At 43.9% G+C, this 144179-nt stretch overlaps 5 long non-coding RNA genes across 5 annotated transcripts; 2 read left to right on the top strand and 3 right to left on the bottom strand.

Moving 5' to 3' along the window:
* Positions 1-49697: 49697 nt before the first annotated feature.
* LOC144311788 (uncharacterized) lies at positions 49698-51549 on the bottom strand. Its single transcript, XR_013377311.1, has 3 exons — positions 51421-51549; positions 50879-51001; positions 49698-50769 (listed from the first exon to the last, which is right to left on the bottom strand). It is a non-coding gene; the product is annotated as an uncharacterized LOC144311788 (long non-coding RNA).
* Positions 51550-77841: 26292 nt separating this feature from the next.
* Positions 77842-78237, bottom strand: LOC144312195 (uncharacterized). Its single transcript, XR_013377641.1, has 2 exons — positions 78070-78237; positions 77842-77993 (listed from the first exon to the last, which is right to left on the bottom strand). It is a non-coding gene; the product is annotated as an uncharacterized LOC144312195 (long non-coding RNA).
* A 38-nt stretch (positions 78238-78275) lies between these two features.
* LOC144312193 (uncharacterized) lies at positions 78276-86731 on the top strand. The gene is made up of 2 exons (XR_013377639.1): positions 78276-78404; positions 86378-86731. It is a non-coding gene; the product is annotated as an uncharacterized LOC144312193 (long non-coding RNA).
* A 10876-nt stretch (positions 86732-97607) lies between these two features.
* On the top strand, positions 97608-110837 carry LOC144312194 (uncharacterized). Its single transcript, XR_013377640.1, has 3 exons — positions 97608-98275; positions 109538-109846; positions 110255-110837. It is a non-coding gene; the product is annotated as an uncharacterized LOC144312194 (long non-coding RNA).
* LOC144312192 (uncharacterized) lies at positions 106273-117564 on the bottom strand. The gene is made up of 2 exons (XR_013377638.1): positions 117191-117564; positions 106273-107819 (listed from the first exon to the last, which is right to left on the bottom strand). It is a non-coding gene; the product is annotated as an uncharacterized LOC144312192 (long non-coding RNA).
* Positions 117565-144179: the final 26615 nt, after the last annotated feature.

Raw genomic sequence — 144179 nt, 5'->3', positions numbered from 1 at the left:
TTAAACAGGGTTCAGATGTAGGTTGGAAAGACAGGCAGAACGGAATTGAAACAGCTATGGGGAGGGGAGAATGAAAAACCTGACCCCTGGGGTCAGGAGGGAGGATGAGAGGCCAGCACAGGCCCAGTACTTCCTATGAAAGCCCTGACCCCAGGCTCTGGGTATATTAACACCCAGGGAGAAACAGGAAATGGGCGGGTGGGGGGAGGGCTGGGGAAGGGGGAGGCGGGGAGGCCCCACAGCAAGGAGGCCTGCAGAGCCGGTTTAGCTCCGGGGTCCAGGCCCTTAAGCACTTAAGCTGTTTGCTCCTTGCCACACATGCAGACACTGGCTCCCAGGGTTGGGAGGCTGAGGGAAGGTTGTGGAAGGAAAAAAATCAGTATTAGGTAAAGGAAGAGTTTTCCAGATTCCCCCCACCCTGACTCTCACAGATCAACACCTGGATGATGGGATGGGCTGGAGGTCACACACCACACTCCCAGGTGGGCACAGATAGAGCCAGTGAATTCTCCATAGTGACATGAGAAACCTGCTTGCCACTCAGCTCTGTGTGCCAGCCTGGATCTGGGCTGCCCCTGGCTTTTCCAGAGAGTTAGGCAGCCTCACTTTTGCTCAGGTGTTTGGCTGTGAGGCATAATCTTATTTCCTGTTGGAGATTACTCTCCTTCTCCGGGCCCATTTTCTCCGATAGGCCTCCCCATCGGGGGACATGGAAAAGGACTTGTATTTGGGAACCAGGAGGTTTGATTTGTAGCCACCCCGCACACCTCAACTGCTCCTCATCCAATATTCCTGGTTCTGTGAAATCATAATCTCAGGTCATCTTGGATCACTCCTTTTTGTCTGCTCCTCTTAGATGTTCTTTACCTCCAAAATATTTTTCAACCAAGCCATCCTGTCTCTCTCTGCCATCCTCCCCCTGTCTTGGACCAGGCTCCTGACATCTCTCACCTATCTGACTTCTAACTGGTCTACCTCTCATTCTGCTCCCTTCAAATTCATTTTCCAGTTACCTGAGTGATGGCTGTATCTTAAGTCGAGCCTGTCAAGTTACTCCCTTGTTTAAAGCCTCAAGATTCTTTCTCAGAAAATGTTTTACTGTGGCCTCCGAGGCTATCCTACCTGGCACTAACCCTCTATCCGTGCTCCATGCCTTGTCCCCAGGGCTCAGTGGTGCCCCTCACTGATCCCCTTGCTCTGGACTTTGTGTCTCTTGAACCACATGCTTTCAGGCTTGCCTAGTCAGCTGGTCTCATGAGTCCTTTGGGTTGGTTTCTCTAAGCTTATCCAGGGACGTCCTCCCCACCCTCTATCTACTCTGAGGTTCCTTTCTTACAGCCCTGCCTAACGACCAAGAGATCTATTTATGTGTCTGTCTTCCAGACTGGGTGACAAATATCAAGGGGGCAGGGGCCCTTGGCTCTTCATCCTTTCATTCCCGGAAGATTGCCCCAAATGCTGAAAGGGAACAGACTCCTTCTTCATTCTTCCACTCAGGGAGGTTTGCTTTCACTCCTGCTGAGCAGGTGGGGTGTGTGGAGAAGTGATATGGGAACCCAAAGAATGGAGGAGTGTGCTCCCTTCCTCTGGAGCTCTTAATCTGGTTGGAGAGACAGATAAACACTTGTTTACTGAATATACATATGAAGAAAGCTCTTTTTAAAGTCACACAAGGCCACACACAATTAAATACATGTGTACGTGAGCAGTAAACATCTACTGAGGAGGGGAGGGACATCTCCAGGGCTTTGGATTAAAGCTACCTAGTTTTCCTTTTGGTTCCATCCACCCCCTTTACAGCTGCTGCCTTCTTATATTTTACTCTTTGCCTTGTGATGAACAGCATCTGTCATTCCTTGGGAAAGTCACCTCATCTCATTGGACCTTAGTCTCTGCACCTATACGTTAAGGGTGTAGAGTAGGTGAGAGCTAAGAATTTCCTAGCTCTGATGTTCTGAAAGCCACACTCACATTTTCTATCAACATGTTTTTGGTTTCCCTGTCTTTATCTCTGATGCCTGGACGAAGCACAGGAGTTATTCCCCCCGACCTTTTGTTCTGCTTCCTGGACAAGCTTGGAAAACTTCTCTACCTGAGAGTGGGTAGTCAGTCAATGGGAGCTCTTGGGGAGTGCAATGGACTAAAAGTTTATGTCCTCCTCAGATTCAAATACTGAAATCTTAACTCCCAAGGCAATGATTCGTGAGGTTGCATCTCTGCGAGGGGATGAAGTTATGGAGGCAGAACCCTCACAAATGGAATAGTGCTTTTGTAAAAGACGCCCAAGCAAGCTTCCTTGCCTCTTTCAACAAGTGAGGTTATAGCCAAAAGAAAATGGTCTATTGGGAAGTGGCCGGCGCCAGACACTGGATCTGCCAGCACCTTGATCTTGGACCCTTCTCAGCCTCCAGAACTATGAGAAATAGATTTTTGGCATTTGGTCATAGCAGCCCAGATGGACCAAGACAGGGAGGTAAAGAGCCACTGGAGCCTGTCCTACAAGGGAAGGTTTTCTTTCTTTCTGTTCTTAGTTATCACCTTGGCTTACAGACTATTCATTCATTTAATAAATATTGGAGTCTTCACAGTATGCCAGGTTCCAAGCTAAGTACTAGAATATGGAAGTTCATAAGAAGCAATCCCTGTATTTGTATTCCATATGAAAATGGAAACGGTATCCCAGAATAGTGTGGTAAGTAACTGAAGAGGGAGGTGTGAAGCAACACAGGAGTGCAGAAAATGGGGCTGACCAGTAGGCACTCGGGAAGGATATGAGAAAAGAAGTGGTGTTGGAGTAGGGTTCTGAAAGATGGGCTGGAATTTGCAGGTCGAAATGCTCAGTGTGTTGAGGGCCTGTCCATTGCCAGGCAGAGCTGGATTTAAGTTAAGGGGGGGGAGGTCAGCAGTAGACTAGGCTGAGGAGAGGTGAGGTTGGCATGTGGGAAGGACTTTGGGTGGCCTACTTAGGGGTTCACTTTTCATCCTAGAGACTATAGGAGACCACTAACGGTTTTAAAGCAGATCTGAACTTTGGTGGCATGTTGGAAGCAACGATGTGGGAACTGGCTGGAGAAGGGGAGTTTCCTCTGGAGGTCTGTAAATTGCTCCAGCTGGAGACAGGGAGAGGCAATGGGGCAAAAGAGTCAAGGGGAGATACTTAGGAGCTCCCTTCAATGAAACCTGCTAACTGGAGTAGGCTAAGACCGAGTCAGGATTAAGAATAACTCTGAGGTTTCTAATTTGAACAACGGAGTGAAAGGAAGAAGGAAATGTAGAAGTGGATATTATCCAAAGTGACATGTTAAAGTGTCCCATGAGAAGAGTCTGGAGTCTTTGTTTCTGACAATATTTCCATGTGTTTCCTCTCTCCTGGAAACCCCCTCCCTGCTGGCCTATTTTGGTGTCTTGGTTGTGGTCTCATGCCTGGTTTCTGTGTCTCTGTTGAGCCCTTTGGAAGAGAAGTTTTATGTGAATTTCCCCATAAGCATTAGCACTGGATGTCCTTGATTGTGAAGCCTGCAGCTCCTGCCTGGTCCTGTCTTACTCTTCCCTGGGTTCTGCTTTGGCTTCCAGAATCCTAGCCTAGGGGCCTCGCTTGTCCAGATTAATATGCAGAGGAAGATGAGAAGAAAATCATTCTTGACATGTTAGGCTGGATGTGTCTGTGGGATATCTGTGCAAAGATTTCCAGTGGGCAATGGGAAAGAGTTCAGGGGAGGTGGGGAATGGTATTTGGAAGCCAACTATATAGGGCATGGCCAAAATCACTTAGAAAAAGTGTGAGAGTGAAAAAAAGAGGAGAGAGACTGAAGATTGGCCTTTAAGTGATGCTAACATGAGGTGGGTAGGGTATGAAAGCCAGGGAAGGAGAATGAGGAAAGAGTTACTAAGTTCACAGTGGACTACAGGGAGATCATATACCAGAAGCCAGACAGCAGTGGGAAGAAAGAAGCAATGAACATCAGTATATAATTGTTGCACAGAAGTAATTCTATTTAAACATGAAAACATTTAACTAGCCTTTCACTAGATGACAACCCTATGCCAGGAAGAGAGGTTCGTTAGCCCCTCCCTATAACAATCTTACAGTTCAGTAAAAGAGATGCCATAAATAAGTAAGTGGACTAAATTGTAGAATACACAGAGAATTCAAAACCGTATATTGAACTGGTGGGGTAGATAGTTAAGGGTTCAGAGGAGATGACTTTCTAGGTGAAGTGGTTGTTCTGTGCAGATCTCCTGCAGGTGGCAAAGGAGGGAGCTGTGGGAGTTCTCACAGCACTGTCAGTGTGCAAATATGGACAGGGATAAAGCATGAAGTGAATGGCAGAGATAGGAGTGTAAGAATAGTCAGGGTTCAGATTGTTGAGGGCTTTGTGGTTTGGAGCAAGAAGGTTTTGGTCGTGTATGTTTCCTGTGGCTGCCATAACTATTCACAAACTAGATGGCTCAAAATAAAATAAATTTATTCTGTCACAGTTCTGGAAGCCAGAGGTCCACAATCTAGCTGTTGGCAGGACCATGCACCCTCCAGAGGCTCTAGGAAAGGAAACTTGTTTGCCTCTTCTAGCTTCTGGGGGCTGCTGGTGTTCCTTGGTCTGTGACTGTATTACTCCAATCTCTGCATGTGTGGGCTGCATTGCTTCCTCTTCCATTACTGTGACCCCCCTCTTTCTTAAGGACCCATGATTGCACTTGGGGCCCATTTGAGTGTTCCAGGATAATCTCCCCATTTAAGGATCTTTATTGTAATCACATCTGCAAAGATCATTTTTCCATTTAAGGTCACATTCACAGTTCCATGGAGTAGGACCTATAAAACTTTGGGGCCATTCTTCAGACTATTGCAGTGAGAAAAATAAAACCATAGGGCTGGCAGTTAGATATACTTTCCTGGAAATGGAGGACAGAATGGATTGGAGAGTCACACTGAGAGATGTCTGGAGACTTTGGAGATTGTGGAAGTACAGATAAGAGGTGACCAAAGCCTGAACCAGAAGTGTAGTGGCCACCAGGATAGGAGCGAGATCTAAGGGGCAGGTGTCAGTAGTGTTGGGTGGTTCTTGATGTCTTTAGGTTCTGGGGACAGAAGCCCAACCATAAGGGTTCAAAGTGACAGGAGATTTCACTACCTTTTTATCATCTATTGAATATTGAGGTAACTGTCAAGGGCAGTGATGAACCTTTGTGTGTCTGATAGTGTGAAGTGAAGCTCAGAATATGGTGTCAGAAAGGAAAAATAGGTGGTGAAACAGATTCTTTAACTCCGGAACCCCTTTGGGAGAATCAGCACTATGTTGAAATAGTTTGTCTCTATCTCATTGCAACTGGAAATCATCAAGCACACAGAAGATATTTATTAATAAGAATCCTTTGAAATTTTGAGTCTTAAAAATTTCCATCTAAGAATCTGTTTAGAAATTGGTATTGAAAAAAGGCAATCTGGATACTAAACAGTTGCAAGGTGGAAAAGGGAGGAAACAACCTGCAAGGTCTACTTTTTTTTTTTTTTTTAAGATTTTATGTATTTATTCATGAGAGAGACACACACACACAGAGAGAGAGAGAGAGGAGCAGAGACACAGGCAGAGAGAGAAGCAGGCTCCATGCAGGGAGCCCGACGCAGGACTCGATCTCGTGTCTCCAGGATCACACCCTGAGCCAATGGCAGGCACTAAACCACTGAGCCACCCAGGGATCCCCAAGCTCTGCTTTTTCTGTGTTGAGGGTGAAGGACTCACAAGCTCCCAGCCATCAGCAGTTCTACCCAAGCCACTGCCGCAGGCCAGGAATGAGCTGCCACGGCCTCTACCCCTCAAGACTCCCTAAGGGCCCAGCCATCCCTGGACCAAGCAGGGCTAAGAAACCTGGACTTGCAGCTTCAAGGGGCCCAATAAAGGATTTATTTGCACCTAAAATCATGTAGAATTCTCTCTCAGCTGCAGGAACAGGATAGCTGAATTTCTATGGGCTTATTGGCTTCTGGGTGCCAGAGGGGGTCATATGAAACACATGAGTTCTGGAACAATCTGATCCTATCTGAGGATAGTCTTCTGGCTCTGTATCCCTTGTGATTCTGCCTTCTGGGAGCTGCTTCCCTCATTCTGCTCGGTAAGGCTGTTGTCCTCCTAGGTGGTACCTGCCTCAGGCCCTGGGCCACCAGGGTTGGATTCTGGTGTAGGAGTCTCATTCTGTGTCATCTGACACCAAAGACACACTAGTGGAACTTGCTGTATCCCCTGTCTGCCTGCAGGCCTCCTTCCTCTGGGGCTGAGATCTAAGGCTAGGGCACAGGCCAGGAGGACTAGTTTATGGGACAAGCATCAGGGTTCCTCCTCATCCCAGCCCCCAACCTGATGTTAGGGGCTACAGACTCCTCTTCCCCCCATCCTCTACACCCTGCTTCCTTTACTTCCCTTAACCAGAAAAAAGCCTCATGCAAATTGATTCCTATCAGAACTCCCTCAGCTTGGGTTGATTCTGAGGCCAACTGTATTCATTACATGGCCTAAGAATTTCTATCGACATCTTTCTATTTGTTAGGCAATGTACTAGGTGCCGGACACACATTGGTTGACAAAACAAGCTTGAACCATAAGATGCATGCCCTGGATGTTCCAAGAAGCACTTGTTTTGATGAACTTACATGCTTATAGGTATGTGTGCTTGCCATGCTAGCTATAGATGTTCTTTGTGTGTGGACTTCTATTTATATGTGAACTGCTGTCAGTTAAAAGTAGTTCTAGAAATAATTCTAATATGTCCCTGTGGTTCTTTTCTTAAAAATTGAGATGCTTGATTCAGACCTCGGCTTTCTGTAGCTCCATCTGTTCTTTTTGAAAGTAGGAAAAGATGCCTAATCTGCTATCAATCAGGAGGAGAGCTTGGCTGCAATATCATTTTTATTATAAAATATAAAAGTTATATACTTGTGAGCATTTCATAATGTGTATAATTGTCAAATCGCTATGCTATATACCTGAAACTAACATAATATTGTGTATCAGCTATACTTCAATTTAAAAATATATAAATTATAAAGTAAGTTTTAAGGTCTCTTTGTCATAAAGAAGTGAGAGGAATGCATACACACACATTAAAAAATATCAACCATAAACTTGTATGGCAGGCAGTTAGAGTTGGGCCTGGCCACTGGGACTGCCAGTCTCAGTATCCTGATGTGGCAGGTGAACTAGCCAGGGCTGTGTGCACACAAGTAGGCAGAAACAGGCACCTCTGTGAGTCTGTGTGCAAGGACAAGCATGTACGTGCACACCAGCACACATAGGTTCTCTGTGCACATGGTACATGTGCATGTGAAAATAAAGTTACCACTGTGCTAGCAGGAAGAGAGTCATTTTGTAAAACCATAACCTTTGTAGCCATAGTTCTAAGAAGAGGGAAATCCAGAAATTAAACATGCTATGTATGAGTGTTTGGCTGCAGGGGGACACGTGAGTAAGATCAGAAAAGGCCTGGAAAGGTAAGAGACACTGGATAAAGTGAGCTCCTTGAGAAAGAGAAGCAGGGTAGAAAATCAAAAGGACATTGGGCAGCCTCCTCAGTAAGCAGAGCTGAGAACAGGGCAGAGAGGGAGGCCATAGGGGACACTGCTGGGCTTTTTGTTTCCCTGAGACCCAGCATGGATTAAGATGAGACCTTAATCTCAACAGTAGGGAGAAGGAAGTTCAAATCAGAATGGAAATTGTGTTATGGGAAGGCACCAAATCCAGGCTGGAGGCAAGCAGATCTGGGCCCCCGGGGCCAAGATTCGGGCCTCTGATTGGAGGAGGCCGAACTAGTGAGTCATCTGTAACCAGGCAGGCTCAGCCTGCGCTCTCTGGGAAGGCTGGGGAGAAGCACAGCTTCCTTCTTGGACATCTGGAGGCAAAAGGCAGGGAGTCTCCAGTTCCCCAGCTGGGATAATTAAAGAATGACTCACAGTTTTCTTTTTTTTTTTTTTTTTATTTTTATTTTATTTTATTTTTATTTATGATAGTCACAGAGAGAGAGAGAGAGAGGCAGAGACACAGGCAGAGGGAGAAGCAGGCTCCATGCACCGGGAGCCCGACGTGGGATTCGATCCCGGGTCTCCAGGATCGCGCCCTGGGCCAAAGGCAGGCGCCAAACCGCTGCGCCACCCAGGGATCCCCACAGTTTTCTTTAAAAAAGAAAACTAGTGGAGGGCTTTTAGAGATGGTTGTCCAGCCTACCTTGTTGCCCTGATTTCTAAGATTCTATTTTATTGTGAGACTATGCTGTTTTGTTTTGTTTTGTTTTAAACATTTGGCCATACAGAAACCACAGGCACCAACTCTCTATGATCAGTGTTGACTCAGTGGCCATTAGGTAAGGAATTTTAGGGCATTCACCTCTAAACTGGGCACAAGGCACCCAGGTTCTACCATTTGGCCCTCCTAGCCTCTTTTCTCTTCTACTGTATCAAGGAATCCAAAACATACCCTGAGTGCACTGCTTAACAGGCAAGCTCTCTGTAGGGTCAGTAAACTTTTCTGTAAAGGGCCAGATAGTAAATATTTTTAGGCTTTGCAGGCCATGTGGTTTCTGTCTTAACTACTCAGCTCTGCTGTTGTAGATCAAAAGCAGCCATAGACAATAGGTAAATGAATGAGCGTGGCTGTGTTCTAATAAAACTTCACTTAAGGACATTGAAATTTATGTTTTGTATACTTTTCATGTGTCTCAAAAAATTATTTTTCCTTTGACTTTTTTTTTCAAGCGCTAAACATATAAAAACCATTCTTAGCTGATGGCCACACAGAAACAGAAGGCAGATAGGCTGTGGCCCACGCACCATAGTCTTCCAAATCTTGCTCGGTTTTATCACAGTATGAGGACTCACAAGGTGATGAGCTTCATATGGGTCAGGCAAGTTTTATGTATATGACAAAGCTAGACCACTCAATTTAGTAAGCCATTTGGGATTGTCTCTGTAAATTCTTTCTTTTTAAGATTTTATTTATTTATGAGAATACACAGAGAGGAGAGAGAGAGAGAGACAGAAACAGAGACACAGGCAGAGGGAGAGGGAGAAGCAGGCTCCATTCAGGGAGCCCACTATGGGACTCCATCCCGGGTCTCCCGGATCACGTTCCCAGCCGTAGGCGGCGCTAAACCCCCGAGCCACCGGGCCTGCCCTGTAAATTCTTTCTTATTCCTGTGTTCTTCTCACTTCTTCCCTTTTCTCCTTAATATTCCAAATATTCTGGAACCTTCTTCCAGAATCCTTTTTCTTATCCTGTCTTCCAGGCTGGTCTGGCTAATTTCCACAAGCCCTTCACCAAGCTGAGGGTGGTTTCTTCCTCCTTATTTTCCTCAGCAGTCCCCCACACAGTTCTGTTCCCCCCTCCCTTTCCCTGTCATCTCTTGATCCATTTGCTCCCGGTGAACTCTGGGCTCATTCTGAACTCCTAGTTGCACAGCTCTGTTTTGTTGATGGCATCTCCCTATGGTTTACATCCTTTTGGTTTTGGAGGATTAAATTGGGGAGCTCAAAGAACGAAGGCATAGGGAGTAATGATATTACAGTAGGGCAGGACGTGTCCAGCTGGAACTCATGATACCCAAATAATGTGGGGGTCTCAGGACAAGAGAAAGAGTCCAGCACTTTATCATGTCCCCTGACTAATAACCCTGTACTCCCTCCATGTGGTTTGGCTCCAGACACCACCAACCACCCAATCATTAAAGCCAGAACCCTGGGGCAGAGTTACAGCTGATTCTCGTTAACTGCAGGAGTTATGTTCTATAAAGTTACCATGAACACTGGATTAGTGAATACTGAACCATTGCTCCTGGGGAAAATACAGAGTTAGGTTCTCTAGTCACAACATTTTTGTCAAATGATCAATGCATAAACTTGCTTTGCGTTGGTTTCTGTTTAAACATGCCTTATTCAATATACATTGTGGATTCAGTGGCATCCGGATGTTACAGTCAGTTCAGTGTCCAACTCTTGGTTTAGACTCAGGTTGTGACCTCAGGGTTGTGAGATCAAGTCCTGTATCAGGCTCCATGCTTAGTGCAGAGTCTGCTTAAGATTCTCTCTCTCTCTCTCTCTCTCTCGTCCCTTCCCCCTGCTCTCTCTCTCTCTAAAATAAATAAATCTTTAAAAAATATATATATACATTGGGGATTCATGAGTGTTGTACAGCACTGTAACAGCTCTGTAACTCAGGCCTGAACGAAGCTCGTCTAGCACACAGATTTTTCCTGTGAAGCATATCACATTCTTCTTGCACTTAAGAACACTAGACAGCACTTTAACACTACCCTTGGGGGCCATTTTAAATTGTGAAATCGCCGACAAAAAGCACACAGATGCAAAAATGTGGGACTGAATAGATCATGAAAAGGACACTTGTTTATAGTATGAGAGCTGGAACAGGAAGGCAGGGCATCTCTTTGTTTAGCCTCAGCTGGGCACATGGGCATCTGGAGATTCAAATTTTTTACCACACCATATTATCTGTGCATTACCACAGTGAGTGTTGATTTTGGAGTTGCCAATAAATTTTAGCAAGTAGGCAAATTTGCAAATGCAGAACCCATGAATGACGACCAACTGCATACTTGACTCCATTCACAATCACCAGCTAAAGTCTTAAATCTGTTCCATCTCTAAAATCTGCCCACTTTCTTTGTCCTCCACCTTCTCCCACCTCAATCCATCCCAACAAACCATCTCCCCTGGCTTGACCAGGGCAGTCTTCTGAACCAGTTAACCCACAGCAATTCTTGACCTCTTCAGTCTATTTTTCATTGGTGGGAAGAGGGAGGTTGGAGAAGACAGCTGTGGAAAGAGATGAGCAGTTGTTAGGGAGGAGGACAGGTAAAGAAGGCTGTGAGGAAGCCTGCTGCTGTCTTGACATGCAACCTGTGGAGGCCATAACAAGGAGAAGAAACATGAGTAGAGGCCCAGTATTGTTTGGGTTATATACATATTGTTATTTTAGGTAACTATCCCCACCACCCTTTATGTACATGCCATTATTACCTCTCTTTTCAAATGAAGAAACTTAGACAACTTAGAAACTTAGTAACTTGCTCAAAGTCACATCCAAGTAAAAGAGTCAGGGCAGAGCCCAAACTCACATTGTGAGGTCCTGTACCCCAGGCTCCATGTCCTCTTCCTGGGGCACAACCACCTTTCAGCAAATGAAGGCTTCTGGTTTGACCTAAGCCTACACGATTATTTTCTGCTTAACTTCAGGGTAGCTAAACATCACGGAAATGGAATATTTCAGAGAATAGAGCTCTCTGTGGTCTTTGGTGCTATTAAGGACCCTATCTCACTTTTCACCGATTCTGGAGGTCCATTTGAAATTGTGTCAAATCCAGAAGAAAGCATTCAACTGGAACTCAGTGTAATGTGTTGGGCTGATGACCTTGGACATTAGGGCCTCATGGACTCATTGTATCATGTACCATAAAGGAAAACTTCCAACTTTATCCCTCAGAGAGGATTTTGTGACTCTGGCTTTGAAATGGAGTAAACACCTTCTCCCATGAGACACAGAATCAGCCAGCCAAAGCTCAGACCTCGCCTGGTCTGAGGAATTAAAGTAGATTGAGAAATTCAGCTCTGTTTCTTGCTGAGAGAATACGGTCAAGAAACTGCTTTGAAGCCTTTTTCTCTATCAGCACTGGGCGACTTTGGCACATGAGGTTATCATCACAGCAGCAGCCTGGCAGTCCGCTTCACCCCTACCCCTCTTGTCCACACAGCAAAGAACACTTTGAACTGTGTTTGTTGCACGTCTGCTCACATCCAGATCCTCGGGGATCCCCTGATTTTGGACCTGGGCCACTCTCTGATAAGGGTGTAGGACCCGGGCTGCTCCCAGCAAACACGGTTTTCTGCTGCTGAGTTAGAGTGAACACAAGGCGATTAACACCACAACGTGATTCAAGCTACTGGGGAGAATTAAAGAGATGAAGTGATGACTTTCTGGAGAAGAAAAACGATTTGTATTTTTATACTGCACCTCCTCCACCCTCCTGTTCTCCACAAATCTTTGTTAATGCCTGTGCATTGGTGCAGTACGTGCCTGGGGTGAAGGGGCGTGGAGCCTGGACAGCATGGCCCTGGGGCTGGGGGCGGACCGACTCAGCCCAGGGACTGGCCCTCCCTCCTGCGGTTTGCTTGGAGCTTTTGGAGCTGGTGTCAGGAGACGATAATTGAACACATCATGTCTTTCACAAGTTGTCCTCAGGTCTTCAGAACTTGGGTTCTTTCCAAAGGCAGACCAGTGTGTTTGACACAGGAAAATGGGACAGTCTTTTGTTTTTGTTTTTTTAAGATTTTATGTATTTATGTATTTATTTATTATTTATTTATTTATTTATTTATTTGAGGGAGAGAGAGAGAGAGGGAGAGAGGACTGGAGGAGGGAGGAAAGGCAGAGGGAGAGAATTTTAAGCAGACTCCACCTTGAGGTTGGAGCCTGACCCAGACTGGCTCTCACAACCCTGAGATCACCACCTGAGCCGAAATCAAGAGTGGAGCACTTAACCGACTGAGCTGCCCAGGTGCCCCACAGACCAGTCCTTTGTAACAGAGAAGCAGGAGTTTTATTATGTCTGCTGGGCTTCCAGCTCATGGAGGCTGCCCGTGCCATGCCTGTGTCTGTTTGTGAGCTGGGTGGTAGAGGCATCTGCCCATAGCTCCCTCCAACATTTAATATTAACATAAACTGAAATAAAGGTGATTACCCTTTTTTGAGGTCTAAAGGCATTGCCATAGGGATTTAGGGGATGAGAGAGAAGTGGGGGGCAGAAAGGTATGGAGGACAGCAGGTGCTTCTCCCACACTTGAGGCTGCAGAAAGTACTTTCTCTCCTAGCTCCTTAGGCAGATCCTACCCCAGCTAGCTGCAAAGCATGCCATGCTGATGCCCCCATTCCTCTTTCTTTTTCTTTCTTTCTCCCATTCCTCATCCTGTTGTGGCTGCCCAAGTCCTGTCTGGGTCCACCTTCACCCCCGACTAAGTATTGCCCCAGTCATGTGAGCCAGAACCCCTGCAGAAATTTTTCTTCCTGGTCTTGGAGGGGAGGGAGGAGGGTACCCAGCAAGGAGCTGGATGATGGGCTTCATTCAGTACATAAACATTTGCTGGTCTTCAGGTTAATCTTTGTTTTTCTTCCTTTGTCTGCCCTGGTGAGCCCAGAGTCTCACCAGGTATTTGGGGTCAGCCGGCAGGAGATTTCCTAGGATGCTGAACTACGCCTCAGTTTCTCTACTTGTAAATGAGAAGAATGGGCCTGTTTGAGCATTTCTTACTGCAGGTTGGTGTCAGCATGGAGGCTCAAAGGAGGTCTTAGCCATGAAATCAGTGCCCTAAACCAATGGCACTGCTTCCTGGAAGGTGCAAGCTGTTAAAATGCTAAACGGCCAGTCAGACAGCAATATCCCCTTAGTCTTGTTTATGCATTTTACTGGAACGCTCAGGCATGAAGTGTTCCCTGAAACAATAAAAAGATAATTTACCCGGCCTGCTTCATCTCTGTCTTGACTCTTTGTGCTGCTTCATGACACTGTCCACTCCCAGAACTCTGAGAGCCCCTTTTTCCTCTTGCAGTTTACATTTTCTTGGCTGACTGCCTTTCTCTCACTCACTGTTTCCTTTTCCTTGTGATGATTGACTTTTAGCATCATTTCAGTGTCTGTAACTAAATAAATCAAAGCCTCTGGGTCCTGCACTATAATTCTAAATTTCACTGTAAATACAAATGCTTGGTGTCCACAGATTGGACTGAGTCATTTCAAAGCTCGAAGAATCCTTAGGTTTCACTTTCAGGTCAGTTTGAAGCCAGCCACTTATCAATGGTTGTCTGTATACACCAGGCACTTTGCTAGCCAAAGGAGCACAAAAGTGGCTCAGTGCACAGGGAAGACAGTGAAGGGTTGTTCTGGAGGCATAATAAGCAGGTGTTGTTGAATGCAGGCTTGACTGAGGCAGGCAACGATGAAGCTCTGCATCAGTTTACATTTGGATATATTTGACTCAAGAAAATGGTGCATGTAACCTGAAGTCCCACTGAGGCAGGGTCAGCATTGGTTCAGAAGCTCTGTGATGTCAGGATGGGCATCTGGGCCGTCCTTTCAACCCTTCCTTAGATTCAGGCCTCACATGTGTTTTCGAGGCAGGAAGTGCTAGAGGCAGGCAAGGCCTAAGAACAAATGTTGGTTAGCCCATGCCTGAGCGGTGTTCCTGGAGGCTGTGTGAGCTTTCCTGGAGCTGCAGGCCAAGCACTAATGAGCCTAGTAGATTCAGAACTGAAGGGCAAGGAGGCACAAAGGTGGAGGTGTTTGCATGGGAGGCTGAAGAGACAGGCTTTGGAATCCAAGCTATTAGAAAGAGAGAAGGAGACAGGAGATTAGGTGGAGGGGAGAAGCAGGATGGTCAAGGTGGGGAGGACACGGTGACATCCTGGGGCATCTGAATTTGGGAGGCAGAGCTGCTCCCTGAGGCCATGAGGCTGTGTTGTATGGGCACCTGCAGTGGAGGTGAGGAAAAGAATTTTGAGGGTGAGAAGCTCAAGAATTTGGGTGGGCCATTCACACACAACAAAGTCATTTAGGATAATGGGAGGAATGGGAGGCTGGGGACAGGTTTGAAGGAGAGGATGAGTGTGAGTCAGGCCCCAAAGTCTTTGAGCAGGGCTGGGGGGTGGAGGGGGTGGGGACCAGAGGAGCCATGGAGCACAGTGATGAGGGGGACTTGCACGGCAGGAGCTTCCAACAGCATCTGCCACAAAGGAGCAGCAGGTTAGGGAGCAGTGGACATGGGAGGGCAGATGAGATGCCCAGTGAGTTCAAACAGCAATGGCCTTTGTGATAAGGACAGGGGAGCTGCAGACATGTGGGGAGGAGGAACGAGGCCTCTCAGAAGTATGAGGTTAGGGTCCAGGCTGCGGTGTCATTTTACAATGATAGATTTGGAAATTCCAAAATTCTGGAGGTTCCTTTCACTGGGAACAGGCATTCCCTCCAGGCAGCCCTAGTCTTGTCCTTGTCCTACCTAGAAGGAAATGGTGGGTGTATCCTTTCCCCTCTGCCTTCTGACCCTTGGGGGTCGTGTCCTGATATGGGAGGGCACACCACAGAGCCCTCGCTTGCCTTCACTTCACTGTGCTGCCTTATTCTCTCAGACAGAGAAAAATACAAATACCATATGATTTCTCTTATATGTGGAGTCTAAAAAACAGAACAAACGAACAGACAGACTCATGAAATCAGGGTGGTTGCCAGAGAGAAGGGAGTGGGGGATGGGCAAAATAGGTAAAGGTGATTAAGAAATATGAACTTCTAGGGATGCCTAGGTGGCTCAGTGGTTGAGCATCTGCCTATGGCTCAGGGTGTGATCCTGGACCCAGGATCAGAACCCTACATCGGGCTCCCCATGGGGAGCCTGCTTATGTCTCTGCTTTTCTCTCTGTGTCTCTCATGAATAAGTAAATAAAATCTTTAAAAAAAGAAGTACAAACTTCCAGTTACACAACAATAAGTAGAGCGTCGGGAATGTAGTTAATAACATTGCAATGACGTTGTGTGGTGACAGGTGGTGACTACACTCACCTCAGGTACAGGATTGTTGAATCACTGTGTTGTACACCTGAAACTACCATAACACTATATGTAAACTATAATTCAATAATGAAAATAGAAATAAAACAGAGAAGAGAACTGTCCTCTCTGAGCAGCACACTGAAGGTGAAGGAACCATTTTTTGTTTTTCTGGCTTTGCTAAGGAACTCAGGGCCTAAAACTTCAACCCACTCCCTAAAGTCTCTGTGAATCAAAGCCAACAGTATGTTTTATCTCTGTGCCTCAGAAGAGTGTATTCAAGGTTAATTAAGTTGTTAATTAAGTTGTTGCCAGCCCCCTGGATGAAAGCTAGCCAGCTTGTTAGTGGCTCCTTCTAGGAGTGCTACATATTACACTAGAAGGAAGAGTGATTTACCTGGGAATTACCAGTAAAACCCTATAGTTGCCCTTGTCCTAGGGAGTCCTTTTCCTGCCCAGCCTGAAAGGGCAGAGGAAAAGGTGAGTCTCCAGTTGAAAGAAGTCCAAGGAGGTGGGATAGGTGATGTCTGAAGGTCCCTGAGGATTCCAGAGTGAGGTGGGGTATTTATGGCAGGAGTGGGCCACAGCTGGTCCAGGTGTGCCTGAGACACAGCACAAGGGAAGAATGGGAGAAGGGGATGGAAGCACTTCTTCTCCAGGACAACCAGAATTGTGAGGTTGCAACAGAATGGTCAATTCTGTGGGCGGCAGAGGCTGCGGTGGGGGCACCTGGCCTGTTTGCTTGTTCTTGTTCGCTATAGAAGTGTTTTCCTGTAAACAACTTCCTGGAGGACGTTTTCTTCTTTTTATTTGCATATGTCATTGTTTAAAAGCCTTCATTGTTTATGTTAACCTGTTGCTAGGTTAATTAATTAATTATTATTGTTATTAGCAAAACAGTAAAAGAACATATTAAAGAGTTTGGAAAATTAAAGAAAATCACCCACAACCTGCCACCCTATTGCAACTTGATTGATGATTGGTTTATTTAGAAGACAGAAAATATGTTTTGTTTTTTTCCTTATGTATTTTTTTCTTTCGTATTTAAATATCAAATATTAGATTTGAGCAGTGATACAGTTAGGTCACTGAATATTGAAGTCCATCCAATCCTTAGATTTTTCTGCATTTGGCCAGTGCTATTCTGTTACTTCATTACTTTCTTGGGCAGCGTCACTTAAAAACACTTTTTGCTAATTGAACACACTGCTGTCAGTGAACTCAAATTTTTTGTTACTTTTGTAAAGTTTCCATCTCAGGTTCCATATTTCTTTAAATGTGTTCTCCCACTAACATGACAGTCATGGACATTTCAGACCACAGACATTTCAGGACCCAGTGTACCATGCAACAGCCATCACAGAGCTGACTTCTATATGCCCAAGGCTAGGACACTCTTAAGGCTCCTCCACACCCTGTGTTCTGGGAACTTTCTGGATAAAGGACTGTACTTAGTCATTCCTGCTCATCTTTAAACAAAAACATTGAGTTAATGGTCCATAATATTGACCTGAACTGTCTGGAACTTAACACACCCCGTTTTGGGCAAAAGGCTCCTGGGAAGCTTCACTCTTAATGACTGAAGCTGTTAAAACCAGATCATAGGATGAGATAGCAAGTAGCAAAACCCAGGCTCCTCCCTTATGTTGGAAGATACCTTTGTCCCTGGCAGTTCCCTGCAGGGGTGAGGGGCCATTTAAGAGCAGTGTCCTACCAGCATCTGAAGCTTTCCAATTATACAAAGGAAATTTTTGATGACACTAGGTAAAGATGTTAAATCATTGGTCTTCTGCTTGAGCTAATGGTAATTTGCTCATATTCAAATGATCTTTACATTGGTTTCTAGATATAGCTTTGACCACCGCCCCCCACCCCCAAAGGGGTTAAATGTCACCTCTCTTTCTGCTTCCTTTCCTCCAGGCCCTCTTCAGTCATTTATACTGTCCCTCTGGGAGTCTGAGCAGTTAAATGAGCTCAATGGAGTGGCATTTGGTACCTGTCCTGTTCAAACAGCAGGACCAAACAGGTAGGTAGGGACCCTCAGAGTGTGAACCCTGTCCCTGGACATAGGTCACACTAAGATGTTGCAGGCTGTAAAAGTCCTGGAACAGTCACATCAACCAAATTAACCTAAGAGAACACTTTAGATTTTTAAACAGTAATAATAATAATGAGTTTAACTGAAAAAAGCCAATTATGTATTCTACATTATGCATATATAAGAATCATCTTTAGCTTCTAGAAAGCTATTGGTTTTCTGAGGATTATCATCTATGGTAGGAAATCAATCCAGTCCTGAAATAAACACTAGTTTCCCCATTTTATTGTGATATAACTGACATCTGGCACTGCATAAATTTAAGGTGTACAGCATAACTATTTGACTTACATATACTAAATGGTTAAATGATTACCTCAGTAAGTTTAGTTAATATGCATCATCTTATATAGATAAGACACACAAAAAAAGGAAAAACATGTTTTTTTCTTGTGATGTGAACTCTTGGGATTTATTTTCTTAGTAACCTTCAAATATACCATGAAATTTTTACCATAGTCATTGTGCTATACACTAACTACATCCTTAGTACTTATTTCTCTTATAATTGAAAGTTTGTGGCTTTGACTACCTTCTTCCATCCCCACAACCCCTGCCTCTAGTAACCACAAATCTCACCTCTTCTTTTCTCTGTTTTTGGTTGTCTTCATTTGTTTGTTTTTATTCCTTACATAAGTGAGATCTTTTCATATAGTATTTGTATGGTATGTCTCTGTGTATCCATCCATGGCATTGCAGATGGCAGGATTTTCTTTATTTTAATGGCTAAATAATATTCCATTATATATATATATATATATATATATATATAATGGAATAATATAATATATATTATATAATATAAGATATTAATATAATTATATAATATATAATATATATATATCACAGCTTCTTTATCCATTCATTTCTGTTGATGAACATTTAGGTTGTTTCTCTGCCTTGGCTATTGCAGATAATGCTGCTATGGACAAGGGGGTGCAGATATCTCTTCGATATAGTGTTTTCCTTTCCTGTGAAATACAGATCCAGAAGTGGAATTGCTGGATCACAGGTAATTTTGTTTTTAATTTTTTGAGGCTCCTCCATACTGGTTTCCACATTGGCTGCACAATTTACAACCCCACCAGTAGTGCATGAGGGTTCTCTTTTCTCCACATCCTCACCACCATTTGTGATCTTTTGTCTTTTTGAGGACAGACATCTTAACAGGTGTGAGATGATAACTCATATTTTGATTTGCATTTCTCTGATGATGAGTGATGTTGAGCACCCTTTCACGTACCTGTTGGCCATTTGTATATTTTCTTTAGAAAAATGTCCATCTAGGTCTTGTGCCCATTTTTAAATTGGATTGTTTTTTTGATATTGAGTTGTATAAGTTCTTTGTATATTTTGGGTATTAACTCCTTATCAGATACATGGTTTGCAAGTATGTTTTTTCCATTTTTTAGCATGTCTTTTCACTTTGTTGATGGTTTCTTTTGTTGTGTACCTTTTTAGTTTGATACACTCTAACTTATATTTGTTTTGTTTCTTGTGCTTTAGGTGTTATACCTGAAAAAGCACTGTTAAGACCCATGACAAAAATCCTTTCCCTTATGTTTTCTTCTAGGAGTTTTATGACTTCCAATGTCACATTTAAATCTGTAATCTATTTCTAGTTAATTTTTGAGAGTGGTGTAAGATTCTTTTATATGTGAATAATCAGTTATTCCAGCACCATTTACTGAAGAGACTGAGTTTTCTCCATTGAGTATTCTTGGCTCCCTTGCTTATACATATATATAAACACTTCGAAAATGTGTGCTTGGGCTTGCACAGACCTATTTGCTGGGTGTATTTTAATGATATTTCAGAAGCAAGGCTGTGGTGAGGGCAGTGGCTGGAATAGAGACCCTGAAAGTGTATGGAATACTGGTGCTAAGCTCTGAATTGAAGCATTTATAATTTCCCCTTATCTTTATGATGCTCTTCTGCATGCTTTTGCTTAAAAAAAGAGGTCACTCTAGTTTTGTCTTGATGACCACTTGGGGTGATATCTGGCCTAGTCAGAAGTTTGAAAGTGAAAAGCAGGGTGCCTAGGAGGCACAGTTGGTTAAGTGTCTGACTCTTGGTTTCAGCTCAGGTCATGATCTCAGGGTAATGGGATTGAGCCCTGCCTTGGGCTCCCCACCTAGTGCAGAGTATGCTTAAGATCCTCTCTCCCCTTTCTCTTTTCCCCTCCCCATCTCTCTCTCTCAAATAAAATAAATCTTAAAAGAAAGAAAGAAAGAAAGAAAGAAAGAAAGAAAGAAAGAAAGAAAATGAAAAGCTTTGGTAAATGCTTTGACCTAGTGCTATTCATCAGACAAAAACCTATTAACGTTTTTGCTCTCTAGATAGAGAATATGTGTTCTTGACTTAGAACCTGGAGGAGGAGAGAGCCGCACAATGAGGAAGGTGTGACAGCGGTGACGTGTCCTGCAGAAATGTGGGGAGAGAGTGATGAGCTCTTGGCCAGGGTGGCAGGGGAGACTTCACAGACATGTTGACATTAGTGTGAATCTTAATGAATAAGAGGAATTGTCAGATGGGAAAGGGCACCCTAGGCCAAAGTAACAGCACATACAGAGACATGAAGGGATGCAAGATCAGGAGCCACACTAGGAAGTGTGAGCAGTTTGGTATGATAAGAATGTATGGGGCTGTGTTCAGAAGAGGACTGGAAAAGTAGACAGGGGCTAAAGCAAGAAAAGCCCTGTTGTTATTCAAGTTTTGTTGTTGTTGTTGTTGTTGCTGTTGTTTCCATACTTGCTAATGAACAACTTAGTATGACTTTATAAATAGTAGAGGCAAATAAATGACTATAATAAAACTTTGTAGCATTGATGCAGAAAATTCAAGTGAGTTCTCCTAGCTTCTCCTATACAGCAATTTTCCTACCTTGAGTTCTCTTAAGCACTAAACAATAAAAAGAAAAGAGGAAGAATAATAAGATGAAAAGGAAGACAGTACAGTCATTAAGATCTTAGCTGAACTGGAGAAACGATAAGGCCAAGAGATAGAGGAGCTAGTTCCAGATGGCAGAAATGGTGTCTATTAATTAGTCATCACTGTAGTTAATTAAACATTTGGATGAGCATAATGAAAGAACATTTGAGGCTCTCAGTTGAAAGGGTTAGTTAAAGCTAACCTCAGCTGAGTGAGTTGGCTTTATTCCATATAAGGAGTCACAAAGAAAGTGATAGTATATTTTTCACCTTTCAGTATGATTGATTGCTATTTTGGGGAAGCCAACAAAGAGAAATAACTTTACCAGACAAAGTTACTGCTTTGTTTCTCAATTACAAACGTCTCAGTTCTAGAAATTCATAAAGAAAAATAATTATATTTAGTAAACAAATATATGAAGAGATGCTCAACCTTCTAACCAAAGTCATGCAAACTGAAATATCAGGAAAGCATAGCTTTATGCTCACTTAACTTTGCAAAAGACATGGTAATAGTAAAAGTTGGCAAGACTGGTGGTGGCAAGAATTAGAAAGTGTTCATTCAACAAAGTTTTGATGGCCAAATTCTGTATAGAAAAGCACTCAAGTATAGAATAATAGAAACTTTTATTTCCTCTTATCCAGGAATATTGCTTCTGGGAATTTCCTGGAAATAATCTTCATCCCTCCACTACTCTAAAGGAATCTTGCACTGTACATAAACAGAGACAGTCAATGTAACATTATTAATTATAAATAACTGAAAAATTGGAAGCCACATAATTGCCCAATGGTATAGAAATGCATATTAGTTTATTACATTATAGTTCATCCACTGCGTTTGTCAGATGGAACAAGCTATGGTCACGTAACAAATAACTCCACAGATTGCAATCACTTAACACACCAAAGATTTGTCTCTTGCTCATGTAATGTCCAATGTAACTTGAGGAACTCACCAGAGAATCTCTTCTCTACACAGTGAATCAGGGATCCAGGCCATGCAGTGAATGCCACCATCTCAACACATGGCTTCCGGGAGGGGGAAAAGAGAAAACATGAAAAACTCACACCACTTCATAACTGCTCTACCTGAAAGTGATGTATCACTTTTGCTTGGAGCCATTTGGGCAAAACCAGTCACATGGTTTCAACCTAGCTACTCATTTTAAGTTTTGCCCATTTTCTGCCTGGATTATTTTCTAAGGTATATATATATCTTAAAACTCCACAGCAGAAAATAATAAATAAAGATAAATAGATAATAGATAGGGATAGATATAATAGATACTAGAAAATAAATAAGTAAATAAAGATCCAAATTAAAATTTGAAGTGTTTTTTCTACTGAATGTGTATATATTATATATTATATATGTATATATATACACACACATATAATATATAAAAATATAAATAAATTAAATATATAATATATAAATTAAATATATAAACATATTTAAATATATTTATAAATAATATATAAACTCTTAGATGGTTTATATATGTGTGTGTGTGTATATATATATATATATATATATATATATATATATACACTCTTAAAAAATATATATATATATTCCAGATACTATACCTCTGTCAGGTAAATGGTTTAAAAACATTTTTGCCCACTCTATATAGCTTGTCTTTTCATCCTCTTAACTGTGTCTTAATTTTTTTTAAAAAATATTTTATTTATTTATTCATGACAGACACAGGGAGAGAGTGAGAGAGAGGCAGAGACACAGGCAGAGAAAGAAGCAGGCTCCATACAGGGAACCCGACGTGGGACTTGATCCTGGGTCTCCAGGATCGCGCCCTGGGCTCAAGGTGGCGTTAAACCACTCAGCTACCAAGGCTGCCCTGTGTCTTAGTTTTTGATGAAGTCCATTTTACCAGTTGTTCCTTTTATGGATCATGCTTTTGAAGTCAAGTATTTCCTTTGCTTGACTGTGCACTGACTAGAAATTCTAGCAGTATATTGCATATGAGTGGTGAGAGGATGTATCATTGCCTTATTCCCAGTCTTGGGGAAAAACATTCACTCTTTCACCATTAAATGTAATATTAACTGTAGATTTTTTTGTTGATGCTCTTTATCAGGTTGAAGAAGTTCTCTTTTCCTATTTTACTGAGATTTTTTTTTTATCTCAAAGGCATACTGAATTTTATCAAATTCTTTTTTTTGCATCAGTTGATATGATCCTACCCAATACTATAATGCAATTCTGATGCTAATTACCCAGACCTTGACTTACATTGGGCTTACTTCTTGATAATCCCAAATATGGTAAATCAAAGATACATTTAATATACTAATTTACTGAGCAGGTTCACTTAGCCCAACCTCCCTTAAACTGCTCAAAAGTCTTGTAGTAGCCTACAGTTGGGCAAATCATCTAACACAAGGCCTATTTTATACTAATGTGTTTAATATCTCATGTAATTTATTGAAGACTGTGTTGAAAATGCGAAACAGAAAGGCTGTATGAGTACTGAATGGTGGTAAGTATGTTGGTTGTTGACCCTATGGTCTCAGGGCCGCTGAGCTGTGGCTGCTGCCCAGCATCACAAGAGAGGAGCCTAGGGCATATTGGTAGTTCAGAAAAGATCCATATTAAAATTTGAGGTGTGTTTTCTACTGAATGCGTATTATTTTCACACCATTGTAAAGTTGAAAAACTGTAAGTCAAAGACTTCCTGTACTGACAGGTGAGGGTAGAACTCTACTCTTCCCACATGGTCTCCACTGGCTATATGGAGAAGGAAGCCTCATGCCAGCTTGTGGGGATGAGAGTCCCCACTGCTTACCTGTGTTCTCTGACACTACTCTTGAAGGGGAGTTGATCACCTTCTCATAACATGGTGAGGGCAAAAATCTAGGCTTTTACCAGTGAAGGTGGGAGTGAGACCACAGTTTTTTTCTGTGGTGTTTGGCTGGAGTAGAGCACTTATTGTCTAAAAGTTCTCTGTCGTGCTAGGCTCTCCCTTCCTGGCCCTGTGGCTAGGGAGAGAAGCTTCTGTGGGACTATTTTGGTTTGTGCCCATTGTCATTTCTGAGTTCCTGGCTTCTTGAGCTTTAGTGTGGGATTATACAAGGCAAACAAACCAAAACCAGTAAAAAACAAAACAAAAAACCCCGGAGAACTCACCCCATGTCATTTGCTGGGTCCTGAGGTCCCTAATCTGCCTCTTTCCATCTTTTGGAGGTTTCTGAGGTTTGTTTTATGCATACTGTCTAGGGCTTTTAGTTGTACTAGCAGGAAGAAGAACACAATAGAGATGTACTCCACCTTTCTGAGATGTCTGCTTGCTTTTAACCTTCACTTCTGCCTAGCTTCAGATTTTGAGAAATTTCTTGAGGGGAAAGCTGGCAGTGTGACAGGAGTACTTCTCTGCCTTTTCATTCTCGTTGCAATAATTGGCCTCTCAAACATGCACAAAAACCTCTCAAAGCTCTGCTGATCTTCTGTCCCCAGCATCAGCCTCTGCTCAAGTGAAGCCAGGATTCTTAGCCCTCACCCTGTTCTCAGAATCAGCAAATGCCCCAAGGGTTAAAAACATTGCACAAAATCAGCTCACTTCTCCATCGTTTTTCCCTCTTTAGAATCTTTGACCCTCTTGTCCTCTTTGCTTCAATGGATCTCTGATGCATAGAAGATGATTTAAATTTTATTTCATGCAGCTTTTTGTTATTTTTGGCAGGAACATTAATAGGTCCCAAGGTACTCAATGATGACTGGAAGTGGAAGTCTATTCTCAGAATTCATGTGACAGTATTGTACGTGAGTGGCTTTATGTCAAAAGTTCCTTTTCCATTGCCTAATGCATTTCAAGTAGCAAAGGGATAGTGTCACAGAGTGGCTCAAAGTGCGTGGGCTTCTAAGTTGGGGTCCCTGACTTTGAATGCTGGCTCTGCCACTTTACTAACCTTGGATAATTTTTTAGTACTACTTAAGCCTTGATTTTTTTCATTTGTAAAATGAGGATGATAAAATATCCATCTTAACTGGTTGTAAAAATAAAATGAGACAATGTGGGACACCTGGGTGGCTCAGTAGTTGAGCGCCTGCCTTGGGCCCAGGGTGTGATCCCGGAGTTCCAGGATCAAGTCCCACATCGGGCTCCCTGCATGGAGCCTGCTTCTGTCTCTCTGCCTATGTCTCTGCCTCTCTCTGTGTCTCTTATGAATAAATAAATAAAATCTTAAAAAAAAAATGCGACAATGTAAGTAAGATGTTAGACTGCTCCCTCCACACATGATAAATGAAGACAAAATTGTTAGCTATTATTTAGTACCACTGTTCTAAATGATAGATTTATATAAGTCAATAAAATTTTATTTATCCAACACATACATATGTTGATTATTTATTTACTTCTCTGGGACTCATACCTGTGATTTTGATTTAAACAGGAAAATACTCCAGATATCAGACCTATCTTTTGGTCAGCATAAATAGATACAGAATAGAACAAGATTCAGTCCTGTAGATAGGATGAGGTAGATAGGATGAAGTGGGCCAAATATCACTTGTTATTACATGAACCATGTATACAACTGTGTGGAAGGGTATAGTTACTTCAAAAAACTTGCACAGAACTGAGAAGAGAGAGGGTCTTCTATGGGTTAAGAAATCCACAAAATTACTACTCTGATTGCAATAGGAAATATTTGGACAACAGAGTGAGAAAAAGAATATATATTTCATCTGCAAGTTCTCTGGATTGTATTTGTGACACTTACAGCTTTGTTCATAGAAAAAAGATGAATGAAAAAGAGGTAGGCACTCCTTGGGAAAGAACTATAACATTAGCTAGAAACAGAGTCTCTCAATGTCTGTTTTGCTTCTATCTTCTGTATCAGTGAGAATTTTCCTGAAAACATGAAAGAATTGAAGGATGATTAAAAGCAAATTAAATCCCAGGATAGGCAGAGATCCATCCAGGCAAAGCTAACTCAAGTGTCTGAATCTAGGATTAACCAAGTGAACTGCAAGAATTTACACTTTCAAAATCAGTGTTTGGAAACTTTAAACAACCACTGACCATAAGAAGCAGGGGAATATAATGTTAGGAGCTTGCTTTTGGCATTAAGTGGGCCTGGAAATCTTATGTCACTTCTTAGCTGCCTAGCATTGGAAAAGGAAACTTTCTCTGGGCTTTATTTCTTTATCTCTAGATGGAGAAAATCTATGAATTCATAATGATCAGAGAGAGAGAGAGAGAGAGATGATTCATTTTCACTATCTGTTGCAGAAAAAAAAACTCAACTTATCTGAAGGCCATTAAAGCATAATAGTTGTTCATCTTGCTTCTCATGATGAACAAATAACTTCAGTTGTTAAAGGAAAGCTCTACTTTCTTTCCACAGAGGAATGCCAGGCAATGAATGTAGAAGTGATGACAAAATGAGAAAGCCATTGATTTGAAATATCTAATGAAATTATAATCCAGTAGTGCTAAAGAGGGAAAAGTTGGAGCAGCCCAGGTGGCTCAGCAGTTTGCCTTCAGCCCAGGGCCAGAGATAGGGTCCCGAGTTGGGCTCCCTGCATAGAGACTGCTTCTCCCTCTGCCCGTGTCTCTGCCTCTCTCTGTATGTCTCTAATGAATAAATAAATAAAATCTTAAAAAAAAAAAAAAAGAAGGAAAAGTTGGAAAGGGATTAGAATAGTTTTCTTGGCATCAATTTCTTTCTAAACTTCAAACTGTTCTATGAGAACAGAGTTCTTAATTTTAAGGGATGACGATAAATCGAAGTGTCTACAGCAGGTAAGTGAAGTGGTAAAAATTCTATATAAGAAATAGTCGTCAAAGATGGAGCCAGGTTGGAGAAAAGAAGGTTCTGGTGGGGATATCTTCAGTCCTACAAGGGCTCCTCATGCAGCATACAGAGTAAGTTTATACTGGGTGGCTTCAGAAGGCAGAACAAGAGCCAGAAAAAGGATGTTCCAGGGAGTCAGAAAGGAAAGTTGGAGGAAAGAGAACTGGAGGTGGGGAGAGGCATGTGTTTAGTGAGAACAGGAGATGGAGTCACTAACACTGAGGCCTTGGGACTGTGTTCTCAAGACAAGGAGGTGGGCACTTAACAGACTTGGGCCAGGGTCCACTGGGCTGTGGGTCTGTGGATCCTGACTGGATGGTTCCCAGCATGCCCCATATCAGGACGCTTCAGTGGGCCGTTTGCACCCTGGTCAGGAGGCTGTGCACAGGTTGCTGAGTTGGGTGGTTGATCCCTGTCTTGCTGTTGTGAAATCTCGTGGGCCTGTTGACCATGAGGGTGGGGTGCTGTGTTGACAGCAGACACCATTTTTCCACCTCTGACTGCTTCGTGGGGAGCCCTGTGTGGTGTAGGGGAGCCGGACATCTGCAGTCAGATGGCAGAATAAACGCAGTCTGAAGCCAAGGAGCTCTACCGTTGCTTTGAGGCTTTGAAAAACAAGAAGGCAAATGCATGTGGTAAGTATTTGTCTCATCGGAGGTTGAGAACCTGTGAGGGGAGTTGGCTCACCTTGTACCAGGTGGAGGGGTGCAGAAGGCAGCACTGGCTGGCGCCCCCTCACTGCTTGCCTGGCACGGTTGACTGACAGTCCTGCACCCGGCCATGTGTGCACATGAGTGTGTGTGTATGCACACCTATGCACACAGGGTGTGCTGTTAATAAGGCCTTCCATGTTTTTATCTCAGCACTTGCTCTGCTTTTCTCAACAGAGATACTTGGACAAAGACATGGGACCCCAGGGGCTGGGGCTGGGACCTGCTGAACTTTCGGGCAGCCTGAGCTACAGCGTTACTTTAATTATTCCCCATCTTCATTCCATTTGGAGATGTATTAGTACCAAGCATTTAAGCTTTGGGATTAGGCAGGGGGTAGGCTGAGAGCTGACATCCAGACTGCCATGGAAGAGCCTCTGAACAGGTGAGGACATCCTGGATGGTAACATCTTGGGCCTCATCTGGCCGAGGTGGCCCTGACCACGGGCCTATCCAGGATGAGGCCCAGAAGGCAAACCCAACTGCTAGGGCTGCCAAGGAAGCCAGAGCCAGCCTTAGCGAGGTCAAAGGTCCTCAGTGGGGGGCCACAATGAACTCTGCTTCCTTTCTGAGGTCTTGGGCTTTGGTCTAGGGGATTTTCATATGAGTCATTTTCAGCTCAGAACACCCAGGCTGTAGTTAATGACTTGAAGTTTTATTGAGTGAAGGAATACTGAGCCCCTTGGACTCTTTCTCCAACCTTTTTATTATACTTCAGCTCACCCACCACGTGCTCCCTCAAGTGGTTCCCTTTGGGGACATTCAGAAAACAGCCTTTAACACAAGTGACTTTGACCTCTTGATATCTTCAGGACCCATTTTTATCTTTATCCCCCTTTCTGACTCTAATCTTACTGTGCCATTAAGACTGTTTTTGTTTGTTTTAATCAACTTTTTATTTTAGAATAGTTTTTAGATTTATAGAAAAGTATAGCATACTGTGCTTAGTATAGTATACTTTATATTTTTGAATTTCTTATACTTTTATATTTTAAAGTACATTTTTTATTTTTTTAATTTTAAAAATGATTTTATTTATTTATTCATGAGAGACACAGAGAAAGAGACACAGACACAGAGAAAGAGACATAGACAGATGTGGGACTTGATCCCTAGGCCCCAGGATCATGCCCTAATCTAAGGCAGACACTCAACCACTGAGCCACCCATGCACCACTTTTTAGTGTATTTTTTAAAGTACAGGTTTTGTACAGAACCCCCATGTGCCTGACAGTTTTCTATTTTTAACAATTTACATGGTAAACTACTACTTATTATTCTTTTTTAAGATTTATTTATTTATTTATTTATTTATTTATTTATTTATTTATTTTTTTGAGAGAGAAAGTATGTGTGTGCAAGCCTGGTGGGGGTGGGAGCAGAGGCAGAGGAAGAGAGAGAATCCCAAGCAGACTCTGTGCAGAGCATGGAGCTAGATGCTGGGTTCGATCTCACAACCCCAACGTTGTGACGTGAGCCAAAATCAAGAGCCAGTTGCTCAACTGACTGAGCCACCTGGGTGCCCCTACATAGTAAACTACTTATTATTATTAACCAAAGTCTATATCCTATTCAGATTTCCTTAGTTTTTATCTAATGTCCTAATTAAGTTCCAGTGTGCTATCCAGAACACCACATTACATTTACTGTCTTGTTTGGCTCTTTTTGGCTGTGACAATTTCTTAGACTTTTCTAGTTTTTCTCTTTTATTGTGGTAAAAAATAATCATTAAGACCATTTTAAGATTTCGTTCAGAAATGGCCAAAATGGTAAAAATATTGCTAAGTGCTATAAGTTTTTTGGAGTAGTTGGGGGAATTTGAGTCCTTCCTTTGAGAGAGAGCTCTGGCTACCTATAGGTTTTGTGTATCTAGGTTACTTAGAACTGAGATCTACCCCATGAGCCAGAGGAAAGGAAGTAGATTTGCGCTATTCAGCTCCTGTGATGTTCCTCTGTTGAAAATGCCTCTCCTTTTCTGTGCTAATCCAATTTTTATTTCACTTAAGGTTCACCTTGATGTACCTGTTGGAGAGGGGTTGTGGCTCCCAGACATATTCCTCCTATTCTGAATTCCTACAGAATTGATAACAACAGTTTGTACCACACTGTCTTCTATAACTCAACTGCTCGAACTGTCCTCAGACTGTATCAGTTTGGCTTCCCAATCAGACTGAAAGGCCCTTGACATCAAGGAGCAGCTTTCTGAATTTTTTTTTTTTTTTTTTTTTTTGGTTACTCATGAGAGACACACAGAGAAACTCAGGGACATAGGCAGAGGGAGACTCCCTGCGGTGAGCCCGATGTGGGACTCGATCCCAGGACCCCAGGACCACAGCCTGAGCCAAATGCAGACACTCAACTGCTGAGCCACTTAGGTGCCCTCTGACTTCTTTTATACCTTTACAATAATAGTTTTATTATTTTGTAGATTGGGCAGATGAGGAGAGAAGATAAAGGGACTCGGCAAGGCTGCACAGAAGGTCCATCAAAACCAAATGGTATGTTCATTTCCAGTTTACAGGAGCTGGAGAGGCAAGGGAAGCATTCACCGCCCACGTGGTATTAAAGGAAGCACCAAAGAATTGAGCAATCAAAATGAGTAATATTTTAATGCAATATTAAAAAATTAACACAAAAAATCCACGATGAACAAATGTTGTTGCTAGTCTTATGACCCTATGTTATTGCATAATGAAAGAGTGGTTTCCAATCAAGTTGGGGATCTCGGGCCTGTTCAGCACTCCCTTCCCCACCAGGTGACATACAAGTGTTGATAATGGGAACATTAGCTTTAGTTGGAATAATGTTTTTTGATTATAGAACTTTAATGAACTTTTTGCCCTTGGTTTAAAATATGGGAGGATATTTTCATAGGTGCATCTGGTGGTGCCATTTTTCTCTTTCCTCAAGATGTCTGTGAGTCCACATGGCACTGAATTTACAAAATGCTTTAGCACATGTCATTTCATTTAATGCTCAAAAAAAAAAAAAAAATCCTGAGAGGATGATGTTATCCTCATTTTAGAGAAAAAGAAACTGGGTCTTAGATTAGGTCCCTAACCCAGCAATATTGGGCTGGCCAGTGGTGGAGCTGGGATTCTGATGCTCCCGACCCCAGATCCTGACTTGAACTGCCCGATGGATTGCCTTTGTATATCAAGCCCAGCTCTTTGCTTCTCCTTCTCAGCAGTGTGCACTCACATTTGCCACAACCATTTCCCCGGGAGATTGTGCATGTGCTTGTACAAGTATGTGTGTACATGGTTATGTGTGTTTGCTTCTGTGAGCGTGTGAGTACATGTATGTATACGTGTGTACACTTTCAGAGTATGAGAAGTGTGAAAGTGTGTACACTTTCAGAGTATGAGAAACCATGGCATAGAGGGCTTATATCCAAAGAGGGCTTAACATACTGTGGCCAGAGAGAGTTTCTGTCTGACTGACTTTGCCTGACGAATCATGTTTGGAGAGTTGGCACTAGCCTTGAGAGCTTAGAGAGGACTTTACTTTCTTCTCCATCCACAGGAACCATTGCCAGGGCTAGTGGGGAATAGTCCCTCCTGAGCTGCCTCCCTTCTCAGGCTTCAGGGAGAAGGCCCAGAATCTCAGAGGTGATATAGGATAAATTGTCAACCCTATGGCTATAAAAATAAAAATGATGTGTTATTTGGGGGGAACCCCAGTTTGTCTTTTCCAAAGCGAGTTCCTGAAAACCCCCACAAATATGCAGCCCAGCTTCTGGGGTGTGAAGGCAGAAAAGGGGGTTTTCTTGTATCAGGAATCATTCCATGTAAGACACACATTCTCTGAAATGCCATCTCCTTTCCAAACCCAAACCCGGCATTATAACCTGAGAAATCATTATTACCCAGTCCCTCAATTCTATTCCAATAAAGGGAGGACCACACACTAGCAGCTTTCAGCAGTTTTCCCTGGCCAAATATTGTTCTACCCTGTGTTAGTTTTGACAGGATTAGTCATGGAGTCCCATTATAAAAGTCCCAGGATCCCTGTTGGCTGGACAGCCTGTTAAAATATTGTTTTACTTTCTTGCAGTTTGCAAGCCATGGCCCTTGAGAGACATTTTTAGGTGTATTGCTTCTTGGCCAGCCTGTTTCAGAGCACAGCAGCCCAGACACAGCCAGTGCCGCAGTCAAGAGACTCCTGAGTGTCTGAAGAAACACCTTTACTGAGGCAGACCAGAGGTCACCTCACCATGCGGACAGGCCTAGGTGTAACTCAAACGCAGGAGCTGGCGCTGTGGGCGTGACCTGGGGACGTTTGTGCACATGGGGAATAGTGGGCAACCCAGAAGTTAGCGTACTATGGCAAAGGAAGGCTACAAGAAGCCAGCCAGCTCCTGAGAGCCTTGGGGAGGCTAGTCCAGCGCACTTAATGCAGTGCCATGAAATGTGGACCACGTGGTTATTCTGATTTGCTCAAAACCAGGCTCCAAACACAATAGCTAACTCCTTCATCAGCCAGTAGCTGTTGTCTTGGTTTTTTTTTTTTTTTTAATTTTATTTATTTATTCATGAGAGACAGGCAGAGACATAGGCAGAGGGAGAAGCAGCCTCCATGCAGGGAGCTCGACGTGGGACTCTATCCCGGGTCTCCAGGATCACACCCCGGGCTGCAGGCGGCACTAAACTGCGGTGCCACTGGGGCTGCCATGTTGTCTTTGTTTATTTTGGTCTTTACCCTGTTACAGGAGCCAGAAAGAAGAATTGGTAGGTGGCGATGCAGCTTGCAGGATCTCTGACCATTTGGGGGGAATATTATTTGATTTGAACTCTATGGTATATGGGTTATTGGTATACAGATTTTACTGAATTTGATGGAAAAATATTGGCTTTAATCAATCAACTAATACTAATGAATACCCACCTCACCATCTGTTTTTATTGCAGCATGCTATGTGCTTACTTCTAACTTTTTAGGCTGGATTTAAAGATCACAAAATAATGAGCCCAAAGTTCTACAATTTTTGTGTCATTTATTTATTTTTTTGTAAATAGAACTCTCCTAAGTCTTGTCATTTTATGTGTTTTCACTTCCAGCCTCTACTATTCTATAGCATTCCTTCACGTTGTCTTGAAATTCTCTTCTTCGATGCTGCTCTGGTGGTGTCATTGCTTGGCTCCTGACCTGTCATAGCCAACCGAACTGCTCAGCATGCTGGAGTACGGAAAGCCGCCAGCAGGTGTACATAATGGATGGACGTGCAAATGGGCGTCGAGGATCTACATGGGTAAATCCCTCCACATGGCTCATCCTTACTTATTTCGCTTTCCCACACTCTGCTCCAAGGAAGCCTGCTTCCAGTTTCCCACACTAGGATGTCTATACTTGGTAGTCACACTGACCAGAATGTCCAGAATCTGACAGTCTATGATCTTAGATCTCTGATGGATTCCTAGGCCACAGAATTTTCTGAGTCACCTAGTCTATGATGTTTGTTGATTCTGTAACCCCCAGGACCACGCATATCATTCACCTTAGTGAGTTTGCATTTTTTTATGTATGTCACTACATATTATCTTTTTATGTGCGTTTTGCTTTCTTTTCCTTAGAGGGAAGACTACCACCTGGGGCAGGAATGTAGTCTTCCATATCTCCCCACAGCTTCTAAGAGTGTTCTGCAGCTCAAAGTTCCTGATAAACAGGGTGACTAAAGCATTTTAATGAACCAGAATACAAATCAAGGCTGTGCAAGCAAAGGGTAAGAATACTCTTAGAATAAGACTGGCATTCATTCCTCAGGTTTCTGTATGTTTATAGAGTAAGAAGGATCTTGGCAGTTTGGGTAGCTCTGTTCCAGTTACCTGACATCCAGCAGTCCAGGTGCTGACGGCCGTCACTCAGCCATGTCAGATGGGGTCACTGGACCGACAGAGACATATGGTGTTTTATTTCATGGTGGTGGTGGTGGGTGCTGTTTCTGTTTTTATTTGTTTTTAACTAGAGTGTGGGTGTGTTTCAGGACCACACAGCAGTGGTGAAAAGCTTCCACCTGCTTGGGACAAAAATGATGAGCTTATGTTTCTAGGCCTGTGTTTATTTCGTGTACTGTGTAAACAGCATTGACAAGGGAAAGGAAAAAGTGGTAAAGATTAATACAGACACCCTCTAACTTAACCCTTCAGAGATTGCTCTTTAAATTTCTTGGTTTTATGTTTTCATTTACCTTCCTGAATTAAAATGGATTTGCGGCCTATGAACACCTGATGCCACATGAGCCCTCTGGGTAAAAGATGGAAGTTTGCATTTCTGAGTTATGTGTCATTCTGGAATGTTTTACTCATGGTGTCAAAGATGTATGCTAAAATATAGGAATTCCCATAAAGCCTCTTGTTAAAAATAAGCAAACAATGAAACTTCTCACTGAATGTAACACCATTTTCTACGCTGCTCCCCAGACCAAGGCCAAACTTGAATTTTTTATTCAGTTGTCCCATAGGGTGTTTGTTATGGCTCATTGAGTTTCTGCACCTTGTGATTCCTTTCTACTGGGCTTTCCAAGACTTTCACAGGGCAGCCCTGATGATAAATGCTAGAGGTGCTCCCTCAGTCAAGGGAAACTGAGGTCCATGGTTTTCTTCCTGCAGGGCAGGAAGGGCCTGGGGGCTCAGCAGCAGGCCAGTCCCCAACCCATATCCCTCAAAGGTGCCTTCTCCTGTGGCCCTCTCTCATGTACTGTGGGGTCAGGGCCAATCTCACCACTTTACATATGAGAGGTTGGAGGGCCCACGTGGTTAGAGGGAGAGCTGGCATCAGGACACTGACCTCCTGCCTTTGGGTCTGCTGGCTTTCGTCGTGGCCTTAAGTGGGGTCTGGGCCTGCCTCTGATTGCACACTCACCCTCGAGTGGACATGGCAGCCACAAGCAGGCAGAGCTGGGGATGTGGCTCCAGCTGGTTAATCTTTTATGAGAGGGCTGGACAGACTTTTCTGGCCTCCTGGGAGCTTCTGGGCAGTTCAGAGCCATCAGTTACAGAACCAACTTGAACAATTACAGAGCTGAAGGCAGGGATGCTGCTGTTGGTATAGTTCTAACTTCTAACTTCTGTTTTGAGTTGTGTTCACAGAACAAGCACAGAGAGGATTATCATGTGGTGGGAGAGACAAGCAGATGTTTAGGGGTCACAGGAAGGGCATCACACAGGTAGCCTCCATTTATCTACTCTCAGCTAACCTTTAGCAAACTGCCGAGCTATAGTGATTACACCACGCACAGGGCAGAGGCCTCAGGCCGTTACTGAGTTCAGCCTGAATGGCAGCCAGAGGCTCTGTGGGGGCCACGCGGACAGATTCCAGAAACAACTAGGGGAAATAGCTTGCTTGCTGGGTGCTTTCAGCTTTTGTTGTTTCTTTCCCCCTTCATTTCTTACCTGTGCCTACGAACCAGTTCTCTGTTTACTTTGAGTTGGAACCAAAATGACCTCAGAGGTCGATGACTCATGCTGTTGGCCCCCATGAGCAGTTCCAAGTGACCCTTACGTAAGGCATTTCCATCATCTGAGGGATGGGATGGTCTGGGTTACCCTTCAGTTAAAAACACCCCATGTGGTTTTGTTTGGCAATTTAAAAATAGGAGTGTCCTGTGGGCTCAGTGTTCTAGAATCCCAGGTAGGAAGAAAACCAGTTGTTTTCATTCAAGAGTTTAAGAGATTCTGGACAAAAAGGCTGAAATGCTCCCCCTCCCTTCTATTGCTACCACCACAGGAAGCCACTCTAAAGGAGGGTCTCAGACCTGGGTTCTGCCCACTGGGGGCCAACCCCACCATTATTTATTTGCTCCCATTTTATTATTTGTTTTAATCCACTCACACTGCTGTGGGCTGAATGTCCATATCACTGTCAAATTCATATGTTGGAATCCTAACCCCTGGAGAAAAAGGCATTTGGAGATGGGGCCTTCAGGAGGTGCTCAAGTCATGAGGGGGGATCTTCATGCATGGGATTAGTGTTTTAGAAAAGAAACTCCATAGAGTCCTCTTGTCCTCCCACCACATGAGGACAGTGAGAAGATGCCATCTAGGAGCTGGGTAGAGAGCCCTCACCCAACCACACTGGTGCCTTGATCTTGGACTTGCCAGCCTCCAGAACGCTGAGGAATAAATTTTTGTTGTTTATAAGCTACCCAGTGTGTGGTATTTTAGTATAGCAGCCCAAATGGACTAAGCCACATGCTTATAGGGGCCACACAAACAGACATTTCCCAAGGGAAGAGGGACCTTTCGGAAAAGGTGGTCTCAGCCTGTATCTGACTTTCTTCTGGGGCACAGGGCTGAGCACTACTAATGGCCCTGTCCTTGGCCCAGGTGGTGGGTGAGGCAGGCAGGCTCTTGTGCGTCCTGTCGCTATCTTCCAGTCCTCACCTCCATCCTCTCCTTACTGCTGAGATTTTGAATGTGTGTTCTCATTTGTTCTTCCCTCTCCACAACCAGGTCAAGTAGACAGTATTCTCAGGCCTACTTTTCAGAAGAGGAAACTGAGACTCAGGCAGGTTGAGTCACTTGATCAAGATTATGATTCTGCAAAACAGCCAATCTGAGACTTCGATCTTCTTGCTCCAAAAGTGTGTTGCCTCCCACAGAGGCCCACCATATCTGCTGTTTATTATTTTAAGTGGTCAGGAACTTCGCTAAGCTGCTGGGGCAGTGGAGCTGTGGAAAAGCCTGTCCTCTACAGAGGGCTCATGGGGCAGGAGGAAGGCGCCGGAGCCCACCCTGTTTGGAGGAGGAACTACCTTAGCTGAGAGGGACCCAGCACCTGGAACCAGTGGGGGCTGTTTGAGGTGGCCTCTGACTACCTCAGAGGGGCGAGGGACTAGGGAGACAGGGCATCTTTTTTTTTTTTTTTGAGACAGGGCATCTTAACCAAGAGATTTGCCAAGTGTTCTGCAACTGGAAAAGGAGGTGCCAAATTATAGATGATAAATATGTGATCCCAAAGCCCCATGGGTTGCTTTTGAAGAGGCCCCTGACACCTTACTTTGTGCAGACACAGAAGCTTGGATACTCGAACACACACACACACACACGCACACGCACAAGCACACACACGCATTCATGCACAGCATTTTGTTTCATTTTGCTGTGTTCTGTTTTTGCTGCCAACAGGAATTTATTCTTCCATTAAATAAGGCCATTAATAGCATGGTAAATTGTTCATCTACAGCTGCCTAAGATGTTAATTTTTACAAATTGTTTTTCTTAAACCAAAACTGAAAAGAGTCTGAAAATTTCTCTTCACGAAAGGCTTCTCTTCTAAAGAAAGACTACTTTCTAAGACTTCTAAAGCTTTTAAAAATAATTCCAAGTTCATCCTGAATTTCATAATCCTTATCGCAATTAGAGTGAATTAGTCGTGTAATTATTTGTTTGATGTCTTCATCTTCCATAGACTGTAAGTTTCATAAAGACTGGAACCAAGCCTGTCATTCCTTCATTTAACAGATACTTATCGAGAGCCTATGTGCGTCAGATACTCGCATTGTGGAGATAAAAGAGTGAACAAAACACCAGGGATTCTGCAGTGAACCTTCTCCATTAATTCTGAGTCCCCAGAACCTGTGAATCCCTGGCATACAGCAGTCACTTAATGAATACTTACTGGATAAGAGACAAACATGCTTCTGAGGTCTTCTTCCCACTTCACCTCTTCCCTTAATAAGAGATTTGGGTCCTTCCTCTGTTCTCCTGGGTTAGCCCCCACGAGCCAGCGCCCCCTGCACTGCCCTCTGGGCGCACAGGGCTGTGTCTGGAGGCTGGGGTCAGGATTCACCCTGCCCACCCTAAGCATGGGCTGAGGACAGAAAGGGACACGCTGACCTCTTGTCCCAGCAAGATGAGGGGAGGAGGGAAGAGTGGAAAGGGTTGACCCACTTTTCTTGCCTGTAAAGTTCCCAACCGTGCCCTGGGGCCTTACGTGTGGGGGGTGGGTATCCTGGCTTGCCGCCCTGACCCCTGCTCTGTGCTACATTATTCTCAGGACAGTGACGTGTATCCATGGCGTGGGTGAGTCATCAACAAAGCTGCCGTGAGCCAGCTGAAGAAAAGGTGCCAGAGAGATTCAGAGTCCCATGGGCTCAGCCCAGGGGGCTGAGGCCAGTCTGTTCATTGCTCTGGAAGACAAAAGGCTACAGCACCCCTGCCTTTGGGGAGGTAGTTGAGAGAACTGAAGCATTAATGAGTTCCCCTCCTGGAGCTGCCTCCATCCAAATGAATTTGGAATTTGGGGCAGTCTCTCCAATTTTCTAAACCCCAGTTTTCTCATCTGGAAATGGGTATAATTTTATCTACCCAAGGAAGTTGTGGAAAGAGTAGCACTGTTATTTGTACAGCGTGGGTGCTTAATAAATGGTGGGTGTCATTTCCCAGGGTTCCCAATTGGAATGTGATCCAATTTCATGCTCATGATATCCGCACAACACAGATCGCAATCTCTATCCATGTCTCCCTGCACAGACAGAGGAATAACCCGCCCAGACTCTGTCTTTCTGGGCAGAAGGAGTCACAGTGGGTTTTATCTGGTTCTGCTGATGTTGGGGTAAGACCCACAACATGCAGATCAGCGTGAGCACGAACTCTGTCCTCTGGGCACAGCCAGTGCCTCCATGGCCTCTGTCGGTTCTTGTCCCTTTTCCACGTTCCTCACTCTTAACTTTCCTGCCCTTGGAGAAGTCTCCGAATCTTTCTGCATGTTCCTCTTGGGCACTTCCCTTCTTCCTTCTTGGCTCAGGGGAAGGGAGGCCCTGTTTGCACACACTGAAGCCCCCCCCCCCCCCCACCTACACACACTCTTTCACCTGTTCCCTGCCCACGAGCTCTCCTTAGTCCTGTTTCCTCCGAACTGTCCTTTCCGTCGGTAGCTCTGCCCTCCCAGGGGCCTGGGCCTGCACACTTCCTAAGGGGAGTAGTAGACTCTGGGCTTCTTGTCAAAATGGATATCTGCAGGCTCCAATGGAATGGGGGCCTGGGAATCTGGGTAATGTTTGAAAAATTCTCTCCTTAGAATACATGTTCTTTATTAATGTTAAGATCACACAAGTGACACAGCTCTACAACTCTCCATTCTCCCACAGACATATATACATAAGTAAAGAGAAACTTCTGTGAATTTTTAACAAATGGGATCGTTTTATATAAATTACCCTGCAAATTGCTTTCCTCCTGAATTTACACATCACAGACATCCCTCCCAGTCAGTATATATGCTACCTTATTCTCTTTAAAAGTCGTATAAAATTTCTGATTCCACACATAAAACCGTCACTCCGATCCAGGTTTGAGCATATCTATTATTCCAAAACTACCTTATACAGCCCAGTAATCAATCCTTCTTTTGTCCCCCCTAGTCCCCAGGAAACCACTTATCTATTGGTCACTCTAGTTTGTATTTTCTGTAATTTTTAATAAGTGGAATAATATAGTACAAAAATAATAAAAGTCATATAATATTTCATAGTGAAAATGGATACACTTGTAAAACCATCCCTCTAGCTATAGGCATTAAGGTCCTGTTTCTGATCTGTGTTTGCTGCTCTGCTGCCTTAGCGATGCTATATTTAATGTCACTATGTATATTCTCACCTACCAGTGCTTTCACTTCTGTAGAATAGCTTCATAAAAATGAGATAGATCTGTAAAAAGATATATATATATTTTAAAATAAATATGGTTTCATGACTTTCCCAAATTGGAGCAATTCTCACTCCCCAGCAAGGCACCTCCCTGTGCACAGGGAGGGGGGAATCAGGAAGGAGGGAATAGGGAGAAGGGACAGAGGGAGAGGGAGAAACAGGCTCCCTACAGAGAGCCCAATGTGGGGCTCTATCCCAGGACCCCAGGATCATGACATGAGTGAAGGGCAGATACTTAACCGACCCAGGTGCCCTATTTCTTGCATTCTTGAAAACATTAGCTATTATTATTTTTCAATGTTTGTCAATCACATGACAAGGGAATATTATCACATGTCACTTTATTTTATATTTTTCTGTGAAACAGCATCTTCTCCTATGAATACTGACCTTTCAAATTTCTTCTGTGGGAAATCTACTCATTTCCTTTCACTATTTTCTTAAGGAGTTTGCCCTTTTCCTATGAATTTGCAGTAGTTCTGTGAATATTGAGCATACTAAATCTTTATTTACTGTAAATATTGAAAATACTTTTCCCAGTAGGTATATTTTTTTTACTATTTTTTTTTTACTGTTATCTTAGTTTACTTTTTCTAACCATACAAAAACTTTTCATTTTTATTTAATCAGATTGGTCTGGTCTTTTCTTTATGGCTTCTAGGTCTCATGTCTGGCTTAGAAAGAACACTCACACTGTAAGATTATGCAGATATTCTCTTCAATTTAAAAAATTTTTTATTACTTGTATTTTATTTTTAATATTTGTATTAAAATATCTTTGGAATCTATTGTATCCCTTTGGAAGTTATTTCAAAGTGTGGAATTTATTTATAGTGTGAAGTAGAAGTGTAGCTATTTTTTCTTCTAGATAAAGAGCTAATTATGCCAGCATCATTAATTATTAAAGAAATTATTTTCTCCGTAAACTGAAATATCGCCTCCATTATATGTCAGGTGCTTGACGTCTCTTGAATTGATTTCTGGGCTCCAATCTCTCCTACCAGGCCACTCAACTTTCTGTGCCAGGAGCAAATTTCATTAAATTACAGGAGCTTTGGGTCACCTAATCATCTGGTAAGCAAAGAGAGAGCCTGTCTCTTTATGGGCTGCTCTGGTGAGTCTCATTTACTGATGGTGTGATTTGGAGCAAGGTGGGTTAATTTCTCTATCTGGAAAATTCAAGACCCAACCCTGGCTTCCTCACAGCTTGGCTGTAGGATGCCATGAGCATGTCTCCTTCCTTCCCGTCCTTGGGCAAGAGACCTCCACCCCGAGGTCAGCCCTGCCACCTTGGTGGCCCCAGTTGTTTCTGCACAGGCTCCCTCTCTGCCTCCCCTTCCTCTGCAATAACTCTTCTGAGCAATTGATGCTGTACTCCTCACCCTGACTTCTCACTTAAGTCCACTCCTGAATTTATTTATTTTTTACAATTCTCTTAGTTTTTAAAGTTTCTTCCTTAGTTGTTTATGCTTTTCCTTCTTCCACATGGGATTTGAAGTGGCTCAGACCTGGCTTCTGAGCTGCCTGCCAGGACCTTCCCCTCCTCCTGAATTCCAACTTCACATGTGAGCCACAATCTCCCACGCACGCTTCTCCCTGGTTAAAGCAGCCTCCTGCTCACTGAGACTGGAGATACATAGCTCTGATGTCCTCTTTCTATGTCACATCCAAATAGACATAAGGTCCTTTTGGGTCCCCTCTGCAGCATCTGTCACCCCATGGTCCTGCCTTTAGATGGGGCCTTCAGTGGCCTCTGCCCTGTGGTTGCGGCTCCTGCCTTCCCAGTCTTCCTAGCCTTCCATCCCTCTTTCTGTGTGACCCCTACCCTGATCAACACCCCTAGTGCTCCCTATTGCCCATGAATACCATTTGAGCTTCTTAGAGTGGTTAAGAAGCTTTCCAGTTTCTATCTTCAGAATGCTGTTTTTGGTTTGTTTTCTGTTGGTAGGACTATTTTGTCCAAATGTGTTTTCAAGTGATCACAAAAGGGTCTTATCTCTCTGAAGGAGGTGTGCAAATCTGATGGGAAAATGTAAAGATGAGCAAAAACACCCTTTCTTTGTGAACGCGCAGCAGGAAGGTCAGTCTCAGGGGCTGGAGGCCCAGAGGTGAGGAAGGCACCCGGCGCCCCCCACCCCCCTCCCATGCAGGGCCTCCAGAAGAGAGGAGCTTGCCTGGAGCCCTTGTCTTTCTTTTTGAAAATGTACAGGTACAAAAGACAATTAGAGGCGGCAGAAAGACGATTCATAAAGCAAGCGAAAAGCAGAACTGAAACCCCAGCACCTATTAAAGAATAACAGAAAACAAGTGAAGGCTAGCAAGGGTGTGTTCCTATTAATAACACTATCCATTCATAGCGGGGGCGCTGGCTGAGTTTTTTTTTTTTTTTAAGATTTTATTTATTTATTCATGATAGTCACAGAGAGAGAGAGAGAGAGAGAGAGAGAGGCAGAGACACAGGCAGAGGGAGAAGCAGGCTCCATGCAGGGAGCCCGACGTGGGATTCGATCCTTCGATCCCCGGTCTCCAGGATCGGGCCCTGGGCCAAAGGCAGGCGCCAAACCGCTGCGCCACCCAGGGATCCCTGGCTGAGTTTATTATCACCAAGTGCTCTACTAAACACCAAAAGATCCTTATTTCATTTGTGCAAGGACCAGCGCGAGCACCAGCGCGAACCACTTCACACCCAGAACAATTTCCCTGTCTGATAAATGGGAGCCACACAGTGGGTTACGGTGTGCCCGCGCTGCTCCTCGCGCTGGTCCTCTCGCTGCTCCTCCAGCCGGGGCACAGCCTGGCCCTTCCAGCACCTGCAGGCTTCCCCTGGCGTGAGGCTGCCCTTCTACAAAGCTGGAAAGACAGGCTTCAGCCCATGTTGAGATAATGCCTATGTGGGAGACAAGAATATTTATTCTAATTGCCCCGGAATTTGCAACATAGGAGCTGGGACTGCAGCATTGCTCATCTCCCTCCTTCTCATTGCCTTTCAAGTGTTGCCTCCCGGGGTCTCCTAGGAATGAGAAGCCAGCCTTTTACGGAGTCCTGCAATTCCTAAAGGCTTTTCTCTCAGCTATACAAAGACAGGGCGGCCAAAGCTTTGAAATGACCAGGTAGGGGCAGCCCGGGTGGCTCAGTGGTTTAGCTCTGCCTTCAGCCCAGGGCCTGATCCTGGAGACCCTGAATGGAGTCCCACATCGGGCTCCCTGCATGGAGCCTGCTTCTCCCTCTGCCTGTGTCTCTGCCTCTCTCTCTCTCTGCCTCTCGTGAATAAATAAAATCTTAAAAAAAAAAAAAAAAAAAAAAGAAAAAGAAAAAAGAAATGACCAGGTCACCGCCTGCAGGGGCTCAATTATGTTTTTTAGAAGAGGAACACCTTCCTTGTGAGTATTTCCATTTTCTCCTGTTACTTTTAGACTCTTGAAGTATACATTCACTGTAAAATACCTGAAAGCTCTTAGTTATTGCTGTTATAGATACACTTATTTTAATAAAACTGTGTGTTCTTGGGAAAAGCATCTCTTTCTGGCTTTTCTATTAGCTGGCTCAGGCTGTGGTTCTATCTGGGAAAGCCTGGACAGTTGGCTCTTTCTACCAGACCCAAGGTGGCCCTGTTCACCTGGATGGCAAGAACGAGGAAGAGGGAGCAGATGTGAACGTACTGAGACCGGATTCAGACAACAGCTCTCACTTCCTTTAAACACCTGCCCTACCTGTAGCCCCCATCCCTCTGGGCAAAACCCCCAGCTGCGATTTCCCTATTGTCCTTCTTTGCAATCATCTCAACACTCTCTATTTCATCTTGTCCAGCCACCATTGTCTCTTAAAGAAACACCCTCTACTAGGAACTCGTTGGTGCACACTGAGTAGCACTGTGTCATTTAGCTTGCAAAACTGAGTTCCTGAGATTTTACCATTTATAGATGTTTTGTAAATAGGGATTGTTTGAGTGGTGTGGAGGAACTGTCTACTTAAGTGAACTCCCCTGGGAATCCCTTTGTAAGGCAAAGAACTCTTCTGTGATGTTGAAAATGTGAATTGATCTGTTTTGGAATGTGAGCATAGAAGATTTTCTTAGTGTGGCCTCATGTGCAGCATGTGGGGGAGTTACAGTCGCAATGCGAGATGACACCCGGCTGGCTGTCTCTGCTTCTTTCCAGCCTTCTGCAGTAAGAGACGGCTCCTCTCCACCCGGGTGGCAGGATTTGGATGTGAAGAATAAAATTTGCCATGACATCAAATACACAATTGTGACAGCCCCCTGCTAATTTAAAAGATTTTGTGTTAGGCTTTTAAGTCCTTTCGGGGGTTCTTTTCATCCTCTTATACAAGGAATGCTGCTCTTGACTCAATTAATCTGGTGGCTAATTTAAAGATAGAATTTTCATACCAGGACCTCAGCTGGGTAAGGGCAACATGGGCGCCAGTGCTGGATGATATTTAAAACAGTTTACATGATAATCATGTGTTTTCAAGAGGTGGTATTAAACCAAAGCGGATTAAAGACAGCTCCATATTTTATAACCCTTTCCTCATTTTGGTGTTTTTATGTTTTTCTTCTGTCTTCATCATAGGGAAAGTCACAATGCTCCTCGAAACTGTTAAACTGATAATGAAACAAATCCTAAAGCTGTATTTTTATATCATTCTGCCCTTGCCATCCTCTGGGTCTGACAACCAGGTCTGAGATGACACTAGAGACTCAACTGAACGTGGCATGAACGTGGGCCTTATCCACATGTGTGACAGACGAAGCTCCTCACGGACAGGAGCGGGGGTGGCAGCCTTGTGCACACAATCCCTGCCCCCCTACCCTGCACACCGGCACACAGACCAATACTTTCACCAAAACCTCTCCACACACACTTACACACACAGCCTCCCCACTCCTAACAGGCATACACACCAATATACATTTGCCTACACACACTCATACATACTTTTCAATATACCCTCACTAACACATACTCCAACACACAGACATACACAGATCAACACACATTCACACACAGCCGTCCCCTGCAGGCGCACAGACCAAAACACATTCCACCACACACACTCATACTCACACATACCTCCCAACGCAGACACCCAACACACAGACACACACACCAAACACCCACATAGGGACTTTAAGCTCTACCAGAATGCTTACCTAGGCTGCCTGAAGCATGTCCGTGGCTGGGGGCCATGAGTGGTGTTCAATTGGTTAAATAGGGAGGCCACTAGATTGAGGTGTTTCTGATGGCCTGATGGCTTACAGCCTATGCACTCAAACTAAAACTTAAGCCTGTAGATGTCTCAAGGTTTCAAAATTGTAAGCTAAAGACAACCAATCACAAACAGCTACCAAGGCTTTAAGCCAGAGCCAATCAAAAAACTTCCATTCCTTGCTTCAGAAACTTCTCTTTGTCTTTCCCCTAACTCCTATTGGTGGAGGCGCCTAACCACTTCTGGTTTGAGTCCATTTTAAAATTAAAGTAAGCATTTTAACATGCTTCAGTTTATCTTTTATGATAGAGATAGACTCAAAGCTAGCCCCCACCTGGTGGGGTCAGGTCAACCCTGCCAGGTCATTTGCTGGGTCAAGAATGGCTCTCTATCAAGGGTCTTCAAATTTTGTGCTCATACTTTCTAATACATTTTCCCATAAAATTACATGGCTCATATATTTTTCAGTTGCCATCTAAAATGTTTCATATATGTTTAAAAAATCACAGAGAAGAATTTTTAGCATATTGTACATACTGATATTTAAAAATAAAACTGCTATATCCTTCTTTTAATAGACTCCAGTGGAATTATAGTAATTTGATGATTACTAATAACCACTTCCATGAATACATGACCAAATGTACTTTAATGGTTGGAAATTTTACATTGTTCCCTTTTCTCTTTGAATAGCTATTTCCATGTCATTTCCACCAATCCTAATCTAATCCAAAATCCTAAAAATCTGATCTAGTCATAAAAGTTTGTCTTTTGTTGATCATCCCATCTTAGGTCTCTCCAAATAGATGTAATTTGAAATCTAAAAATTTTAACATCCTAGTGACCATAAATCACTATTTATTTAAAGTTTTTTTCTTTTCTGGATTGCATTCTCATGATAATTGATCAAAATAATAATAGAGCATACATTTTGACATTTAATATAGCACACATTTAAATAAAAGATGAAACTAAAATTTGATTTAAAATATTTTTCTTAATGAAAGACTAGATCTTTTAAAAAATTATCAGTACAGATGGATGATCCCTATGTTAGTTCAGCATACATTCTCTCTTATTTTTCCTCTTTATATAGGTAAAGAATAAAAAACATTGGTCAAATGAATGGAAGGGAATGAAGTAAGTTGCAAATTTTCCTCAATTCTTTGAATTCCTTCTGAGTTACATGCCAATGATTAAATAGCAATTTAACACAATGAAAATAGTTTTTAATGATCTATGGGCATATAGGATAAGATCCTTTCTTCAGTTGCATAGAGAAAAAAAGAATCACATACTACAACCCTCCCCCAACCCTCGCAAAAGTGTTAGCCACTCAACTGTTACAGACATTCCCTTAAATGGTCTCAAGATCACTGGGAAGTTTGTGTCCCTTAGAAACAATGCACCACAAGATGCTAGAAAGTCAGCCTTGTGTGGGGTGGTGAGAAAGGAGAACCCCATATCCTCTACAGGCACATTCTCAGGCAGATCAATTTTAGGGAAGAGTAGTTATGGAAATTGAGGATCTGAAAATAGATTATCTTAAGATGATTACACATCCATGCAGTTCCTGGAAAGCCTTCCATTTCCTCTAGAAATACGCATACTGCCATACAAAGATTGCTCCCATAGGTTTTCTCATTGAAGTGGGTGGGGATAGTCAGAAAATAAGACCTAAATCTCTAAAATTGTTAATATAGACATGATTGCACCTTGGCCTGATATGCTATTTAAAGCAATAAAAATAATAGCTGTAATCTATTTAGCATATATATAGTTTTGCAGATTCTCTTTGTATGAATGTATCTCATATTGAGATATTTAGTCTTCCGCTGAGTGTGAAGTGGATTCAGAGCCTGAGTTGCCTGATGAACTGGTGGGGGCCTTGAGCCAGTAAAATCTGCATATTAACATTGATGTGACATTGTTTATCTCCACAGGCCAGTGAGGCCTGAGGATATTTGAATCATCCTCACAACAGTCCTGCAAGAAGATGTTGTGACTTCCTTTTTTTTAGATAAGAAAGCAGAAGCTCAGAGAAGTCATGTTACTTGCCCAAGAGCACACAGCAAGTAAGTACTATATTTGGCATTTGGACTTTTAATGTCATATGAGACAATGTCAGAAGACCTTCTGAGTGGGTGAGTCTGGGATTAATTTGGGAGATTATTTCGTTGCACTACCTTCTACTGTAGCTATGCAAAGAAAGGTCACAACCATGTGAGCAATTTCTGAATTTCAGTTTTATAACCCAGGAAAGATAGAGCTGCAAAACAACTGATCTAAGTTCACATGGTGACAATCAAATCAACAACAGCTTATAAAATACTAATTGCTTACTCATTTTGGAAGTAATATAGCTCAGTTGCTAAGGATGATGAATCTGGACATACAGCTAAGATTCAAACGTCAGATCCACCACTCACAAACTCTGTGGGCTTGGATAAAGTACTTAACTTTTCTGTGTCTTGATTTTCTTATTTCGAAACATAGACATAATGATAGGACTAGTTTCATAAGATTATTATGGAAATTAAAGTAGGACAAGTAAAATGTTTGGAAGAGTTTCAGGATGACACATAGAAAGCACTCAATAAGTACAAGCAAGTGTCAGGAAAAATATTGGAAGACCTTAAAAAATGATTGTGATAAAATATATATAAATATATTGTGGTAAAATATTGTGGTAAAATATATATAAAATTTACCACTTTCAGCATTTTTAAGTGTACAGTTCAATGGCATTAAGTACGTTCACATCGGGACACCTGAGTGGCTCAGTGGTTGAGCGGCTGCCTTCGGCTTGGATAGTGATCCTGGGGTCCTGGGATTGAGTTCTGCATTGGGGTCCCCACAGGGAGCCTTCTTCTCCCTCTGCCTATGTCTCTGCCTCTCTCTCTGTGTCTCTCATGAATAAGGAAATCATCTTTTTTTTTTTTTTTTTTGAGACACAGAAAGAGAGAGGCAGAGACAGGCAAAGGGAGAAGCTGGCTCCATGCAGGGAGCCCAATGTGGGACTCGATCCGGGGTCTCCAGGATCAGGCCCTGGGCTGAAGGCAGCGCTAAACCACTGAGCCACCTGGGCTGCCCAAGAAATAATCTTAAAAAAAAAAAAAAAAAAAAGGACATTCACATTGTATGTGCATCCCTCACTGCCATTTATCTCTAGAACTTTTTGATCTTCCCAAACTGAAACTCTATACTCATTAAACAAGAATTTCCCATTCCCCCTGCCCTGAGACTCTGGCAACCTCCATTCTACTTTCTGTATCTTTAGATTTGCCTATGCTAGGTACCTAATGTAAGTGGAATCATACAGTATTTGTTCTTTTGTGGCTGGCTTATTTCCCTTAGCATAATGTCTTTAATATCCCTGTTATAACATGTGTCAGAATTTCCTTTTTTAAAAAAAGATATTTATTTATTTGAGAGAGAAAAAGAAGTAGAGAGAGAGCTTGGAGGTGAGGGACAGAGGCAGAGGGAAAGAATCTCAAGCAGACTCCCCATTAAGCATGGAGCTGGATGCAGGGCTAGATTTCACATGACCCTGAGTTCATGACCTGAGCCGAAATCAAGAGTCTGTCACTTAACCCACTGGGCCACCCAGGTGCCCCAAATCTCCTCTCTCTCTCTTTTTTTTTTAAAGATTTTATTTATTTATTCATGATAGAGAGAGAGAGAGAGGCAGAGACAAAAGCAGGCTCCATGCAGGGAGCCCAACACGGAACTTGATCCCGGGACTCCAGGATCACACCCTGGGCCAAAGGCAGGCACTAAACCACTGAGCCACCCAGGGAATCCCCTCTCCTCTCTTTTTAAAGCTGAATTTTTATAGATCAATCACTACAGTGGTTTTGATTTGTATCTCCCTAATGATTAGTGATGTTGAGCATCTTTTCATGTGCTTATTAGCCATTTATATATCTTCTTTGACCCATTGTTTAAGAGTATGTTGTTTAATATTTATATAAATTTGGTAATTTTCCAGTTTTCTCTCTGTTATTAATTTCTAACTTCATCCCACTGTGGTCTAGAATATTCTTTGCATGATATTTATATTTTAAAATCTATTGGGAATTAATTTGTAGCCTAACATATGGTAAATCCTACAGAATGTCCCATGTGGACTTGAGAAGAATGTGTATTCTGTTGGTGGGTAGAGTGTTCTGTACACATCTATTAGATCTAGTTGGCTTGTTGTGTTGTATAAGCCCTCCCTTTTATTCCATTTCTTTACTTATCTTCTGTCTTGGTTGTTCCAACTAGTATTGAGAGTAGGATATTATTCTAGAGCTATCTATTTCTCCTTTCAGTTCTATCAATTTTTGCTTTTGCTTCATATATTTTGATGGTCTATTATTAAATACATGAATGTTTATAATTGTTATATCTTCTTGCTGTGTTGAATCTCTTCTTAATATATAAAGTCCTTGAGATGCCTGGGTGGCTCAGTGGTTGAGCATCTGCCTTTGGCTCAGGGCATGATCCCATGGCCTGGGATTGAGTCCCACATCCAGCTCCCTGCATGGAGCCTGCTTCTCCCTCTGCCTCTGTCTCTGCCTCTCTCTGTGTGAGTCTCTTATGAATAAATAAATAAAATTTTATATATATATATATATAATATCTTTCTTTGTCTCTCATAAACTTATTTGACCTATAGTTTATTTTATCTGATGTTAGTATAGCCCACCTCTGATCTCTTTTATTTTCTATTTGCATGGAATATCTTTTTCCATGCTTTCACTTTCAATCTATTTGCATATTTGAATCTAGTGAGTCTCTTGTAGACAACATATAGTGGGATCATGTTTTTTAAATCCTTCCTAAAAACCCAACCAATCTCATCTTTTGATTGGAGAGTTTAATCCACTTATATTTAAAGTAATTACTGACAAGGAGAAACTTACTTCTGTCATTTTGCTATTTGTTTTCTTTTTTTAAAAAAGATTTTATTTATTCATGATAGATGCACACAGAGAGAGGCAGATACATAAGCAAAGGGAGAAGCAGACTCCCTGTGGGGAGCTGGATACGGGACTCCATCCCAGGACCCTGAGATCATGTCCTGAGCCAAAGGCAGATGCTCAACCACTGAACAACCCAGTTGCCCTGCTATTTATTTTCTATATGCCTCATAACTTGTTTGTCCCTCATTTCTTGCATTACTATCTTTTTTTGTGTTTATTAACTTTTTTTGTAGTAAAGCATTTTTTAGTTCCCTTCTCATTTTCTTTTGTGTATATCTATAGCTGTGTGTGTGTGTGTGTGTGTGTGTGTGTGTGTGTGTGTGTGATTACCATGGTGATTGCATTTAGCATCTTAAAGTTATAAGACTCTAATTTGGATTTAAACCAGCTTAACTCAATAACACACAAAAAAACCTCTGCTCCTTTTGATCCTGTCTATTTCAGTTGATGTCACAAAATTGCCTCTATATGCATTTTTGTCCACAGACTGTTGTTTTTGTATGACTAGTCTCTTAAGTCTGTAGAAAACAAAAAGTAGAGTTACAGACCAAAGTTAGAGTAATAGTAGCTTTCATAATTATAAAATGTGTATCTACTTTTACCAGAGATGTTCATTTCTTTATATAGCTTTGAATATATCTAGTGCCCTTCAGCTTGAAGAACTCCTTTTATCCTTTTTTTTTAAAGGACAGATCTAGGGGTCATGAATTCTCTCAGCTTTAATTTATTTTGGGAATATCTTAACTCCTCTTAGTTTTTTGGAGGGCAGTTTTGCTGGAAACAGAATTTTTGGTTGACAGCTTTTATTTACTTCAACACTTTGAATTTATCAACTCACTGTCTCCTGGCCTCCAAGATTTCTGATGAGAAATCTGCTGATAATATTACTAGGGATCCTTTGTATGTGATGAGTCACTTCTTTATTGCTGCTTTCAAGATCCTCTCTTTGTCTTTTGCTCTTGAAAGTCTGATCATAATGCACCTTCCTGTGGGTCTCTTTGAGTTTATTTTACTTGGAGTTCATTCTGCTTCTTGGATGTTTGTATTCACGTTTTTCATAATTTTTTGTTGTTGTTGTTTATTGTTCAGATAAACCCTCTGTCCCTCTTTCCTCTCTTTGCTTTCTGGGACTACCACAGTGCATATGTTCATGAGCTTGATGGTGTTGCATAGGTCCCTTGGCTGTGTTCACTTTCTTCATTTTTTTTTCTTCCTCAGATTCAATAACTTCAATTGTCCTATCTTCAAGTTCATTGGTTTTCTTCTGTCAAATCTGCTCTGAATCACTCTAGTAAATTTTTAATTTCAGCTATTGTAATATTAGTTCCAGGATTTCTTTTTGGTTTCTTTTTTATGTTTTCTATCTATTGATATTTCATTTTCTTCACATGTTGTTTTCTTGACTTTGTCCATGTCTTTTATTAACTCTTCAAGTATTTTGAAGATCGTTTTAGTTTGTCTAGTAAATCCACCATTTGATATTTCTCAGGGATAGTTTCTGTTCATTTATTTTTTCCCCTTGAATGGATTATACTGCTCTTTTTTATGGTGTGCCTTGTGATTTTGTTGTTCTTGTTGTTGAAAACTGGACACTTGCATCTTATAACGTGGTAATTCTGGAGATTCAATTTTCCCGCTTTCCCAGGGTTTGCTTGTTGTTGTTGACAGGTGTCTCTCTGCCAGGGATGTAAGCTTTAGGTGTAAACTTAAGGTCTTCTCAGGTCTTTACTGAGTTTATATTTTTCCTTGTTATATGCTGTTGTTTGAATATCCTGGTCCTTAAATGTCTGGTTCTCTAAAGGGGTAAAAAGTGAAAAATGAAGGGAAAAGGGATTCTAACATTTTAAATCTTTATGAAGTCATTTCAGCAGGAGAGGGAGTGGCTTCCAACAATGGCTGCCCACCTGTATGTGTGAACCTCCACAGTCAGAAGTAGCAATCAGTGATCAGACCACAGATTCCTGTTACTTGGAGAACAAGGTCCTTGGTGTCCAATATGGCTCTCATAAGTTGTGTGTAAGCTGCTCCTGGAATGTGGAGAGAGATACTTGCCATGAGGCTGGAGGTTGAGGGATGAGTAGCTGCTACTGGCCCAAGAGCTGAAATTGACTGAAATTAATTTACAATTTACTATCCAAGCCTTCCCCTGGCAGTTGCAAACCTTCAGTAGTCTTTTGATATGGACTGAATTAGGTTCTCCCAAAATTCATATATTGAAGTCCTAACACTCTCTGTGATTGTCTTTGGAGATAGGATCTTTAGAGAAGTAATTAAAGTTAAATGAGGTCAAAAGGGTGTGGTTCTAATCCAGAGGGACTGGTGTCTTTCTAGGAAGAGAAAGAGATAACAGAGCATTCTCTCTCTTTTTCTCTCTCCCTCTTTTCCCACCACCCCTCTCTGCATGCACAGGGAAGGCCATGTGATAACACATTAAGAAGACAGTTACCTACTGAGAAGAGAAGTCTTAACAGAAATCAAACATGATGGTTTGGCACCTGGATCTTGGACTCCTAGTCTCTATAACTGTGAGAAAATACTGTTCTGTTATTTAAGCTGCCAAATCTGTGGTATTCTGTTATGGCAACCCAAACTGACTAATACATTTCCAGAGTTCTAAAAGAGTTATGTCAGATTTTGTGAGTGTAATTTTTGTATAGGTGGGGAGAAGGATTCCTGGTACTTCCTTCTCTAGTTCCCTATCTTAAAGACTTTCCAGAGGAATAGAAAAATTGCTGTTTATCTTCAGTGAGAAACCAAATGTTATGTGGGGCACAGCTTTGTGAGTTTTCTGATTTTATATAGTTTGTACTTTTAATTGCAGATAACTGTAGCAAAGTAAACGATTCTTGTAGCTTGACATGGAAGTTATTTCTGTTTTGTGAAGAGACAATCTGACTTCCCTTATCACCTCTACCACACTCCATATGTTTCAGGATTATTGTATGTTATATTTCAATTTTTTTCCTCTATAAAAATTATATTCATTCGTTATAAATCAGACTTCACTGAAATTTTAGAAAAAAAGTTTAATCATTTTTCTTAAAAACATTTTGTCAAACATTTGTTTTGAAATGGCTTTATTTTCTTTATTTTGTATGCAGAGAAACAATCACATTTTTGTGTCAGATTCTTATTATTATGAACTCTCATCAGACCCTCTATATTTAAAAATTACAAGTAACAAGTTAACAAGAATCATTAAGTCTTTGTCATGTACAGATCGTTTTTGTTGTATCTTAAGGCTTGCCTGAGGCTCTGTGATAAAAGTACAGACCAGAGATTATGTCTTCAACAAAGACCATCTCAGTGACTCATGGAAGAGGTGTACCAGGTAGTTCAAACTACTGATACTTCAAAGAATAGACTCTTGGGTACAGGCTTTTGACGATGTTTAGGCTATGCCTGTAGGCTGAGTCAGGATTTCCAGAATATTTTAGTTGAGACACATATGGCTTCATGAAATAATAAACCAAAAACCAGCAGAACAGCAATAATTTCATAGAACTGAATGAATTAATGAGAGAAATTTTATTGTAACTATTTGGTATACTGTGCATTTGTTTCAATGTTCTATTTTCTGGATATAAAAGGATGCTTTTTTTCTTCTAAAGTTCTCTGTAGCCAGCCCTCGTGGCTCAGCGGTTTAGCGCCGCCTACAGCCCAGGGCCTGATCCTGGAGACCCAGGATCGGATCCCATGTCCGGCTCCCTGCATGAAGCCTGCTTCTCCCTCTGCCTGTGCCTCTGCCTCTTTCTCTCCTCTCTGTGTATTCTCATGAATAAATAAATAAAATCTTCTAAAAAAATAAAGTTCTCTGTAATATACAACAATTTAGTAAATTTCACTTTGGTAAAGTGAAATATAACATGTAAAATTATATTAGATTTTCACTGTTCTCACAGAATTCAGACTTACTAAGTCTCCTTACTACTTTAGTTATTTGCATAGTTTCAGTAAGAAACTGTCTTAATTTCTACCAGGATATAATTAAACAAATTGATGGTACAACCAGGGTTTTTCTGGAGTGTCTTGTTTGAGAACAATGCTCACTAAATCAGGTATGACAAACCGCTTTTAAAGACTAAGGTTTATACAATGTCTGCATAATCGTGCAAGCTGGCTCACAGAGGCCAGACTTGTTAGTGTTCTAGGTTACTTCCTGGTGGTTTAGGATAGTTGGGACACGTCCAGAAAAGAATTTAAATTTATAGGACTGCAGGAGAAATCTGGTAGAGAGAGTTTCTTGGGTGTGGTTTTTCTAGCTCTAGAAGAGCAGATAATAGAAGTTCTTAAAATCCAAGCTGATCCTTTATACAAAAAACTCCAGTAAAAAGCTAGTTCTAGATGCTTCACAGCACTCTCAAGGAGGCCTGTGGGGTAGTTAGCACTCTTGCTGCATCTGTGGAAATAACCAAGCCAAAGCCGATGAAAGCCTCATTTTGTAGTCAAGAATCATCTTTCTTTGAGACTAATATGATTGTGAAGGACGGACACTGTCAGAAAAAAAAAATGTAATAGAATTTGAAGTGACCAAGAATATTCTCTTGTCCTCAGTGGAAAACTAGTGTTTCATGTATAACCTTCTGAGTTATCTGATTCTGTGGGGTTGACAACTTTCATGCTCTTTGAGCTATTTTACAACTCTGAAAGTCGTAGGTAAATGATAGCAAAGCAAAAAATGCTTGCCTGTAGACATAAATTCTGTGTGGTAGAAGACAATTTAGTTCCACTGTCTTGGAAAAAAGCAGTTTTTGTATCTATTTGACTTGGAAATTTATTTCACAGCCTGTATTTCTGTTCTTAGAACTAGTGTAACATCTTACTTACTCCTAAATGAGTTAAATAAAATCTTTGACCTGTGCTTATTTTTATATTTGAGTGAAAGTAATGCTTGTACCTTAAAAAAAATATAACCTTACTACTTCTCCTATTCCATTTATTTAGTCAACATTCTATAAGCATTTTGCTATATGCTAGACTACTGTCTTCTTCCCAAGGAACCCACAATTTAGGAAGAGAGAGAAAAGTAAACCAACAATTACTGTGTAGTGTTTAAGGTCTGTGTTAGAAGAGGCTGCGCAAAGGTCTAGGAGCACAGAAGAGGGCTGAGTTCCATGCTCTTGTCAGAGTATGAGGTTTGTGTGTCTGGGGAAGAGCGAATAAGAATGTGTTGTTGGGACATAGCCACTTGGAGTGTGGCATATCGATGGTAGCAACTTAACTCTAAGTTCATACCCTTTCTCCTGAGAGATTTGGCTGCTATTGGAATTTGCAAGGACAATGCCTTTGTGGTTCCTCATTGACTGAAGCCCAGAGACATTGGCTGCTGTGATGGTTAATTTTATGTGCCAGCTTGACTGGACTGCAGGGTGCCCAAACATGTGGTCAAACATTATTCTGGGTGTGTCTGTGAGGGTGTTTGTGGATAAGATTAAAATTTGAATCAGTGGACTGAGTAAAACAGATGGCTCTTCCCAATGTGGGTGGGTCTCCTCCAATCCTTCTCAGGCCTGAATAGAAAAAAAAGGCTGACTCTTCTGCAAATAAGAGGGAACTCCTCCAGTCTGACTGCTTTGAGCTGAGACATGAGGTTTTTTTTTTCCTGCCTTTGGGCTCATACTGAAACATCGGCTCTCCTGAATCTCTAACTTGCCAACTGGAGATCAGTTGGGACTTGTCAGTTTCTATAACTGTGTGAGCCAAGTCCTTATAATAAATTTCCTTCTGTATATATATTCTAAGGGGACTGTTTCTCTGGAGAACTCTGATTAATATAGCTGCCTTGGTCCAGACTGGCTCTCTCTCTCTCCTCTCCCTCTAGCCCCAGAAAAAACAACAACAACAACAAAAACCCCCTACTCCTCTTCCATTTGATACTAGTTTTTTCTTGATATGCCACAGGATAAACCACAGACTGAAGTTCTGTCGCTAGACCACTCTTAATCCCAGTTTTTATGTGTAATTTTTACAATATAAAAACATTGCAGTGAAGATGGGACAAAACTACAATCCACCTTAAAGTAAGCAGCTCCTGGACTTCCTTTGGATGTACTTTGTGTCTCAGCTGACGTGTTTTAGCTTGCTCATTCACTCTTTTGCCACTCTAGGTTCTCTCTAGGAAGGCCTGCCTAACACCAGCCCTGCTAGATTTTCAGTGTCCCTCCTACTAGGCCAAGGATGACTTTAGCACCTCTCAGGACTTGTCTATGGATGTCTGAGTGTGATCTAGGCTCCCTCTCTATGCCAGGCTCCTCTGGAGTCCTGCTTCTGCCCAGTATGCCCATTAACCATGGCTCCTTGCTTTGGGCAACTTTGCCTTCTTTTTCTTTGCCTTCATTTCAAAAGAATGGTCCCCCAAAGATGTCCACATCCTAGTCCTTAGAACCTATGACTGTGTAGGTTACCTCACAAAGGAGATTTAAGGTTGCAGATGGCATTAAGGCTGTTAATCAGCTGATCTTCAGATAGGGAGATTATTCTGGTAGGCCCAGTATAATCACAAGGTCCTTAAATGTGGTAACTGGAGACAGAGGAGAGAGTTAGAGAAGGAGATGTTAAGGTTATCTGAGTGATATTATTGGGAAGGATGAGGCCTCCAGTTGCTGGCTTTGAGCATGAAGGAAGGGGCCACAAGCAAGGAATGTGAACAGCTGATAGAAGCTGGAAAAGGAGCCTCCAGAGGGAACACCTTGGTTTTAGTCCAAGGAGACCCCTTTTTTGACTTCTAATCTTGAGAACAGTAAGATAATACTTTAGAGTCATTCTAAGCCACTAAATTTATGGTATTTTGCTACAGTAGTGATAGGAAAGTACTACGCAGACTCCTTTCTGAAATGGATCTTCCTAGAAGCTGCCGGATCCCAGTGGCCAAGGACAAATCTTTGATCGTGACTTATTCCAACTTATTCCAGCTGCAGGCTGCATTTGGTTACTGTTGGGAGTCTTCTTTACCCACTGGATGGCCTGTTGATCTTCTGTCCTCTTGCCTGAGGGGGATTTCTATTTCTGAGCTCAGTGGTCAGGAGGGCCAGCCTCATGGATGGACAACGGAGCCCTGTGCTCAGAAGAGCCCCAGGCTTGGAGTCTTGTACTCTGTAGTGGCAGTCTTGAAATTCTTAATAGTTTTATCTTTGAATCTGTGCTTTGCAAGCTAAGTTCAATGGGACAATGGAGTACGTGCCAGCCCTTAAAGCCTTGGCTTCTACAGGATTCTGACTCTGCCATCTCTTGCCTCCTTGGAATGGGTCCTTGGTCACTGGCTCATCCACCCCGAGTGCCCCCTGGGTGGCCCAGAGCAGGGACCTGGGTGCAGGTTCCAGGAGGAGTGGAGCCCCTATATCTTGAGGTGGGCACAGTTTGTCTTCACCCCAGCCTGGCAGCACTATGGCTACACTGGTGGCAGCTGGGAGGTATAGGGTGAGTGGCTCACGTATCCCTTATCCAGATGCCTGGCCTTTCCTGCTCTTGTCAGAGTATAGAAGTGCCCTTGGGGTCACTTATCTGCTGGGGATTGGGGTATCAGGCCTGTGGGAAGTGAAGATGTCTGCCCTCCTTTCTTGCTCCCAGCCAGGGCCGGGTGCCTCCACCCAATGGTTGGTGGAGAGGAAAGCTGGCATTCAGAGTTGCAGGATGGCCCTGCCTCTGTGAAGGTCTACACTCACTCTGTGAGTGCCCCGGCCTGAAGATGCAACACATGAAATGGCAAATAAATCTACCATGACAGATTGACAGAGTGAGCATGAAAGAAAAAAAAAAAAGGCTTTGTATGGGGCACCTGGGAGGCTCAGTGGGTTAAGCGTCTCCCTTCAGCACAGGGCGTGCTTTCAGGTTCCTGGGATAGAGCCCCGTATTGGGCTCCCTGTTCAGCAGGGCGGGGTCTGCTTCTCCCTCTGCCTCTGCCCCAATTCCTGTGCTTTTTGTTCCACTCGCTCCATGTCTCAAAAAAAAAAAAGGCCTTGCATGTTCATGCACTTAATGGCATTTTTATGCTGCTTTTTAAGCAAGAGGACCTGCAGTTTCTTTTTGCTCAGGGGCAATTTAGGAAGCTGATCTTTATGATCTGGCACATTTGACAGATCATCCCTGTGCCCAAGGAGCAGTGGCTGGTTCTCAGTTGGTTTGGCCAGCCCCGTTCCTCAGCTTCTCCTTCATAATGCATTCATCAGACAGCGATGCCACTGCTGTTATTGCACATCTATGAGGGAAGAAAGCTTCACGTTCCAGAAACAGTACTGGTGTCCCAGAGCAGAAGGCCTGATTGGGTAGAAAAGATTGACATAAGGAAAAAACAGTCAGGGAATAATGGAAGCCAGGTATCAGCATGGGTTATACTTGTGTCTCCTATAGAAAAACAGACACATTTGAGACAGGGTCAGATAGCTTATCAATTTTTATTATTGTTTTTGAAAATTGCTGAATCCAATTGGAATCTTTAATTTGAAGTGAAGCATTATATATTGTTTTTAATCTAATCAATGTATGAGCAGCGTCCCTGGAGTAACAAAGTTGTAAATTGCTGCTGGCTAGATCCCTAGACAAGGTCCTCCAAATCCGTCCTCGGTCCCCTTGTTAGGTCAGCAGTGAGTGACATGAGGAGTCATATCAAGAGCTCAGTGACCCCTGGGCCAGAGGGCACCTGTGTCACACCAAGGGTAAGGGAGTGGAGGGGATATGATGAGTTGGACCCACCATGTACTGTGTGGGTGAGACCAGGCTTCCGGAGGGGCTGCCAGATAAGCAGACTCCAGCTGTCAGAACCCCTCCAGCCTGTGCACATGAAGGGCTTCCAAAGTTCTTTCGCATGTCGTGTCTCCTTTGGCCCAAGATACATGGATGCTATGGCTGAACTTTTCCTCCTTTAAAAGAACCTGAAAGAAAAGACATGTGCACACAGAGGAATTTTTGACCTAGAGAAGACTAGGAGTGTTCTGGCTGCTGGCCCCAATGAACCCTCATTTATGATGCTCACAGAAATGTCCCTCCGTGTGATCGCTGAAGCGCCAGAGAGCAAGGGTTATGCAATGCCCAGCAATGGGACTCTCTCCACGGGACTTTCTGATACATGGTCAGTAGTAAGTAGGAAAGGCAACAACAAAAGCCCGATCAAGCAATTTGGATTTTCCCATATTACCTTGGTTGTCTGTCTGGATTAATAAGGCAGGGTAGTGTGACCTCCTGCTTGCCATGGTTCTGAATCAATAAATAAATCATTAGGTACTGACTAAATCAGTGGAGTCTGAGCTGGGGGCCACAGAACCCCAGGCACCAGTGTACTTGGATATAGCCCTGCTCTCTTGCTCTTGGCCTATGCCTGCTGGAGCTCTGGGTGCCTCCCAGGTGTCCTCACCCCCTCACGGTGCCACTGCTATCCTGAAGCTCCTCATCCTGTGAGGCCAACTGTCCCAGCATACTGTGTACAGTCTCTAGAGTCAGAACAGATCCCAAGGGGCAGTGGGGGAGGGTGTTTGAGAGGAGAAAGGACTATGCAGGAAGAAAATAAATGAATGTTGCTCTTGCCTGGATCTGCCTGAGAGCCAACTTTGATTTACAACCTGGTGTTGTCTCAGCAGGATTACGGAAAGGGGGAGAGGGCTGGCTCATGACATTAGTCTCCACTGCATTGTTTCCAGGGTTGTTTTTTTACTTTTGAAGAGAAGACCTGTCTCTCTGACACTCAACTCTGCCCTTTCTGATCTAGGTCCTACATCCATAGGTCCCCTGTAGTGACTAATCTGTTTCTCCTATGAAAAGGAAATGGCCATGAGAAACAGGGGAAAGCTGACTTGCAAACATAAGCAGAATGTCAGCTCTAGGTCATATCTAAGAGCTGTGCTGTCTAGTTAATTAATAAATATTAATTTAATATTAATTCATCAACTTAATTAAAAATTACGTCCTCCATTGCACTAGCCCCAGAAGTCACATATGACATTAGGTTACTGGGCTGGACCGTGCAGATGTAGGGCATTTTCCTCACTGCAGTAAGTTCTGTTGGATGGCGCTGCCTCAAAGACCAAAGGCTCAGCTGCTTTCTGGGTGGGGAAATTGGGACTTGGACTCCAGGTTAAGTCCTCCGATCAGTTCGTCATTTGAAGCCTCCAGCAGACAAGAATTCAGGCCACACATTTCAGTTGCAAGAAGATGGCTGTAGTGAATAACAACTTCCCTATGGTTTTGGAGGAAAAAAGTCTCTAAATCCTTGAGATGATTGTGTGGTTTTCCTGAAAGCTGATGGAGAGGGGGGAAGCTGTTTGTTTTTAATTAGTTTCTTTTTGTTTGTTTGTTTGTTTGTTTTTAGGAGGAGAGTCAATGTCTGAGGCCATAAAACAAAATCAGAGGGCTCCGTGGCTGGGTCTGCAAGAGGGGCTGGTCAGAGGGTCTGAGTCAGAGGACAGAGCTTTGATCTGCTCTGATTCTCACCTGGCAGCAAGTATGCTCTCTGACAGGTCCTGCTGCTCTCTTTGTTGTGTCTACACTGCACTAACCTTTAATTCTCCCTATCACCCAAATACCCTCTGCCCCTCCCTGGCATGCACACACCTTTCCTGTGGCTCCCCTCAGTCCTGCTGAACACTGGCTTTACCGGCTGCTCCCTGTGTCTGAACCTCCAAAGTTGGGAGACTTAGCTGTCAGAGGAATGAATCTGGGCTCCCCAACTGTCCCTGCCCCAGCCTTCCCCAAAGTTGCCCCTGGCTGTCAGGATTTCAGAGAAACAGTAGCTATAAGTTGTCCAGATTCTGGAATAGCCAGAACGAGTGAGTGAAGCACACCTTTCCCTTTTGCTATGGGCCAACTCTTGTCCCAGAGATGTGAAGATGAATAAGAGTCTCCCTGTTCTTAAGGACTTCATCTCCTCATGAAGGAGAGAGAAGAAGCATGGCCAGATGGTTACAGCTCACTGTGCTAGGGCTACATTTATTAACTGCCCATTCATTCCACCATCCAGCAGCTATCTTTGGAGCTCCTGCTATGTGCCCAACACTGTGCTAGGGCCTGACACTTAATTTTTAGTAAGATCAGCTTCCTTCTTTAAAGAGCTCATGCTAAGAGAGAACCAGACAGCATCCAAGCACAGGAGCTGTGGGAACCACGGGGGAGGCATCTACCCTGCCTGGAGCCTCACATGTGCACAAGACAAAATGGTGTTTTGAAGGGTGATCAATATTGCCTGGGAAGGGCACCAGGAAAGCTTCCTAGAGGGCAGGGGACTGGAACCCAATCCTGAAGCATGAAGACAGGTTCTCCCAGCAGATAGATTTGGAAGGAACAACACACACAAAGGCGAGGAAGGGAGAAGCATTATGAAGGGTGTTGGGTGGTGCAGTACAGGATGCATTTGGAGGGATAGGATGGTATCCAGTTGTGGAGGGCCTGATGTGCTGTTGTTGGCTGAATACTTGTGTCCTCACAAATTCAACTCCCTGAGCAGGGAGCCCAACTTAGGGCTCGATCCCAGGACTCTGGGATCATGACCCAAGTCCAAGACAGACTCTTAACCAATTGAGCCACCCACAGGTGCCCTGTGATTTATAATTTTAAAGTTCTCTTTCTGAAGTCTTTCCTCATTAGTAGACAACAAAGACACGAATATATATAACTGTATAGTTTTTTTATTAGCCTTATAGTTTTCCTATTTACATTTACTATTTACTTTAACTCATTTGGAATCCAGACATCATCATCAGACATCAGCCATTATAAAGAGTTTACTATGTTTCAGGCATTGTTTTATATACTTTTAACTATTAACTTTCATCTATTTCACAACCACCATGAAGGAGAGATGATCTTTGTCGTTATCACCCCATTGCAGATGAGGAGATGAGATCTAGCGATGTTGAGTGTCCTCAGCTGAGGATCCATGGCTAGGAACATGCTCTGTAAATGGTACTGCCTTCCCCAAAGGGCTCAGCACCCCTCAGAGGGAGAGCCTATTACATGCTGTGCTTGGTCCTGGGTGGTGACACATGACTTGTGCCTCTGTGCCCCTTGCAGAGTGTTGGGGGTTGGAGCAAATTCCAAACAATCAAGCATGTGGTCAAATATAGATTCATGAATTATAACATAGTGTGTGAGGAGAACTATAGGCATATGTCAAAGTCTGACCTCAAATGAAGCTGAATTGAAATCTGGAAGGTTAAGAGAAGTTAACTGTGTCAGGGAACAAAGTAGGGAGTAGGGGGGGGACAAAGGAACTTGTAGAAGAAAGGAACCATATATACAAAAGTCCTGGGGGTGGGAACAATGTGAGCCCTGAAAGACAGCATTGTTGTGGAGCAAATTCCGTGAGGGCTGTGGGGCCTCACAGGCTTGATAAGGAGTCTGGACTTTATTCCAGAAGTAGTGGAGGTCCCTGGCTACAGTGAAGAGCATAGATGCAGGGGTGCCTGGGTGGCTCAGTGGTCAAGAGTCTGCCTTTGGCTCAGGGCCTGATCCCAGGGTTCCAGGATTGAGTTCCACATCAGGCTCTGGGTAGGGAGTCTGCTTCTCCCTCTGCCTATGTCTCTGCCTCTCTCTCTCTGTCTCTCATGAATAAATAAATAAAAAATCTTAAAAAAAAAAAAAAAAAAAAGACCATGGATGCAAAGCAGCTGGGGTGAGCTGAAAGGGCAGTTCAGAAGTTCAAGTGAGGGAAAATGGTAGCTTGGGCTCAAGATGAGTTCCTCTGGAGTTGCTTTTCTAGTATGTGGCACAGCTGATCCACTGTGGGAGAGTGTGTGTGAGTGTGTGTGTGTCCATGCAATACCTGCATTGCTGGTAGGGGCATCCTCCTTGCCAAAAGAGATGGCACCATGCTCCCTAGTCTGAGCTCAGACATGCACACTCAGGTCAGCCTGGCTATGGGACTCTGTCCCTTAGAAACAGCATTTAGGCTGCATTCCAGTCCTGCCATGTGCGAATGGCTGGCCCAGCAGGATGCTCCAGAGTCTCAGCCTCCCATTGGTAACAGCTGGGCATTGGTACAAGGTGGGGGACAGGGGCTGAATTACATGGGACTCACCTGTGGGCATAAAATCCAACCACATTTCAGATGTTTAAGTTCTTATTGACATCTTAAAACAAGCCAGGGGTTTAAATTTGGGGATAATACTGAACAAACCCCTAAATCCTCCATGGAAATAGCTGCTAAGCTGATGAATTCAGACGAAAGTCACTTAAAAACTTTTGTTTATTTGTTCATTACCTGATTGGCTTTTCTTGATAAGAGTCACCGAGTACTTGGTATGTGCCATGCACTGTGCTAAGAGCTTTCCCTGCATTGCCATTAATTCTCATAATTTATTCTTAAAAGGTCAGTGTTACCATAATGCTTTCACTTTATTTTTAACATATTGAGAAATGGAGGCTCAGAGAATAAAAACACTTATTGATACCCTGCCTATCTCGCAGGGGTGTCGGGGAGGTGAAGATGATAATGACCACAGTGCCAAAGCCTCCTCACGCACAGCTAGTAGGTCCCAAGGTGGTGCACGGAGGTGACGGCCCTGAGCAGAGCAGACTGATGTGGCTATGCCCCCATTCAAAGGCCACTTTTCGGGCAGAACTTGGGAAGCCCCTAGAGGTTGAGGTTGCTCTGGGCTCTGGATCTGAGGAAGGAGGTGGGTGTGGAGTGGTAGAAAATGGCCAGGGAGGACCTTGCTTAATACTGCCCTCTACCCACCAGCCCTCTTGGGTTCTGTGCCTAGAGATCACCTGCCAGTGGGAGGCCATGATGCTCCCAGCAGCTCTGGCCACCCAGCTCCCAGCATTCCTGCTCTTCGGGGCCACACCAGGGAGCAAGAGGGAATGCTGTGGATGATGGTTAGAACAAATTCACTTTCAGAAGATTCCAATGGGTTCTCTTTATCCTTGGAATCTCCCATGTGAACTGAACACTAGGCAGGGGCAGAGGTGAGAGTTGGTATGTACAGCTCTAGAGCTTTCTCCTGCATCTACTCATCATCCACCCTGGCTTCAGGGCAGTTGTGGCAGCTGAGACCCTGTCTTCTCACTGCTGACAGCCTGTTGCACCCCATGTGGGCCATCACTTCAGGACTGGGGTCCTTCAAAGAAAATGAAAGGGAACCCTAGTTTTGTAACAAAAGCCACTTCTTTCACGCGTACAATCTCTATCCCAAACTGTTTTGATTAAGTACTTCACGGAGGAGGAAGAACAAAAGAACAGGAGACGATAAAAACTAGAGGAGGTCTTGCCCTCCTCCCTCCCCAGAGGAAAACTTGTGAAAACATCTGGGAGCCTCCAGCTTCTCCTCACAGAGCGTGCGAGGTGTTTACATTCAGCCAGAGCCGGAATCAGGACAGATTATTTTGCCTGCAGGGTCTCAACAACATTTTGTAGGTGGTCTTGTAAAGGAAAGCAAATATTTAAGGCTTTTCTCCTTTCCTCTCCTTGACTGTTTACTTGGGGAGAGAGGTACCAGTTGTTCCTGATGGGAGCTGGCTAGGGCAGCAGGCAGCGGTCTGGCACGCGGGAGCATGGCCTCGGTGTGCACAGCTCTGAGTGTGCCAGAGTAGGCCGCAGGTGTGCCCCAGCCAGCAGCAAAAACCTACCAGGGCAGTTGAAGTAGATTGCTTCTAGACCACAGCATTTGGGAGAAATACCTATAAAATCAAGTATGGCCCAGATGTCCTCATACGCACTGCCTAGCAAATCAGCATTTAAGACGGCATTTCTTCTGCATATCGAAGAATGCTGATACCATATTCGATTCCATGAGGCTTGAAAAAAAAAGGTAATTAATTATATGGTTCATGTTACAAGTTTAGGATGTGGCTGTCTTCATAAAAAAATATCTAGTGAGCACTTATGGGGAGTTCAATTAATTACCATACATTTACATGGTCCTCGTTAGGGATTTGTGATCTGGGGAAAACAGTATTACATGAGAGGGGATTAGAGACCGTATCATCTGTATAACAATTGAGATTTGTCTATGGTGTTTAGAAGGTACTTGGTGCTCTAACAACATTCTATCATATGGACTTCACCAAATCCTATGAAGGTTAAGCATCTGGCTCAAGGTCACACAGCTTTAAGAGTGGAGGTGAGTGGCTCACCAGGTTCATGAACCCAGGGGTTCCAGGTACTGATGTCTCCAGGCACAGGACGGGGATCCGGAGGGTGGGTGGGGAGCACAGCAGCAGAGACCACGCCTTGAGTCATACAAGGGGCTCATCATCATTGTTGTGGTGTGAAGGACGGTGAGCATGGGATGGAGTGGAGGGATGTCAGCGGGCCCCAGGATTGAGAGCTGGGTGAGGGCTGTGCTGTAGCAGAGAGGGGCTTGCCACCAGGCCATGGCCCAGCAGAACAGGTGCTGAGGTCCACCTCAGTATGTGTTTCTGGGGAGAGCCCAGGCTGAGTGGTTCCCTGTTAGGGTTGTGTTAGAGGTGGTAGGAGAGGAGACCACCCAGAGGGGTGGGTGAACAGGGCAGCAGTGACACCAAAGGCACCATCTGGTGCCTCGTGCTCTATGGTGTGCCAGGCCCACACCAGGAAGCACCCCACCTCACCTGTGCTTCCTAGGAGCTCTCATCAGCCCAGCTCCAGCACTGAGGGGATGGAGTCAGAGAGGTTGACACCATGCTTGAGGTCCCCTAGGTGGGAAGTCAGGGCCAGACTCCAGCCCCCTCAGTGTCTCCTGCAGCCTGAGTTCCTACCCATTTCACAGGCTGTGTCCCACAGCCTGAGCACTGAGATGTGAAGACAGTGGGGAGCTCATAGGCGGGGGACAGAAGAAGATCTGAAGCCTGATGGTCTCTGAGGCAGAAGGTCAGGCTTAATGAGATCCTAATACAGGGAAGTGATTTTAAAGCCCGTCAAAATGACAATGATGCTCTCTTGTCTGAAGCCTGGAGGAAAAAGGAGTGTGCTCTACCTTAGTTTCTGTCAGTGATCCTTAGGTTCCTCATCTAGAAAAGGGGCTCACAGGTGTTTTATGGTGTTATAAAGAAAATCAAGTAATGTGTCTTATTAAAGTACTCTGTGGACTGCAAACCATAAGGCAGATGTAAAGTAGTTTTCTTCTTTTAACCCTGAGAATTTAATTTTAGTATCAATATAATTGCAAATGTTTCATGATGAGAAGGAGGCTCGTGGGACCAGGTCATACACACTAGGACAACTACCATCAACAAAAGCAACAGAGAAGCAGGCAGTGGGAATCGTGGGCAGGACGTGGAGGAGTGGGAGCAATAGAGGAGTGGGAGCACCGCTGCTCTACCGGCAGGCCTGACGCCTGTGCAGCGCCTGTGGCAACTAGTGTGGCCATTCTCAGAAAATGAAACAGAGGGGGCAGCCTCTGTGGCTCTGCGGTTTGGTCTGCCTCCAGCCCAGGGAGTGATCCTGGAGTCCCAGGATAGAGTCCCGCATCGGGCTCCCTGCATGGAGCCTGCTTCTCCCTCTGCCTGTGTGTCTGCCTCCCTCCCTCTCTCTCTGTCTCTCACGCATAAATAAATAAAATCTTTAAAAAAAAAAAAAAGAAAAGAAAACGAAACAGAGATGACCATGTGATCCCGTGATTCCATTTCTGGGTATCCACCCAGAAGAGTTGAAAGCAGGGTCTGGAGGCATTTGCACCCCCACGTCCACAGCAGCACTATTCACAATAGCCAAAGGACTGAAGAACTCAAGTGTCCATCGGTAGATTAATGGACAAGCAGAGTGCGGTATGCACACATCATAGAAGGTCACTCAGCATTAAAAAGAAAGGAAATCCTGACCCAGGCTGCAATATGGATGGACCTTGAGGACATTACATAAAGTGAAATAAGCCAGTTGCAAAAAGACAAATACTCTATGATTCCACTCACAGGAGGAGGCACTGCAGTAGTCTGAATTCATAGAGACAGAAAGGAGAAGGCTGGTTGCCCGGGGCTGGGAAGACAGGGGGTAGAAGGGTGGAGTGAATGGGGTTAGGGATTCAGTTTTGCAAGATGAAAATGGTTCTGGACATGGATGGTGGTGATGGTTGCACAATGTTATGAAAGTATTTCATACCACTCACTGTACACTTAAAAATGGTTAAGATGGTAAATTTTATTTGCCAAGATTGGAAAAAAAGAGAGAGAGAGAGAGAGAGAGAGACTGATGGGAGCCACAGTGGAGGCTCCCAGAGCAGAGACAGAAAAGACTGCCCTCTCTGCCTGGGGCTCCTGGGCATGGTGAGATCCTCCCAACCGGCGAGTGGCCAGGCTACCCAGGGACCTTGATGATTCTCTGCAGAGTCCAAGTCATTTCCTGTGATGGATTCGCTAATCCTGGGCTCTGCTGTCCCTGGGCCAGCGCTGGCCCTGAGACTCGATCCCTCAGTGAGGTACGCCTCACATTTGGCAGAGCGTCAGTTTGAGTCCTATGCCTGTTTTGTGCAGTTTTTGAAATCAAACTGTTAGGACTTTACTGCTTTCCTTTTATTCTGGGAATGACCATGGTGTGAGGCATTCAAGGATATACTGAAACTTTTCAGAAATATTCTGTGTTTTCTAAAAGAATACTTTGTGTGTAGTAAGTGACAACTCTGGCTTTGGGGAAGAAGTCTTTATAAGCCTCTGAAATAGGTTCAAATCAGGACCCTCTGCAGGATTTCAGAGGATGGGAGGCTGTGTAGCGAGCCCCTGGAAGTCTTTCCACCAGAGAAAGTCTTGGGAAACCAAGCCAGCACTCCTGCAGCCAGTCATCAAAGCCCCTCACCCTCCATGTGGTGGAGACCGGGAGCAGGACTGCAGGGTCTTAATGGAGAGGCTTCCTGAACTTTCCCCCGGGGACAGGTGGAGATTGCTTTTTGAAAGGCCAGCTTGGAAGGCTCACCTGGAGGTGCTCAGAAGCAGATTATGAATGCATGGCTCCAGCAGGCAAGTTCAGGTGACTCATAGGGCCTTGGGCATCAGGCCCCCCAGGGAGGCCAGAGCTGGCGGAAAGCAGAGTACAGGAGGCCAACCCCACCCCCCGCTGCTCACCTGTACACACCTAGGCCAACTCCTCAGCCTCCCCAGCCTCTGTCAGAGGAAAGTGGGAGTGCTGCCCCTGCCTCTGCCTGACAAGATTACAGGGCCAACCTAGACAGCCATTAAGAAAGACCTTTACAAGGGAAAGTACCCGTCAGGTGCCATATCATAGGCAGACATATCAACGTCATTCTGAGTAACGTGACAATTTGCTGAGGAGACCCTGCAGCACTGGGATGGCCCTAATATGGGGACAGAGGGTAGGCAGACCTGCCTGATGGCTCTGGCCCATCAGGTGGTGAAGAAATGCCATCTGCTCACACAACTGACATGGCCCTTCCAGGGAGACACTCCTCCAGTGAAGTGTCTAGTGTCCTCTAACATGGGCTCTTTGAGCAACTTGTTCCACATCAGGCTTTATTTTCTCTTCTGGAAGTTCAAACTCCTCTTCCTTACAACGTCAGCCCTGGTGGTCTCCAGCTGACCTGTGCTTTCTCCAGGAATTATTTCAAGGCTGGTTTCCTGATGGCTCATGAAAGCAGTTAAACCACAGGCTGTAAATCAAGTACATTTCTCTGGCTATTTGCATTGCAATTGACTTTGGCATTTGACCATGCACTTTCTGGAAGGGCACACTGGTTCGTCGCCTTCGACGAGGAGCAGAGCCCGGAGCCCTGGAAGGACAAGAGAGCATGGACTGGGGTGGGCAGTGTGGGAGTAAGGGCACCCAAGTCCAGAGAGGAGGCTGGATGAGTGAAGATGGACTGTTGTCTTTGGAATCCGTCTGCAGAGCTGTCAAGTTTATTGCACAAGCTGAGATCAGGGAGTGTCCTGAGGGATGCTAGACTGCCCGGGGGTCCAGGGGCACGGGAGATCTGAGGGTGACAGGAGCATAAGACAACACACTTGCTCACAAGGAAATTCACCCAGGAAGGCAGAAATGATGTGAACAAAATAAGGGAAAGAATAAATGAATATGTAAAGGGCTTCTTTTTTACCATAGAAGACCCGATATTCATAAAGGGCTTCGAGACATGTTCAGATGCCAGACTGATTTCACTCCTCAGCCTTTTGAGGAGCCCCTTTGAGATGCCCTTACACACAGAATAGTGAGGCTCGAGTTCACAGCTTTGGAAACTGTGACGGGGACCAAGGTCTCACCTTGTAAATCCAGACCCCGTGGCAGGTGGGGGCTATGAACAGGGGCTCCAGAATCCAAGCAGCCACAACTGATACGGGCCTCAGGAGAGGCCTTTCAAGGTGAGAAGGAAGAGGGTCTGGGCCAAGGGTCTCTCGCTGCCTGGGTCACAGGGCAACTGGTGTGTAGGCTCGGCAATCCTGGGGGCTCGGAGGGTCTCTGTTTCTGTTTGTTCGTTTTCTGGTTGTAAGAATCTAAAGAAAGAGAGTCAAATAACACTGTTTTACATGGAGCAGTACCCCTCATGCCCCCAACTGTTCTGGGGACTCCGTCTCTAACTTCCACTTTCCATGCTTACCTGCTGATTTATGCAGACATGGGCCTGAGACAAGGGTAGCTCCAAAACCATGTGTGAGGTTGCCACAGGCAGACCAGGTCAAGGAAGAGCCAGAGTGCCTCAGGAGGAGTGGGACCTTGGCTGCGTTGGGACTGGGGAGGGGGGCAGGGAGCCCCTGAATGCAGCTTTTCCTCTTTGTGGTGTCCAGGCAGGTGGGCTGCCATGTTTCTCCCTGTCTATGTCCAGACCTGGGGCTGCTGGCACAAAGCCTCAGATGTGGTGTGGGCTTTGGCCGTCCCACTTTCCATGGTAGAACTGAGTTCACACTGTCGATCCGCTTTGCCCGGCTATGCCTGGTGAGGGTAAGACTGGCTCTGCCGCCCTAAGGGCCCCAGGTCCCTGCCCTGTAGCCTGCAGATGGGCACACACATGCTATGCCATCCCAGGCGGGTCAGGAGGGCCCGGCGACTGCTCCAGCTCCTACTTGGTTCACATGTGGCTCACTATGTTGTGTCCTTTTACAAAAGTACAGCGGTTCAGAGACCATTGAATTTCTTCAGAAATGAAAAAAGTGCAGAAGGAAAGAGTCCGCGGCCCAGGCAGCCCCCTGCAGGGCCCCAGGAAGTTCTGAGGCCCGTGGGAGGCAGGCAGTGTCCCTCAGAACTCCGAGAGGCCCAGAGAGGCAGAGGATCAGACCATGTGTGGCAGTCAGGGCCAAAGGAGAAGCGGCCTGGGGGTGTGGAGGCCCTGCCTGGGGCCTCCCCCTATGTCTCTGCAGTGTTCTCCTGTTCCACGTGGTGTGGATACACACTTCTGAGCAGGGTTATGGGCTGAATTGTGTCCCCCACCCAAAATTCGTATGTTTAAGTCCCAACCCTCATACCTCAGAATGTGATTGTATTTGGATAAAAGATCTTTAAAGAAGTAATTGAAGTAAAAAAGAGGTCGTTGAGATGGGCTCTACTTCAATGTGATTCTGGTGCCCAGAGGCCCATGGGAGCTAGAAAAGCCCATTTCTCGAGGTGGTACTGCCTTGAGAGTGTCCTCTCAACCTTTACAAGTTGTGTCCTTCTAAGAAGAGATTAGGACACAGATACACAGAAGAAGAGCATGTCGGGATGCAGGGAGCCGACAGCCCTCCACAAGCCAAGGGGAGAGGCCTCAGAAGGAGCCAACCCCTCCAACACCGTGATTGTGGACTTTCAGCCTCCAGAACTTGAGAAAATACATTTCTGGTTTGAAGCCACCAGGTTCGTTATGGCAGCCCGAGCAGATAACACAGGAAGCTTTCACTGGGAAAGCACCGTGTCCCATCTGAGCTCTGGTGTGTCAGCTGGCATGGGCTGGTGACGACGGCCCAGCCTGGACTCCAGGCTGGGTCCTGTCTCTCTGCAGCCATGGAGCGTTCCATAAAGTTGCCATCCCTGTCTGAACACCACTTATTTCCAAACCATGCTTTGGGGCTCAGTAGAGGTGTTTTGGGGCCCACAGGAGTACAGAGGCCCTGCTGGGCCGAGGGGTGGCTCTGACTCCCCCCTCCCCTCAAGTTACACTGTTGGAGTGTATTGGTATTAAATAGTGCATTTTACATAAAATCTTATTAAAATAAAGAAGTGTTTTTCTCCCCCAAGCAATTTGTAAGAAGCCTGACAACAGAGACCATTTCTTAATATAATTTTGGCCCTTCCAGAGTTCACACCTAGTGACTTCTGTACAGAACTGGCTTTGACATCTTTAGAAGTCTTATCTTCATTCGTAGGACTCGACTCTCATCACTGCTGTTACTGCCTCAGACAATGGTCCCCTTCCCTGCGTGAGAGGGAGAAGCTGCCTCACTCTTCCCTGCAGGCTGGGATGATGCAGTGACAGGCCTGACACACGCTTCCCACCCCCTCAGCCTCCAGGAGCCTGCTCTGCCCTTTGCTCCAGCTTCCTTCTTACCTCCTTTCTAGTCTTTATCACTAGCTGGGAAAGAAGGCTGCACTGTCATTAACCATTCCAGGGAGCCAGGCTGCTGGAAGCTGGCAAGGCCGGACATTTTTCTTCCAAAACTTTTTGGGGAGGGTGGCCTCCGTAACCCAGCTCTGCCAGCTTGGGCTGTGGTGTGGTGCTAGCCAGGACCCAGCCCAGCCCAGCCCACGTACCTACGTGGGAGCATCTGCCAAGGTGAGGGCACACCAGGCCAGAGTTCACTGGCATGCCCTGGAGAGCTTGCAAAACTGCAGGTGCCAGGCCCCATCAGAGAGTTTCTGACTCAATGGGTCTACAAAGGGCCTGAGCATTCACATTTCCAACATGTGTCCGGGTGCTACTGCTGGGGCTACTTCTGCCTCTGGCCTCACTTCAGGGACCTCTACCTGAGGCCAGACAGAGACAGGCAGGCAGTGGGCACAGTGAGGTACTCAGCCAACTTCCTTGGGATCTGAGGTTCCCTGAGCACTTCTAGGGAGCCTGTTCACTGGCTGCTTAAGCCCTCAAGGTGGATGGGGTGGGGAGAAGCAGCCTTTATATGTACGTGCTGCTGCCCTGGTGGTACCTTAATCCTCCTCCTCTTAGCCTGGTGTACAGTGACTGCTCAGAGGATGTTTAACAACTGGCTAGCTTATCTAACACCCTGAAAGGCCCCCAAACCTTCAGTCATAAGCTCCCTACTGCTGTCTTGCAGGGACCTGACCCCTTGCAGGGGTATGTCTTTATCTTTGCCATGGAGCCCCACTATGCAGGAAACAGGGTCTTTCTCTGTGGTTTTAGAACCCTGTCCACATTCGATAAAATCCATATAATTGTGCAATTGCCTCCTTGCTGAATTCTGAGTTCTGAGTGTTGAGGACCAGGATGCATCAGAATATAAGCAAAAATATGAAGATGGCCCTTCCATGAGAGACCCTTGGTCCCCGGACCAGGTCCTTGGCAGACCCACATGGAGCAGCCTCCACCTATTCATGCCCTTCGGATGACCCAGGTACAGAGAGAAGAGCTCTTAGAAGCTCTGGTGCCCAGAGGCCATGGGAGCTGGAAAAGCCCGTTTCTCAATGTTGTACTGCCTTACGAGTGTCCTCTCAACCTTTACAACTTGTCTCTGTCATCATCCTCTTCTTCAACTATACTGTGTGTCACAGCATGGCTGTACTTAGCACTCACTGCTTGACATTTTAGTTTTGTGTGTATGCACATATGCATGTGTGTGAATATGAAATCTGTCTCCCCCACTGGCCAGCTTCATGAGAACCAGTCTTTGTATGCTTAGTTCATTTCTGGTACTTGTGCCTGGAACCATCTGGCCTCCCAAGGCATCTGATAAATTGTTTTCAGGGAATAAATGAATCACAACCATCCTCACTATCATTTCTTCATCAGTTTTTGTTAGTCATCAACAATCAGTGGTTCTTGAATTTTATACTTTCTTTTAATCTTTTTTTGTTTTCTGCTAAAAAGATAGAAGTCACTAAAATGTTTGATTAGCAGTTGGGTGTCTGCTTCCCTTTTTCTTTGCCAGGCAAACAAATGACAAGACCCTTCTTCTCTGGTTTTGGCTTTGATAGGAGGAAGTGTTAGATTAGCTGTTCTCTCTAAATTTACTTATAGTTCCAAAATATTAACATATAAATTCTAGATGATTGCAACTTTGACTATACCCAAAATTTCCTTGCAAATTCTGATGGCTTAATGAGTTCATGTTAGTGATAACAGGTTTAAGAAAGAGAAAACTGCATGATTTATGAGCTTTAGTTTAGAATCACAGCATACTAAGGATGTGATTTCTTAAAACCAATATGCTAGCATGGGCTTCATCTTGAAATGAAGCTATTAGTAAGCTTAAATTATGAAGGAAAATGAAAGGAAGCAGAAATTACATTTCTTATGAACTTAACACTTAGGAAAGACAGGGATCGTGCCTGGGACTCTTCCCTCTGGCTTTTCCAGGTTTTCATCACTCGCCATATATTGTCAATTCTCTTCACAGAGCCTCTTCCTGCCTTGTCTGTTCTCAGTGATAACCACATAGCTCCATCTCTGAAAGGTCACACAGTCTCTAGTCTCTGTCCCATTCAACCCATCCTTTGCTCACTTACCTAGTTAGAAGATGCCTTGCCAATGTTGGTAGACGACTGAAAAGTCTCCATGGTGTGCCCACCTCACAGGCTATGGTTCATTCTCTTTTTTGAGACTTTGTGGCTCAATATGGCACCAACTGCATTTCTTACTACTTACATTTCCCACTACTTCTCATCCAGGCACACCATTTCATTCTCTTATCCTTAAATCCTCCATGAACATTCCTATTCCTCAGTCCTGAGCCACATCATTTCTTTTGTGATGAAAGCCGTCCTTCATTTATTCAACAAATATTTATCATTATAAAGTCACGTGTAATTAAACACAAATTACTGTATCTTCCTCTATTGGCTTAAAATATCAGCTCCATAGTTAGAATGCTGCTTCCCATCTAGTTCTAACACCAGCTGAGTGATTTTGGGCAAGTGATTTAAACTTATTTTTGCCTCAGTTTCTCCTTATTCCCCTTATCAAATTCTTGATAAGAACTAGACACCATTCCAAATGCTTAAGGATGTTAACACACTAAATCCTCACATTTAAAGGCCACGCATTTAATGAGAAAGTTACTAATGTTATTCCCATTTCATGGATGCAAACACTGAAGGATGGGAAGTGAGCTACCATGCTACTTGCTGAAGATTACATGACCAGTAAGGGATGGAGCCAGGCCTGTGACTCTGGTGGCTCATCTCCATAAGGTGCTGCCTCCTGAGGAAGAGGAAACACATGGTCATTGGGGGTTCATGATAGCTACTGCACATGAAGACCAGAGCACAGAGCTCAGCACATAATATGTGTCAGGAATCATGAGCCATTTTGGTTGGTCTCATGCTTCTCTCAAGGCCCTGTTCAGGTTTGCCTGACTGACACTGTCCCTCATCCCCAGACATGGTGACATCACATCTTCCAAATGTAGATTTTTCTGAACTATCTATTTGTATCTTAGGCTATTTTTTAAAAAATTTAGTTATCTTCTTATTCTCAGACTGATCTTGCCATCCATAATTCAGGCTGCAGGTATTTAAAAATACAGGTATTAATAGAGAAATTGAGGAATAATAAGGCCGACAAGAGATGATCGATATCGAAAAGAGAGCTTGTTACTCACAGTTCCCAAAAGGAGGGGGCACATCATGGCACAGGAGTGTGGGATGGGAGAGGGATACATGAGAAAGTAGCCTGGCTGGTCAGGAGGCAGGCAAGAGGGGAATGTGGGCAAGAGCCTTTGTTGTGATTTCTGCAGGAAGGAACACATGAAGCCGCATTAGCAGGCTCAGGATTAACCAGTTTGAACAATTTCAGTGGGCTCTAGGGCATAGATAGCACTTGTCCCTAGTCTGGCACCTGACTCTGGCTGATTAGGGCAGAGGGAGAGTGGCTCTGAGTGCAATTGGGTGTGCGCTCTGAATTTGTTGGTTTGCATTTGAAAAGCAGGCCTGTGGATAGCTTACTATCTCTGGGAATTGACTAATGCTAGGAGGTCAGTTCCTCCAGGATCAATGAGGTCCCAGATGTGAAAGCATCAGAAATACAGAAAATTAAAGACCTGGAAATACATTTACTGCTATTTATCTCTAATCCTAACTCAGTATTTCTCAAAATGGGGCCTACAGAACATTTGTATCAGACTCACTAGAGAAGCTTGTTAACGATGCCAGTCCCGGGCCCTGCCCTACAGGCAACACATCAACATCTCTGGAGCTAGGGCCTAGTTATCTGTTTAACATGCTCTTCAGGTGATTCAAACTTACCATGGTTTGAGAACTGTTGCCTCTCTGTCTTGGCTATCAAAATGAACTCTAAATTGAAAGAAAGAATTTGGTTTAAATTCTTAGGAACGTGAGCAGTGTTCCTAAAAGGCAAGTGCACCAGTCTCTCATTGTCACCTCCCTGGCTCAGCCAGAGAGAATTACTTCTGGAACTGTCGAGAGCTTCCTGGGAAACAGACAGAAAGGGTTTCCTATCTCATTTATGGAGGAGAGTGGACTAATGGAAAAAAGAGAGCTCTAGTCTGGATTGTGGTTGGAGCTGCAGGAAACCAAGAAATGAAAGCAACTTGATGAGTTATGTCCTGTCAAGTTGTTTTCAGCATTGGGCCATGTAGCCGCACTGTGCAGCTGGGAACGTAGCCGCGTGCCTAAAACCCACCCACTTACCTCTGGTTTGATCCCAAACTATTGCAGCCAAGTAGTTCGGAGCTCAAGAAGGCCAATGGAACTTTTTTTTTTGTCAGATTATATTTGAGAGAAATATCAATAAGAACCTATAATCCGAAGCACAGGACTCTGGTGACCCACCTGGGCTTTGCCGAGAAGAAGGGACAATGTGAGCAGCCATATGGCCAGGAAAATTTGGTCTTGAGGACAGTGGAGGTCATGGGATGTCAGAAGAGCACACACAAAGTGCTATGGTATGGGTCTGTGGCTAGGGCGAGGTTGAGGGACATGGCCAGGGGTAACCATTCAGAAAAGATCAAGTCCAAGAAGGACAAAGGAGAAAGGTCCAATTTATAGGGGCAGTCTGGGTCCCAAATGTATGGGGCCAATCAGCAGTCCAGATAGGAGCACTGGAGTAAGGAATGGGGCCCCTGGAAGAGTTTGTTCTGTTTATATTGGCAATCTTTACGAAGGTTGAATTGTTTACCTCCAAGATTCAACCTATCTTAATCCCCTTTAAAGGCTCAGAAGGGACTTCACAAGAGGGATTTTGTGCTGTGTTGGGGCCACTGTTTCTAGATAAACACCCTCTTGGCATGACCCTCCTAGGGCTTCTGTGAGCTACTTCTGAAACTTGGATACATCTCTGCCACAATGCACCCAGTCTGATACTCATCCAGTGAGGTGACCACTGAGATTACTGAGTAGATTTTCAATTACATGAGGCCCACCCAAATGTGTCTTTTGTTGTGACTTTGCACACAGCCCCTGTTCTCTCCATGCCTTGATTTTTCCCCCTCCACTCCCCTGAAGAAGGATCCTACATTATCTCTGTGGAGTCCTAGACCAGGTGTTGGAATGGAAGTTGCTGAGAAAGTTTAATGATGGGTAGCAAAGACAATGGGACTAATCACTGTATCACTGGCAATCTCCCCGACTCTTCCTAATTGTTTTGAATTCCTGTTCTTTGTGGTGCTAAGCCTGGGTGTGTCTAATTTAGGCCACTCTGCTGCCCAGATCCTCCATTCATGTGCAAATGATTGGTTTGGGAAGTCAGAGACATTTGGGTCTTTAAGAATAAAGTTAGATGACAATGGAGAAAGAAATGTTCTCTCATCACTGCAACCCCAGGGCAATCCTGCTGGGGACCCCTCAGTATCTTGCTACATGCCAGCCCTTCCCAGTTTTTGCAGTCTTAACTTCACATTTTAATTTTAATATTAAAATCAGTAGCTCAGTTTATTTTGAATTTGATAGTCTGTGGGGTTTTTTGGTTCTGTTCAGAGCAAATGAGCATTTTCCTTTTAGTCTTTAGACAGTTGTATAAATGGATCTGTCAGTCAGATGTAACAAAACACACAGCCCCTTTTCCTCTAGATGATGATAAAGATTGTAAGAATGATAATGATGATTGATGGCCATGGAGCTGCCTCATCTGGGCTGCTCCTGCCAAGAGTTGCTAGGGGTTTTGCAGAGGAACATTCCTTCTCCTTAGTGAGGGAGGAGCTGGGTGCGGCAGGTATGAAGGAGACAAATTATGAGTTCTTTAGGTCTATCTGCTTGATCTCTCAGAAAGCCACCTAGGAAAAACTAGAATTGGTGATGCTGGCACAGAAATCTCCACCCCATCCACATTCTTGGGGATACCATGGTGAGTTCCTGCCATTTGGCATTGGGCTGCTGAGGAGGATGAACCAGGGCTGGTTAGACAAACAACCATGTTGTGACGTGGGTGTGATGGCCTCGCCAGGAGTCCAGAGCTGCATATCACCCCATACCTCAGCCTTCTTTCCTTGTGAGGTATTTCTGCCTGCTCAGGATGCTTGCAAAAATCAAAGGAAAACATGCTCTGGAAATACCAGGTGATGATGAGAATGTTAAGAATTTAAAGCTTTTTCTAGAAATATGGTTCAGTATTTTCTCATCAACAACTGAAACTAAGTCCTTGGATGGCTCAAATTGTTGGCGCTGGCCAGGCCTCTTCCCAGGTCTCTGTTAGAAAGCATTCCTAGTGCCATGACATCGACCCTGATGGCTAAGCGTCCTTTTCCCTGAGTTTGCCCTAACTACTGGTTCCTTGAACTTCTGTGTCTCCTTGTAGTCCTCTTATAGTCTATAACTGCCTCTGATTTGGGCCAACTGCCCTGTCCCACTGTTTCACAGATGTGTTCTCTTTTCTTTCCAATTAAATCCTAAACCATACAAAGGATAGTGTTTGTCTTAGTGCCTACAAACTTTGCCTCTCAGGAAATTCTGCTGTTGTTAGAGACCAGGCTCTGAATGTCTGGCAGAAGGGTCCTTGGAAGCCTCAAGCAAAGTCTAGCATGTTCATTTTACAGTGGAAGAAAATTCACTGAAGAAAAGCTGAACGTTCATGGTATATGATGGCATTGTTAAGCTGCTTCTTAGGGCCAGAAGACTTTAATTATTGGATCTTGTTGCTTAGCCCCTTTCTCAGTGGTTGGGACTCAAGGGTAATTTTTAAAAAAGCATATTTTCTAGGTCAGAGCTTCTCAAACTTTACTGTGCATCATCATGGGGGCTTGTTGTATGTGTTGGGTTTTTTCATGGGTTTAATTTTGGGACATAGTTAAGTCAAGAGTAAAATGTGCCTGCTAACCACAAGTCAGAATGAGGCGTCATTCTTAGCCAGGCACAGACATCATGAGGAGACCAGATTTCCCCATTTTGAGGGGGCTGCCCCAGCAAGACTCAGGCACAGAAGATCAGAGAATGCATGCTCTCTGCCAGTCAGCTTGCCCCATGAGGAAGAACTCATGAGGCTGGGAAGAAATGTAGTTACTCCTCCCATATTTACTGATTAAATTAAACTGCTTCTCCCTTAGGGAAGAATGAGAATGTACACGGGCCAAGAGAGGCCAGGAGTGTTAGAGCGTTGGAGCTCCACGGATACACAAGAGGGTAACGGAAGTGTCCCCTTTCTAATATTCCCTGGATTTTGTCTTGGTCTCTTAACCTACCAAGCTTATTCTCAGAAGATAGGAGGCTATGGAGATAATCCTACACCCAGCTTTAGGAAGTCTTTTTTGGGAGTTTTCCTGAAAGCCACAGAAGTCAGGCCACACTTTATAAGTTATGATCTGGTAGATTTGGGGCAGGAAGAAGGTATGGTATGGTTCAGAGGGCAGTCTCTGAAGTCAGATTTATTGGGTTCAAATCTTAGCTCTACTCATTTCTAGTCCTGGCTGCTATAACAAAATACCACACACTGGGTGGCTTAAAAACAGAGATTTATTTCTTCACATTCTGGAAGCCAGAAGTCAGAGATCAAGGTGTCAGCAAGGTTGGTTTCCTCTGAGCCTCTTCTGGGCTTGTAGATGGCCATCCTCACTGGGTCTTCTCTGTGTGTGTTTGTGTCCTAATCTCTTTTTATAAGGAGACCAGTCAGATTGGTACCTTGAAGGCCTCATGTTACCTTAGTTACCTCTTTAAAGATCCTACCTTCAAACGGTCACATTCTGAGGTCCTGAGGTTAGGGTTTCAACGTATGAATCTTGAAGGCAGGGGATACAATTCAGCCCACAATGAGGACCTTCTCTAGACCTGTGTTCTCATCTGTAACACAGAGAGCACACAATGCCTACCTCAAGAGGCTGCCCTACTTCCTGATAGAATGTCGTCTATTGTGACACCTGGCCCTGCCCTGGAATGCCTGTTGGGCTGATGGTGGAGACAGCCACCCTCTTTCTCTCCAAAGCTCTGGCCTGTGGGCAGGATGCTCTGGAGAATTCTCTGGGGTTCTTCACGTTGAGCGCAGCCACAACTCTGGGAGGGAGGTCTGTACTATTTTTTCACTCTTTCTTTGGCACTAAGGGAAACTCAGTGCGATTGCATTTGGCTTCCTAAGGTTAAAGGTTGTTTTAACGGTTCCCCTTCCTGTTGTCATTGCCTCCCTGCAGGACCACTGCCTCCATCTGCTCCACAGAAAAGAACCCTTTTCCTGTTGGTGACTGAGACTTCTGGCTCTTTCCTCTCCTCCACAAGCCCTTATCTCTAAGCCTGAAGGGATTTGCAAAGTTGGAGGAGAGCAGTGGGCAGTCTGGTAGTTACAAGGGGTAGACAAAGTGACTGAGAAACAGGATAATCCTACCTTATCTAGCAAGCATTAAGAGTGTAATTTCAAAAGAGGAAACACAAATGAGTCCTCTGAACCAATTTTGACATCCGCTCTTCCCCACCAATCAGAGAAGGTCCCTCATTCACGCCCACTTATTGATCTTGGTTCCCTAAGAAATATGAGTGTGGAGGGGTACATTCTATCCCTTTTAGGGGGGAAAAAGTATAATATTTTGTCCTTAAATAGTTATTTTAGAGCTTAGGTAAAATATTCAAATGAGGATATTCTCTTAATTAGAGAACATTATTTGTTCATCTATTTACTATTTGTTGGAACTACTTTGCAAAAGAATAGAACCAGCTCCACGAATGATGCGCAACTGAATAAGAATATCTGCATTCAAAAAGGTGATATCTGATTCAGGGAGACAGCACACATCCATGTTGACATTAGAAACTATAAAAAAGGGGCATCTGGGTGGCTCAGTCCGTTAAGCATCCAGCTCTTGATTCTGGCTCAAGTCATGTTCTCAGGGTCCTGGGGTCCAGCCTGTGGGCCTGCTTCCTGTACAGCACAGAGTCTGCTTGTCCCACTCCCTCTCCCTCTGCCCCTGCCCCCTGCTCACTCTTGCATGCTCTCTCTCTTACAAACAAACAAACACCCTATAAATAAAATGCAAAGTCTCAGAGGGAAGGTGCTTATAGGGTGGTGGGCATGCAAGCTCCGGGGCAGGGGCAGGATTCCCGCAGGGGCATCCGGGTGCCTGAAGCAGGACTGTGGGCCCAGGAGCCAGGGCGAAGCAGGGTAAGGGGTGGTGGGCAGGCTCAGCAGGCTGCGGGCTGCAGGGGCACTCGGGAGGTGCTCAGAGATGCCGGTCAGGACCCCGTCCTGGAGGAATGGAATATCAGACCTCCCACAGTGTAGGTAGGAACTGCAGAGGTACATGCATCAGTGGAGTCCCCCCATTGATATTTCCCTCCTAGGGGGATTAACCTGGTAGCCAGCCATAGGATGGATTGTGGTGGTTTAAGATTAAGGATGGGATCTACTGCAATATTTTAGGCAAGAATGAGTGAGAGCCTGCACTTTGCACTAACATAATGCAGAAGCATGGTCAGAATAAAAACTTTTTTGAGACAATAACTTTTGGTTGTGATAAAAGCCTGTCTTGTAAACCAGCTGTCTTGCACACTCTTTCACTCTCATCCCCTTCTGTCACAACCTGGAAGGCTATGTGTTGGGGATGGTGGCTCCTAGGATGGAAAGAGCCAGATCTTTGAGCAATTGTGTATAGCAGAGTCCTTCCCAACACCCAGCTACATTATTTTTTATGTAAGTTGCTGCATGTGTACTTTGTAAGGACTAAGTTTTTTAAAGTTAAAAAATAAAAATATGATAAAAATGATATATTCCCACCACTGAGATATAGACTAGGTTTATGCCTAATAGATTAGGCATATACTCCTGGCTTTTTTTTCTATATATGTATGTGTGTGCACATATATACAATTTTTTAACCAAAATAGGATAATACTGTATATACAACAAATACGTTTGTATATATTAGGTAGGTAAAGATACATCCATACATACACAGTGCCTAATTTTTTTTAGCCAAAATGAGATTTTACTGTAAGTCTATTATCTATCTTCACTCACCCACACATAACACATGTGTATAGATGTGTCTTTAATGAAAATCAGATCTAATTGTATATATTGTACTGTAATTTTTTTCAGTCAATGATCTTCACTTTTCCATTTCAATAAATTTCTAATTCATAAAGAATGATCAGGTCATATTCAGATTCTTCCAATTAGCCAAAACATTACATTTACTGCTGCTTTGTCTAAACAGCATTAAATCCAGCATGGTAACTTGTTTTTATGTCCCTTAAGACGCCTTTATTCTAGAAGAGTCCCTTTTAAGATTATACCGATTTGTCAAAGGGACTTAAGCCTGTAAGACATCCTATTTTCTGGAAGACTATTTTGTGTGCTTCATGAAGCTTATATCTGAACACTGCTAGCTAGAATAGGTCGCAGCTGGTCACAAAACCCAATCATACCTGCTTGACCCATGACTGGATTAGAGTTATCAAAGTCTAATCTCTCTATTTTATAGATGTATTTTCCCATTATGACTACATTCCCTGAGGTATTCCTGAATGTATAGTTAGTTCTCCACCAACTCTTCTCATAATGGCTTTAACATCAACTGATAAATTAAAACATATGAAATGATTTTTGAAATATTTTATTTATTTATTCGAGAGAGGGAGAGAGTGAGTGACAGAGAAAGAGAGAGAGAGAGAGAACAATCCAGGGAAGAGGCAGAGAAGCAGACTACCCACTGAGCAGGGAACCCATCATGGGGCTCAATCCCAGGACCCTGGGATCATGACCTGACCCCAAGGCAGACACTTAACTGACTGAGCCACGCAAGTGCCCCTGAAATGATTTTTTAAATAATTCTATAATTCATCCTATATAAGTTGGCATTCTTAAAGTATCATTTTTTTTTTCTCATTCACTGAGACTGCTCGAATATCTCAAAATCCATGGACTACTAAAGGCAGGAAAATGCTTACCTCTTTCTCTTTAATTGTCCATTTTCAAAGTGAGGCATTGTTTTAATATGTACTCAAATGGGGTGATAAATGGGTTTTCTTTACTTTTTTTTTCAAAAATTTTGTTGTGAATTAGCAGATTTTCACTGATTCAATATATTTCAACCATCATAATTACTATATTTTTTGATGATTAAACTGTTGTGACTTTGGCAAGTGGGCCCTTTTCAAGAGGTCTCTTATGTCCCTTTGATATGACCCCATTAATATTTGAAAGTTTCCTTACTTTCTAGTAACACAAGGTGTCCCAGGCTCATCTTGGACCTGATTCAGACAAAAATTAGCCATTTCCCCAAAGACTTCTGATTCTTTCAGGGGAAATGGTGACAGAGACCATATTCTGATTTTTAAAAATCACCTTTATTTATTATATAATTTATATTCGATAAAATGCATCCATTTTTAACAAATGTGTATACATGTATACATCATCACAATCAAGAAACAGAACATTTTCATCAGCCCCAAAAGTTTCCTTCTGCCACTTTGCAGTCTCTCATCCCTACCCCTCAGTAACCACTGAACTGTTTCTGTCACCATAGACTGATTAACTTTGAGTATGTTCTATAATATAATGTAAACAGAATCATAAAGTAGCTACTCTTTTGTGTATAGCTTTTTCTCTCTCAGTAAAACTTTTCCCTTTGGAGTGGAGATAATTTTTTAAAAACTCAGAAAAAAAATTCACAGAAAAATTTTAAGTATAATCCAAAGAACATTTTAAAACCATTTCTGATTGAGTTGCCGAAATGCCCATTACTCCAAATACATTTAGTATTTCCTATATTACACCATCAAATCAGGATATTAATATTGATACATTTCTACCATCTAATCCTCAGATCCCAAATTCCAGCAATGTCTCAATGCCAAAAGAATACAAATCAGAATTACATGTTCCTTTTAGTTGGCATATCTTTTTAATCTCCATTTTAGAAGAGTTTCTCAGTCTTTGACTATAATATTTTAAGGTTACAGGCTATTTCTTTCCTTCTTCTTTTTTTTTTTCTTATTTTTTAGAGAAAGAGTGCTCACATGAGTGCTTAAGCAGTGAAGGGTGGTGGGAAGGGCAGAAGGAGAGAGAGAATCCCAAGCAGACTCTTCACTGAGCCTGACGTGGGGGTCCATCTCACCATCCTGAGCTCATGACCTGAGCTGAAATCAAGAGTTCGACACTCAAATAACTGAGCCACCCAGGCACCCCGAAGCTATTTATTTTATACAATAACCTTCAAGGTGTATTTGTCTGATCCATATTTCGATTCAGATTGTGCCAACTCTGGGAAGAATATCACAAGTAATGCTGTGTTCTTCTCATTACATAGTATCAGATAGCACAGGATTTCCATTTATCCCATTACTGATGAAGTTCATGTTGCTCATTGGATTAATGTGGGCTCTCCTAAGTTTCTCCACTGTAAAATTATATTTAACAGAATAATAATAAAAGCACAGCATTTAAAAATGTGTGGCAAGTAGCTAAAGTTTATCAGGAAGTTTATAGCTTTAAGTGCTTATATTTGAAAAATAAAAAGCTCTAAATCACTGAGCTAAAGAAGCTCAAAAAAGTGATAAATTATACTCAAAGTAAATAAGTATCACAACTGATGCTACAGACATTGAAAGGATACTAAAATAATAATATAAACAACTTTATGCCAATTAATTCAACCACTTAGGTGAGATAAATTCCTTGAAAGATATATTACCAAAACTGTAAAAACTAGAAATTCTTAACACACCTGTATCTATTAAAGAAATTGAATTTAGAGTGAAAAACCTTCCCCATAAAGAAAACTCCAGGCCCAGAAGGCTTCCACATTGAATTTCATTAAGCATTTAAGGAAGAAGTAATACCAAGCCTACACAAATTCTTTCTAAAAACAAAGGAAGAGAGAACATTGCCAAGCTAGCATCGCCCAATTCCAAAATCTGACAAAGACATTAGGAGAATAAAAAACTGTTAACCATTTTTTCTCATGAATATAGATGTAAAAATCCTTACCACTGTATTAGCACCACATTATGTGGAAGACCGTATAATTATCTCAATAGATGCAGAAACAGCGTGTGAAAAGACTCAACCTTTTGGAGTTTAACAGTGTTTACCAGGTCTCTCCACTTTTTCTGGTTGAAGCTTGAATCTGTCCTGGCCCTGTATGCATTCTGTTTATGGCACCCTTACAGTTCCTGTCCTGCTTGTGGCATTCTTTTTGTATTTGCTAGGGTTAATATTCAGTACCAAACTTAAGGAGCCTCCTTATGCCAACTGGTAGACTCTTTCTCTTCCTGGTCCCTTCCTGTCCTTTTCCCTAGCTCCACAACTTACAACTGACCCCAACTCCTCCTATTCCCATCTCCTCAGACCCCATCTTTGCTAAGATCCCTTTCATCAGCTGTCTGCAGAAAGCTGAAGAGCCTGTAGACCTCATCTCTCTCAGGGATCCACCATCCTCCTGCCTGCTGTCCAATGTCTGCAAATAGCCATTCCGTATATTTTGCTCAGATCCCCATTTGTATACTCTTGGCAAGGGGTTTTGCAGGTAGAATCACAGTAAAAATCGAGTAAAGGATCAAGGAGAATTCAGTTATTCAGGTGCCTTCAGAACGCAGAAGGAATAAAATATCTCTTAGGAATAAAGAAAAAAGAAGTATTCTTATTTATTTATTTTTTAATTATTATTTTTTAAAGATTTTATTTATTTACTCATGAGAGACATAGAGGCAGAAACATAGGCAGAGGGAGAAGCAGGCTCCCTGTGGGGAGCCTGATGTGGGACTCAATCCCAGGACCCCAAGATAACGCCCTGAGCCTAAGGTAGACACTCAACCACTGAGTCACCCAGGTGTCCCAAGAAGTATTTTTTAAAGCAGCAAGTATTTGAGTTGGATGCTTGAAAGAGAAATGCTGGAGAGTGACTGAGGGTGTATAAGAAATGTTCGAATGTTCAAAAATGCAGCTTGGCGAGGGTAACCAGCACAGGGAGCTCTGCTTGGGATGGGCACAGGGCTGTGAGATGAGAAGCAGTTGGTGTGCATGGAATCGCTGAGGAGACAGGAGAGAGAGGGTGAAAGGAAAAGAGGGCCAGGGCCAGGATCTTGTGAAGAACTTAGGCTGTGTTGAAAGGGGAAGAGCCAGCAAAGACACAGAGGATAGAATTTCACGGGGAAGTTAAGGAGTATTCAAGGAGTGTGTGTTAAAAATTGCATCTGGCAATGAAAAGGTCATCTGTGGCTGTGGAAAGTCTTCCAGTCAAGGTGGGGGTGTGACCTTGACTGCAATGGGTTAATGGGTAGTGAGTGTTGAGGAAGTGGAGGCGGGAAAGAGCAGGTGAAAGGAAGAAAAGAGAGCTCGGGGCAGCTGGAGGGTGGTGAGTAGGTGTCCTGCACTTAAGGGAGACCTAAGCAAGCTTTTTCACCAAGGGAGTCATCTTTCCCAAGTCCTGCTATAAATCTAACTTGCTGGTGTTGTGGGTGTTTGGATAATAGAAATTCCATTTCCATTTATTCGTGTGTATATCTGTTTACTGCCCGCCTTATTCCAAGGAATCCTCACTGACTTGGCTTCCAGTGTGTCTTGGATCCCCTAGACCCAGCCTCTCTTATGTGCCCACATTTCATTGTGCTACAAAGGATGACACAGGTCTGTGCATAAATAGCCAGTTTCCAAGGTTGATGTAGGCTATCAGAGCACAGAAGAAAAGGGAATTGTAACAGGAACACATAGACACCATCTTTCTCTCCTTGGGGAGCCTAATCTTAGTAGACAGAAGGAATCCTTTTTGGCTCAGCTGCTCCTACAGATTGCTGGCCAGCCAGATCAACACCAGGTTCTTCCCTTTGGTCTCTAAGGAGCCTCAGAAGGACTGGTCAGCCCATGTCCTGCCCCATGTGGTATCTCCCCTTCTGCTGCATGGCCCTGGGCCAGGGTCCCTGCCATGATGAGAGACCCCTTCTCTCTCAAATGTGCCTCACTCTGTTTCTGGCCTCAGAGTTTTGTGGCCGTCCTGTGGGCTCCTATTTTATGTTAGCTGTGATATCTGCACAGTGTCCATGGGCCAGGCACAGGGCTGTTTGAAGAAGACACTGTTACCTCAGTAGACCCCAGGTCTCTTGAACAAACTCTACCCTTTAGTGCTTTTTTTACCCGGGAGACTTCCAGGTCCCCACACAAGGCCGCCATCCTTCCTGGACATGCTGAGATAGCTTTAGCTCAGCTTTTGATACACTTTCTCTTAAAAATGCAGGCAGTTGCTAAGAGCTCCTTTGCTTTCATCTAGTCAAATTTCCCTCCCTGCCCATTCCCACTGTCAAAAGTCTGAGTGTGAGCCTTGAGAGGTCAGATGTCATGTCCAGAGTCACACAGGCACATGTGATGGAGGAAGGCCTGGCTTCTCACTGAACTCTATGGTCTTACCAAGGATCTGTATCTTGCTGTGAAATTGCATGTTCTTCTAAGTCATCAAAGTACTATAAATAACACCCAGTATAAGCCAAATTTCTCTCTGCAGCCTCAGAGGTGCTTCAGGGAATTCTGTACAGTTGGAGACCAAATGGTTAATTCGTCAAGTCCACAGATAGCACTGGGCTGGGAACTCTGAGCTTACCTATGGTGTTGCTGGACTTTTTAATTTGCAGAGACCATACAAAGGGACAGTGTGTCCAGTGCCGTACCCAAGTGTTGCAAAACAGATACTTTCATATTTCAGAATCTTTCATGGTTTATACTTTGTATATTTCAGAGTTCTTGGTCAGGATCAGCTAATTATTTCTTTGAGTTTTTTGATAGTGGGTTAGGATTATTGCCCCTTATCTGAGAAATGGAAAAAGCCAACCGTCTGTACCAAGGGAGTGCTTGTATCCTGGATTGAAGAGAAAATCAGAAGTACAACCAGTAAAGGGCTCACGCCCACTGACTCTAGGCCAGGGACGCACATGGGCAGTGCTGACTTTCCTCCAGCTCAGGGAGGTCTTTCAAGGCCAACCTCAGAATGACATGTTGTGCCCAAAGCTGTCTAGAATGAGGATAACTTTTTTTTTAAGACTTATTTATTTATTTCAGATCTGTGTTATCTTGCCCTATGACATGTTCAGGAAGAAAACAGTGGCTCACTGAAATAAAAGGAATGTGAGAGCCGGGAAGGAGCAGAGGGAGAGGGAGAGGGTAAGCAGACTCCCCGCTGAACATGGAGCTGGACTCAGGGCTGGATCTCAGAAGCAGAACCTGATCACAACCTGAGCAGAAACCAAGAGTTGGATGCTTAGCCGACAAACCATCCCAGCGCCCTGAGGATAACAATTTTTAATAAAAGTGAAGACCTTCAGCTCTCAAGTATTCCCTTCACTCAGCAAGTCTGGTCAATCACCCTCCCTGCCTGCTCCACCCCATTGGACACATAAAAATACTACTTATCCATTCCCTCCTCTGAACATCCTGAAAAAACCAGATTCTATTACAGACAGAATGCCTGAGTCCCCTCCCCTCCACTCCCCCCCCATTCATATGTTAAAACCCTAACACCCAATGTGTGTACTTAGAAATGAGGAGGAGGTGATAAAGGTTAAGTGAGGTCATAGGGCAGGGCCTCATATGCTGGGTCAGGTGCCCAGATATGAGGAGGCATTGACACAATAGCTCTCTCTGCCCCATGAGAACACAGGGAGAAGGCAGCCATCTACAAGCCAGGAAGAGGGCTCTGACCAGGAACTGACCCAGGCTTGGGTCAGTTGATTCAGACTTCCAGCCTCTGGAATGTAAGAAAATAAATGTTTGTCATTTAAGCCATTCTGTAGTGCTTTGTTATGGTGGCCCAAGCTGATGAATACAGCATCCTAGAGTTGAAGGAGACCTCAGAGAGGGTTCGTTTAAAATCTCTATTTTGGGGGCACCTGGGTGGCTCAGTTGGTTGAACAACCAACCCTTGGTTTCTGCTCAGGTCATGATCTCATGGTTGTGGGTTCAAGCCCCAAGCTGGGCTCTGCACTCAGTACAGAGTCTGCTTCAGATTTTCTCTCTTTCTCTCTGCCCCTGCTCTGCTCTCTCTAAGATAGACAAATAAAATCTTTAAAAAAATAAAATCTCTATTTTGAAAATGAGGAAATTGAGGTGAGATGGAATTTGGTGGATGTCGTGCTGCCTTTAAGTGATAGAGAACCAAAGCATCGGATTTCTTACCATGCCATACTACATCTTATAACCCCAGCTATCTGTACCCACACCCTTCCGTGACAGGCTGTGCTACTCCTTTTATTTCGATGAGCCTCTGTTATCCTCCTAAACATGTTACAGGACAAGATAATACAGATCTGAAGCATTCATCAAAACATGATTCCAATCCAAAGCTTTTTAGGCCTGAAAACTCAAATGTTTAATGGAGACAGGCAGGTAAATGTGCCAAGTGGCTGGGTAGAAAGCAATAGGGAGTAGTGGGGATTGTGGCAAATGGGCAAGCATATACTGTAGAGCATTTAAATTCCAATCTAAAAAATTTTTGCTTTGTCCCTAACAAAACACATCTGGCATACAGGCTTCCCTTTTGCCATCTCTATCAGGGTAGGCCAAGCAAGGCCACCAAAATAAAGAAATTCTGAAATCTCAGTGGCTTGTTACAATAAAAGTCTATTGCTCATTCATGTCACATCCTGATGTGGTTGGGGGTTGGGAGGGGCCCTGCTACACAGATCTGGCTCCTTCCACCTTGGGGAACCATCATTCCAATACATGGCCTTCCAGATTTTAGCAGAAGAGGATGAGGGAGAGTGTGGAGGAAGCTGGTTCAAGGGCCAGGCTTAGATGTGGTGTCCCTCATTTCAGCCTTCACATGGGAGAAGCCTGTGAGAGCCAGTCCCATGGCTCCTCCTAGGAGTAGGGGAGCTGGATGCATAACCTTTTGAGGCAAGGGCAAACGTGAAGTGGTTTGTGAGCACATAGCTCTGTTTCTGCTTTAGCTGCTCACAGATGCGATGCCACACTTCATCACATGTGAGTCTATCAACCACCCCGGAGGCAGGATGGTGACCTCACTTTACTGATGACAGAACTGAGGACCAGAGAAGTCAATCTACCTCTCCCAATCACACAGCCACTAAAGGAAGGACAGAACTCCTGCTCTCCAGCCCCTCCAACCTGCTGTTCTTTAGTGCACTTCCCAGAGCCACTGAACCGGCAGATGTCTAGCTCCTGGCTAGTCCACTGAAAAGGGGGGTTATATAGTGGTAATACCATCCCTCTAGCAGCAAGTGCAAAGCGCTTTTCCTAGCCAAAAGGTCCAAAAGCCATCAGAGATGTCATGGCTTCTTCTTTGTGAGCTGAGGGTGGCTAGATGTGGGGGGAGGATGCTGGGAGTCAGAGCTGAGGGCTGGAAAGTCTTTGAATGCCATTGGGGGCCATGCAGGCACCCCCAATAGTTAAGAAGGATTAACTTAGTGTCTACCCATGTGCTGCCTGGTGTCCCTTGGTTCCAGGGACAGAGGTTCAGGTTTATTTTTAAGATTTTATTTATTTATGAGAGACACACTGAGACACAGGCAGAGGGAGAAGCAGGCCTCTTGCAAGGAGCCCGATGTGGGACTTGATCCCGGGACTCCAGGATCACGCCTTGGGCTGAAGGCCACACTAAACTGCTGAACCACCCGGGCTGCCTGAGGTTCAGGTTTATAAAGCAGGATGTGGGATCCACACCAGGACAGCTAAGGAGAGGTGAAGAGAGTTGCTAGCGGATTTAGGGGGTATAGAATGAGAAGTGCAGTCAAAATGTAAACACTAATTTGTAGGATTTTGGTAGAGACAGACTCAGCACTGTGCTCTTCAGGCTGCTTGTTGAGATGAACTGAGTCTCATTCAGGGCATCTCAACTCAGGAGATGGAAAATGTTACTTTAAGAACATATATGACCTCATGGGATTGCAAAAGAGACAAACAAGCAGTCCAGTCATGAGCACCCAGGCCATGGTAACAGGCAGGCCCCACCGGTGGGCCTGGAGGCTTCTCCTGCTCCTGTAGGCCCTGCTCTCTGTGATGCTCCACCTTCCTCCTCCTGCCCATTGCCTGCACCGGGTCTGGTGTGCACACAGGGTGGCCCGTCGCCCCCTCATTCAGCAGAAGCAGGTGGCAAATTCCCTCTGTGAGAAACCCAGGTTGTGGTAAGCACTGTGTCTGATGCGTCCACATAAAGACAGAAACGTTATTTTAGTGACATCTTTAACAATCCTGAGGCATCTTTGGGGGAGGAGGGTGACATAAGGAGAAAATGGGTCACTGATCTAAAGCTAAGTCTTAGTTTGAGGAGCAGGAGGGCCTGGGAACCTTCCTGAAGCTGTGGAAGAAATATGTGTACAGGAACAAGTATGTTTTGTCCCCCCAAGGGAAGATATCCACAGTGTTTTCATTACCCCCTCAGAGGGCTTTACACCTAAACATGATTAGGGACCCCAACCGCCAGGCACAAGGGTGCTCCCTATTAGATTGTTAAATACATGTTAAATTGATTTGTTTCTGATTTGTAAAGCAGTCAATGCTTCTGTGAGAACAGAGTGGAATAGAAGGCTAGATAGAAAAGCAGAAAACAATTGCATCTTCACTCTGCAGAATCTGACTTTCATTGAGCATAGACCATATGTCCTAGTTGCTGAGGCTACCGCAATGGTAAGAAAGCAGACCCTGGTCTCTTCCCTCACGGAGATTGCTGTCCGGTGGGTAAGATGGAAATGGACCACAGCAACGCAAGCAAGCGAACGGAGAGGGTGTTAGGTGGCGGTGGGCGTGACAGATGCAGCGGGACAGGCGGGAGGCCTCGCTGCTGAGGCGCACCAGCGCCGTGGCTATGTGGGCAGGGCTGTCCAGGCGGAGGAAGGAGGCTGGGGGCAAGGCTCTGAGGCAGGGGCCTGTGGATGCGTTCCCCATGGGTGACCGCGCCCGAGCGAGCTGGCTTGCAGAGGTAATGCCACGGGTTCCAGATGTTCCCCCTGTGGAGCCTGATGGAGGGTCAAGAGAAGGCACAACTCCCACGGGCTCTCTGGCTCAGTGGGCCGGTCGGTATGTGCCATCTGTCCCCATGGGGTGACCCGCTCTAGGATCCTCCAGAGCCTGACCTACACACGACCCAGAACATGAGCAGAGTCAGGGGTGAAAGGAAAAGAAAGGCGTGTTTGTTATGGAAGATTTAGAAAACACATGAGTGAAAACAAAGAACGGGGAGCTTGGATGCACAGGCTCACTCTCCTGTTTGGCCACAGGGGCAGGTGGAAGAATCATTATCTGGGGCTGCTGGCAGTGAGCCCTGACTATGAGCCCGTCTTCTTTCTGCTTTCAAAACAGCTGCATCTCATGGCTCTCCTTGACCTCCTGAGCTGTTGTTAAATGCAACCAGACACGTGATTTAAAAGAGGCTCTGCAGTCATTATTCTGTGGTGTCATCAAAACTACGCCAGGGTGGCTCTGGTGGGTGTGGCAGGCTCATTCTCACAAAGACCGAGGACCCTGCGGGGCCCTCCGCTCACAGCCCTCCTGCATCTGATGGGGGCTCAGGCTGCAGGCTGCGTGGGGGCGGGGAGGGAAAGGGGGGACTTGCCTCATTCTAGCAGCCGGTCTGTTTTTACTTAGGTTACACGAGATCATTATTTAACAGCATGGCCACAGGGGAGAGAGCTTTTTCCAGGTTCCTGATGTGATAAAAGACCTCTTTCTTGATGAGTAACAAGTTAGAATCAAGGGGCTGCGTGGCTGTTACTGAGAGCTGCAATCCCAGGCAGCAGAGCACCCTGCTACAAGACTGGATATGGAGCTGGAAGCATGCGGAGAAGGAAAACGTTCTGGTCATTGAGAATGTGTGGTGTTTGGGCTTTAAAGATAACTTTTGTGGTTGAAATAATAATTTTTCCCCCCTCACTAACATAAATGTGTACAACTTTAAAGAGGCCCAAGCACCAAGGCAGCAGATGGCATTTATTGAAATGCAACAACAGGCTCCTGCGAGTGGATACAAAAACTTCATGCATAAGGCAGTCCTCCCCATACTTTCCCTCCAGAAAAAACTCTGAAAACCCAAAGCAGTTCGTGTTAGGAGTTACTCCTTGAAGGACACCTGGGAGGCCCAGTGCCACATAGAGTTGGGTCTTTTGCTAGTTCTAGACTTGGATTTGGAAGAAGAACCATGGGGCTTTAACCAAAGCATAGGTGACTAGCTCTTCTTGACTTCAGGCCCAGTCTCCAAAGCGGCCACACAGAACAAACGCAAAAGCCAACCAAAAGAAGTGGAGAGATGTTTGCTTAACCAATCTGTGTGTTTTTCCTGACCATTGGCACTAAGAATTTACTAGTGGGCTGACAGTTTGCAACATTTAGAAAACATCTTAGATTCCTAACAGGTCTGTTGTGGGGTTTGACTCCTACTGGGCAGCTCTAGCCCTGTCCCCTGCTGTGGCCAGAGGCGTGTGGATGGAGGGTGGCCTGAACCAGATCCACAGGTTAGGTCTGGAGAGCCATGCACTAGAGGATTTGGTCTGTCCCCAGGCCCCATAAGTGGCAAGAGCAGGACATATTATGGCAACTCTGTCAAGTCTAGAACTTTTTCTGGGTTCGTGTACTCGTACCACACTTGAGACTTACAATGGGCTTATATTCAATGCAACCTTCCAGAAAAATACAAAATCCCCACTTGCCAAAGCAAAGGTTTCCATCTGCATCTTGCCTTTTCTGATCTGTCGTCTCAGCAATACCCATGAAAGAGAATGCCCTCAATGGTGTTTAAGCCCTATTCAGCGTCAGTGTCTCCTGGGCTGGCTCCGGTCTTCAATTTGGGTCCAGTGATTGTCCTCTGGCATATTGGGACTTGCAGAGGTGTGTGTATTCCTTCATCACCCCCATTGGAGCAGGGTAAATGGGTCCTGTAAACACTCCTGACCCGCTTGAGTCTGTAGCTGAACTCAGAGCCTCCACCTCAGCCACCAGGTATCACGGTCCCAGACCCAGACACGGGTCTTATTGGGATTTAGAAAAGCTATTGGGCAGTGGAGGGAATGGAGGAGCATGGCATTGGAGTCTAGCAGAGTTGCAAACTGAATATGGCAGCCTAAGGCAAGCTCTTCTCCCAGCCTCTCCACACCAGCTCCTCCCCTGCTCCCCCAGCCTGCCCAGAGTCTCTGACCTTTTAGTCTCTTCCATCCAGGCAAATGTGGGGGCTTCTGGTTTAGCCCAGACTATGCTTTCTGACATGCTAGCACACATGAGCATGCTCAATAGCTGGAGGACCCATGTACACAGACCTGTAGGTATAGTAGGTGGGAGTTGGTGGGGAGGAACTTTGTTGAGAAGGACTCGAGGAACCACCCTGGCTGAGAGCTCACACAGGCCCAGCAAAGAGAGGCTGCAAGGGAACTTTCAGGAAGCTCTTTGCAAGACTCTGGGCATATGCCACCTTGCTTCAGGGCTCAGTTGAAAAAGGGTGACAGACTTGGGAAAAGTGGCACTCTGCTTTTGCCCAGGACACAGGGCTGCTTTGGGCTCTGAGACTTGAAGGGAATATTGTGTGTGCAGGTGCACTGGGGGTGCTTGGTTGTGGGAACGCTCAGACACGGGGCCCTGGCGGGGAGGGAAATAGCCGCAGCAACCCTGCGAGGTCGCTGATGCCTCCAGCAGCTTCTGAGCAGCAGCTTCTACAGAAGCCAGAGCTGAAAAGGAGAGGCCTGGTGGCCCACACTGTGTGATTGTTCAGGCTCCCCAAAGAGCTGATGTGGTGACATCTTCACATCATCATCATCATCATCATCATCATCATCTCTATCATCTCTAGCTACACCTCTCCTCTATTATCCATCTGTATGTATCATCCACCTTTGATCTTGGTCAGGTGAGGTCAGCAAAGGACTCGCTGTTATGCATGTGGAAGCAAAAGGCAGCAAGCTTTAGGAACGCCCCTGAGTTCCTCTCTCACTGGCACTGAGCCCCTGGTGGTGAGTTTGGGAACACTTCTGCAACATGGCAAATAGGCCTGAGCCCTGACTGATGGAGGACGCCTGTATCTCATAGGTGACTCTCAATCAGAGGAGGTCAGTAGAAAAAACAAGCAAGAAAAGGCTGTTTCTAAAAAGCAGACATAACTGCACCCCGAGTAACACTGGCAGTAAGCTAGCAGCAAGGGATGGCAAGGCGCCCACAGCTGGGCTTTTCCCAGCCTTTTTTTTCTCACATGCCACAGGAGACTGTTTGCTAGAAGAGGGCCTCAGTTGGCACCCCTCCACTGTTTACATTTGGTCATTAATTCCCAATTCCCATGAGTCACCCAGAGAGCTCCGCCGGTGGTGGCCATTCTGCTGTGCTGTTTTATCTGGATTGATGCCATGGACTCTATGCTGATATATTTTCCCTCAAGGAAAAAAGGAAAAGATAGCCATACGCAGGCAAAATATGTACATGTATCGTTGGGGCGGCCGCAAAGCCGGAATGAGCGAACTAGTTCAGCTAAAACAGGAGCCAACTCAAACATTAAGCCAACACAAGCTTAGGAAGTGCTATTAAAAAAGAAAGGACGTAAAGCAGAAAAAGAGGATGAGGCGGCATGCACTTTGCAGTCTTGGTTCAGATTCCATTCTGATGGTCGTCCTGCAGGGGCATCGCCTTCTGTAGTGGACCTATCGGGGCTTCTGGAGCTAAACCTCGTCCGCCCTCTCGCTGACTCACTGCGGATGACGTTGGGCATCATGGGCTGATTACCATCTCCCCCAGCGCTCTCCTGAGAGCTCTCCTTCCCCACCCCCCACCTCTTCTGGCCTGAGTCCAGATGTGGTTGGCTTCTGCCAAACAGCTTCCCTCCTGGAACATCTGACTTCAGAGCTGAGCTAAGTGCAACAGGGGGCTGGACACGAGGCACGCAGTTTGGGGTGTGAATTTAGAGTGGTCAAGGTCACAGTTCCACTTTCAGCAGCTGTGGTGCGGCTTTCTGATTCCCTGAAGGCAGCTTCCTAGTGAGGCAGCGGTGAGTAGCCCCGGGGACTATGACTCTGGGGTTGGACTCCTGGATCAGTGAGCAGCCCCCCAAGAGCAGCAGCAGCTGCAGCAACTCTGGTGGCCAGTTCTATAGTGTGGTTTTGGGTGTCGTTCCTAGAAGCTGGGCCTCTGGTCTGTTTCCTCTGCTTTCCCACCAATCCTGTAAACCATGAAAAACCCTAAATAAATCCTTCTTTGCTTAAGCTAGCAAGGTGCAAGGTGTCTTCTCTGTGACTCTACCTCACTTTATGCAGACTGCAAAACAGAGTTGCCACATCCTCTCAACAGCGAGCAGGGTGTCATGGAGGCAACATGGTAAGTCACTCAATTGGAGCAGAATTTGAATGATAAAAGAGAACTTGTCGAATTTTCACCTTTCCAGTTTCAAAGATTCTCCCCAACCCTGATAGCTAGCCCCTTTGAGCTCCAGGGGAAATTCTCTGCATTTAAACCATGCTGAACGCTTGCGGCCCACTGGAGCTGGCTCATCTGCTGTGAGAGCTATGTTCTCCCTCCCTCCGGAGGCAAGAGGGCCTGGAGGCTCTTGTCACAAACTCAGGTCACGGACAGTGACAAGCCAACTCCTGTCACGAATAGGTTCTTGATGGTCAGCAAATACACACAAGAAGAATTCTTCTCTAGCTCTTTCTTATGTGTGCACCTGGGCCGGGAAGCAATTCTCAGGTGGATGCTCTTGCTTTTCTTCATGTCTGCCAGTTCCCATTTTATCCATATGGAGGGAAGCAGAATAATGGCCTCCCAGAGAGACCCATGTCCTAATCCCTAGAACCTGTGAATGCATTCTATTTCGTGGCAAAGGTGAATTAAGTTTGCAGATGGAATTAGGGTTGCCAAAAACTGACCTGGAGATAGGGAGATTATCTTGGAATATCTACGTGGGCCCAACGTAATCATGAGGACCCTTAAAAGTGGAGGGGAGAGTCAGAGGGCGACGTAGCTGTGGAAGAACCATCAAAGATGCAACATTGCTGGCTCTGAAGCAAGAGGAAATTCAGAGAGCTGTAGAAGCCAGAAAAGTCAGGGAAGTGGATTTCCCTTTGAGCCTCCAGAATGAATGCAGCCCTGTTGTCACCTTGATTTTAGCCCAGTGAGAACTGTGTCAGACTTCTGACCATCAGAAATGTAAAAGAATACATTTGTGTTCTTAAGCCACCAGGTTTGAGGTAATTTGTTACAGTGAGAGTAAAAAACTAATACGTAGACCTTAAATTATTCTTTCATGTGACCCCATCAAACTTCATGAGTTCATGGCCAAGAAAGCTCTCATAGGCTCATGGGGGTTGGAGAGGGAAAGTTTGCAAGCCAATGTTTTATTTCTGAAAAGACTGGCCAATAGGAAAACCATGCTTCCCTTGACTCAATTAAGAATAGAAGAAATAATATGTAAATGATATGTAAAAGCAAATTTCTGCACATTTATGATAAATGTTTTACATAATTCTATACAAAGGAGGCTCATTTGGCATCCTATTTCCACAGGATCGGTAATAAGGTGAGACGATAACTGTCCCATGTTGACAACTGAAGCCTGAATCAGTTGTAAGAGGGGAAAAATGACAACTGAAACGCCATTTGGAATTATTTCTATCAGATCTACCAAATACATTATTAAAATTTCAATGTGCTGTTTTAAACACTGTCCAAGGACTTTAAAACCCCTTAGTACCATTATGCACTGTTCTCACAGTTGGGGGTACACTCTAATGAACATTCTGGAGGACCAGGACAAGGCGACTCAACTCTGAAGGGTCCATTTAGGAGCTCTACTCACAAGGCCTGAAAACAGAAATTTAAGAAATGTTTGTTGGCCAAAAGACATTCAGGTCATGACTACCACTTGATAAAATGTTTGTCTTGCATTAACTCTTGCCTTTAGTACTAAGGAGCTAGTGAAGCTTCACAAAGTAAGTACCTAAAGGAGGCCTGGCTCCTAGGAGAGTCTGAGCAGTGCTACATGGTGTCTCCTGACACTGAGATGTGTTCCAACACTGGCAGGCATATTGGGGACCAGGGGAAGGTACTAGCTTGAGTTAGGAGGCATTATTGTTGTTAACAGAGGAAGTAGAAAGTGAACATTGGCTACAGGGTCTAAGAGAATAAAGCTCAGACAGTGGCAACAGCAGGGAGACCAGATGGCTGGAAGCCATGACAGGGGGAGCAGGAGGGGAGGTGGGGGAAAACAAGGAGGGAGCAGGAGGGCTGTGTTTCTACTGCACAGCCGGACACAGCTTCCCCTTATCAAGGTGGAGCCAAGGAGGTAAGAAGGGGGAGGAGGGGTTATAAGACACAAGGGTCTCAAAGCCCCACAGGACTGGCTGTAAGGAGATGCCAAAAATTTGTGAGCAAGACCTCATCTACCATATTTTATTCATTTTAAGATCCACACTTTTTTTTCTTCTTCACATTTTTACATCCCGAAACAGGACTGCATGTTACCGTTGATGGTTTGTAATCACTGCCACTGTCTAGGTGTGAACATGGTTGTTATTCTTAGTGGCATTAACTGGACCATTGCAGGATATTAATGTTTCAATGAACAAAAAAGAACAATCTGAGAAAGAAAGAAATATGAGTCCCAGGCATTGTCTAAAGCCTTTCCATGGAATTGAATTTCAGTGGAAAACATTTTATAAATTGATCATTTCTGGTAATCATGAATCAAAACTTGCAGAATAGGTCTTGAGGACTTGGGAGAAGACCCTATAAAGAATCATGGGGCACTTTCTAAGATATGCTGCATCACAAGTTTGAGAAAAACAACAGTCAAAAATTGAGTTAAAATGACCCAGAAGAATCAGAGTCTGGCTGCAAAAAATTTCTAGGACCATTTTTAACTAGTTTATTTCGATCACATTTTCCTTTTTATGCTTGCACAAATGTGATATTTCAATATAGGTTTTTAAAGAATGTCTAAGCTCTTCCAAGAAGTGTAAATTAAAAATTCTGAGAGAAGAAAAGATTATGCTATAGTTTAATTGGAGACATTTCTTTTTATTTCTTAATGTTCATGAGATAATGATGCACCTTATGGTGTCTTGGATTTTATGAAATCTAACCATTCTCTCTTTAGTTGTGTCAATCTGCTGTTAAACCTACCAAAGGGATTTAAAATTTTGGACCTTGTTTTGTATTGCTAGAAGTTCTATTTGGTTCTTTTTCAGATATACTGAGTAATTTTTATAGATTCTTGATGCTTGCAGATATTTTCAAGCCTGTTTTATTTCTTTAAACACAGGAAATATAGTTGTTTGATAATTCCAATATCTAAATATTAAAGGCATATTTGCTCTCTTTATTGTTTTAGTTGTTTTTTGTTTATGATGTTTTGTTTCCTTGTGTGCTTGGCTATTTTTGACTGTGTACTGCTCATTGTCCCTATAAAAGTGTTTATGGACCTATGCTGAAGAAACATTTACCCATAAAAGAATTTGTGATTGATTCTCCCAGGCAGGCATCCCAGGCACTACCAGTTTGGGCCCATATTAAAATAAATTCATGGTATAAGGTTTTCTGTACCATGTAGGTAACATGAGGCCATGATGCACATCCTTATGAGAGTCAGCTTGCAATCACAAATTCTTAAAGCGCTTACTGTTTTTCTTCTCTTTTTTCTTTTGCTTTGCTTAGTACTGAGGCACTCTTACCTGTGGTTTCTGAGAGGCAGAAAGTAGAAGAGGTTTTATTTCTGTTTTTTTTTTTTTTTAAAGATTTTATTTATTTATTCATGAGAGACACACACAGAGAAAGAGGCAGAGACACAGTCAGAGGGAGAAGCAGACTCCATGCAGGGAGCCCGACGTGGGACTGGATCCTGGGTCTCCAGGATCGGGCTCTGGGCTGAAGGCGGAACTAAACCGCTGAGCTACTGTCGCTGCCCTTATTTCTGTTTTATATTTACCCTGAGGCCATAGACATCTGAAGTCCCAACTTCTGTGGAGGAAGTATCCTTAGATTCTGGTAAGATTTGGGTAATTCTAATACCAGAAGGCATTAGACTTCCCACTTTGAGTCAGCCCTGGGCCTTGACTTCTGGGTCCTTTTCCTTCAAAGCTGCCAAAACTGAAGCCCAGGTGTGCCCAGCTTGGTAAAGGACCTAGGGCAGAAGCAGCTTCGGCTCTCTTTATTTTATTTTATTTTATTTTATTTTATTTTATTTTATTTTATTATTTTATTTTATTTTATTTATTTTATTTTATTTTATTTAGCTTCGGCTCTCTTGTTTGTTTCTGAGTTTCCCTTTTGTCATAGGCTTTGGCCTGGTAATTCCTTACTATTTTGTTAGTTATTTCATGTTGTTAAAGAGGTGCTTTTAGTATTTAATCTATAATGTTAGTTATTTTCACAAGGAGAGTTGATTCAGATAACTTGACTGAAATTTCCATAGAAGAAATCTCTGGTTTTTTGTTTTTTGTTTTTTTTTTTTCAGTTTTCCTAGTCTATTGGTATTTTGGCCTTCTACATGTGGGGTGAGAATCAAAATCAGAAAAAGAGCAGAGTGAAAGAATAAATGCCTTTGGGGCTTACCAGTGTTAATATCAGAAAAGGGATTAACTCAATGAACCCATGCCTGTACTTTCCTGCAGAGACCATTTCCTCACTATTGTAAGGAGGAAAGAGACCTAAGTGTTCTCTCCTACCTATGATTTTGGTTCTATGATGTCAATTGGTAACAATAATGTCAATTTGATGCTCAGTCAAGTAAATTGTAGTATCTCCTTATTCTCTCAAAAGTGATCCTTGACAATATTGTTACTCTTCGAGGGTAGGGCCTCTTTCTTTTTATATTTCCTTCAAAGTCAAAAAGAGTGCTATGCTTTTGATACTGTTTCACAAAAACTCACTGAATAATGAGTTGGTTTGGTTGATTTTCAGTTTCAACTAAAGCTGAATTTAAAGATAATCTAGGGACTCCTGGGTGGCTCAGTGGTTGAGCATCTGTCTTCTGCTTGGGGCATGATCCCGGAGTCCCGGGTTCAAGTCCTGATGGGACTCCCTGCGAGGAGCCTGCTTCTCCCTCTTCCTCTCTCTCTCTGTCTCTCACGAATAAATGAATAAAATCTTAAAATAAAATAAAGATAATCTATGATCTGGTAATCTCATTTCTAGAAATATTCCTCCAAAATGCTTATTTATGTTCCCAAAGATGTGGCTAAGAATGCTTTGAAAGGACTTGAAATGATTCAGATTTCCATCAATGGTAGAACGAAAAGTAAATGGAATACTATATATTCACAAAAGTGAACAAACTACTGCTACGTGCAAATCATGCAAAAATCTCACAAATGCAATGTGAGCAAAATACATCAGAAATAAAAGAATTCACAATGTATGGCTCCACCTAGATAAAATTTAAAAAGAGGCAAATTTTATTAGGTGTTAGGATTAGGGTTAGCTTGGGTGGTAGGGAGGGAGGAAGTGAGTAGGAAAGGGACAGGGAAGGGCTCTGGGTTCTCTTTCTTGGTCACATTTCTGTATACTATTCTGGTTTCTTTAGTGTATTAATTTTGTAAATATCTATTAAACTGTATATTTTCAACTTGTGCATTCTATGTATCATATTTTAATTAAAATTTTCAAAGTTATAAAACAGTTGAATGTTGCTGCTTTTTTCCTAAGAAAAACCATATCTGTTCAATTATTTTTTGGCTGGGTACAGTGTACTTTATTAATGGCACATGACAAAGTAGGACTCTCTATGCTCCTCCCCTTGCTCAGAGAGTCTTCGATAGAAAGTGTATAGAGGTCAGGAGATTCTCATGTGTTAGGGATGAGTTGGGGCAAAGACTTCCCTGATGTGGGGGCCTCTCTCTTCCTCCTCACATCTGTTCAGTTTTTGGATATAGAAAAGTTTGGAGTCTCCAGGAGTTAACACTGGGGTAAGTAACACAACGCTAACTCTGAAAATCAACACCAGGGCCTCATTTCACTGGGGCAACTCAGAGCAATTTCAGAGAGCTGTACAAGAGAAGCACATCACTTTACAAACCCACTCATTATTTCACCTTCCCCAAGTGAATCTGGTCGTGTTTTATTTATTGAAAATATAGATTTTTATTGTTTGCCCTTCTTTCTTTCTGAAGGCAGTGATTATGGTGATCTGTTACCAAAATCCAGCCTTTGTCTCATGGGGTGGTGGGAAGGGGTATTTCTCTGCCTCCCCCGCCCACCCCAGCACTTGATCCCCCTGCCAGCTGCTCTCTCCACTGTCTCTTTTAGAGCCCAACTGCTGGGAGGCAGCTAACAGGGCCAAGGGGAAGGGGCCTTTGTTTCCCATTGTTCCAAGGATGGGAGGGTGTCTGGATAGAAGGATGATGTTAAAAGGGAGAAAAGGACATTAAAAATGCACATGGATTATCCATAGGCTTGCTGCTCAGGACCCAATTTCTCTCTGCATAGAGTGATTTGATTTATCCTTATGGATTGAGAGCAGCACACGTGTGGCTCTGTCAGGGTGATGCATGCATGTGTGCAAAGGACAAGGATGAGTGGGGTGCCAGGGCTGACTCCCTACCCAGTTTGCCAGGCCAACTTAAAAGGACAACTGGAATTGAGGTGATGTTAGGAAAAATTGAGCAAAACTTAACAATCCAACATCAGGTTCTCATCTCAACAGAAGCAATTGTCTCATTTTGTTGTTTCACTTTTGCTGAGGAAATCTGTTTCTGAAAATGCTCTATACACAGTAGAAAAGATTTAGAAAGGGAAATGGGGGTGTAGTGTGTGTGTGGGGGGAGTGGTAGGAGATGGAAGCATTGACTCCAAGGTAAAGGTTTCCCCCATTTGTCAGATGGGAAAAACCCTTAGAAATACTTGAGAAAGCTGTTTTAAGCACCTGGCTTTCCAGCTCAACTCTTACTCATAGACAGGACAGGTCCAGATTTTGAAGGGCTTAGAATTTATAAAACCTGCAGACTCTCATTAAAAAAATAATACAAAACTACAATTTCAAAACTGCTAGGGCTTCTTTCAGTGCTTTGGAAAGGTTCAAGTAAGTGAGGAAGCCTGAAGATTTAGCTTCATTAGCTTTGTAGTAAAGCCTCCATTCACAGAACACTTTCTTTATAAAGGCAGAAAATTGTATGCTATATATTGTGCTATGAATAATTGTGTATAAAATAAGTGGAGAATCTAGGATGAATTTGAAGACAGAAAACAACATGTAATATACAGAACAGAACAGAGAGTAAGTACCATAACCACCTGACTTTCAGTTATTTGGCAATTCTACCCATTTTGAGAACAGTAGCAATATCAAGTGGAAATATCAAGGAGAAAAAGAAGACTCTTAGCAGCCAAAATGAAAGCCACAAAATCCAGCTATTTGATTTTATCCAGAAAGCCCTAGGATCAATATGCTCTATGAAGCATATACTTAGTTTAGAGGCTTATTAGGACTCTGCTTAATCCTCTTTTATAAACTTCTAATCAACTAGAATGTCTGGTTCCTTGTGCCCACAGATGAGCTGTCTTGGATTCAGTCTTTTTCTCATTTCCACTGTCAGCTAACTCCCTAATCTTCAAACTCCTCTCACATCAGCCCCACCCCTCCTGTCTCCATCATATACATCCTTGGTCAGACTTTTCTCACATTTTATCTCAATTATTTAAAGAACTTCCCCAATGGGCCTGTAGATTTTAATCTTGACCCAGCTTCTACATAGCTGCTGGTGGTAGAAATAAGGAGAGGGTTTCATGGGTTGGTTAGATGAAAAATCCAAAGACTTTTGTAAGTCATTTTAAAGTATTAATCCAACTTACTAATGCAGTTTGAATTCAATCTTTTTTTTTTAATCAAAGTGAAGGAAAAACAAAACTGGAACAAAATTTTCATTTGAAAGGAAATAAGACTAATTGGGAAATATCTAATTTAAATTTGCAAGAGAGGGATCCCTGGGTGGCGCAGCGGTTTGGCGCCTGCCTTTGGCCCAGGGCGTGATCCTGGAGACCCGGGATCGAATCCCACATCAGGCTCCCAGTGCATGGAGCCTGCTTCTCCCTCTGCCCGTGTCTCTGCCTCTCTCTCTCTCTCTGTGACTATCATAAAAAATAAATAAATAAATATTTAAAAAAAAATAAATTTGCAAGAGAAAAAAAGAACCCTCATTTCTAAGGGTAATGGATACTTGCTAAAATGTAAATAAATAAATCTGCAAAAGAAGCAATGAAAATGTCCATTAATAGATAAGTAGATGAACAAATGTGGTCTATCCATACAATGGAATATTATTTGGATTAAAAGGAAAGAAATTCTGACATAGGATACAATATGGATGAACCTGAAGAGCATTATGTTAAGTGAAGTAAGTCAGTTGCAAAACAACAAATTCTGTATGATTCGACTCACATGGGGTACCTAGAGGAGTCCAGTTCATAGAGACAGAAAATACAATGGTGGTTGTTAGGGTCAGGGAGGAATGGCGAGTTGGGGCTTAATGGGGACCAAGTTTTAGTTTTGCAGGATGAAAGAGTTCTGGAGATAGATGGTGGTAACAGTTGCACAAGAATGTGAATGCCACTGAACATTTGAAATGGTTAAAATGGTAAATTTTATGTTAAATATATTTTACTGCAATTTTAAAAAATTGCGGTCAAGATTTGTAGCTACAATTCCTACAGCTTACTAGCTGGGAGAGACTTTCCCAAAAGAATTCCTTGCAGGCTCAGAACTTTCCAAATAAAACATCCTTAAACATGGTAAATTTCAGAGACATGCACTTCTGTCTCATCTGGGGACATCAAAATGTGGTTGACCTTGTTTAAATGCTAAAAAAATCAAAAGACTTTTTGTTTTAAATGATTAGGAAGTAATACAACACCAGAATCTGATTTAGCCTCAGAGGCACACACATGATCCTGAGTCAGGAGCTCCATTTCTGCATGAATAATCCAAGCAGGCAGGCAGCAGGGGAAGCCTGGTGGCTCCCAGGACGCAGCTGTGTGCTCTGAGATTTAAAAGGCCGACTAGATAGTCCTTTCTTTGCTGCTAATGGTGGCAGAGTGATGGTCACTTCCTTCTCCCCAACCCCAGCTATAAATCCAGGCCCAGGCTAATTGCACTGTGCCCCTCCAGCTACCTCAGGGGGATTGGAGAGGATTAATGAGAAATGAAGTGAGAAACCCAGGGAGCTCTTGGCAGCAGGCATAATACAATAAGAGGCACTTTGTAGGACCCACCAACCTGGTCTGTCATAGGCACATCCCCACATCTCTGAATCTGCCCAGTAAAAAAGAACCACAGAAAGACTGAGCAGCACTAGATCCAAAAGAGTGAGAATTCAAAACTTGAGTCATTAAGGAACTGACTGCCGTTTGCTATTGCTTCTCCCAGGGCGAACCGTCCAGGGGAAGACTGTTCTCAGACCTCTGGCTCTTCTAAGTGGACTACCTCCTGGAAAATGGGCCTGGGGTTTTTATAATGCTCAGAGTTAGGATTTCTATTTAAAATGAGGTACTGGTGAGAAGCCATAATGAAAACCATCATATATACATATTTATGATACATATAACTTTAAATATAATATAAATATGATATGATAAAAATAGTATATGTATTTTTATTTTAAAAATAAGAACAGCTTTGTAAATAATGTGAAAATACTTCCTAGTTCTGGTGAAGGTTGATTTTGGTTTGTCTTTGGTGTTTTCTTCTTTCTTTAAAAATTTATTATTATTATTTTGCTTTTGTTTTCCTAGCTTGCTAACTTCCAAGACTACCAGTAAAAGAAATAAAACCTTAGTTATTTTTCCAGCATATAATGACCATATACAGACATTACATTTGGAATTAGAATGATAGGATTTCTTGTAGAATTAAAGATACCTTACAGGTTATTCTAGCTTCCTTATCCCCATTTCACATATGAGTTCACTGAGGTTAAAAAGAATAAAGAAACTTATGAAGACACACACACATATTGGGTTATGAGCTGGAATTAAAAGAGAACTCCAGCCTGAGTCTTGCTTATCCTATTCTCCACTCTGTTCTATACATTCTCTACAGCCCAGGGGCTGATCAAACCAGCTTTTCCATTATTTTGAATCCGTTTTTACTTTTACCCTCACTCCTAGTCCACCCTATTCCACTTTTGATCATTTGGCCATTGGAGAAAAGGGAAGTGGGAGGTGAGGGCACTCTAAAGTTTGAGAAAACAAATACTGAAATGATCAGTGAGTCTTAAATTTTTAGGATAACATATCGTACCCCTCCTTATTATGTTAAGGAGTCAAAGTTGGCTCATGTAAGTCTCATCTGTCCTTCTAAGGCAGTTAACATTCACTAAACATTTACTAGGTGTCAGTTCCAGGTATTGGTTTAAGTGCTTTATGCATACAGGCATACCCTGGAGATCTGCAGATTCGGTTCCAGACCACTGCAATAAGGAGAACATTGCAGTAAAGTGAGTCCAATGAATTTTTTGGTTTCTCAGTGCATATATAAGTTATGTATAGACTGTACCGTGGTCTGTTAAGTGTGCAGTGGTATTATATCTAAAAAAATACTGTGTATACCTTGGGATGCCTGGCTGGCTCAGGCGGTGGGACATGTGACTCTTGATGTCGTGATTTTAAGTTCAAGCTCCACCTTTGGCATAGAGATTACTTAAAAATAAAATCTCTTAAAAGTAATGTATATATCTTAATTAAAAAATACTTCATTGCTAAAAAATGCTAAACCATCATCTGACACAGATCACCAAACCAAACATAATAATAATGAAAAAGTTTGAAATAATGTGAGAACTACCAATATATGACACAAAGACATGAAGTAAGCAAATGCTGTTAGAAAAATGGCACTGAGCCTTGCTCAATGCAGGGTTGCCACAAACCTTCAACTTGTAAAAAATGTAATATCTGCAAAGAGTAGGAAATTGAGTGAGATATGCTTGTATTAGCTCTTTTAATTCTAGTACCTCCTCTCTGACATAGACATAGATATTGTCATCCTAATACCTATTTTACAGATGAAGAAACTGAGGCACAGAGTTGTTAAGTTACCCTCTCTTTACTGGCCCACATCCCCTCACACACACATATAACACTGATAGTTACCACTTGTTCTGTCTCCACCCATGGGCCCAATACACAGCAACGGAGGAAAGGTATTCAGTGTACTGGGAAGGCTCTAGAGATTCAGGGCAGCTGAGACAGCACGGGCCTCAAAGCTCCCCCAAGCCCAGCAGAAGAGGTGAGGCCACAGGTACAGCCATGAGAGGTGGATTGAAAAGGCCTAAGGGCCTGGACAAATTCTTATGGGGCCCCAGTGACTGGCTGGGAGCAGGTGGGGGGTGGCTTTCCATGCAGGGTATTAAAATGAAATAGGACTTATATAGTCAAGAGGGGCCAGGCCAGTGAAGACGGGGAATAGGGCAAGTCTGGCACAGAACACAGCGGAGGCAGAAGTTTGGAAGTCTGAGAAGACATACTTTTCACCCAGGTCCCCTGATACACTTATTCATATAATAGTGATTGTTGTGTCAACGGGGACACTGCAGAGAAGAAGGAGGAGGAACTGAGTCCTTTTCTCTAAATGCAATGTCCCCCAGCCACCCTGGGCCTCCTTTGGATGAGGAAGCTACAGGGGGTGGGATGGGGATTACCGATCAAAGGACGACAAATGAATGATTTGATAGCCAAATGCCTCCGGAGAAAGCATACAATGGCAGAGAGTAGTTCCATGCTGGGCTGAGCAATCAAAACCGGGTTATGTTAATGCTCCTTCTAAGTGGGAGGAATGGGCCAAGTTAGAATTTAGGATTGGAAGGACCCGCTCTGTTGGGGAAGACACAGAAAATACGGAGGGTGCCCGGGGCCCAGGTCCTCATCTCCGGGTCCTGGGATGGAGCTCGGGGGGGTCTGCTTCTCCCTTTCCTCTGTCCGTCCCCCACCTTGTGCGCACACGCAGCTCGCTCGCTCTCGCTCCCTCTCAAATAAATAAAATCTTAAAAAAAAAAGATTTTAAAAATTTATTTATTCTTGACAGACAGAGAGAGAGAGAGAGAAAAAGGCAGAGAGAAGCAGGCTCCGTTCAGGGAGCCCGACGTGGGACTCGATCCCGGGTCTCCAGGATCACGCCCTGGGCTGCAGGCGGCGCTAAACCGCCGAGCCACCCGGGCCGCCCTCGATAAGATCTTAAAGAAGAAAGAAAAAGAAAAGACGGAGAGCAACAGCAGAAAGGGCCTGCCAGTACAGCGGCAGTGGGAGAGAAGAAACGTGACTGTGTGACGGAGCATTGCGGCAGAATTCGGGTGATGTGGCAAAGGTGACTGACAGGAGGCGCCACTGGGCCTCTACACTGACAGGGCCACCAGCAAATGAGGGGCTGTTCTGACAGCGACTCCAGGCGACCCCCGTGCAGGCGACATGGGAGTGGGCCGGGGCGCCCGGAAGGCCGCGGGCGGACGCGGGTGTTGGCTGCCTGAGACAGCCCTGCTCCTGGCCGGGAAGGCCGGGCCTGGCCCCGTGGGACATCCTTCTCTTCATCTGCAGCTCCTCTGGGCTCCGCTTCCTCAGGATGGACCCCTGAGTCCATGTCCACCCAATGCCGTCACTGAAACCCCTACACTCTGGGAACGTGGTTAGGGGAGGCGGCTCCGGCATGATGCTCATTGAAACAGGCTTCCCCAAGACCAGAGTGGGTGGAGGTTTGCTCACAGCGGGAGTTGCTGACGGGATGGCATTGGTCAGGGCTCTTCTGGCAGCCCGTGGGGGGGAGGGGAGGTTACTGGTGCTGGGGAGGGTGTGGAAAGGTGACATGAAGGCTTGTTTTTTCTGGAGCAGACAAGGGCCTCTGTCTACTTCCAGCAACTGGGTGGGAAGGCCACACTTTCAGGAGCCACCACCCAGGCCTTCAGTGAGCCCCCCTGGGGCAGCACGCAGCTCTCCTCACAGTCCACCCAGTGCAGGTGGGAGGGTGCAGGGCAGCTGGCACACTCGGTCCCCACTGCAGGTCACCTCTGTCTGCAAAGCAAGGAACAGCTCTGCCATTCGATTCTAGTATTTACTTGGCAAATAAGCCAGGCTAAGGCATCCTGGGATTAGCTGAGCTCTTCGTGCGGGGAGAAAAGCACAGGATGGGGCTGTGGAGAAGTCACCAGGCAGCGATCTGGGGCTCTCCACATGGGGTTGTCACATTTAAGCGGCACTGCACAAGCCATCAGCGCCATTCCACCTCCAGCCGTGATGTCTGCTGGACTCTGCTGACTCGTTCTTTCAGAAAGGGGTGAAGTGGTGTAGCTGATGAAGGCTGTCACATTGACCTGATAAACCGGTCACTCCAGAATCCCAGCAAACCTTAGGAGAAGCCCAGATGGGGCCATACTTCTATGGAGAGTGGAGATATCTCCTGTCTGCAGGCCAATTTAGCACCAAGACGGATTTCAGTCTGGATGGATGCACTGGTACCCACACAGAGGTGATTTCTCTTTTCCACATTCTCCACGATGTCAACAAAAACAACTCGGTGGTTTTCCTAGACTTCCCACCACAGGATTTCTGCATGCTAAGGAGACATGAAAGGGAAGGACAAATAAGATAATGCAAATTTTTACATGAAAAAGCAGACTGATTTAGGATTTTCAGTAAAGTTTTGGTCAGTTCATATTTTATTATCTTGTAGGCTTCATCAGATACCTCCCTCTCTGTAGTAACCACATCTTCTATGTTCTATATTTTGATGCTTTGACTTCTAGGGGGACGTGGTGATCCTGGAGAGACTGCCCCTCCCAGGTTTAGCCCACACCTAGTGAGTAAACAACTCACCTGAGAGTCCATCTTTCACATGCAAATGAGCCAAGCCCAGGTCCCCTTACCACCTACCTTACAGGGCTTTCACACTCTGGGCCACTATCCTCTTGTCTTGATCACCAAAGGGCCAGGTACAGACAGCAAGGGACAGCCCCTATGGCTCCAAGCCCTGAAATTGTTCAGATTAGCCAATCCTAAACGTGCCTGCCCTGCTTCATTCTTTCCTTCCCACAGAAATGGCAACAAAGACTCTTGCCCAGTTTCTGCCTTACTCCTTCTGCCTCCCACCTGCCCCTAGTGCCTCTCCATGAGAGTCCCATGGGGAACTGTCACAAACTGTCTTTCAAAGGCAATCATCTCCTAATCTGTTGGCTTTGCCACACCTAAATAATAATAAAACCTACACTTAACACTCTCCCCCAGTATGTTGAGCCAGCCAGGGGGTGTGGTGATGAGACCTAGCGCCCCTTCCATGTGAGGTTTTCCCCCTTCCCTGCCCCCTGCTCCCTACACCTTGCCTAGTCCCTTCAGCCAAAAATCCTCCATCAGCCATTGAAAATGATAACAAGCAGTTCTTTCCCCTCTGTTAAGAAACCCAGATGAAAAACTAAGAGAAACACTTCTTTTCTCTGCTTCCCTGCTATGAGAGGGATGGCTTTCATTGGGGTCACTTTGTACACCTGGAGGAGCCTGACCCGTCAGCCTAGCTTCAGAGAGCTTGGAACAGGGTGGGATGGAGAGGATGGGTGGAGATGAAACTGTGCTGCGCCGCCTGCGGAGCCTCTCTCTCCTGGTGACCCGGTTAATGTTTACATGGCTGACTGTGGCTATTCCTTCAGCAAATCATAAGTTAAAATGAAGGATGTGATTGCATTTAAAAATCTCCACTTTTTTTTTTTAACCTCTCTGTTAATTCCCTGTTTTCTCCCATTCATCTTGAAATACTCTCGTCAGATCAGAACCATCCCCTTTTGCAGGTGAGGTAGGCCTCCTCTCCAACCTGCCGAGGCAAGGGAGGCCGGAGGGCATGACTTAATGGGTTAAGAAATTAAAAAAAAGAACACCAAAGATGCTATGGGTGAGTTGGTCACATTCCTGTGAGGCCAGTGATGGGATGTGAACCATCTGACCTGCCACTCAAGGATGGCACCTCGCTAACTAGCCTCAGGTTCTCCCTTAGGAGGGAGGGAGTTGGAGGGACTACTGACGTCATGGGATTGTTTGGCCCTGGCAGGTGGATAGGGCCTTCCCTCAGGTGCTGAGTGGGGAGTGAAATTGAAACTTCTCAATGCTCATTTCTCAGGCAGAGTGAAGGGGGTTTTAGTAAGAAGCAGCACAGAAGCAGACGGCAATTGTCATTTACAGTGTCTCTTTCTACCCTCATTGTTCTATGTCTGTGGCGCTTCCCCTCCTCCCTACCATCCTCTTTGTGTCCCTTTACTGTCTTGATCTTTTTCATATTTTTCCTTTTAGGTAAGGATGCTGTTGAACTCTGGAAAGCCAGTTTGAAAAAGCCACAGCCCTTACCTCAGCTATAGAGACAGTCCAAATGACAGCCCCACTGCCACTCAGCCCCAACACAAATCAACAGCAAGCATTTCTGAGAGCCTGCCACATGTTGTACCTGTGCTCAATGCCAGAAATGTGGGGACAGTTGAGATGCTGCTGCCACTTGGCACCAAAGACAGGATAAGAAGGACTTGATTTGCCCTTTGTATTCCCAAGGTTGAAGACCAAGCAAGGAAGGCAATGTTGGGGCCGAAGTAGGCTTTCCTGGTTGGTGTAAGTTCCCTGGCCCTAGAGATGTCTGGAATAGAATTTGTTCCAACACTGACTATTCAGACTGATGGATTATGCTTTACTGATGAAAACTCAGAGGTAAAAATAATTCATCAGTGGACGATATGGCTTCTGGTTTGTGAATCCAATACTGAAAGGGAACTTCAAAATATATTTCCATATCTTAGAAAACTAGCTTGTGTGTGTGATTGTTCAACTTGTTAGATGAGTTCTGGGGTTAGCTTGAGATAGCTATAAACCCATATACTAATGGGCTGGGTTATAGTGATGGTCTGTGTGATTTTATCCCTTGACGTAATTATGGGAAGTGAATCAAGATAATCAAAATTCTAAGTCTTGGCATGTAGTAAATGCTTGAAGTGAAATGCATTGGCTTATCCCATCTTACAGGGCAAGACACAGAAAATGAGGCCCCTACAGTTGGAAGAGAATGGACTCTATCCTGGACCTGGCTCTCCTGGTTCGTGACCCTGGGCAAACTCACCATCCTGAGATTGAACTGGCTGAACAAGCTAGACGACCCATATACAGACATAGTTCTGATAAATGGTGGAGCAGGAGGAAAAGGGAAAAGGGAAGTAGAGCCGGGCAGCACCATAGAAACACTTTTGCCGTAGTCAGGCACGGGTTCAAATCCTAGCTTTTTGAAATCTGTGCCACCCTGGGTGAGGTACTGAAAATCTCTTATAGGCTGTGTGATTGCTGCACTTTTCTATAGCGTCATGCCTGGGGAAACGATATCCTCCTTGTCCGGTCAACATTAGGTTTGTTGGGTGACTGAGTGAGGCCAATAAGATATAAGTGGAAGTGACCTGAGCCCCTTCTGAGTAGAAGCTTGGTCCCCCTCATCCTTGTTTATCCTTTACCTTGGGAATGGTGACATCTCAGAGAAGGGTGGCTCCTTAAGCCTGGGTTTTGGATGGAATCCACCATAGCCATATGTAATGTGAGTAAGAAATAAACTTGTGTGGTTGTCAGCCACTTGAACTTGAGAGTTGTTTGTTACTGCAGCATAACAGAACCACAGTTGACTGGTGTGCTCCCAAACTCAGTTTCCTCATCTGCAAACATGGGTATAAATGAATCTATTTGGGGCAAGAAATAGTAATGATAACGATGATGACAATGCTGATAGTCCTCATAATAAAAACTAACATGGGGCACCTGGGTGGCTCAGTGGTTGAGCTCTGCCTTTGGCTTGGGTAGAGATCTTGGGGTCCTGGGATCGAGTCTCACATTGGGCTCCCCATGGGAAGCCTTCTTCTCCCTCTGCCTGTGTCTCTGCTTCTCTGTGTCTCTCATGAATAAATAAGTCAAAAAAAAAAAAAAGCTAACATGTAGTGAGCACTTCTGCTGTGCTTGGTTCTAAGTGTTCTATATGTAGTAGCTCATTTGTTCCACAAACAAACAAACCATCATTAGAGGAATACTATTGTCCACATTTTGCAGAGGAAGAAACAGGTACAGAGAGGCTTATGTATGTGAAGGAGGCTGGATTGTGGCAAGAAATTAATAAGTGTTACCTTTCCTCTCCTTGCATTGATGGTAATGGTAGTTTTGATGCCTTTTCCCACCACCTTCATCCCCTACTCCCTGACTTCCTGCTCAAGAGAAATTATCAGAGGCATTAGAGTGACCCATGAAATTGCTAAATGATATACTTCCTCTGAAGGTCCATCAGCGGTGGGACATGGACAGATGTCACATTCTGTGGGTCTTTCCATCCAGCCCCAGGCCTCATGGACCTTGCCTGGGGCTGTTTGGCTGTGGCCAAGTGTTGTGTCTCCTATCACAGGATCAAGTTCTGCAGAGTGAGGAGTTATAATACATGATCTCATGATTAGCTTCAATTACCACTGTTCCCACCACTTCCTATGTGGCCTGGTTGCTCCTCTAGTTTGTTTTAATTGAATGAAATTTACTTACGTTAATGGCAAATTCAGACCATTTGCAAAAGACATAGCTTGAGAATTTTGAATGAGATTTGGGTTAGGGATGGGATTGTCATGCCTTTTCCTTTGTGAAATCCTGGGGCAGGAGGTTAGCACAAGCATCTTTACACAGAACAGCTGCTTCATGTAACTATTGCCAAAGCCCAGGGAGTTTTGTCAGGGTAAATTAAAAGGCAATAATTTCAAACACAGTGGGCTCTGAAGTTGCTTTTCCTTTCTCTGAAAAAATAATAATGATAATTAACTGTCACTTCACAATGTTTTGAAGGCTAAAAATTCATATATCCCAATATTGTGCAGTCATTAGTTCCTAGGTCGCATAGTGATGTGCAGGGCTTAGCACAGCAGAGTGGGAACTCCTGTGGCCCGGGCAGTGTGAGCTGTTCAAAAGACCATATGATATATTCTCTGCTCCCTGATGCATTTTATCTTATTTGAAAGAAAGCACATATGCATTCTGGAAGGTGATTTCACTGCCATATGAGTTGTAGAAACTGTGAATCTGATTATAATAAATCACAAGAGGCAAGCGGGAAGGGGCCTTCAGGGTCCTGCTTGAAGCTGAGCTGGGCTCATCTTCCACAAATGTGCTTCTTGCGTCTCATCCATGTGCTAGAAAATGACACCTTTCACCAGTCTGAAACCTGGGAGCCATCATTTTTCTTGCCAACATTTTCTGCTCCCTCTACACGCAATCCAGTACCACATCCTTTTTGTCCTATTCATTCTACCTCAGGGGCATTTTGTTCTTCTGTCTCACTGTCACACTTTCCTCTGTTTCTCTGCTCTTGCCACACTTTCTACAATCCTTCTAAGTTCTCCTGGCTTTCAGGTATCCTCTTGCCAGCTGCAAGAATGATTCATAAGCTTTATCACAGTCTAGAAGGCTCAGTGTGACCTAACCCCTGCTTCTCACAACAGTCTACCTTGTGTCTTTGTCCCCTGAGTGACAACACTCCAACCACCCAGATTTCCATAATTCCCCCCCAAAGCCAAGGTGTCCTCACCTTGGGGATTTGCACATCTCTTCCTTTAGTCCTTCCTTAATCATCCTCCAAGTGTCATCTCAAATGTCCCTTCCTCAAAAACATCTTCTCTAACCCCACCCCCATCAAAACCAGTTTCTCCTGTCCACTGTTTCACTGCACCCTTTGTTAGCTTCCATGAAGACACAACGTGTATGTCTTTCTTTATTTGATGACCCTTTGTTTATTAGAGTCCTGTCACTGAAGCCGTGGCTTGTTGTGCATGACTTTTCATAGTGAAAGGATGTTTGTGAAGAGCAGTGCCTATGAGAGGAGACTGAGGTGGGATAGTAATCAGGATGCTTCATCCTTTAGGTAATGGCTATGAGTGGGGAGCTGGCAAAAGGGCAGCATACAGTGATAATGTAGGTGAGCTCTGAGGATGTAATTGGAGGGAGATGTAGGCCAGTTAGGAACCTGTTATGGTTTGGACAGGTGGTGAAGAAGACCTGGGTGGAGGACCAAGAAAGGACATATTTCCTGTGTGTTGAGTGAAACAATAGTGAGAGATTTAAGGCAGAATGGCCCAGGATACAAGAGAAATGAGAAGTTAGGCATGGAAAAGAGGACAGAATGAAACCATAGGATTTAAAGGATTTTTAAAAATCATGCTAAGGGGGTGCCTGGGTGGTTCAGTTGGTTCAGCATCTGACTTTTGCTTTTGGCTCAGGTTATGGTCTCACAGTTGGGGGATGGATCCCTGCATCAGGCTCTGTGCTCAGCACAGAGTCTGCTTCAGATACTTTCTTCCTTTCCCTCCTGCTGCCATGTTCTCTCTCTCTGAAATAAATAAATATATAAATAAATAAAATATTTTTAAAAAATCACTCTAAGGTTAAATTTGTTCATGAGTTTAGAGACTTTCTCAACATCATTTGTAATTTTTTCATTACTTTGGGCTTTAAAAAAAAGTTCACTTTGTAACTCATCAAATGGTGGTACACCGGTAAAAAATGTGTGGCTAGGAGAAAGAACATGGTGGACTCAACAGGCACACACTGCAATTTCCCAGGATCTTAGACAGATTGGGCCCTTGGCAGCAACTCAGAGACTCTTCTTCTATCTAGTTTGTGTATCTCACAAATTCCTCCTTCTCAGAGTCTCCCCTTCTCTCAGAAGTCTCTCCACCCTCATTGGGTACACAGATAATCCCCTCCTCTGTGTGAGGGCCCAGCAGAACTGTCTCCAGGGAAGCAGTGACCTTATTCCATTATAACGTCCCCTTGTTCACAGGGATACCTGGGGCCTACATGTATTGTCTATATTTATTAGCGAGGTGGTCTTAGTGGGAATTCTTCTGGGTCCCAGCCCTGCATCCACCTGCTCAGGCTGGTCACTGTGCTATATGCATTTATTCATTCATTCAACAAATATATAGTGAGCTCCTACTATGTGCAGGTCCTGTTCTAAGGGCTGAGAACATAACTATAAAGAAAATAAGCAGAAGGCCTGCCTTCATGGGGTTTTACTAGGGAGAGACAGACACTGAACATGTTTTTGACATATAGTCTATCAGGCTCCAAGGGGAGGAGGAAAGAAGGGGCTGATGTTGCCCCCCTCAGAAGTGAGGGTTAAGCAGAAACCTCCTTGCTGGTACCTCCATGAAGGGGTATTTGATAGCAAACGGAGGGTTATTTTTTAATCAAGGGGAAAACTCTCTACAGCAACGCAAAACCAAGACATCGGTCTTTTCCTGCAAAAAGCTACAAGAACCCTCTAGTAGTGGGTAGAGAACAAGCATCACAAAGCATCTGCCCCTCCTTGACATTAGTTGAAAGGAAGAACCAAGGTAGCCGGAGCAACTAATGAAGACTTTGCCTTTAAGACTGATAATTATGGTGTCCTTTCTGATCCTGCACAAGATTTGCCTGATGTGTTGGAGTGGGTCAGAGAGGAGTGGAAACAGAAAAGTAGCCAACGACAAGAAGCAAGAAATAAAGAAGACCTGGACATGCATGGAAGGTGAGATTTCCTTCAGCCCACGTGGCTGAAGAGTCCCATCAATGCCATTAGGGAGAGATTAAAAGTAATATGTGCACATGCAGCTTTTGCTTGTATGATTTATAATTATGATAATATTTGAATAAATGGTGTATATTTCATTTTCTAGTGTGGTTTCGCTATTCCTAATGAGCTTTTCTTGTTTATATATTATACTGAATTAAATGCAAAACAGATGTAACAAAGGACGTGGATCTGGGATGTATTGAGAACATTTAAAACTCAATTACAAGAAAGCAAATGATCCAATTTTTTTTAAATGGGCAGAGATTTGAGCACACTTTACCAAAGAGGATACACAGTTGGCAAAAGAAGGACATGAAAAGATGCTCAACATAACTAGTCATTTAGAAAATGCAAACTAAAATCACAAGGAGAAATTACTACACACATATGAGAGGAGCTAGCATTTCAAAAATGAACCATACCAAGTGCTGGCAAGGATGTGGGGAAACTAAAACTCTCCCACACTGCTGGTGGGAATGTAAAAAGGTACAGTAACTTTGGAAAATAGTCTGACAGTTTCTTAAAAGTTAACAATACACCCACTATATGATCTAGCCATTTCACTTCTAGGTATTTACATATTCAAGAGAAGTAAAAGCATAGTCCACTCTAAGACTTGAACAGGAATATTCACAGCAGCTTTATTGTATTAGTCCCAAACTGGAAATAACCCAAATGTCCTGTAGCAGATGAACGATTAAATAAATTATGGCATATCCACACAATGAAATACTGCTCACAAATCAAAGGAATGATCTGTTGGTATATGCAACACTATGGATGGATTTCAAAGTAATTATGCTGAATGAAAGCAGCCAGACAAAAGGAGTACTCACTATGTTTCCACTACTGTAAAATGCAAACTAATGTATAGTGACAAAAACAGATCAGTGATTACCTAGGAAGGGGTGGGAGGAGGGCAGGAAGGAAGGATTACTAAGGAGACTAGGATGCTTGGAAGTGATGATCATGTTTATTACCTTGATCATAGTGAGAGTTTCAGAAATGTTCACAAAGATCAAAGTTCATCAAGTCATACACTTCAAATATGTGCAGGTTATTTTATACTATCAATAAAACTGTTTTTTTAAAAAGATTTTTGTTTATTTATTCATGAGATACACACCGAGAGAGAGAGAGAGGCAGTGACACAGGCAGAGGGAGAAACAGGCTCCATGCAAGGAGCCCGATGTGGGACTCGATTCCAGGACTCCAGGATCATACTCTGGGCCGAAGGCAGCACTAAACCGCTGAGCCACCCAGGCTGCCCTGTTTTGTTTTCTTTTTTTTTTTTAATCATGTATAAAACATGGGGGTTGGGGCGCCTGGGTGGCTCACTGGGTAAAATGTCTGCCTTTGGTTGAGGTCATGATCCCAGGGTCTTGGGATGGAGCCCAGCATCATCACATCATCGGGCTCCCTGCTCAGCAGAGAGTCTGCTTCTCCCTCTCCCTCTGCCTCTCCCCCTGGCTTGTGCTTTTTCTCTCTTTTTCTCACTCCCAAACAAATAAATAAAATCTAAAAAAAACCTAACCAAACAAAAAACACACACAAAATCATAGGAGTGAAGTAGGGAAAAATAGTATTTGAATGGAGGGAAGCAGGCAGTATTTGTCTTTAAGGTTCTGACATTCTAGAATGAGTGGGCAGCCCTTTTAAGTGGTCCCCTGCAGGGTGCGTCTGGGCAGCCCTGTTTCTTCTGGGGGTGCGTATAGCACACTCCTCTGGTAACCTGGAATGCTCAGGCACATGAACACTCCCATTAATCATCCTACACTTGGATTTCCACATACAGTCCAGCTTTAATTTTCCCTTCAGTCCGCTGAGTGAGCATGGCTGGAGACTTTGACATCTTGTCTTTATGAATGTGTGTTCTGCATGTTCAGGTCTGTCACTGAGGAGATTTATAGCTGAGATTCAGGTTTATAAGCAGTGAGAAGTATGAATTCAGGCAACAGTGTATAGAATAAGAAGCAGTAGGAATCCAACTCTTGCAGGTTATTTCTATAAATGTTCCATGTACAATAGTGACATGTGGAGGGAAGAGATGCCCAGGATTTTTACATTGAAGTAGGTGTTTTTCATAAAAGGGAATTGCTAGGCTAGTCCTAGCTGGAGGAGCAACAGCCAGCTCGGTTCCCTGGGTCAGCTGGGCTGTTTTTTGTTTGTTTGTTTTTGTGCTGCACAAGATGAAGGAAATTCTCTCTTAAACCTCAGTTCTCCTATCTATAAAATCCTTACAGAGTTATTGTAGGGAATCCAAAAGAAAATAGCTACAAACATGCTTCTTTTTAAATATTTTAACTGTTGTTCACAAATGTTAGGTATTTCCAAGTACTTACAGGGAGTGTATTAGTCTTCTAGGGCTGCCACAGCGAAGTGCCATCAACTGGAGGCTAAAACAACAGAAATTTACCGTCTCAGTTCTGGAGGCTGGAAGTCCAATGTTAAGGTGTCATCAGGATTGGTTTCCTTCTAGGGCCTTTCTCACTGGCTTGCAGATGGCCATCTTCTCCTTGTATCCTCACATGGTCTTCCCTCTGTGAGCATCTATGTCTTAATCTCCTCTTCTTATAAGGACAGCAGTCATTTTGGATTAGGGCCCACCCCAATGACCTCATGTTAATTGTTTCTTTAAACGTCCTGTCTCCAAATATAGTCACATTTGGAGGTAATGGGAGTCAGAGCTTCACCATACGAATTTGGGAGGACATAACTGAGCCTATAACAGACAGACAGGCAGAAGTGATGAGAATCTGATGACAGTATTTTTTCAACTCACCTACTATATTGGGAAGTGGACAATATCAAGGACAGCAGAGCGAGTACAATGGGCCAAAGGTCATTAGTGTCCATGGATGAGGCCAGCCGTCACCGTGTACATCTCACTGATTTCAATTTCTCTTTTGCTCCTTTTTCTCTTTTTATTGGAGAACCACCAAATCAATGGCAGAGGGCAGAAGTAAGTCTGGGACACCATCTATAAAGACACTTATTAACCAACGGGCACCTTGTCCGTGGAGGCTTTTCTCTTCCTGGCACTCTCCCCTTCCCTGAGGTGGCCAGAGCAGGTTGCAGGCCAGGGGGACATTGAGACAGGTGGGCAGAGTGGAAACCCAGGAGCAGGTTGTGAACACTGTCTTGTGGAAATCTGTGCCATGCAAGCCAGGGAGTGACTTCATTCTTTGGTTTTATTTTATTTTATTTTTTTTTAAGATTTTATTTTATTTATTCATGAGAGGCACAGAGAGAGAGAGACAAGCAGAGGGCAAAGCAGGCTCCATGCAGGGAGCCCGATGCGGGACTTGATCCTGGGTCTCCAGGATCAGGCTCGGGCGGAAGGCAGCACTAAACCACCGGGCCACCGGGGCTGCCCCTCATTCTTTGGTTTTAGTTAGGAGGGGCAATGAGTGATTTAGGATGGGCTTGTTCCAGTGAGGTCTTTATTTCAATAAAAAGAATGCTGTTAAAAAATAAAAATAAATAAAATAAAATAAAATAAAATAAAATAAAATAAAAAGAATGCTGTTGAATATTGTTGCCTGTGCTGCAACCTGGCATAGCATCTCCGAATGAGATGGGGATGGGAGCAAGCTGGACCAGGGCCAGGGAAGTGACCCCTCCTGATCTGATCTCAAGTGTAAAATGACTGTTTGAGACTGACCAGGAAGTTGGGTCTCAGCCTTTCCTGGGACCTGCTTTTTATTTGCTCTTGGAGCCAATGAAATCAAGGCCCCTGAAGGAAGAAGTGGCAGTGCTGTGAGCTGTAGGAGCACACAAGGCAGCTTCACCTCGGTGAGAGCTCAGGCCACTGGGGAAGGAGACAAAGGTGGGGGTGGGGCTGGGGGGTGAGGTCAGCTCAGACACCGGCCTCCTGCTCACCTGGCAGGGACACAGGCTTTGTACGGCAGCAAAGGCAAGGCTAGGGGCACAGGATACATAGGTTTGCAGGCACATGCAGGAGTAACCTGAGTCAAAATGAGCACCAATTTCCTCTGGGCACATCCTTAAATGCCAGCGATAACTTCCTGCATCGCTCATCACAAAGGCCTGTTGTCAGAGTGCCCACCACTGGTCTGAGGTCTTCCAGATTACAGTGGACCCCTCCTGGCTTTCACTTTCAAGTTTTTGCTAAAAAACACACATATGAGCTGTTGCTCTGTTTTCCCTAAATCTTAACATTATTAGGGTCCAAGTACACGAGTCCGTGAAATTCATGCAGAGGTCTGTGCCTGTTTTGGGGGGCATTTTCTCTGGAGAGGGGATTCATCAGGTTCTGCTCAACCAGGAGAGCCAGCACATGCCAAGGCACCAATGACTCACTACCGTGTCCTACGCAGACCCGAATCAACATAAATTGATGGGGGGAAAGAAAGTCTGGTAGTCCTCTCAAGAATCAACAATAGCGGGATCCCTGGGTGGCGCAGCGGTTTGGCTCCTGCCTTTGACCTAGGACGCGATCCTGGAGACCTGGGATCAAATCCCGCGTCGGGCTCCTGGTGCATGGAGCCTGCTACTGTCTTTGCCTCTCTCTCTCTCTCTGTGTGACTATCATAAATAAATAAAAATTAAAAAAAAAAAAAAGAGAGAATGAATCTTAAAAAAAAAAAAAAAAAGAATCAACAATAGCATCTGTTTCCAAACCTTCATAATTTATATTTCTCACTAGCCTAGAGACCTTTTCAAATAATAAGTCAACCCCGCAAGTTTAGTTTCCTGGGGCTGCTATAGCAGAGTACCACAAACAGAGTGGTTGAAACAACAGAAATGTATTGTCTCCTACCTCATTCTAGAGCCTGGAAGGCTGGGACCAAGCTGTCAGTAGGGTTGGTTTCTTCTGTAGGCTGAGAAGGAGGATTTGTTCCAAGCCCCTCTCTTAGCTTCTCTTAGTCTCAGGCATTCCTTGGCTTCTAGATGGCCTTCTTCCTGTTTCTTCATAGTGCTTTCTTGTGTGTGTCTGTCTGCGTCTGACTTTCCCTTTCTTATAAGGAAACCAGTCATGCTAGAGTAGGACCCTCATGACTGATCTCATCTTGAACTGATCATCAGTAAAGACCCTACCTCCAAATAAGGTCATATTGACAGGCACTGAGCATTAGAGTTCAACATCTTTTGGGGGGATGTGATTCAACCCATGACAACCCCTCTGTGTATCACTACCATCATCACAGTGCTTGTTTATTCATGAACCAGGATATTTTTTTTAATTTTTATTTATTTATGATAGTCACACAGAGAGAGAGAGAGAGGCAGAGACACAGGCAGAGGGAGAAGCAGGCTCCATGCCCCGGGAGCCTGATGTGGGATTCGATTCCGGGTCTCCAGGATCGCGCCCTGGGCCAAAGGCAGGTGCTAAACCGCTGCGCCACCCAGGGATCCCATGAACCAGGATATTGAATGCAGATGGCCGGAGCTGTCTGGTGTTGTGTGGCCTCTCCTGTGGATTCTGAAGGTGTTCCTGTCTGGCCCATTGGTGCTGACCCAATCACATGATCTATCATTTGGGACCCTAGACTGACCTGATCTTAAAGATTCGTGGGAAGATCTGCTGAGGAAGTCAGGCTCTTCACAAGCTGCCAACAGATGTTACCAGCCTTTATGAGAAAAATATCTGGCTATTGCAGAAGGCTGAAAATTCACCTCTCTTTTCTTGTTCATGTGCTTTTAGGAATACTCTTCCCTCTCTCTACCTAGAACACAACTCTGCTCCCTTTCTGTCTCTATCCCACACCATCCCAATCTCTCTCAACACTCAGAACTTGGGAAGCCTGGGTGGCTTAGCGGTTGAGCATCTGCCTTCGGTTCAGGGCATGATCCTGGAATTCTGGGATCATGTCCCACATCGGGGTCCCTGCTTCTCCCTCTCCCTATGTCTCTGCTTTCTCTCTGTGTCTCTCATGAATGAATTAATGAATAAATAAATAAATAAATAAATTCTTAAAAAAAAAACCTCTCAGAACTCACCCAGCCTATCCCTCTCTGTCAAGCCTTTTGAGTCCACAAACTGGATGTGACTCTGAGTCTTCATTGGACTTTGGACCTCTTGCTTGGAATACATATTTGAACTTGAGGTCATGTCTTACAGCTTGTCCTAAATCCCAATCCAGCAGAGGATAAGATTGGTGCCTCTGGGACCTCCCCCCCTCATTTTCTGGTGGAGTGCTCTGAAGCAGAACGACTACACATCCTAGTAAGTGGGCCTAAAGCTTCAGATAGTGGCTTGAAATTGATTCTGGCACCCCAGTAGACTTTGCACAATCTTAACTCTCTATGGGGGATCACATGGACACCTTGACCAAGAGTTCTTACCTTCCAGATCACCCCAAGGTAAATCTTCTGGGAGGTGAAAGGCTTTTTTCAACATAGATGAGTTGCCTGATTGCACCTCAAACCTCTGCTGCCAAATTGTACCTGTTGCCTGGTCATTTGATGGTGGATGGTGCTCCAGACTGGTTTCTGGCAGGGAATAGGTACGTGCATGGTTAGGGTTAAAACTTTGCGGGCAGCATCTTCACCATACTTTGCTTTTCAGAGAATGGTCTTGTTGAAAGGATGATACAGAAGTATTCTCCCAAAGTTACTGGAATTTTCAAGTTTTTGTGCCACGCCTTGCTCTCTCTTTGCATGAAGTGTCCCCTCCACTTACCCTGGCAGACTCCTTATCCAAGGACCATCTCATCATTTCTTCTACAAGCAGTTTTTACTGACTGCCTCTCACACATGCACATACCATCTCCTACAACTTCAGTCAGAGGAATTCTTTCCACCAGTGGGCTCCCACACTGTTTTGTGAGAACCTCTGTTAATACACCTGTGCTGCTTGTCTGTGTGTCTGTCCCCAACTTGAGCACAGGGATCACACTGACTCATTTCTGTCTCCACCTCCATGGGCAGATTCTGGTGCTCAGGGCTGTTCTGCTTACTTTAAGTAATCCTAGCTTTCCTTTGTTCATGAAGTCATGACAAAACTATCATGTTTTATTGAAGTATAGGCAGAACTTTGGACCAAATGCAAAGATGTCACAGTGATCAGTGCCAGAGAAGGGGACAACACTCGTGGCCAGTGGCCCAGGTCAGGCACATCACAACCGGGAAACCTGAGGATTCTCTAGAGGCCAGACCTGGATGGTCCTGAAGATTTAAGATATAAGATCAGCCTGACATCGTGTTGACTGGAGAGGACAGGCAGATGGCAAAATGATACAAAGGACATGAAATGGCTCCAGATTGGTGGTTTCCCAGTATTGGGTCATTTTATTATTGCTAAAATGCCATTTCTCTGATGAACTGGAGGTTACTATAGTAGTGAAAATTATCTTCCTTAACATCTGTCTTTGGCAAAACAGAACATTGACTACCCAAGAAATCCAGAAATCTGGGAAGGCCTGTGGCAGATACACCTTGTCACATACATACTAGTCACATACTTGTCATTTGGTAGTCCCAGTATTACTACTACTACTACTACTGCTACTACTACTACTACATTATCATCTCCCACTATCAGGCATAACCAGAACCCACAAGCAGGGAGTCAGGCTGGGCTCTCGGCATTCACAAACTCTAAGATATCCCCTGCCTGCAAGGATTTACAATTTAATGGGGACATGAGCCTGGAGGAGGCCCGGAGGAGCTCACCATACAGAGTGTGATTTGCTTGTGTCAAAGGACAGTCACAATAGGCATCCTATGAAGATCAGAGAACACTAAGTCTATGGGAACCTCTGGTGACCAGCGCTGGGGTCCTGACTCCCATTGTACTGGTTGGTTCTGCTTCTGTTGTTCTTATATACTGGGGCTCTGCACATTATTTAAAGAAGAGGTTCTGCTTTTAAAACAAAAACTGAAACAAACATACAAATAAATAAAAATCCTAGAATCGATTGGGTCTGAGCTCCTTGTTTTCCAAGTGAAGAAACATAAATCTGGAGAGGTCTGCTGGGCTGTCTGATATCACATAGCTGCTTAGCTGGAAGGGGGCAAACCCAGGCCAGAGCAAGGTCTCTTCACGGTTTATTTATCTCTCTCCATTTGTGTCATATGTGTCCTTTCCTTTTTGGTCAGGGACTTACACTGCCTTTTCACTTGTTTTAAATACCTGGAGAGAGAAATGTTCATACTCCTTTGCACAGTGGACAGACAGCATGGTGTCTGTCACAAGCTTTCAGGAACCTCATCTGTACCCATCAAATGAACATCTGCAGCCCCCCCAGCCTGGTGCCCCAAGTGGCAAAAGTCTCTGGTACAAGTAGAAAAGGGCAGAGATACCATCTGAATCTTCACCTTCCCAATTCAGTATTTTTATTGGACTGGTACAGCCCTGTTTGTATAATTTGTACTCCAGTAAACACTAAAGCCAGCTAATTTGGTTGGGAAATACTTCTCACTGTGTTCCCCCTCTTGGAAGTCCTGCCGTAAAGGATCATGTTTTATTGTTGTACTTCTGCTTCTACTCTTATTTTTTGGGGAGCCGGCCTAGCCCTCCTCTGAGCAGATCCTGCCCGCTAGCCCTGCTGGATAGGAAGTAAGTCACACGGTTGCCTACCCCCACAGCTGATTAGTCCCAGGCACTCAAGCTGAGCCAATCCCTTTCAACATCCTGACATTGCATTTTAGATTTAGACACTGCTTTGGGTCCTGGAGCTATGAAGTAACACAGCCCTGGGGTGGGGGTGGGGGGGTGTTGAGGCTTCCATGCTGAGGAGCCATTTTGGAGCTATTGGCAGTAATGAGCAAGCAGAGAGAATTGGTCTCTAGGGAGAGGAAGAGGTTGGAGTAGATTTGCAGAGAAAATTTGAGGCAAGAAACCACATGAGGACTGAGACATCACACAATGGGGGAGGAGGCAACTCTAAGCTCTCATCAGAAATATCCAGAAACAGGCAGAAGCTGCTAGAACCAACTTTGTCAAAACTCCGGAAAACAGTCAAAGGTCTACAGCAGCCAAGTACTTGCTGAATCAAGAAAAAGGTAAGTTCAAAAATGGTAGGAGAGGTTATGACATCTTACTAGGCCTTACCTGACTTCTCCTGCCTGGCAGGGGCCTTGAAGATGTCGGCCACTTTTGCAGTGTGGGATCCTGGTTCCTGGCTCTGAAGGGAACAGAGCAGACTTTATTTGCAAATTATTGTGGATGTCTGTTCTAGCCTGTCTGAGGGACACCCAAAGAATAGACACAAGAGAAATAATCTCTGTTTCGCCTAAATCAGAAGTCAGGCCAGAAAAGCAGCAGGCATTGCTTGAAAACATTGAGAGATGAACTGAACCCACAGATGCTCGGGTAAAAGATTACAGTGGAAACATACAATAGACTGCTTAATACATACCATAGACTGTCTCAGACTGGGAGCAAAACCCTGACTTTCTTTAGGAAATCAGGACATTGGAAAGCACCTTGTAGCCACTGCACATACCCAGAGAAAGAGAGAAAAGCCCTGAGAAGATGCTCAGCCTTCATCCGGGAGTGATCTCTAAGCTCAGTGCAAGTCTGGTTAAGTATTGAAGGAGTGATGTGACACAGAGCCAAACTGCAAAGACTAGGAGAGGGGATTTTTGCGTTTAGTTTGGTTTGAGTTTGGTTTGTTAGCTCCTAACATTTAAGGAAATCTCTGAAAATACTAGTCATTTGAAACTAAGGAACAGAGAGACTCCAGTGGCCACACATGGCAGGGAATACAGAATCTGTCTGCAAAACGAGTTAGGGAAAGTTTCTAAACAAATGGACTACTATAGACTTTAAAATAAAAAACAAACAAACAAACAAACCCAAACCAGAAAACCTTAGGGAACTGAGAGAATCTGATTTCCATATTTACTACTTTATATGATTCAAGTGTTTAGATTTCAGCAAAAAATTATGAGGCATATGAAGAAACAGGAACACATGGTACATGCAAAGGAACAAAATGAATTGACAGAAACCCCAAATAGTCAAAACAGTCTTGGAACAGATGAATAAAGCCTCATACTATCTGATTTCAAAGAAGATTACAAAGCTATAGTAATCAAAACAGTGTGGTACCGACACAAAATAGACATTGAGTGCAAGGAAAAGAATCAAGAGCCCAGAAATAAACCCTCACAAATAAACCTTAAGCTCCGGTGATTTTTGGCAAGTGTGCCAAAGCCATTCAATGGGGAGAGGGAAGTTTTCTCAATAAATGGTATTGGAAAAATGGATATTCACATGCGAAAGAACGAATTTGGACACTGACCTCACACTTTTACAAAAATTAACTCAAAATGGTTAATATATCTAAATATATGAACTAAAATGGCAACACTCTTAGAAGAAAACAGGGATAAACCTTCATGACTTTGGATTTGGCAATGGATTCTTAGATATGACACCAAAAGCACAAGAGAAAAAAGATAAATTGAGTTTCATCAAAATTAAAACTTTTTTTGCATCAAAAGCCATTATCAAGAAAGTGGAAAGACAACATACAGAATGGGAAAAAATATTTGTAAAATGTATATCTGATAAAGGTTCGATATTCAGAATATCCCACAACTCAACAACAACAGCAGCAAATACAAACAACTCATGTTAAAAAAAATGGACAAAGGACTGAATAGATATTTTTTTCCAGCGAATATATATAAAAGGCCAAAAAGCAAATGAAAAGGTACTCAATGTTATTAGCCATTAGGAAAATGCAAATTAAAACCACAACAAAATGCCACTTCATACCTACTAGGATGGCTATAATTAAAAAACAAACAAACAAAAATGGAAAACAAATGTTGACAAGGATGTGGAGAAATTGGGACCCCTGTACATTACTGAGATGAATACAAAATGGTAGTATACTCCATGTGGAAAATAGTATGACAGTTCCTCAAAAAGCTAAATGTAGAATTCCACTTCTAAGCATATGCCTCAAAGAACTGAAATCAGGGGCTCAGACGTACTTGTAGTATGTCAATGATCATAGCAGCACTATTACTGCAGAGCAGTAGAGTTTCTGCTTAAGATAATGAAGTTTTGGGAATAGATAGTGGTAATGGTTGCACAGCACTGTGAATGTACTTGATGCACCTGGATTGTGACTTAAAAATGATTAAAATCGTTCCTGGTTCCACACAGAAGGAGCTTGGAAGTCACCTCTCCACCCAAGAACAAGTTAAAAGCTGAAGGGACTGAAAAATCGACAGCTATTCTTGGATCCACGTAGGGAGGACACAGGGCAAGCCATTTTGTTCAAGCTTGGAGAGACCATCAGGCCAATAGAAGGAGTACTCGCTTCCTGGAGTAGAGACTGAAAGTAGAAACCACCACAGTGGGAACAAGTGCCTGGGTGGGGAAACCCGAAGGGCAGTTGATGAATTGCTGGAGGCTCAGTGCTCACAACTCTGAGAGTGAAACCTCCAGGGGATGCAGTCCTTGGAGGACCTCCACCATATCTTGAAGTTTACCTGCAGGGTCTCACCAGGTTCTGGCAGTAAATCCTGGAGGAGAATCCCTTGGGCTTTGGGGGTAGAGGCAGGGAAGCAACCTAAAATATGCCAGAACATTCTATTCTTCTTTTAACAAGGCTTACCCTCGGGAGAAACTAGTTAATCAGAGGCTAACCTGCTGGGGCACTACCTGCTAGGGTAACTGACCTGGGTAAGGGAAGCATCCAGCAGCCAGCTGCAGCCAGCTCTAGCTTTGCCCATGGGAGAAGCGAAATTGCCTACTCCAGCCCATGCTAGCCATCCCGTCCACCTAAGGGCAAGAAGAACACTGAGATGCACGCCTGAGGCTCACCGCCCAAAGACAGGCTCACTAAGGGGCCGAGACCTAGTCACAGGACTACTGAGCACCTCCCTCCTGATACTGCATCGAGACCATGCTAGGAGCCTGTCTGCAGCATGGTCCAGCACCTCTGGCTATTGAGAAAGATGACAAGCCATTTCAAAAGGGAAAAATGCGATCAGAAGAGACAGAGCAAGCATCAGAACCAAACATGGCAGGGATGTTGGAATTAAAAATAGTTGAGGTCACTTGGACTAATTTTGTGTTATGTATATTTTAGCACAATAAAACATTATGAAAAAGCAATCCTACAGACGACTAGTATTGTAAACACATTACATTTAAGCAATAATTACATTTAAGCAATAATCACATGGCCTCTGAGAAGATGAGTTCTCAATTCTGGAAAACCTCCAATTCCTAGTTCTAGTCCCTCATGGGCTTGTCACTACTTCTGGCCCCTGGGGTCTATAGGGCACACCCATTGCTCAAATAATGTTAGTCTTTATTTGGGCTTCCTCCAGCGAGTTCCTGGTTTTGTAACCTGGTTTTGTAACTCCACTGATTTGGAGTGACTTCCTTTAACCTGGCTCTCTCTATATGCATTTGTCCACAGGCGCCTGACACCTGCTAACACTCGCTGGCTCCTCAGAAACATCTCTAAAGGGGTGCTGTCTGGTTGTGTATAATGTTTCAAGATATAGCTTCTCATCAGAGTGTTGTAGAATGTAGAATTGATCTCTCACTTGGAAGTTGTTAAAAAGCTTTTTAAAACCAATTAACTTTACAGATTAACTTTAAATTATACAGTATAATTTATTCTAGAGCCATAAACCTCTTAGAGTACTGAAATCTGGATTTATGTATGTGGACTGTGTGTGTGTGTGTGTGTGTGTGTGTGTTTTAACCAGTTGTGTATAGTAATTCATTTTATTTCAAGCTTTCTCAGAAATCAGCTTAATTCTAAGCACCCTATATGGCCCACCCTCAAGCATAGTGCTTGCAGCAATTTCCACAGCATGAAACCTTCTTTTATGTAATTTATTTGTTTAATTTAATTTCCTTGTTTGATGTATGCTGCCTACCCCAAGCCAGAATGTAAACCTCATGAGGCCAGGAGCCCTACAATCTCATTCACCTTGATATTATTCTGAGCTCCTAGGCACCAAGGACTCAGTGAATATCTGTGGAATGAGTGAATGACACCTGTGAGACCCGTCCCTCCTCTCACCTTTCCTGAGATCTACCGACCGGAAAGCCCTTCAAGGTAGTTTTTAAACCACAGACATGACTTTAACTCTTGGTTCCTGTCACAGACCTGGCTCCTCTATAGCTTTATGGCCACACTCTTTTCTCTCGTTCTTTGAATCACTTGGTCCTGCACGTCACAGGCCACCTCTTTCATTTAGCCCATTCAGCAAATAGCAACTCTTGTTTTCCTTCTGAGAAACATACTCTGCTCAGAGATGGCATCAAATCTTTGCCTGCTAGATATTTAGGACTTGTTGTACCCTTGGGGATGAGGAAGAAGCCATGGCAACCTGCTCCATTTGGCGACACACCTTGCACTGGGAAGGTCATCTAACATGGTGCAGAGATGTGGGGTGTGGAGGGGGTATATGGGGGCTTGGTGAGGGAAGGAGGGCAACAAGCCTGCATGCCTTTGTGACCTCAGGACGTGGAGTCTTGGGGAAGGGAGGCACTTGGTAAGCTGTCATTTGTAAGGAAGACACCATTCGCTAGGAGTGCTATCTTAGGAAAGTCTCCAATGGCCCAGCATGCTCACCTGTACGCAGTGGTGGGAGGGGGAGCAAGGATGCTATGGTGCGTACTCACCTGACACATTCTCTGCACCAGCCCTTCCTCTGGGTTTATTTGCTCTTGATCCTCCCAATAACCCTGAGGCAGCTGGTGCTCTCTAGAGCAATGAGGGCTCTAACAGAGCACCCTACGTTAGAAGGCCCATTTTGGCTTTCAAGGCAGAGAAGACTTACCTGCAGCCTGGCCTTTCTCCATGTGATTTGTAGTTAAATGCCAGAGACTGGGGCCCCAAGTTCAGGACATGCCAGTTACCTGGCCTCAGAATCACAAATGACTGTGTACAGCCACTGGCAAAAGAAGCCACATCCCAGGTATTTTGTATCTAACTAAATAAACCCAAAGATTCCCACCTTCCCTTTGCTTCTAAACTGCAGGGTCCCTTCCTTTCTGTCCAAAAAACTGGGAGGGAATCCTGGACAGATTACAAAGAACCATGTGTGGTGTGTGATCCCTCTGCCTCCTGCCTTGGTTGTCTGGACAGCAAATCTATCTATTTCCTTCTTTCTTTGCTTAAGTTGGATCACAGTACTGGAAAAAGAATAATAACAATGTTACTAAGCATCTCCTGTGTATCAGGCATTGTTCATTGGAGCTTTTAAGATCTTTATGACACATATACAGGTAGATCATGTCACCCTCATCTAGGGTAAGGGGGAATTAGAGGTTCCGGAAGGTTGAGTTGCACACTGACAGGGGAGAGACCTAGCTTTGACCCTGCCAGCTTGCTTGCTTCTTTTCACATCTCATACCTGAAGCTTCCTTGAACTCCACAGATGCAGGGCTTGCACCCCCCTCGAGTCCCCCAACTCCTAGGGCTCTGAGAGCAGAATTTGGAGGCCTGAGTTCTCACTGTTCTTCTGGCTGTGTAGAGGTGTGAGGTTGGGGAATACCTAAAGTAGAGCCATAGTGACCTGTTCTGAGCAGAGGGGCAGGGCAGCAAACAGAACAGACTTCTGTGAAGCGCACAGAATAGGGCAAAAGCAAATAATCTGGAAATACCCCTAAGCTGATGTTTTCATCTCCCTGCTGCCCTAAAAAGTGAGGTCAACGCCAGGTTCACACTATGAATAACTGTCCGTGGGCAGATTATTACAGGGCTCCAGACACAGGTTCCTATAAGTCTGTGACTTGGTTGTTTCCTATCCAAAATTCAGTGCACAGAGTCTGCGTTGGACTAAGTACAAAGTGTTAGGAGACAAAGAAGAAACTTTGAAGGAGGGCTCAGCCATGCAAATGGACTGATGCCATTTGATCCTTCCCACCAGCCATAGGTAAAAAGTGGGGACCATGAGGTCATAGAGCCCAGCTGACTCCCTCAACCTTCAGGGACTTGGGCATCTGGAAAGGGCAGTAATACATTAAGACTCACAGTTCTATGTACATGTGCTAAGAAACAGCTCCTTGCAAGCAGCACAGCTTAGAAACGTTTGTTTGTTTTTTTCCTAAATGGTTTGCTATGTGGGGTTTATTCCTAGACAGATGTAAAGTCATGAAAATAGTTCATTTAGGGATCCCTGGGTGGCGCAGCGGTTTGGCGCCTGCCTTTGGCCCAGGGCGCGATCCTGGAGACCCGGGATCTAGTCCCATGTCAGGCTCCCGGTGCATGGAGCCTGCTTCTCCCTCTGCCTGTGTCTCTGCCTCTCTCTCTGTGTGTGTGTGACTATCATAAATAAAAATTAAAAAAAAAAGAAAATAATTCATAATTAGCTTCTATATTCTTTATAAAAGTTCTCAAAATGCTTTATGTACCTTTACTTTCTTAAGCCTCACGGCATCTCTGTGAGTTAGGTAATCTTCCCATTTTATAGATGCTAAGACTGAGGTCTGAGTTTGCACAGGTAGTAAACATTACAGCTGGGCCTCACACCTAGATCTGCTGATCTTTGGCCCCTGGTTTGCTCCTCATCTCACACCAGTGGCCATGATGTGTTTTTTTAAAAAAAAAAAAGGAACACTTTAAGACTCTGCACCCCCTACCGGGTTGAGTCAAGAGTAAGCCATCAGCAGATCGTGCTGTCTACTGAGGTAAAATCTGGTTCACCTGTTTGTTGATGAAAACCACAGTGAAAAGGGTGGCATTGTGAGGGACTGTAGTAGGTTGAGATGAGACTGGCTATATGGTCTGTCTGGTTTCTGGATGGGACTGGGGCCCTATCTGAGCATAAAACAATAAACCTCACTTACCACAGGAAGTGGTGCCCAGCAGGGCCACTACCCTTGATGCATGGGATGGTAGCTCTGAAGTCTGTAAAGCAACCTGGCAGGCTGGAAACAGGCAGGAGTCAATTTTGCCGTCTTGGGGCAGAAGACCTTAAGGTCTTCAGCTGATTAGATAAGGCCCACCCACATTACTGAGGTTGATTCTAAAGTCAAGTGATTGTAGACACTAACCACATCCACTAAATATGTTCACAGAAATGCCTAGATTAGTGCTTAATTAAATAACAGGCCAAGCAGACACACAGAACCAATCACACCCCTTGAATACATCTTTGGCTTCCTAAGATGCAGTAAAACCCCATGTAGAGGTCTATTCCAAACCCAAGTCTCCAAAACAAACCAGCTGGGCCAATTTTTTGTTAATTTCTGTGTCTCCTTTTGTGATGTGCACAATTGTGGGTTCTCATTACATGAATGGTTTTAGGACAGAGGAAAAGGAAGGTGAATGGCTCTGATGTCTGAGGGTGTGCCACATGCTGATGCTTCACGGAGCAGCCCCGCTCACAGGTGGCTACCACTGTAGAAGGATCACACCCAGCTCACCCCTACGGTGTTATGTGAGTGGGGTCACAGAGTCAGAGTGCAGCATCACAAAGGCCATGGATGGACAGGGGGCAAAGGTGGCAGACAAGATGCAGGGCAGGTAACAGCTCACGCGGGAGGTGGTCCCTGGTGGGTTGTCTCTGCTTGTCTTGTGGACGGATCCATGCATCAAAGCTGCTGTTTCTCATGGCTGTTGCTCAGCTGGTGTTCAGCTTGTCATGGTCATGTGATGGTTTAAAGAGGAAAAGAAGGTTGGGAAGCCAGGTTTTATGATTTCTGGAGAAGATGGCTGTGCAGGGGAACACCAAGGGCAGCTTCACTACGGAGCCTGGGGGAGGTAGCGACTTAGATTCAGCCCCCAGCGGCTTAAAATTCTTGGATATTAATTAGTGAACACTTTATGTTTGGTGCTGTTTCTCATGCATTATTTCATCCCTTCTCCCAGTAACGTTTGTGAGTAAGAACTGCCATTACCCTCACTCTGTGAGAGTAAAAGGCAACTTGGGGATGTCAGGTCATTGGCTTATCAGTGGCCAGTCCAGAGCAGACAGACTCCAGAGCCTCATACACATAACTGGGTTCTTTTATTGAAGGACAAGTTTCATCCAGGAAATCCCATTTTGTTATTGTTTTTGGTCAGAGAATCAGAGATTTGTCTCTGTGGATGGAGCAGAGACAGCAAGTGGGTAGCCAGCTCTGTGGGCACTTGATGTTGGTCTGCGGCTCTGGGTGAGAATGCCTGCCATCCACCTTCCTTCCACAGTCCCTCTTCTGTGCAAAGCACTTGCCTCTACCTGAGGGCGCTGGTGAGATCCTGAAACATGGCCCACAAGACCTAAGGACACTCCAGATAGGAGAGTCAGGGTAAACATAGGGGACTGTCATATCCAGTGATTGTGACCAAGCTGCTCAGGGAATAAAAAAATGCTGTGTGGAACACCACCAATCGGGCAAGAAATATAGGGCGCTAGGGAAAGAAGGAAGGGCATTCTGAAGCCTTGAGCACATAGCAGAAGAGAAGCTGGAGGTTCAGACAGTCAGTGAGACCCTGTGATATCCCAGCTAGGCAACTGGGAAGGAATCCTGAGGGAACATTCTAGTTCAGTGGCTGATGGTGTTCAACACACAGACAGAGCTTGGGAAGCAGGATTAGACCTCTTCAGTCTGGAATGATTTTCTTAAAAAGCAATTGTTTATGTTAATTGATTCGAAGTCCCGGGCTCGTGGATGCTTGTTCTTTTCCTAAGTACACATGCACAGCTGCTCTCATGGGGATTTTAGAGCAGGAGCTCTTCTGCTTTAGCAATTCATATTTTGGAATATGGTAAAAATTTATCATTTGAAAATTTCAGGCTGTCACCTAAATCTACAGTGTCTTTCTGGATGACAGGCCAAACTGAATTAAAACAAGGCTTCTATGATTTCCCAGCTGCAGTTGTCAGAGCTCGACTTGGTGCTTTGTGAGAAGAACACCAGGGCACTGGGAAGGCAGGCATGTGCAGCCTTTCACTTCCTGGAGCCCAGAGATTGCCCCCAAGAGAGACCTTGCTGCCGTTTCTCCCAGGATGGACTCATCATTTTTAATGCTAGATTAATAAATAATTATAAGGGGTACTTAACATGTAAATGGGTCATTAATTATTGCTGAAAGTCTGAGGGATTCTGGGGGAAACAAACAGCAAGGCACACAGATATAGAGTGAAGACCTTCAAAATCACCACGATCAGAATGAAGATGACACGAGTAGGTAATAATGCGATGTTTGAGATTACTTGTTGCCTAGTGCATTTATAACGCTCTTGTTCTTCTGCCTTTGGTGCCTTGTGTGAGAGGGATCTTGAGGGTTGAAGCAGAGATGATTCAGACATGTATTTGGAGAAAAACCTCGTTCTCTTGTATTGTCAGGTTTAGTCCCTGCACACAGGTCAATCTCAATGTAAAAGAGATTTAAAGTGTCTCTAAGAACAAGCATTCCCTCTGGGAACTCAATGAAGGCACCCAGAGAATGTTTTAAACTTGTTCTTGCATTTTGATTTTTTTTTAAGTGTAATACTACTAGACAGGGTCAGATAGAGGAAATCAATAGTCAGCACCGTATGTGAGCAAGTGTTCTGGTTTGCCTTCCTCTAGACAGTTTGGATGGCACACCCTATTCTTCCTTTGAAGTTAGGCCGTGTGATTTGCTTTGGCCAGTATTTTGTGTGATGTGTGTCACTTCTAGTCTGAAGCTTTATGAACAGAGTGAGACTCACTATACACTTCTGGTTTGGTACTCATGAGAGGATATGTCAAGACGGAGCCTCTGACGTCTTCAGTCTTTGTGACAATGACTAGGGCCTTCTCCTAGACTGTTACAGGAAGAGTGGGAAAACTTTAGAGCAATAAGCCACTCAGATTTGAGGGTGATTTGTTTCAACAGCCCATCTTGACTGAAACAACTTCAGAAACAGTGGCTCTGGGAAATCCGAGACATGGGGCCTGCCTCTATCCTTGCTGATAATGGGATGGTGATTTTAAAATACGCTCCTGCATTCCTTCATAGTCATCCTTTAAAAGGTAGAGCTCAATTTTCCTGCTCTGAGTATGTACTGGACTCAGTGACTTGCTTCTAACTAATGAGAACAAGGGTGATACTACAGTGTAAGATCACAGAGGCTTTGGGCTTCCTCTTTATTCTCTCTCCTGGTTCATTTCCTCTGGGGAAAGCCACTGACTTATGATGAAAACATTCAGGCCATCCATGTGAGTGTGCCATCTTGGAAATGGCTCCTCCAGCTCTAGTCCAAACTTGAGATGATACAGCCCTCACCAACTTGGTTGCAACCTGATGAGAGACCATAAGCTAAGCCTTTCTCAAATTTTTGATCCAAAGATGCTGTGAGATAATAAATGTTTGCTATATAAGCTACTAAGTATTGGGGTAACTTGTCATGCAGCAATAAATAACACCGTAGGGAAAGAAATAGACCCCAAAATTTAGGAATTAAAATATTTACTTCTAGTGGTGTTAATACTACATATTATCTTGCTTATGGAGGTCTTCAGACCACTTTCCTCTGTAATCTCCAATATATCCCAAAGCTAGTCCAAAAGCAATGAACTTGCTATGCAATCACACCTTCAAGACAAATCCCTTAATGCCCTTGCCCAAGTCAATGGGTGACCCTAAACTCCTCCTCTGTAGCAAATCAAGAATTGACACCAATCACTCAAAAACTTGGGTTCCTAAATAACTAGGGGGACTATCTCTAACATTTCCCCTTTATCTCAACAGAAAGTAGGAGAAAGGGTCACTTGATTCTCTCAACCCAAGGCAGGGCCACTCTTGGATGGTGGTCTCAGCAGTCTCAGGATCCCAGGAATTTATCTCTTCTAGAAGCTGGAGATCTGCTTATGTGTTGTGCAGGTGACCTTTATCTGATTCACCCCAAATGCATTGCCAAGTTAAGTCTGGAGTTCTGTTTCTTTAGCTTTTTTTTTTTTTTTTTTAGTATTTATTTATTTATTTATTTATTTATTTATTTATTTATGAAAGTACACAGAGAGGCAGAGACATAAGCAGAGGGAGAAGCAGGCTCCATGCAGGAAGCCCAATGTGGGACTTGAACCCAGGACTCTGGGATCATGCCCTGAGCTGAAGGCAGACCCTCAATCCCTGAGCCACCCAGGCATCCCTACTTAGCTCCTTGTCTTGACAGCTTGCCCATAGTTCAGCTTCCCCAGTGACCTATCAAGCAAAAATGGGCCTTTGCCACCAAGGTGGAGAGGAGGGCTCTATTTAGGTCCCACTGGGCAGTGGCAACTGAGAAATCTTTGCATTCTGGGCTTGAGGCAAGTTCTGAAAACTGCTTTCATGTGAAAAATAGGACCCAACAGGGAGTGAATTTCTGGTCCTTTATCCATGACTTCAGCGGATGTTCTAAAACATGAGGCCAAAGACCCAAGCGTACAATAATCCCCAAGGAATGCACTGCCCAGAATGTCTTATTGCACTTACGAAAAGGAGTCTGTAACCAAGACTGGGGGAAGGACCAAGGCCAGACCCTGTGCTGGGAAGAGCGAAGTGTTATTGCGAATCATCAATAACGAACGCTCCATACAGCTGCGCTTACTGGAAGTCATCTAGCGATACCACTGGCAGTCAGCAAGAAAAAGGCCCAGCTCCTGCTGCCTCATTCTCCCTCACGGAGAGAGGAGTACAACTCCTTTGACTATAATAAGACTCCCTTTGCTTCTTCCTCCCTCTTTCCACATAGACTTACTTCTCTGCTTTTGAGCTAGAATCTGTTTCATTCTATCTACAGAAAGAAGTCTCTGGTGGATGCCAGCTCTTTGAATTCTCGTGCTTCCTAAGCTCAAGAGAAACAAAGGACAGAAATCCCTTCCCACATTTGATGTTTTAGTATATGTGAATTTGCTTCTATTTTCCTTCTTAGAATTTTAGTTTTAGTATCCCCTAATTACAACCTGGTCCTACTGGGGATCACTAAAGGCATTGTGGTGGTGGGAAGGGGCTGGGAGATAGGAAAGAAATTCAGAAGAAGGTGGGGGTCAAAGAAAAAGTTCCTACAATGAAGTTGAGTGTTGAAGATAGGTAACAGCCCAGTAGGGTCTGCCTGACAAGAGCAAGCAGGCTTGGCCGGGCTCTGGAGTGAAGACATCACAGGGAACTCTTGAGCTGGATAGCCCCCTGCCCCTGTGCATTGGGAGGGACCCTGAGAAGTACCCTCACCTCCGCTTAGCAGGTTGGGTCACAGTTGGTCAAGCTCATCAGACACTAGTACCACGGGGCTACATGAGTCAGGCATTAACAACTGAGCCCCGAAGCAGAGCAGGACACTTTGGATAGGGAACACACACATTTAAAAACAAGAAAGGAAGAAAAGAGAGAGAGACAGAGAGGCAGGCAGGGAGGGAGAGAGGGAGGAAGGAAGGAATCTTCTAAGGTGAAATTGTCTGAACAAGAAAAAAAATCAATATGTAAACATGCTGAAATTTTAAAAAAGGAAGACACTGAAAAATTTTAAAAGATTTTATTTATTTATTTTAGAGAAGGCATGTGCAGTCTTAAGAGAGAGAGAAAGAGCAAGGGTAGGTAGAGGGAAAGAGAATTTGTTTATTTTTATTTATTTTTATTTTTTATTTTTTGGGAGAGAGAATTTGAAGGGGACTATGTGCTAAGCACAGAGCCCTACATGGGCGGGATCCCACCACCTGAGACCATGACCTGAGCTGATAATCAAGAGACTGTTGCCCAACTGACTGAGCCACTCAGATACCCCAAGACTGAAAATTTTTGGTAAGTAAAACATGATAAATGGAAAAAAGATAAATGGAAATTAACTATAAAGTTAATATTTCTTAGGGCACCTAGGTGGCTCATGGTTGAGCATCTGCCTTGGGCTCAGGTGGTGATCCCAGGGTCCTGGGATCCAGTCCCGCATCGGTCTCCCCATAAGGAACCTGCTTCTCCCTCTGCCTATGTCCCTGCATCTCTCATGAATAAATAAATAAAATCTTTAAAAAAATTTTTTTTAAATAAAATCTTTTTAAAAAGTAAGTATTTCTTATAGTAATTTAAAGTATCTAAATACTCTTGGTAGCCTCTTTATTTCCTGTGTGTGTGTGTGTGTGTGTGTGTGTTAATTTCAGTAAATGTCGAAAAAGAAAACACATTCACTTTCTGCCTCAGGTTCACACCCCTGCATCAGCAGCTCCTGGGTGGCAGGTACTGAGAGCAGTGAGTTGAGAAGGGCCTGGTCCTGGTCCTCACAGAGCCCATGGGTCGGTGAGACAAGAGAAGGGGCCTGATGTGGTGGTGAAGGACCAACAGTGATGCTTAAGTTATATGGGAACCCAGAAACCTTTCTCTTAAGCTGCTGCTGTGTTTCCATGGAGCTTTCCCTCAATTTTCCACCTGTCAAGTATGTGAGGTGCTGTCTTCTTGAGGACTTTCAGGATGCCTCGTCATGTCTCACTGCTGTAAACTGACCTTGGCTCTCCAAAAGCAGAACTGATCAAGCCAGTAACTCAGTGCATGTGGATGATGTGAAGAGTTTTGTGGAAGAGGATTTGTCGTGTCACTGAAAATATGGAGCTCTCGTGAAAGATGTATGAGCCTTTTCTCTAGATGGGGATGCCCTTGAATTTCATGGGATGTTTCTACCCCTCTGCTTATGGATTTCATGTGGCTGGTCCGGTAGGGCCTGAGCCTGATGGGGGGATCAAAGATATGGAGAGGTAACCTCAAATCATGTCCAGATGGGCCTCACAGCAAGAAGTAAAGGTCAAGCTCAGCAACAAAATTAGTGTTTATGGAACATAGGCAATTCATCAGGAATTTTCATATGTGCTTTTATCTCTTTTAATCCCGTCAGGAGGCCACTTAGGCTGGGTGGAGCTAGGACAGGACAGAGTCAAACAGCAGCTCTGCTCTTGACTTTGAGGTCCGTGTTCTTTCAGGAACATCAGGATTTTTTCAAACCCCTGGGAAGTCATAGGCATATTTTCAGGGAGTCTGTTTTAAGAATGTCCCCAGGATTTGTTTTTCTCGGATATGGTAAGACATGCAGACATGGAAATGACTCCTGGAAGCAGTTTTTATGCTCATGGTAAAGTGGGAGGCACACCATGCAGGAGCAGGAGGTTCTGTATCTGTGGAGTTGGGGTTTGGCACCTCCCAGTGTGGATGGGTTCACCAGCCTGGAAGCTCCTCAAATCTTCTACTATTTAAGATTTTATGGAGAGTTCCTCACATAGGTGTGATCAATCATTAACTCCATTTCCAGCCCCTCTCCCCACTCTGGACAATGGGAGGTTGAGCTAAAAGTTTTCAAGCTTCTAATTATGGGTTGGTCTTTCTGGTGACCACCTCACCTCCAGGAGCCATCCAGGAACCCACCCAGAGTCACCTCATTAGGACAAGAAATGCTCTTAGTGTTCTTATCACTTAAGAAATTACAAAGGTTTTTTAGAAGCTTTGTGCTAGGAACTGGGGGGCAGAGACTCATATATATTTTCTATTATCTCACAATCCCACATTTTATTTATCCATTCATCTGTCAATGAACAGATGTTTCCTCCTTTTGGCTCTTGTAAATAATGGCACTACAAATATGGGTGTGCAAGTGTCTGTTTGGGTCCTTGGTTGCCAGTCTTTCGCATATACACATAGGAATGGAATTGCTAGGTCTTATGGTAATTCGATACTTAACCTTTTGAGAATGTTTTCCACAGCATTTTTGCCATTTTATATCTCTAGCAGTGATAAAAGAAGGTTCTGATTTTTCTATCTCTTTACCAACATTTGTTATTTTCCTTTTGTTTTTGTTTTTTCAATTATAGCTTTAAAGTGGTATTTTACAGTGGTTTTGATTTGCTTTTCTCAATGACTAATCATGTTGAGCATTTTTTCATGTGTTTCTTGCCCATTTGTGTGTCTTTTTTGGAGAAATCTCTCTTCTATTCCTTTGTGTGCCAGACATTGTTTTGCTTTCTCCCAGTGGTCCTTCATCCTCTTTGGTAACAGAACCCAGCTTTGTTTGGGTCTCCCCCTCTGGGAAGATGATCCTGCCCCTAGCTCAGCGTGAATCCTAAACTGTAGTCTACAAACCAGTCACAGCCAACCATTCCCCTTGCTGATTGTTTCAGGATGGGCAAGTTCTGGCCAAGGAGATGTGAGAGGAAGTTTTATGGGGTTGTAGAGAGTGACGGGGGTGGCTTCTGAGAATTTTTTTTTTGAGAAATATTTTTGAACAACTAAAAAGTACACAAGGAAAAGGCAGTCCTTTTTCTTCTGGACGCTGTTGTCTGGGATGAGATGTCTGGAACTGTGGAAGCATCTTAACTGCCATAAGAGTGGTTGTCCTGGAGAAGATGGCAGAGCAGGAGAGGAAGATTCCTGGTTCCCAGAGATGTTGAGTTGCCAGATTAGCCAAATTTAGAGCTGTCTCACCTTGGGACATCTTGTCATATGAGATCATACATCCCTAATAGACAAGGACATTGGAGTCAGAGTTTTCTGTTTCTTACAGCTAAAAACATCTTATTTATGATTTTTGATATTTCTTCTTTAAAATGCATGTAATTCTACACACAAACATTAATTTAGTCACCAAATATTTATGCACCAAGCATAAATCTTATGCTTATCTTTTAATCTTTTTTAGGACTCTGATAGCTCACAATCTTCTGTAGAAGATGGGCAGAAGTGATATAAACCTTACATAATTAAGTATCAAAGGAAGCCACAGACAGTAAGACAGAGGTGTCTCACTTCTGACCCTGAACCTCTGACAGAGCAGGGGCCCAGATCAAAGTGGAGGTCACATCTGGGTTAGACCTTGGAGACACACAGGATGGGAATAAGAGGAAGGCAAGGGAAGGGGAGGACTTTTTTCCTGTCCTCCCTTAGTGACTTTTCCTCTTGAAAGAAAAAAAGAAGCACATCTGCCAAGGATTGAGCTGAGGAATGTCCGAGAGCTTGAAAGCTAGTCTCTCTAAGCAAAAATCAGTTTGAAAACTTCACCCTCCCTGCGTTCCTTCAAACACAAACCATTTTCAAAATATTCTCGCACATTTTTTGCAAACTGTTTTCATCATTTGGGACTTGCTATCTCACCTAAAAGGAATGTGGGTTTATTCAGTTCAGAGGCTTCAAATGTGATAGGAGGAAGGCATGAACTGAAGAAATCTAACCAAGGGGCCCTTGGAAAGATCCTCAAGTTTGTGATTGTGGGTGGGATCCTTCAGATTCCACCATGTAGTGCTTAAAACCAAAGAAAAAGAAAAATGACAGTGAAAGCCCAAAGGAGGCTGGTGGAGAGGCTGGAGAGAGGTAGAAGATGTGTTCTCCAGTTCAGAGCAGCTGAGTGTCCCCTTCTCTCCTTAGGTCATACACCGAGGGACAGCGCTGAAAGGCTGCATCCTGCTATCTGTAACTTGGCTGTTGTGTGTAGTAAATACTTACATTCCCAGGAAGGGCACACCTGGGAGAGCTTCTTGAGCCACAGTGAGAGGCAGTGGGGGGTGCAGAGAGCCTGGCTTGGGTTGGTGCCAGGACCAGGAGGGTCACTGAACCTCCCATTTACTCAACATTGAAATGGTAACAAAAGTGCTCTGCTCACGTAGTCTCTGTAAGCAATAAATAAGATAGTTTCTGCAGAGCTGTCATTGGCTATGTGGCCATGCTGAGAGGAGGAAGGCCATCAAGCTTGGGCATTTAATTGCATATCCAAATGAGATCATCCATAAAATCACTGTACTTTCTGTGGGGCCGGGGGCAATGGGAGACAGAGACATTAGAAGTATGCATTTGTTAAATGTGAACATTAGAGTACCCCGTGGAATTTTTATTTTACCCCACGGATTTTATTTTGATATATATATATATATACACACACACACAAATGAACCCTAAAGATCACTTCTTCCCTTTTTAAATTTAATCTTTATTTTTCAAAGATTTTATGTATTTATTTATTTATTTGGGAGACAGAGGCAGAGATAGCGAGAGGGAGCATGAGCAGGGAGAGAGGGAGAAGCAGGCTCCCCACCGAGCAGGGACCCTCACACAGGGCTCAACCCCAAAGACCCCAGGATCATGACTGAGTAAAAGGCAGATGCTTAACTGACTGAGCCACCCAGGCACCCTTTCCCTTTTTTTAAATAAACTTTTGTTGACATATGACAGGCACACCAAAAAATGCACAAACTGTAAGTGACAATCAGTGCATTTCCACACAGTGAGCCCACCCATGTCATCCCACCCAGATGCAAGCAAAGAGTATGCCAGAGGCTTCCTCATGCCCCACCCCACGCAGGACCACTTCTTTCCAAAAGTAACCACTATCCTCACTTCCAACATGTTAGTTTGCTTTTGCCTGTTTTTCACTTTTATGTAAATGCATCATACAATACGTGTTTCTGCCTTATTTTACTCAACATTATGTTTCTATAACTCAGCTATATTATTGCACACAGCATATTTTCATTGCTGTATATGATTCCATTGTTCAGGTACACCACAATTTATTTGTCTGTTCTGTTGAGGGACATTTGGGTTGTTTCTGGGCTTACCTATTATAAACAATGCTAATAGAAACATTTTGTCACATGCATTTCAGGGAAGAGGCAGATAGATATACCTAGGAATAGAATTGCAGGGTCATAGGGCAAACATGTGTTCAGTTTCCGACAGACAATTATCCAGGATGGGTGATCCAGCTGCTACTCCCATCAGCACCACATGAGAGTTCCTGCTGCTTCACATCTTCACCAATTTGGGATATTGTCAGTCTTTTAAATTATAACTGTCTGGTGGTCATGAGGGGGTATCTCATCTCACACTATTCAATTTGAATTTCCCTGGTGGTTAATAAGGTTTACTAGTGTTTCATTTGCTTATTAGGTATTTGGGTAATTTCATTTTGTGAAGTACTTATTCAGAGTTTAGCCAATTTTTCTATTTGGTTGTCTGTCCTTCTCACATTGATCCATAGTTCTTTGTATATTCTTATTACGAGCTTTTTTATTTCATGTTTCAGATATCTTTTTATGATGTGTTTTGATGAACAGAAGTCATACATGTTAATATAGTGCAATACATAAATCTTTTCCTTTATGGTTAGTGTTTTTTTGTTCTTCTCTACCTCAGAATCATAGAGACATTCTCCAATGTTATACTCTCTATAAACCGTATTATATACCTATTACCTTCTGATCTATAGTCAGCCCAATACTGCTTTCTATATGGAATAAAGATCAAGATTATTATTTGGGGAATATTCAAATGGATATCCAATTGACCCAGCATCACATATTTTTAAAAAAATCTTTTCCCCATTGTTTCATGTGCCACTTCTATTACTAGTCACGTGCCCCTGTAATATGGTTCTATTTCTAGACTCTCTGATCTGTTCCACTACTCTATCTGCATATTCCTGTTGCAGTCCTGCACTGTCTTACCAGCACATTATGATAAATATTAATATTTAGTCCTGTTTGTTCTCCAACTTTTTTCTTTTTTAAGTTTGTCTTAACAGTTCTTAGTCCTTGACATTTCGATATAAATAATAAAATCAGCTTCTAAGTTTCTACTACAAATGCTGTCAGAACACTGATTAGAACTTCACTAAATCTGTATAGACCACTTTGGAAAGAATCATCAACTCCAAATATTTAGTCTTTGAACCCACGAGTGTGGTATATGGTTCTATTTGTTTAATTTTTTAGTTTCCCTCAGGAATGTTTTACAGTTTTCCATGGAGAAGGTTTATGCATCTTTTGTTAGATTTATTTCTAGCTATTTGATTCAAATGAAAAAATTTTTTACTTCATTTAATAATTGCTGATATTATGAAGAAATACAATTGACTTTTGTGTATCAACCTTGAATCCAGAAACCTTGGTAAATTTATTGATAATTCTTTTTATTTTTTGATAATCTAATAATTTATATATAGAGCCTTTTGGATTTTCTACATATAATACCATACCATTTGGGAATAATGACAGTTTTGTCTCTCCCATTCTGACTCGTATACATTTTATTGCTGTGTCTTCTTTATACACTTAATCTCACTGGCTGAGATCTCCAGTATCATGTTTAACAGAAATTCAGGTGGGAAGCAAATGTGTCTCATTCTCAACCTCAGAGGATAAAACTTAATTTTAATATAATGTTTGCTATATTTTTAATCAGATAAAGAAATTTTCATTCTATTGTTAGTTGTTTTTTTTTTTAAGATTTTATTTATTCATTGGAGACACAGAGAGGCAGAGACATAGGCAGAGGGAGACGCAGGTTCCCTGTGGGGAGCCTGAGGCAGGACTCAATCCCAGGACCCTAGGATCATGCCCTGAGCCAAAGGCAGATGCTCAACTCCTGAGCCACCCAGGTGCCTCAGTTTAAGAGCTTTAAAAAAATCAATAAGTATTGAATTTTATTAAAAATTTTTTTTCTTATTCTATAGAAATGATTATGTGATTTTTTCATTAGTTAAATGTGTTAAACTTGTTAATGTGATAAATTATCTTAATTGATTTTCAAATGTCAAACTAACCTTGAAATTTGATCTTGATAGATTATCTTTTATATATATTGCTGGGTTCAGCTTGCTCAAGTTTTGTGTAGGGTTTTTAAATCTTCGTTCATGAGAGAGAATGATGTATAGATTTTCCTTCTTGCAGCTGGAACAGGGAAGACCATGCCAATCTAGGGACAAAGCTGGCTCAAAGCTGGCTGCCAGTGCTGGCAATGGTCATCAGTTTCCAGTTCAGTTTTACTCCTTCCCTGCCATCTTGGGACTCCACTTACACCAAGAATGTCTCACAGGCGCCTTCCTCCTTGGCATGTTTTATATCAGTGTCTGTCCCTCTGTCTCGTGAGAATGCCCCAAGTTCTGCTGAGCTTCTTAGTCTATGTTTCCTTCTGGAATTGGCTGTGGCCTGGCAGGGAATGTGAGCCTACACACTGGCCTCACCTCTCTCGAGCCTTGCACATTCTCACTTGCCTTGGAGGCTGTATTTTGCCTGCAAACATAGTTTGTTTTTATGTCTTTCTATTTTGTCCTGCTCTTCTGATTTTATTCAATGGAAAAATTGGCCCAAACAATGGTCAGTCATTGCCTTCATTTCTTTTTAATCCCAGACCCCCTCCTTCCTCTAGATCTTAGTCCCTCCCACTCAGACTGGTGGTGCCTGCCTGCTGCTAGGCCATGTCCCTGCCCCATTCTCTACAACACTGATGGACTGCTCTGTGTAAAGCATGGCCTTGCACATGCCATTTTCCTACTTACAAGCCTGCTGTGATTTCCAGAAACCTGCAGGATAAAGCTTTTTTCCAAGCCTCAAGAACTTCAAGTAGATATTTCCCCAGTGCTGCCACTCCCCCGCCCCCGCCTCCCCCCTCCACATTTCCCCTAAGCCGCCCTCCATTCCAGCTCATGGGTTTACTCACAGTTCTCAGAATGCATTAGATGTGTTTCTGTCTCTGAGCCTTTCCCCTC

This window comes from Canis aureus, chromosome 4 (genome assembly GCF_053574225.1).
Source record: "Canis aureus isolate CA01 chromosome 4, VMU_Caureus_v.1.0, whole genome shotgun sequence".
Lineage (NCBI taxonomy): Eukaryota > Metazoa > Chordata > Mammalia > Carnivora > Canidae > Canis > Canis aureus.
The sequence above is the reverse complement of the archived record's forward strand: the minus strand, read 5'-3'. Positions and strand labels throughout refer to the sequence as shown.